Raw genomic sequence first — 144179 nt, forward strand, 5'->3', positions numbered from 1 at the left:
CTTGCACGAGGCAACATCTTCAGTTCATTGCAAAATGTCCAGGGAACAAATAGTTGGTCTGAAAATCTAAAATACGTTGGAAAAGTGACTACGGCATTTTCATTTCCTCTGGGAATGTTAAATTCGGGAGGTTTTTAAAAGTTAAATTACTTGTGCAAACCCAGGAACGTCTGTCTGTCTATCTATCTATCTATCTATCTATCTATCTATCTATCTATCTATCTATCTATCTATCTATCTATCTATCTATCTATCTATCTATCTATCTAATAAATGTTCCAAGATATATTTTGGTTAGTCTTATGTGTTTTTTCATATAATGGACTGTATAGTTGTTGCAGTTTAGCTAGATGTACAGTAGAGTGAGACCTGTGTTTTTTTAAAAGAGAACATAGCAAAATAAAACAAAATGAACATATGGATCCTTTGGCTGTATTGTTGCTGATTGTGTTGGAGTGAGGTGGTAATGTTCAGGCTCCCAATGCCATCTGTGTTTTCATTTGATCAAATCCAGCTGGACAATCCAACGAGGTCGGCAACGAAGATGTGGCTCCTTTCCAGAAGGGAATGTGGCGTGTGGAGCATTTCACATTGGCTCCATCCTTATGGAGAGTAGAGTTAATGAAAGCAAACGAAGGAAATGTATACAAAGTAATTCACAGCGTGACAGAATGTGCACTCCACAGCCACAACATCTGGACCGTTCTCCTCCAAGTTTCTGTCATTGTCACTGGTTAACAGCTGACCCTCAGCACAGCCCTGGGCCGTCCATACGCGACTTCTGAAAGTGGACAAACAAATAGCTCTGATCACAAGCACATACCAATCCCAGGTCACACTGACAATCCGGCTGAGAACATGAGGAACGGGAGCTCAAGCAGCCTCCTAACTTCCCAGTCCTGCTCTCCCATTCAATAAGATGGTGAAACTTCTACCTCACCAGTAAAATGAAATACTAGAGAACTCCTGGATAAAACGGGAATTGTTGGAAAGATTCAGCAGGTCAGACAGCATCATTGGAGAGGAAACAGTTAACGTTCCAAGTCAATGATCCTTCTTCAACATCAGCTCCACTTTGCTGCCCCACCCCCACCTCTTCATTCCCTTTGTCCCACAAACATACTGACCTCAGAGAATGAGCCTCCACACCCTTCGGAGTGAAGAGTTCTGAAGATTCACAGTCCTTCTTGTCACTGTAGTAAATGGGCACCTGATTAGGAGTAGGCCACTTGGCCCTTCAAGCCTGTTCTACCATTCAATATGATCATGGCTGACCATCCAAATTCAGCGCACTGTACCAGCTTTCTACCAATATCCCTTGAACTCTTGAGCCTTTACAATTGCAAGGATTAGGTGATGCAGACGAGCAGATTTGCCAGACTGTAAATCTTACAGGTATTAGTGCACCAAGACATTTTATAATTCATTTTTAGGTGGTACAAAGTGGTATAATACATTTGAGAGGATGTGGTGAGAAAGCACAGGAAACAGGGCCTTGATCAGTTTAAAGGGGATGTGGGAAGCAGGGAGCACGGGATACAGGGCCCAATGGGCCAAACACTGAACTGTCAGGATGTCTGAACAATCAGACAGTCGGAGTTTTACTTCCTTGATTTAATTCCTTGTATGTATTTCATGCTTTGTCTTCAACTGCCTCCCACAGGTTCACCACTCTGAGTGATAAAATCTTCTCTGTCCTAATTGGCCTGTAGCCTTAGGCTGTGACCCGCTAGGTCTAGGTTTCCCCACCATCAGGTACGTCCTTGTATATTTGTATGGTTGTGGGATAACTCTAAGCTCCTACACCCCTCCCTGATGTCTCTACCAGCCATAGTCTTCCTGGACCCTAGCCTTCTGCCCATTATCCTTGGGATCACAATGACCCTGATTTGTCCCGCCAAAATCTTCATCCTACTGATCCCCTTTGCAGGATCTCACCTTTAGGAACACCCCCTGCTCTATATTCCAACCATTGTCTTTATCTCAATCCCTCAGATGTAACTGCTCCACAGATAATGTAAATGTTCCACTGATGTACGGTGGAGAGCATTCTGACTGGTTGCATCACTGCCTGGTATGGAGGCTCCAATGTGTAGGATCACAAGAGGCTGCAGAGGGTTGTAGACTCAGCCAGTCCCATCACGGGCACAACCCTCCCCGCCATCAAGGACATCTTCAAGAGACGGTGCCTCAAGGAGGCAGCATCCATCACTAAGGACCCTCACCACCAGGGACCCACACTCAATGTTTTAGGAACAGATTTTTCCCGTCCGCCATCAGATTTCTGAACAGTCCATGAACACTACCTCATTATTCCTCTTTTGCGCTATTTATTTATTTTATGGTAACTTATAGTAATTTTATGTCTTGCACTGTCCTGCTGCTGCAAAACAGCAAACTTCACAACATATGTCAGTGACAATAAACCTGATTCTGATTCTGTCATTGTTATAACCCAAACTGCTCACTAATTGGAACCCCTCAACACTAATTAGGAGAAACTGTTGATACTGTAGAAGCTGTGGGCTCTCACCCTGCACTAGATTCTGAATTCTGGGTTGACATCATGTCTCCATCGTATTTATGTGCATAGTTAGAGATTGAGGAACCAATAACCAGGGAGACTTCACTGGAGCTGTAAGTTACATGGATTCCACACCCACACCAACCTCCATAGACATCTTCCTCCCTCATCCAAAATCTGTGGCGTTTATAAACTAGCTTCTCCATTTTTGAAACATAGAGCAACACGAAAAGATTCACTGAGGGACAGGAATACTTACTGGGCTCAAACTGCAGGATCCAAGCCAACAAACGAGGCCAGCTCACTTTGCTGTGCAGCCACACCATCTGCTGAAAAGATTCAAGTGCAATGTTTAAACTGTGGGGAATATTTGAAGGAAGTTTCAGCAGTGCAAAGGGATGGAAGGGAACCAGTTTGGTCAGATCTCCACCCATGCTCAGTTTCCCAGAACTTCCAGGGGATCTTGCAAGGCATGTGACTGGCACCTGAGCTTGAAGGAGGTGGACACCCACTGGGGCTTTGACATAGCGACGAGATATTCCCATCCTCCTGCACTGTCGGATAAATACTGTGTTCAGGCCACCCGTGGCCTTGGATCTGCTCCCCACCCCACCATGAAACAGAAGGTCCACAGAGACGTCTGTAGCACCTCAGACCTGGAGCACAAAATGCAGCCAAGGCAACTCCTAACACTTGGAGTTGTTGGGCCATAGAAGAAACTCCAGCCATGTTCATACATCATGTAAGGGGCCATTTACCCACCAGGCCAGTGCTGGTGGTTACACCCCACATGCCTCATCCCAGCTTATTTCACTTGATCCAATCACTGAAGCTGCCAATTCCCATCTCCCCCAGGTGCAGCTCCGAGCTTCCCCTAACTGACCACATCACTCATTCCCTTTGATAGCCTGTTCTGCCACCTTACCAATCGCCGGGTGGCAAACTATCGCCTGCATCCCTTATTGGCTCCTTAGAAAACTTATGACACAGAAGGAGCCCATTCACTGCATCTGCACTGGTGGAAAGAGCTACCCCGCTTAATCCCACTTCCAGGAATTCCTCCACCACCCTCTCTGGCAGTCAGTTCCTCATCTCCCCGCTGACCTTTCCACAATCCTTGCCTCTTGGTTTTTGGCCCTGTTAAAGGAAACAGGTCCTTCATATTTAACCTACCCAGGACCCTCATAACTTTTTTCACCTCAGTTAACTCTGTCCTCAGTTTCCTCAGTTGTGAAGACAACTGTCCTTCATCTCACCTTTCCCTAGAGCTAGAATTTCCCCGTGCAGGCAACGTTCTCATGAATCTGCCTCTGCACCAGCTCCATGTGCAATCACACCTTTCCTGTGGTCTTGCTAATAGTTTCACAAGACATAGGAGGCTATTCGGCCCATCAAGTTTATGCTGGCACTCAGAGCAATCCCATTCCGCCCATATTTCTAGCGACCAATGCTCCGTCACGTGGCCATCATGTCCACTTTATCCTCCTCTCGCCCACCTGGACGAGGGACATTTCACGGTAATTAGTTAACCCACCAACCCCGTACGTCTTTGCGATGTGGGAGGGAAACGGAGCACCCGGGGGAAACCCACGCGGTCACAGGGAGAAGGTACAAACTCCACACAGAGAGTGCCAGAGGTCAGGATTGAACTTGGCTCATCGGAGCTGTGAGGCAGCAGCACTACCTGCCGCAGCACCATGCCGTCCCTGCTCTTACATTCTATGCATCAACCATGGAAGGAAAGAATTCCGTATGTCTTTTTAAACCACCACGTTGACCCGACCCGATACCCTCAAGGACCTGTGGTGTATATTCCAAGATCCTCTTGTTGTCCACAACACTGAGTACCCTCTCGTTTATTGTATCCAGTTCATCTTATGTTTATGGCCCAACAGTTCAGGGTCTCTAACGTTTTGTCATCCACGTCAGTGATTTTGTCTGAAGTTAGGGGCGTGTTTAGGCAGTTTACAAATGATGCAGAAATAGTCAGTGATGGTAGGTGGCACAGGTGCTGGAGACTGAAGGGAGGTATCACTGGGCTGGTCAGCTGGGTGAACGGGGGCAGCTGGGTGAATGGGGGCAGCTGGGTGAACGGGGGCAGCTGGGTGAACGGGGTCAGCTGGAACTCCACCTGGAGAAGGTGAGGAGATGAATTTCAGAAGAGCAATGTGGCGAGGGGATGCAGACTGAGTGCACTGTGAACAATCAGTGGGACCTGGTATCGTCTGTTCACATTTACCTAAAGAAAAGTCAGAGGAGATACTTTTCTTGATCACGAGGTTCTCGGATGGGGAAGTCATGGTGGAACTGTGGAAAACACCAATTATATCACGTCAGTTCTACAGGACGGTTCCGATCACAGCGTCACCAGAAGGATGTGGTGGAACTAGGATAATGCAGAGGTGTTTTATAAGGATTTTTGCAGGGATGGGGAAGTTCAGTTATGTTTGTCTAGGCTGGTGTTGTTTTCTTTAGAACAGCAGAAGCTGAGGGGAGATTTAATCAAAGTTTATTAAATTATACGAGGCATGGGTGGAAGGTATGCACAGAAAAGTCAAAAATCAGGAAACAAAGTTAAGGTAATTCACAGCACCGTAGCATCGTACAGCACAGAGAAGGCCCTTGCAGTGCACCTCATCCATGACAACTGTGATGGCTGTCTATGCTAATCCCACCTGCCCACATTAGGCCTGTATCCCTCTATACCTTTCCTTTACAAGTATCTGTCCAAACACCTTTTTAAACATTGTTATTGTATCTGCCTCCATCACCTCCTCTGGCAGCTCATTCCAGATACCCACCGCCCTGTGTGTGAAATACATACCCTCAGATCTCCTTTACATTTCTCCCCTTTCACCTTAAACCTGTGCCCTCTGGTTCTAGACTCCCCTACTCTGGGATAAAGGCTTCTGACTATCTACCCTAACTATGCCCCTCTATAAACCTCTACAAGGTCTGTCCTCAGCCTTCCATGAGAATAAACCCAGCCTATCCAGTCTCTCCTTATCTGCACCCTCCGTTCCAGGCAACATCCTGGTGAATCTCTTCTGCACCCTCTCTATTGCTACCACATCCTTCCTGTAGTGTGGTGCCCAGAACTGTACATAGTACTCCAAGTGTGATCTAACCAATGTTTTGTGTTAGCAGTTGGTGTAACGTTATTACAGCGCCAGTGACCCGGGTTCAATTCCGGCCACTCTCTGTAAGGAGTTTGTACGTTCTCCCCGTGTCTGCGTGGTTTCCTCCGGGTGCTTCCGGTTTCCTCCCACATTCCAAATACATACAGGTTAGGAGCTGTGGGCGTGCTATGTTGGCGCCAGAAGAGTGGCGACACTTGCGGGCTGCCCCCAGCACATTATCAGTGATGCAAGAAGACACATTTCACCGTGTGTTTCGATGTACATGTGACTCATAAATTAATAAATAAATAGATATCTTCAGTTACAACATGACATCGCAACTTTTATACTCAATGCATCAACCTATGAAGGCATTCCTACCAAATGCCTTCGTCAACCCCTTATCCACTTTCAGTGAGCTGTGGACTTGCACTCCAAGGTCACTCTGCATATCAACTCTCCTAAGGTCCCTGTCATTTACTCTATATGTCCTACCATGTATTCTTAGAGAACCTTCTTCACTATCTATGACCCACTGATCATACCTCCTACATTCTCATATATATTAATTGTTAGAAAGGTTAATGCAGTGTGTGGGAACATCTTTTTATCCAAAGGATGGAGTGTTGGAGAGGGGAAGTACTTGTTTGCTGGTGCCAGGTTTGAAAGGTAATTGGATGCACTGAAACACATGGACTGAGAGACAGAAAGAGAGTCTTTCTGTCTCATGAGACTTTTTTTCAGCTGACATGGCTCCTTGGAGCGACGGAGGATGAGGGTGGACCTGATAGAGGTGTATAAGATGATGAGAGGCATTGATCGGGTAGATAGTCAGAGGCTTTTCCCCAGGGCTGAAATGGTGGCCACAAGAGGACATAGGTTTAAGGTGCTGGGGAGTAGATATAGAGGAGATGTCAGGGGTAAGTTTTTTACTCAGACAGTGGTGAGTGCGCGGAATGGGCTGCCGGCAACGGCGGTGGATGCGGATACGATAGGGTCTTTTAAGAGACTATTGGATAAGTACATGGAGCTGAGAAAAATAGAGGGCTATGGGAAAGCCTCGTAATCTCTAGGGTAGGGACATGTTCGGCACAGCTTTGTGGGCCGAAGGGCCCAAATTGTGCTGTAGGTTTTCTATGTTTCTATGTTTTTATGGACACAATGGGCCAAATAGGACCCTTCTGTGTCAAAGGTTGCATGGTTTCCTTCTTCCTGATGTGCTGCACTATATAATCCAAAATTGGGAAAAGTTGGGGCAGTGGGATTGTTTCATAACTTTTGAGAGACCATTTAGGACACTCAAATCAACCTGTTTCTCCCTGGAGGGGGAGGTCAGTCAGGTGTCTCACCCTCTGTCTGCTTTCTGGTGACCTCTGCTGGAAGTCCACCTGACAACAGCTGTTGAGAACAGAACTGCAGTCACGCCCCAAGGAGAGTTGGTTACGTGTTTTGGACGAACATACAACAGACATAAGTGGAACTGTGTCCAGCAAGAGAAGACTGAAGCAAAGAAACAAAACAGAACGAAGTGCAGGACAAACACAGAACACTAACATCAGAGAGCCTTAAATAAAAAAAGAGCCCAGAGGTGAGATTGCTGTGTGGTAACGGTGGGGAGAGGGGACAGATGGTTCACTTCTGTTTTCTAACGTCAATAAGGTTAAAGAGCTGGGACTCTGCTCCAGACTGGTCCCTGGGTCAGTAAGGAGCTCCACCAATCAGTTTCTGCTCTGCAGGGAGTAGCTGGGTGGTGGTGCTCCCTCTGGTCTGGTCTAAAGTTGTGGGACATAGACTTAGCAGGATGTGATTTTTAATTGGGAAAGGTCAATTTTACTTCACAATCACAGATCGGAAGAAATAATTCTACCGTTACTCACAATATTTTTTTTAAACTGTGGAAGCATGATAAAGTTGCTGGATCTGGCAATCTGGACACTCCGATAACTGTTGCAAAAATCCCAAAGTATTTTGTTTCTTCAGTCACTCTGATGAACGTAATATAAAAGTCAAAGTAATGCAATGTGGTTTGAAGTAGGAAGATTTATATTATTGATTTGGAGTGGTGCAGCTAACACAGCCGCTGCCTCACAGGTCCAGGGACCCAAGTTCAATTCTGACCTCTGGTGCACTCTGTGTGGAGTTTGTACATTCTCCCTGCGACCTCTGGTTTCCTCACACACCCCAAAGACATGTGGGTTAGTTGGTAAATTACTGCAAGATGCCCTGAGTGTGTAGGTGAGTGGTAGAATCTAATGGCAATGTAGAGAGGATGAAAACAATGATGAGATTAGTTCAGGATTATTGCAAGTGGATGTTTGATGATTGGTGTGTACCAAAGTCCTGCTTCTGTGTTGTATGACTCTATAGTTTGTGTGTACTAATGCTTTTTTATTTTGACTAAAGTATTCAGTGGTACTTTACTGGTAAATGGGGTTAGTATAGATGGTCAGCATGGACATGGTGGGCCAAAGGGCCTGTTTCTGTACTGTATGACTCAATGGCTGTGGGAGGGCAGGCCTGCGAGGCCAATTAGCTTTGTGCCCTACACCTCTACCTTTGTGCAGTCTTGAAAACTACAATTGCTAAAAATTAAAATAAATGCCTAACTTTCATTTTATCTATCAAACCGATTGACAAATAAAATTCAAATTCTGCTGATCCTTCTCATAAATAAGATTCGGAAACCACCTGATTTCCATTTTCCACACCTCTTACTTTATCAACAACTTTTGAATTGAATTTTTTTTTCACTTCGTTCCTGTACACAATCAAATGGGACCCAATCCCCTTTGTTACTGTTCACCTAAAGGACTTTATGGTGTTCGGGTGGAAACCAGCCTCCCAGAATTCGCTCTAGTTAGTACCGAGTGGCCTAACCCTGTTGAACCTTCTTACCTTTTAGTGTCATTCAGCTAAACTAAAAAGAGGATAAAATACTCACCACTTGAAGGCTTGCTGAAATGTCCCAGTAAAATGTAAGCTACCAGTAGCACCAATATAACAACAACGATGACCACTGTTATAGTCCATCTACGATGTGTTTCACTCACAATGTTACTTATATTATATTCTTGGAAGAAATCTGTACAAATACAAAAATATCAGTTCGTTATTGATGTAAATATTGAAAACAGGAACCAATAGGTTTTCATCCAATTTTTTTGCATTATCTTCGGGGCATGGGAATACAAACAGTAGCTGATAAAATTATAAATTGCATTCAATGCTTCAAAGTTGTCCAAGTGAGCAAAAGTGATGAGAAGTAAATCAGGAACACAGTCAGAGACCCTGCACAAAGCACTGAGCAACATCTGACAGATGTATTGGGAAATGCCAAGATATAGAATTACTTCTCTGCTTTGTCATCTCCCTCTCCCATTGAAAAAGGGAATGGTTGGCATGAAATTGTCTTTTTAGTCTTTATAAAGCAATGCTAATTATTTAACTTCAGTATTATACCTGGGGCTTAATTCCTTCAGCTTCCGACTTGCAATAATTACTTAATTAAAACAATTATTCCTTTATTATTTTCTTCATTATTTCTGAATTTCTTGGCCATCTTTCATTTACTTTGCCTTCTGTACATGCAACTATACTACTATAACTTCCACACTCAGAACCTACACTGTTGGTTTCACACAGCTTCAATCTAATTGTACAGTTCACATTGAGACCCATGTACCCTATGGACCACAATGCACTGAATCCTACACACACTGCATCTTGTAGACTAAACCCTGAACAAAACTAAATTAGCAAAAGCAAGACTGTCTGCCACAGTGAAGTAGAACCATAGAACCATAGAACAATATGGCACAATACAGGCCCTTCGGCCCACCATGTTGTGCCGACCTTCAAACCACACCTAAGACTATCTAACCCCTTCCTCCCACATATCCCTCTAACTTAAATTCCTCCATATGCTTATCTAACAATCTCTTGAACTTGTCCAATGTATCAGCCTCCACCACCACCCCAGGCAGCGCATCCATGCACCAACCACTCTCTGGGTGAAAAACCTCCCTCTGACATCTCCCTTGAACTTCCCACCCATTACCTTAAAGCCATGCCCTCTTGTTTTGAGCATTGGCGCCCTGGGAAAGAGGCGCTGGCTGTCCACTCTATCTATTCCTCTTAATATATTGTACACCTCTATCATGTCTCCCCTCATCCTCCTTCTCTCCAGTGAGTAAAGCCCTAGCTCCTTTAATCTCTCCCCATAATGCATACTCTCTAATCCAGGCAGCATCCCGTAAATCTCCTCTGCACCCTTTCCAACGCCTCCACATCCTTCCTATAATGAGGCGACCAGAATTGGACACAGTACTCTAAGTGTGGCCTAACCAGAGTTTTGTAAAGCTGCATCATCACTTCGCGGCTCTTAAACTCGATCCCTCGACTTATGAAAGCAAACATCCGATTAGCTTTCTTAACTACCCTATCCACCTGTGAGGCAACTTTCAGTGATCTGTGGATATGAACCCCCAGATCCCTCTGCTCCTCCACATTGTCCAGAATCCTGCCATTTACCTTGTACTCCGCCTTGGATTAGCCCCAAGAGTTGGAAGTTTGAATGGCTAAATGAAAGGTGGCTGCATTTATTTTACATGAACAAAACATCCTGAGATTCTTTACATATTTATCAAACTTTCAGGGATATCCCATTTGTACAGAGTAGGAATCACCCTGTCTGGTGTGCAACACAAAGAATGACCTGAGACTTTCCTCTTTGCATGTCCTAGATGACCTTACCCCAACCTGACAGGTTCTGTGACTGGTTTCTGGAGAAATAAAATGAGAACCAAGGAAACAAAAACCTGCAGATGCTGGAATCTGAAACAAAAATCAGAAAACACTTGACAAGTGAAAGGAGAGGGTTAAATGTTTCAGGTCGAAGATCTTCATCAAAATAAAATCAGGCAGGGTTCAAAGCCTGGGCACTAGGGGTGTGGAATTACTACCAGAAACTTCAAATGCAAAAAGTTTTGCAATGAATCAGGATTGAATTTCCCTCTGATATCCCTCCAAGGACAAATGGTTTTGACAACAGCAGTAGCTGGCTAGAGAATACAATACTGCATTGTCGTGGGTTGTGAAATAGGAACTCAACAAAAAGAACTAAAATAGAACAAAACTTGTCATCTCAATAAAAAAATAGTGAAAATCAAAATAAAAACCTGCAGATGTGAGAAATCTAAACCAATAACAGAAAATGCTGAAATGCTCATCAGGGCAGACCACATCTGTGGGAAGAGAAACAGATTCAACATTTCTGGTTGACCCCTGAGACATGACAATTGTCATCTATATTTGGGGAACTTTTCAGGAGAAAGATGTACGTATAATTTTCACTTACTCCCAATATATGTTGCAGTTTTATTCTCCTTCAGCTTGGCATTGTATATTTTACAAGTAATGGAGTTTAATGCAGTATGTGCCCACAGAACAGAGGTAACGTTGCACAGTTGTTCACGAGAACAGTTAGTGAAATTCTCGGCCGTACTGTTTTCATCGATGTTCAGGAAACCACTGGTCCAGTGTACGATCGGTTCTGGATATCCTCCCCATGAAGAGCAGGTCAGCCTCACGGACTTTCCTTCACCCTGTTGTCCCTCCGAAGTCAGCGTAGGCTCTGCATAGTGGGCTAGAAATGAAAATAAACGTCCATGGTTGATTGCAGAGCTTGCCCATCAGTTCTACCTGTTAGTCAGTCAGACCACATCACTTGCATTAATTACATCCACAAATTGAACATTCCCTAGTCTTGCACTTGTATCCCAGAGTTTCAAGCTGAACATTTATTTGCTCACTAGGTGTAGCTGTCACTGGAAGCGGCATCATTTTTGTCCAAGTCTAATTGTCATGAACTGAGGAGATATCTGGATTCACACATAGGTCAGATCAGGAAGGACAGCATAAACAAACTGCTGGAGGAATTCAGTGGGTCAGGCAGCATCTGTGGAGGCAGCGGGATGGTTGACATTTCAGATTGAGACCCTGTAAGAGGACTGGAAGGGACACCATATTTCCTTTCAGATGGGTTGTTATGACAATCCAGTGGTTTCACGACTTGGAACATTTTTTGTAAAAATAAATGTTCGCGTATGTTATTACATTGACATTGTTCCCCAGTTACGATGGTGGAATACAAACCACGTCACTGAATCCAGGAGTCACAGTGTGATACAGCACCAAAACGGGTCCCCCAGCCCACTGAGCTCCCCCTCCCCACCCATCATCAAGCACCCATTACCACACATCCTTCCCGACATTCCCATCAACTTCCTCCAGATGCTACACTCACCCACACACTAGGAGCAACTAACAGTGTCCAATTAACCTATCAACCTGCGTGTCTTTGGGATACAGGAGGAAACCGGTGCACGCAGGGGAAACCACACAGTCACAGCAAGAACACAGCACCGAGGGGCAGGATTGAACGCAGGTCTCTGGCACCGTCAGACAGCAGATTTTCTTCCTGCGCACTGCACTGCTCAGTACCTGAGCTGTGTCTCAAGAACCACGACTGCTGTCAATGTTGTCCAGGGCTCAGGCTCCAGATTCGCCAGTTACACATTTGCTTTGCACTGTCCACATTAACTTCAAACCGGACTGATTCTAAATGATAACCCAGCAGAATGGATTGTATTTTTCCTCACAGCAGAGAAGGAGACATTTGGAACAGAATTGGAGAGTTGGGTGAAGGAGTACTTGTGGGAAGCCCACATGGTCCCAGGGAGAACATGCCAACTCCCCACGTTGCTACTTCACACCCAGTGCGAGAGAGGCTTGGTTGGAAGTGGCCTGATGAAGTGAATTGGTGGAAACTGTCATTATTAGAAGAGAATGGTCTTAATGGAAAGTCCCCAGAGAGGAAAGTGTGACCAGTGAGACACAGGCAACTTCAAAGGGGGCCACAGGTAGGTGTGAGGTGCAGCTTGGTGGCTACCACTTTTGCCTTTGATTCACAAGGTTGTGGTTTCCATTGAAGCCACCTGACACAAAATCCAGTGAGGTGCTGAGCAAGTGCTGTACTGTCTGTCAGCTGAGACGTTACACAGACCGGATCAAGAAAGGCTGCATGGCACAATTCTTACTCAAATCAGGGGAGGTCCCCTCATGTCCATGGCCAGTTTTTATTCCCCAGCCAGTATTGCTAACGGTACAGATTATCTGCCGCATTGTTTGTCTGAGGAACTTTGGTTCCTCAAGTTGTCTGGCAGCAGTGACCGAGTTTCGTCAAAAGTACTGGGGGAAGATGGCCAACTGGTTGTGCACTAACAGGGTGGAGACAGTTCATGGCCCCGACATCCAGACATCTACAACTAATTAAATAAAGTAGGGATGCAGGATCAGGTGATGTGTTGTAGCTGCACGATGTTGGAGCTGGTGGACCCCTCTGTGGTTCCTGTTGACCACATCAGCAGCAAGTGTTGGTTGCTCGAGGAACTCGGCTCAAAGTTGATGACCTGGAATCTGAGCTTCAAACACTGCGAGGCATCAGGGAGGGGGAGAGTTACCTGGACGCTGTGTTTCAGGGGGCAGTCACACCCATCAGATGAACTACTTCAAATTCAGTCTGTGGTCAGGGACATGAGGGTGTGACTGTGAGTGAGGCAGGTAGGGGGATCCAAGAGGTAGTGCTGGAGGAGCCTCAGCCCTTGTGCGTGTCCAACAGGTCTGAGATACCTGCTCCCTGTGTGGCTGAGAGTGGGGGCTGTAGGAAGGATGAGCAACCGAACTGTGGTGCCATGGTTCAGGGAGCCATTCAAGAGGGGGGAGAGAAGAGAAATGTAGTTGTAATTGAGGATAGTATAGCCAGGGGAATGGGCACAATCCTCTGTTGCAAGGACCGAGAGACCCAAAGGCTGTGTTGCCTGCCTGGTGCCCGGGTTCAGGACATCTCATCTGACCTGCAGTGGAATTTGGAGTGGGAGGGGATAGATCCAGTTGTTGTGGTTCATGTGGGTCCCAACGACGTAGGCAGAACAAGGAAAGTGGTTCTGCTTTGGGAATTTGAATAGCTAGGGACTAAATTAAAAAGCAGAACCAAAAAGGTAATAATCTCTGGATTACTACCTGACCACAAGCAAATTGGCACAGGGTCAATAAGATCAGAGAGTTAGATGCGTGTCTCAGAGATTGGTGTGGTAGAAGTGGGTTTCAATTCGTGTGACATTGGCACCAGTATTGGGGAAGGAGGGAGCTGTTCCGATGGGACGGGCTCCACCCGAACCATGCTGGGACCAAGGTCCTGGCGAATCACATAACTAGGGTTGTAGATAGGCCTTCAAACTGAATAGTAGGGGATGGGTTCAACAGATTGGAAAAGTATGGATAAAGTAAAAGGGAAGGAGAGTACAGGAGAGGTTACTGAAGTCTCTTGAATAAAGAATAAGACAGAAAGTTTGGAAAGGGATAAGAATTTAACTTCAGGCAACATGGAGACAAACTTGAGAAGAAGGGTGGTGAATACCGGACTGAAGGTGTGAAATTTGAATGCATGTTGTATACAAAATAAGGTAGATGAGCTTATAGCACAGTTAGAAATTGGCAGGTACGACATTGTGGGCGTCACAGAGTCGTGGTTGAAAGAAGATCAGAGCTGGGAGCTAAACATCCAAGGATACACATCCTATCGAAAAGACAGGCAGCTGAGCAGAGGGGGGAGGGGGTGGCTCTGTTGGGAAAAAATGAAATCAAATCCTTAGCAAGAAGTGACATAGGATCAGAAGGTGTAGAATCCTTGTGGGTAGAGTTAAGAAACTGCAAGGGTAAAAAGACCCTCATGGGAGTTACATGCAGGCCTCTGAATTGTAGCCAGGATGTGGGGTACAAATTACAACAGGAGATAGAAAAGGCATGTAAAAAGGGCAATGTTACGGTGGTCATGGGGGATTTCAATATACAGGTAGATTGGGAAAATCAGGTGGGTACTGGATTTGTAGAATTTGTAGAATGCCTACAAGATGGCTTTTTAGAGCAGCTTGTGATCGAGCCCACTAGGGAAAAGGCAATTCTGGATTTGGTGTTGTGCAATGAACCAGATTTGATTAGGGAGCTTAAGGTAAAGGAACCTTTAGCAGGCAGAGATCATAATATGACAGAATTTACCCGGCAGTTCAAGAGGGGGAAGCTAAAACCGGATATATCAGTATTACAGTTGAGTAAAGGTAACTACAGAGGTGTGAGAGAGGAGCTGGCCAAAGATGATTGGAAGGGGACCCCAGCAGGGATGACGGTAGAGCAGCAATGGCAGGAGTTTCTGGGAGTAATTCAGAAGACACAGGATCAGTTCATCCCAAAGAAGCAGCAATCTAAAGGAAGGATGAGGCAACCGTGGCTGACAAGGGAAGTCAAAGACAGCATAAAAGCAAAAGAGAGGGCATACAATATTGCAAAAATTAGTGGGAAGCTGGAGGATCAGGAAGCTTTTAAAAACCAAGAGGAGGGAACTAAAAAAGCATTAAAGGGAGAAAAGATGAAATATGAGGGTAAGCTTGTCAATAATATAAAAGAGGATACCAAAATTTTTTTTAGATATATAAAGAGTAAAAGAGAGGCAAGAGTGGACATCAGGCCGCTGGAAAATGACGCTGGAGAGGTAGTAATAGGGAACAAAGAAATGGCAGATGAACTAAATAAGTATTTTGTGTCAGTCTTCACTGTGGAAGACACCAGCAACATGCCAGAAATTCTGGAGAGTCAGGGGACGGAAGTGAGTGTAGTCGCCATTACCAAGGAGAAGGTGCTTGGGAAACTGAAAGGTCTGAAGGCGGATAAGTCACCTGGACGGGATGGACCACCCCCCAGGATTCTGAAAGAGGTCGCCATAGAGACTGTGGAGGCATTACTAGTGATCCTTCAAGAATCATTGGAGTCAGGAATGGTTCTAGAGGACTGGAAAATCACAAATGTCACTCCACTCTTTAAGAAGGGCAGGAGGCAAAAGACAGGAAATTATAGGCCAGTCAGCCTGACTTCAGTAAGATGTTAGAGTCCATTATTAAGGATGAGGTTTCGGGGTACTTGGAAACTCATGATAAAATCGGCCAAAGTCAGCATAGTTTCCTTAAGAGGAGATCTTGCCTGACAAATTTGTTGGAATTCTTTGAGGAAGTAACAAGCAAGATAGGCAAAGGAGAGTCAGTGGATGTTGTTTACTTGGATTTTCAGAAGGCCTTTGACAAGGTGCCACACATGAGGCCGCTAGATAGGAGCCCATGGTACTACAGGAAAGGTACTAGCATGCATAGAAGATTGGCTGACTGGCAGAAGGCAAAGTGGAGATAAAGGGGCCTTTTCTGATTGGCTGCCGGTCACTAGTGGTGTTCCGCAGGGGTCGGTGTTGGGTCTGCTACTTTTCACATTATATGTTAATGATCTGGATGATGGAATTGATGGCTTTGTGGCCAATTTTGGGGATGATACAAAGACAGGTGGAGGGGCAGGTAGTGTAGAGGAAGCAGGGAGTCTGCAGGAGGACTTGGACAGGTTGGGAGGATGGGCAAAGAAGTGGCAGATGGAATACAGCGCAGGGAAGTGTACGGTCATGCACTTTGGTAGAAGGAATAAAGGCGTCGACTATTTTCTAAACGGGGAGCAAATTCAGAAATCAGAGGTGCAAAGGGACTTGGCAGTCCCAGTGCAGGATTCCTTAAAGGTTAACTTGCAGGTTGAGTCAGTGGTAAGGAAGACAAATGCAATGTTAGCATTCATTTCGAGGGGACTAGAATATAAAAGCAAGGATGTAATGCTGAGGTTTTGTGAGGTATTGATCAGACCACATTTGGAGTATTGTGAGCAGTTTTGGGCCCCATATCTGAGGATGTGCTGGCACTGGAATGGGTCCAGAGGAGGTTTATAAAAATGATCCCAGGCATGACGGGTTAACGTATGAGGAGCGTTTGATGGCTCTGGGCCTGTACTCACTGGAATTTAGATGGATGGGGGGGTGGGGGGTGGGGGGAGATCTCATTGAAACCTACCGAATATTGAAAGACCTGGATAGAGTGGATGTGGAGAGGATGTTTCCAGGAGTGGGAGAGTCTAGGACCAGAGGGCACAGCCTCAGAATAGAAGGACGTCCCTTTAGAACTGAGAAGAGGAGGGATTTCTTTAGCCAGAGGGTGGTGAATCTGTGGAATTCATTGCCACAGACGGCTGTGGAGACCAAGTCATTGGGTATATTTAAAGTGGAGGTTGGTAGGTTCTTGATTAGTAAGGGCATCAAAGGTTACAGGAGAACGGGGTTGAGGGGGAAAAATAAATCAGCCATGATCGGATGGCAGAGCAGACTCGATGGGCCGAATGGCCTAATTCTGCTATGCCTTCTGGTCTTAATTGACCGAAGGGTTAATAACCTTGTATGCCCTGAGAGAACCAGGGCTCTGTGAATATACACACTGAGGACAGAGAGGGTTGGGGGAGAGTGTAGGGGGAGAGACAAAGGGGCGTTGGTGAGAGGGAGGGAGGGGAGGGAGGGTTGGGGGTGAGGAGAGTGGTGAGAGTGGGAGTGGGGGGAGAGGGGTAGGGGAAGGAGTAGAGGCGGGGGGAGAGTGGGGTAGTGAGAGATATGTATCAGGCATCCTTTGGTTTTGACTGTCCATCAGTTTATCATTATTCACAATGCTGCATTGAACTAGAGGCTCCCAGTGTGGGCTGTTGTCCTGTTGAAATGCTGTTACTCAAAATCAGTCAGTGAGCTCGTTAGGAAGAGTTACTGAACCAAACAAGGAGGTACTATATAGAAACTCACAATGTGTGCCTGGATGAGTTATTGATTTATACACTGTACAGTATTTCAAGTCGAGTCAAGCAAATTTTGTTTACGTACAATTAGCACGCCTCAATGATCAGAGAGTGGGAGCTGGGAGGTTTTGAAGTTTGTATTCTGCAACCTAACATGTAATCCTTTTGTGAATATCTAATTCTATTGAATCTGACTCCCACTTAAAACTCTACTCAAGTAAAAACAAGTAATCCCACTGCAACGAGAGTTGCAGGGGGTTGGGAACCAGAGTGGCAGGGCAGCAAGTGGCGAGGCTGTAGGGAAAGTAGGTGTTCAGCCTACGAGCAGAGACAGAAATCGACTGGTTGATGGGACTAATGTTCTGAGATGCGCCTATTTCAATGCGAGGAGAATTGTAGGTGAGGCGGTTGAACTTAGAGTATGGATCGGCACGTGGAATTATGATGTTGTAGCCATCAGTGAGACTTGGTTGCAGGAGGGGCAGGACTGGCAGGGTTCCAGTGTTTTAGACATGATAGAGGGGGAGATATTAAAGGGGGAGGGGTGGCATTACTCATCAGGGAAAGTGTCACGTCAGTGCTCAGAGAGGACATACTGGAGGGTTAGTTTACTGAAGCAATGTGGGTGGAACTGAGGAATAAGAAAGGGAAGAAAAATAAGGTTGTGATAGTAGGTGATTTCAACTGGGACTCCCATACTGCAAAGGGATTGGATGGGATACCTCTTGTCAAATGTGTTCAGGAAAGTATGTAGAGGTCCCAACTAGCGAGATCGTGATACTGGATCTCCTCTTGGGGAACGAGACGGAGCAGGTGACAGAAGTGAGTGTAGGGGAAGACTTTGGATCCAGTGATCATAATTCCATTAGTTTCAAGGTAATTATGGAGAAGGATAGGACTGGTCCTCAGGTTGAGATTCTAAATTGGAGCAAGGCCAATTTTGATGGCATCAGAAGGGACCTGGCAGGTATGGATTGGGATGGGCCGTTTTCCGGCAAAGAGATGCTTGGTAAGTGGGAGGCTTTCAAAAGTGAAATATTGAGAGTATAGGATCAGTATGTTCCTGTTAGAATAAAAGGCAAGGCTAACAGGTTTAGGGTTACCGAGGGTTATTGATGCCCTGGTAAAAAAAAGGAGGCACATATCAGGTATAGGCAGGTAGGATCAAATGAGGTGCTTGAGAATTATAAGAAATGCAAGAGAACACTTAAGAGATAAATCAGGAGGGCTAAAAGAGGACACCAGGTTGCTCTGGCAGACAAGGTGAAAGAGTTCTATAGCTACATGAAGAGCATAAAGGTAGCAAGGGACAAAATTATTCCTCTTGAAGATCAGCATGGTCATCTATGCATGGAGTCAAAAGAGATGCCGGAGATCTTAAATGAATTCTTTTGCATCCGTATTTACTCTGAGACAGACACAGAGACTACAGAACTGAGGCAAAAGAGTAGTGAGGTCATGGACCGTATCCAGATTATGGAAGGGGTGGTGCTAGCTGTCTTGAGGTAAATTAAAGTGGATAAATCCCCAGGGCCTGACAAGGTGTCCCCTCGGACCTTGCAGGAGGCTAGTGCAGAAGTTGTAGGGGTCCTGGCAGAGATAGTTAAAACATCCTTAGCCGTGGGTGAGGTGCTGGAGGATAGCTAATGTTGTTCTATTATTCAAAAAAGGCTCCAAGAATAAGCCGGGAAGTTAATAGGCCTCTGAGCCTGACGTCAGTCATGGGTACATTATTGGAAGGCATTCTAAGGGACAGGATGTACAAGTATTTGGATAGACAGGGGCTGATTAAGGATAGTCAACATGGCTTCGGTGTTGGGTCCTTTGTTGTTTACCATCTATATTAATGATTTAGATGATAATGTGGTAAACTGGATCAGCAAATTTGCAGATGACACCAAGATTGGGGGCATAGTGGACAGCGAGGAAGGCTATCAAAGCTTGCAGCGTGATCCTGACCAGCTAGGAAAATGGGCTGAAAAATGACAGATGGAATTTAATGTGGACAAGTGTGAGGTATTGCACTTTGGGAGGACAAACCAGGGTAAGACTTATGCAGTGAATGGTAGGGCTCTGAGGTGTGCGGTAGAACAGAGGAACCTGGGAATACAGATCCATAGTTCCTTGAAAGTGGCATCATAGGTAGAAAGGGTTGTAAATAGAGCTTTTGGCACTTTGGCCTTCATAAATCAGGGCACTGAGCACAGGAGTTGGAACGTTATGTTGAAGTTGTACAAGACGTTGGTGAGGCCGAATTTAGAGCATTGTGTGCAGTTCTGGTCACCTACCCACAGGAAAGATATCAATAAGCTTGAAAGAGTGCAGAGAAAATTTACATGGATTCTGCCGGGACTTGAGGACCTGAGTTATAGGGAAAGGTTGAATAGGATAGGACTTTATTCCCTGGAGTGCAGGAGAATGAGGGGAGATCTGAAAGTGGTATACAAAATTATGAGGGGTATAGATAGGGTGAATGCATGCAGGCTTCCCCCCCCCCCCCAAGGTTGGGTGAGACTAGAACTGGAGGACATAGGTTTAGGGTGAAAGGTGAAATATTTAAGGGGAATCTGAGGTGGAATTTCTTCTCTCAGAAGTTGGCACGAGTGTGGAACGAGCTGCCAGCGGAAGTGGTGGATGTGGGTTTAATTGTAACATTGAAGAGAAGTTTGGATGGGTGCATGGATGGGAGGGGTTTGGAGGGATTTGGTCCGGGTGTAGGTAGATGGGACTAGGTAGAAGATCAGGTCGGCATGGACTAGATGGGCCGAAAGGCCCGTTTCCGTGCTGTAGTGCTCTGTGACTCTGTTTTGAAATTGGAAGGTAATTCAGAATTGACTCTATAATGCATTGAAAATTCTATCAAGCAGCTGAAACAGAAACCAGACAGGGAAGGAGAAGAAAATTAAGCCCTATTTAGGGGGGTGGCAAGTGTGAAAGTCTGTAATAGCTGAAAGGGGAAGTTCCAATTTTAGCTCTTTATGTGTATTAGGGTTTATCTTAAAAGTAGGACCTCTCAGCCTCAGAAGTACTAAAGCCATGGGAAGAGCGACTTGGTCACTCACCAACGTTTAACAGATCGTCAGTGGACTGACCTCCAGAAAGGTCATGAGAATACGTTACTCATAGCTCAAAGTGCAAAGCAAGTAAAGTCTTTCCTTTCTTTACACCAGAATTCCTTACGCTTTACTCACACTATCAGCCAAGACAATCTTATTTTTGTAATCTCTCGACTTCAAGTAAAGCACAAGGAATTCTGGTGTTTATTAAATCTGCTTCATCAGGACTTGTGCACAACTGGTGCGCCAGCAGCAATTCATTGACCAACTCGGTGTAAACACAGCCAGGCAGGGAAAGACACCAGTCCCACAATACCTCAGTGGCAGGCAGATCCAGCATCACAAGAGAAAAACCGGGGAAAGTTAAAGACTTTTAAATTTTTAAAAAAATTTTTTTTATTTACAGCGTGGTAACAGGCCCTTACGGCCCAACGAGTCCGCGCCGTCTATTTGAAACCCATATTAACATACCCGTACGTCTTTGGAATGTGGGAGGAAACCAGAGCACCTGGAGGAAACCCACACAGACACAGGAGAATGTACAAACTCCTTACAGACAGCGACGGGAATCGAACCCCGATCGCTGGCGCTGGAATAGCGTCGCGCTAACCGCTACGCTACCGTGCCACCCACAGATGAGCTTACTTGAGAATCTATTTATTTAAACTTTCATTCAATGGACAAGTTGGAATAGGGCAATAAATGCCGGCTTCCCAACAAGGCCTACATCCAGTGAAGGAATATTGAAAGAATCATTTGCCTACTTGTTTCATTCACCTACAAACAGGATACAGACTAGCTGCTTCACAAGGTCACTGCTGTACCAGCACGCTGCAGCCTCCAGGTGCTATGAACCTCACCCCCACAACCATGTAATTTGCTGAGAGACAATTCACTTTAATCCTGTTTAAATTAAGGAATAGGCTGGAAAACTCCCCTCTTACACCGGAAGATAAATGAACAAATTCCAGGAGATCACAAAGTCTAAGAGGTACATGGATAGGAACAGGTTAGAAGGATATGGGCCAAATGCAGACAAATGGGATTAATTTAGATAAGTATCTTGGTCGGGATGGATGGGCCAAAGGGCCTGTTTCTGTGCTGCATGACTCTACGAATCTATGATGGGCTGAATGGCCTATTACTGGTCCTATGCAACAAATCAAACTGGCATTCTCTTACATCGTCTCATCTTACTACCACAGCAAATCATCAGTCTGAAACTCCTGAGTCCAAAAACATCTGAAATCCAAGCTTCGTAAAGCAAATGGCTCTTCAAGAAAGTGTTAATAAATCCAAATAAATAAATACAATCTTTTTGAAAAGGTATATTACTTTCATGGTATTTACTTGCACGTAGAAGCATCAATATTTACAATCCGAGCAGTACGGAACACACCCCTCTTGATCCTTTATTTGTGAATAATTGTAAAACTGCAGTCATAATTTAAGATGGGAAGCTTGGCTAAGCTCATAGTTAAAGAATTGTCCAGCTAAGTGCAAAGCATATACATGCAAGTGTTTCTGTTAACTGAAAAGATTTGTTTATTTTGTGCATACCTGAAGGACACTGTAGAACTGTGTCACAGCTCTTTGTTTAATATTTATTCTCTACAGGAGGCCACAGGAGCAATTAGTTGACTTAATTATTTCAAAATACTACAAACAAGGAGAAGCCAGTCCAAATTGGTGTGACTATTCAGTTGACGGAGACAAGGAGATTGTTCATGAAACAGGACATTTGCAAGGCAAATGGTGTAGGGAAGGATGTGAACAATCTGTGAGAGGCAGATACTAGTAAACAGGCCAATGTACAATCAGCTGGGTGGGGCTAAAAGGACAGTCCTTGGTGGGTGTGTCACCACTGAACACTAAGAGCCAAGAAAACCAGTGGACCTCTTACAAACTAAATGGGGACCATGATTGTGTGGCTTTTGTCTGAGGATTGAGGAATAACATAGAAGAAATATTTACACAAGCTTGGCACTGTTTGGGAAGGCGTAACTGAAAACCAACTGCAGAAAGTATCGGTGTGTCTGGGGGACTTTCAGAGGTCATGGGCAGCGAGCCAGTTGTCAATTATTGCCTTTTGTGAGGTATGGAATTTTGTACTCAATAAACTCTTGATCTTTTACACAAACTGTGGTTGCTGCTCTTTTTTTTCTTGTCCAAGAACCATCCCAGTGTTGCAACCAGATTTATCTATGATCAGCTACTACTGGGTCCTAAGGAACTCATTCTGGAGACCTTCCCTGTACACTGCACCATTGGAGGAGCAACCATGAACGAGAATCTCAAGGCCATTTCTTAAGTAAGCTTAATTTTCCATAGAAGGGGGTAAACCTTTTCAACCCAGCTCTCTCTTCCAACTTGTCATGACCCTTGTTATGACAGCAAAGTTTAAATACAAGAAATAAATCTTTACCTGCTACTTGTAATGTTACTGTAACTTTTAGAACCACACTGTATCCCAAAGATGATGTTTTCAATTGAATGAGGCAGATGTACTTGGCTTCATCACTCACTTGGAGGTCAGTCAGAAGGAGGGAGAAATTGCCTTGTTTAAATTCTGTGGTAAATAGCTTTGCTCGGTTGCTGTAGTTCTGGTCGGGATGTTCCTGACCTGAGTAATAGGCATAAATGCACTGGTTCGCCACCTGCCAGTAAACACGTATCTCATTATTGACTTCTTTTCCCACATTGGTGTCCAGGCAAGGCAGAAGAGAACTTTCTCCTACAATTCCTGTCACTGTAAGGGTAGACGATAATTCTGGGGGGAAGCAACAAAGAACATGTGAAAGTCTGGTTTGCTGATATGATATCCCAAAGTGTTAAACATTGAGAGTTAGGATAATGGACTTCAGAAGAAGAATCATTAGTGCAGTAGATAGACTCACGCCTGGTGAAATGTGCTGTCATAGAAGCAGAGCACCACGACAGTACAGAAGGAGGCTATTCAGCCCATCAAGTCCATGTCAGCCCCATATATTTCCCCACTCTTTCCCCATAGTTCTGGAATTATTTTCTCTCATGGCTATCTAATTCCCTTTTGGAAGATTGACTGTTTCAGACATATTTATGGGCAGTAAGTTCCACATCATCACCACTCTCTGTGTGGAAAGGTTATTCTTTACACCCCCTTGAACGTTTTGCCCTGTGCTTTCAATCTGTTCACCTTGAACCTTGCAGATGAGAACAGCTTCTCTCTACTTACCCTATCTGTACCAGTCATGGACTTGTACAACTTTAGAGGTGTGGGTTCACCAGATTGGGTCCCAGGAAGGCAGGTTTGTTGTATGGGGAAAGACTAAGCAGTTCAGGGCCTATTCTCCAGTCTAGAAGAATGAGAGGTGATCTCATGGAAACATGCAAAATTCTGAAAGGCGTTGACAGTGTAAATGTGGAGCTGATGCTGCCGCTGGCTGAAGTGTCCACAACCAGGGGTCACCTTCTCATCGTCAAATCAGATCTAGAACGAAATGCCTTCCCTCAGCAGTGGTGAATCTTCGGAATTCGTGGGTGGAGGAGAGTATATTCAAGTCTGATAAATGTTTAAATATGAAGAAAATGAAGGGATACGTGGTTAGCGAAGGGAAGTGGGGATGAGGTAAGCCATGATCTCATTGAACAGCTGATTAGGCACAGGGTGCTGACGGCTGCCTTCTCTTTATTATGTTCTTATACAGTCGTACAGCACAGAAACAGGCACTTCGGCCCATTGCTTCCAAGCTGACTTTTTTGCCCATCCACACTCATCTCATTTGCCCACATTAAGTCCATGTCCTCCTATGCTTTGGCCTATTTAATTGCCTGTCTAAGTGCCTCTTACAACGTTTCCTATCTTGTTCTCCTTTCCTCCAGGGAAAACAACCCCAGCTTTTCTGGTCCGTCTGTGTAACTGAAATTCCTCGTCCCTGGAACCTTTTCAGTAAATCTCTTCCTCAGCCTCTCTGGAATATTCGCATCCTTTCTAAGTGTGAACACAATGATTCCAGATGCAGAGTAACTAGACTTTTGTAATGATTCTACAATTGCCTCTCTGCCTTTTTACTCTTTGCTTCAATTCACGAAATCCAGGATCCCATATGGGATGACTAATGTATCCTCCCACTTTCAAAGATTTATGAACATATTCATCTCGTTTCTCTGCTCCTGCCATATCGTGTAGAACTGGGCCATTTTGTCTAGATCGTCTGCCTGCTTGTCTTCATTAGCCAAAGCACTGAGTGTAAGGGCAGGGAGGTCTTCATACAACTTTTTAAAACACTGTTAGACCACAGTTGGAAGAGTTGACTTCTAGGCACCATATTATAGAAAGGATATGGTCTCACTTGAGAGGGTACAGAGAGGATTCACCAGGATGTTGCCTGGGATTGAATGCTTTAATTAAAAAGAAAAACTGACAGGCTGAGTTTAGTTTCCTTGCAGCAGAGGAGGCTCCGGGGAGACCTGATGGAGGTAAACGGAAGTATGAGGGTAGATACAAGAAACTTTTCCCCATGGCAGTGGTTTCCAAGCCCAGAGGGCATGGGTTCAAGATGAGGAATAAGAAGTTTAGTGGGGATCTGAAGAAGAATTTTTTCACCCAGAAGGTGGTTGCAATCTGGAATGCACTGTCTAAAATGGTGGAGGCAGAGTCCCTCACAACATTCAAGCAGCATCTAGATGAACCTCTGAATCACCAAGGTGTAGTCAGGTATGGACCAGGTGCTGGCAAATGGGATTAGTTGAGATAGTCAGTCGGCATTGATGTGGTGGGTTAAAAGGCCTGTTTCTGTGCTGTACAATTGACTATACTGTAATTCTAAAAATAGAGAAACTATCACAGGAAGGAACAATGTTCAGATTCCCTTGGGTCTCCCTGACTCTGTCGCACAACCGTAGCAGCCACACCAGCCTGGCAAGTGGAGAGACTATCTGACAGCTGAGAAATAACAAGAGCTCTGGAGCAGAGAAGGTGCCTGCTGAAGCACTATAAAGAGGGAGTGAACGTGATACCAACTCGTGGCTTGTCTCCCTCATCTGGGAAGGGGACAGCATGGCAGACGACCTCAAAGATGCCATAATAGTGATCATCTTCAAGAAAGATGATGTTCCTTTGGTCAGAATTACACAGGGGTTATCCTGCTGTCTGGCATGTGAATCTCATCACAAGGATCCTCCTCATTCACCTCAAGGGGATCGTCCCAGATCCACAATGTTGATCCCGTCCATCAAGAGCTCCAACGGACATGATCTTCATCATGTAACAAATCCAAGAACAGAGGTGAACCAACGACTGTACGCGGTTGCTTTTGATCCCAGAAAACCTTCATAAATGTGTTGCCACTCCACATCAGCTACATGAAGACGTGCAAGCTGTGATCCTAAAGAACTGCTCCACCACAGACCAATTCCAGTGCAGATTGGGGTCAAGAACCAAACCTCTCCTCAATCTTCCTTGCTGTAAGACTGTATCTCATTCCCAACAACCTTCAGCTAGAGTGGAGCTAACCTATGGAGGGAGTGGGAAAACCTTCAATCTTCACTCCAGAACCAAGGTCACCTTAACCTTGTCACCGAGTTAGAATATGAAGACAATGTGCACATTGAGGCCGAGCTTGAGGCAGTGATTTCTTCACTGAGGCATGAGAGAGGATGGGCCTACCACAGACAGCTGAAAGACACAGATCTTCTACCATCCTCTCTCTCCCACACAACTCTACACCCAAAAATCAAGAACCACAACAGGACCCTGAAAAATTTGGATCATTTTTCATATCTCAGGAGCCATCTCTAAGCAGACATTGATGACAGAATTCACCACTACCTCCAACGTGTTAGCAGTGGTGAAGTAGCAGTGGCGAGAGGTGAAGCAATGAAACAAACCTCCTCTCCCAGGCCAACAGGCCCAGAAATATGGAGCACTCATGCTTAAGGGTTGGTATCCCCAGGGCCAAGATGAGATCTATCCAAGGATGAGATGGGAAGCAGAGAGGAGATCGCCGGGACCCTGACGGAGATTTTTGCTTCTTCGTTAGCCACAGGTGAGGTGCCAGAAGACTGGAGGACAGCTAATGTTGTTTCTTTATTTAGAAAGGGCAGCTGGGATAATCCAGGTAGCTACAGGTCGGTGAGCCTTTCATTAGTGGTAGGGAAATTATTGGAGAGAATTCTAAGGGATAGGATTTATGTACTTTTGGAAAGACAGGGGCTTATCAGGGATAGTCAGCATGGCTTTGTGCAGGGGAAATCCTGCCTCACTAATTTGATTATATATTTTGGGGATGCAATTAAGAAGACTGACGAATGCAAAGTTATAGGTGTTGATTATATGGACTTCAGTAAGGTATTTGACAAGATCCCACATGATAGGCTGGTCCCGAAGGTTAAGGTCAAGGTGAGCTGGTTAATTGGATCCAAAATTGGCTTAATGATAGGAGGCAGAGGGTTGGATGTCTGTGACTAGTGGTGTACCATAGGAATCAGCGCTGGGACATTAACAACTTGGATGTGAGGTATGATTCGTAATGTTGCGAATGACACAAAAATTGGTTTAGCTGTGGAGAACGAGGAAGATTATCTAAGGCTACAGCAGGATGTGGATCAGATGGAGTGTTGGCAGATGGAATTTAAATCTGACAAGTGCAAGGTGATGCATTTTGGGAAGTCAAATATGGGTAGGACGTACACAGTAAGTGGTAAAGTGCCAGGGCACCAGGGAATGTTGATGAACAGAGGGACCTTGAGATTCAAGTCCATAGTTTCCTGAAAGTGGCAACATGGGTAGGTAGGGTGGAGAAGATGTTGGCTAGAAGAGTTGGGACGTTACATTGTAACTTCCCAAAACACTGGTTAGACTGCACTTGGAGTATTTTGTGCACTTCCGATCACCACACGAGGAGGAGGATGTGATTGCACGGGAGGGAGAGAGGAGGAGATTCATTAGGATGTTGCCAGGATTGTAGGGGTTTACTTATGGGGAGAGATTGAATAGGCTGGGCTTTTTTCTCCTGGAATGAAGGAGGCTGAGTGGTGACCTGACAGAGTTGTACATAATTATGAGATGCATAGACAGCACAGATTGTCAGAATGTTTCTCCCAAGGTAGTGGTATCAAAAACAAGAGGGCATGGTTTAAGGCGAGAGGGGATCCAAGGGGCAAGCTTTTTTATATCTGGAGGAGGAGGTGGTGGTATCAGAGGCATTTAGACAGACATCTGAATAGGGAAGGCATAGAATATACAGACCTAATGCAGGCAAATGGGATTAGTGTAGGTGAGCAAAAAAGGTTGGCATGGACTGATGGGCCAAAGGGCTCATTTCTTCTGTGCGAATCTATGACTGAACCATCTCTGGTGGTTCTCAGGTCACCTGCATGCCTCTTGAAGCAAGCAGTCTACTCCAAGGTCTGTCAAAGCTAAAGCATTTGAGGTACGCAGAAATAATGCTTCATGGTCTTCGTAGTGTCGTCTCGAAAATATGCATCTTCCTCACTGAAAGTCCCGGCCTACAACCACTCAAAGTGGAGAAAAGGTATCGGGAGAGGCACTGAGCACCTTGTGTCTCTGGGCGAGAACTTAGAGAAACTGTACAGAGCAGCAAGATCTGAGCATCCTCCACAATTCACCCTCCACCCTATCAAGTACTACCTGCCCCACCAGGTACCAGAGACTGGGAGCCTGCAAATTCATCGGCCACATTAGAACTTCTTTCCTGGAGATTGTGGAAAAGGTTCAGAAGAGGTTTACTAGGACGTATAGAATATATAGAAAGTAGAGGCTATACATTTTTTTTATTCATAGTCTGCTCTGTGCTTAAGATGGCTGCTGATCTCCTTAAGATGGCCGCTGGGCCTCCTTCTTCTTCAGCTCGAGCGCGGGAAACTCTTAGTGCGGGAACACATATCTCATTAAAGAAATAGTTAGCCCATTCCTAGAGAGAAACTTTTGATTATGTGTAGCTTATTAAACAGTGTTATCCCATTGCTAGGAAGACTGTTGATCTATTGTGTAGCTCATGGTTGTTATGGCGAGTGCGACTAATGATTTTGTAGTAGTTCTGCAGCAGATAATTTTGATAAATGATGTTATGTGCCAGCGAGTCTTGGAACTCATAAATCATAGAGACACAATGTGATTTTTTATAACTGTGAGCCTTGTAGCGAATAAGCCTAGTATTGTCTATAACTGATAGTTCTGTAGCCTAGAACCAGTACTCCCAATGCCAATAAATAGTTGGGGCACTCTGCGATTGAGTCAGGAAATGACTCGTGGCGAAAAGACAACAATGTTTGTGAGCCAGGAGACAACTGTGAAAAGAGGCAAATGGTAACGGATGAAACCGTGAAGATAAGAGAGATCATGATGGATTGTAACAATGTAATTGAGCAAAAAAAAAGGGATAAATAAAAGCCCCTCGAGCTTTGCTCGGGGGCAGTCAGAGAGGGCAGTAGTCAGAGGGTGACTGGTAACTGGCTGTCTGACTGTCACAACTTTTCTTTGCAAATAAACGTTTAACTTCTTGAGGGATCTTCTGCTTCTCCTGGTCATCTATTTATTGCGGGTAACCACAACAGAAGCTGCCTGGATTAGAGGGTGTGAACGATAAGGAGAGGTTGGACAAACCTGGGTTGTTCCCCTTACAGTGTTGGAAACTGAGGGGAGACCTGATAGAGGTTTTTAAAGTTATCAGGGGCATAGATAGGGTAGACAGTCAGAATCTTTTCCCCAGGGTAGAAATGTCAAACACCGGAGGAGCTGCTTTTAAGGTTAGAGGGGAGAAGTTTAAAGGAGACATGAGGGACAAGTTTTTTTTAAAAATGCAAAGAGTGGTGGGTGCCCGGAATGGGTTACCAGGGGTAGTAGTGGAAGCAGGCAGTTTGGTGGAGTTTAAGAGGCTTTTAGATAGACACATGAATATGAAGGGAATGGAGGGATGTGGATGGTGCACAGGAAGAGGACATTTGTATAAATTGGCATCAAGATCAGCACAACATCATGGCTGAATGGCCTGTCCAGTGCTGTACTGTTCTATAGAACATAGAACACTACAGCACAGTACAGGCCCTTTGGCCCACAATGTTGTGCCGACATTTTATCCTGCTCCAAGATCTATCTATGTTCTCTGTTCTAACTTATAGAACTCTATGTGAGCAGATCACCCTCCACCCCAAGTGTCTGCCTAAAAGTGTATACCGTTGCATGACTCGATGAAAGTGGGTTAGTGTCCTCAGCGAATCAGAAAGACCCAGTAAACTCATTTTTTAAGACCTGGTGAATTTATCTTTATGTTGTCCGAGCTGTGGCCCAAATACTAATCAATAGGACATACTTCCACTGTAAGCAATTTATAAATCATCTTCGGCCATTGGCTCCATTTACAAGGACAACATTACAGCTGGTTAATAGGCAATGGGATGGGAAGCACATTATCTCCAAGTACTCGGGATACAGGTGGAAAGGACCTCAGAACTCTACAGAGATTTTTTACATGGTTGCCTCATTCAGGAGACAATTAAGTTTGGATAAGGAAAATCTTAAATAAAAGGCATTTAATTAAAGAAATTAAAATTTCTAAATGGTCTCTCTCTTGAACAGCCATGTTCTCCGAATGTAACTGAGATTTATGAGTCAAGTAAATGGTGAATTAGCAAGTTCCTCCTTTTGGATTGCTGAGTCATTGCAAAGTCATTCTGATTCAAGAAAGTGACCCAGGCAACCTGTTCAGTGTCCTGAAAAATAATGCTGCCCAGAGCGCCCCTCACCAATTCTTAGGGTGACGCTGGGTCTGTTTGTCCTATTGTAACGGATAGCTCTAAACATGGGCAGCCTGGTGCCTCCCAGTAGTGATAAAAACAGAACCTCTCAGTTCCTCCAACTGATCCCCGTTGACTAAGAACTAAAATACAACCTTGTCACTTCCACAGTCGGAAGGGCAGAAATAATTAGACTTGGATCGAGATCCTGTCCAGATGCACATTCCACAGTCTGGTATTGGAATGCTAATGATGGGCGTGTGGGATAGATTGGCTTGCGTTGTACACAATGGAAGAGATTCATATATTAATTATTCATGAAGTGTAAACAATCTGATGAACCCTCATGAAAAACTGAAAGTGTATTTTTACCTGCTCGGCAACACAAAAGCAACAATGCACATCCAAACAGCCCAGGCACCAATCTTGTCACCCTAAAACAAAGCAAATGAGTTGATATTTCAAAGGTGAATCCAGTTACAAGTCACTGACAACGCACCTGTGATAAAAATGAAGCATTTTTTCAACGATTTGCTGTAGTATCAGTTTTGGAGAATCATAGAGTAACACCAGGACCGCAAGAAGCTGCAGAGAGTTGTGGACACAGCCCAGCACATCACGGACACCAGCCTCCCCTCCTTGGACTCTGTCTTTACCTCTCGTTGTCTTGGTGAAGCAGCCAGCATAATCAAAGACCCCACCCACCCGGGACATTCTCTCTTCTCTTCTCTTCCATCGGGTATAAGATACAGGAGCCTGAGGGCACGTACCACCAGACTTAAGGACAGCTTCTACCCCACAGTGATAAGACTATTGAACAGTTCCCTTATAAATTGAGATGGGCTATGACCTATGACCTCACAATCTACCTTGTTGTGACCTTGCACCTTATTGCACTGCACTTTCTCTGTAGCTGTGACACTTTACTCTGTACTGTTACTGTTTTTACCTGTACTACCTCAATGCACTCTGTACTAACCTGATGTAACTGCACTGTGTAATGAATTGACCTGTATGATCGGTTTGTAAGACAAGCTTTTCACTGTACCTCGGTACAAGTGACAATAATAAACCAATACCAATACCAATACCAATACAGCACTGAGAAAGGCCTTTGGGCCCATCATGGTCCTGCCAACCATCAAGAACCCATCTATACAAATCCCATTTTACCGGTGCTTGGGCCGTAGCTTTGGCAATTTAAGCACTTGTCTCGATACTTCTTAAATAACTGAACAACTAAAGTAAGAGGATTGGTGGGGTGGAGGTCCTCATTTCTAGGCAATCACTTGTTACCTTCAGGTTTCTTAATATTTTGCATTCAGTAGGCTTTACAGTTTGCTTTTAGTGCTATTGTCACCAATGCTCCGAAATTGGACGAGCCTCGGTTGCTGGGGCAGCACATTGTGAGTATCTGCCTCTACCACTTGCATGGCCAGTGCATTCCAGATTCCAATCACTACCCCTCACATCCCCTCTGAAGCTCTTCCCCCTAACCCTAAACTTGCACCCTCCAGTGGGTAAAGACACCCCCGTTATAGAACCATAGAACAATACAGCACAATACAGGCCCTTCGGCCCACCATGTTTTGCCGACCAAGGCTTCCTACCATCTACCCTACCAATGCCCCTCGTAATTTTGTACACCTCTCCCAGGTCCCTCCTCAGCCTTCTCCACTCCAAGGAAAACTCACCCAGCCTGTCCAATCCCTCATCATAACTGAAACGTTCTTCCCCAGGCAACATCCTAGTGAACCTCCTCTGCATCCTCTCCAGTGCAATCATATCCTTCCGATAGTATACACGGTACTCCAGCTGCAGCCTAGCCAATGCTTTATAAAGTTTAACTATAACCTCCTTGCTCTTACATTCTGCGTCCCAGTTAATGAAGGCAAGCATCACGTATGCCTTCTTCAACACCCCATCTACCTGTGCTGCCAGTTCAGGCATCTTTGGACTTGTACACCAAGGTGCCTCTTTCCTCAACACTCCTTAGGACTCCGCCATTCAAGTGTAACGTGATGCACTTTAGGGAGCAGGGCCTAATTAAACTCCCCCCCATTAAATTCCATCTGCATTTGCCCAACTTACCCACTGATCAATAGCCTAAGATCACCCGCTTCACTATCAACAAACCATCAATTTTGGTATTGGTATTGGTTTATTATTGTCACTTGTACCGAGGTACAGTGAAAAGTTTGTCTTACAAACCGATCATACAGGTCAATTCATTACACGGTGCAGTTACGTTGAGTCAGTACATAGTCCTTTGAGGTGGTACAGGTAAAAACAATAACAGTACAAAGTGTCACAGCTACAGAGAAAGTGCAGTGCAATAAGGTGCAAGGTCACAACAAGGTAGATCATGAGGTCAGACTCCATCTCATTGTATAAGGGAACCGTTCAATAGTCTTATCACAGTGGGGTAGAAGCTGTCCTTAAGTCTGGTGGTAAGTGCCCTCAGGCTCCTGTCTCTTCTACATTTCATCTGCAAATTTAAATCATACCTCTGACCATTCATATCCGAATCATTAATGTACTTAACAAATAGCTGGGGTCCCAGCAATGATCCCAGTGTGCACCCCTGGTCACAGGCTTCCAGTCACAAAACCAAGGCTCCACCATCACCCTCCATTTCCTACCATCAAGCCAATTTTGTGCCTAACCTGTGCTGGATCCCATGGGGTATAAACTTTTTGAACAAGTCACCAGTGTGGGACCTTGTCAAATTCCTTACTGAAGTCTAAGTAGACTACATCAAGCCCACTGCCCTCATACATTTCCTCTTCGAAAAATTCAATGAAGTTGGTCAGTCAGGATCTCACCCTAACAGAACAATGTCCTTTCAAGCATAGGTAAATCCTTTATCTCAGACCTTTGCCCCCCAATAACCTTCCGACTACAGAAATTAGTTTTGTCACCAGTGCTAACAATCCTGACTTTTCTTGGAATTTTCTTGCAGCACAGGTCCTGTTTACAGCCATAAACAGCAATTAGTATAAAATTTCCAAAGACGCTGTTCATGGCTGTGAACAGAATGTGTTTGGCGTCAAGCCTTCCATAAAATTTCTTCAAATATTCACTCATCTGTCACTCAGCTCCTTTTACGTGTTTACCAGAAGTCTTTCTTCAAAGTGGGTAACCTGTTGGTAGAGCTTGTAATGAAGTAGGTGATGGAGCAAGGAACAGAACGTTATTACATGAGAATTCTATCATGTCAAAGCAGCAAACTTTGACAAATATTTAATACAAAATACAGAAAATGCTGTAACCACGCGTCAGGTCACATTGGGATTGAAACGGTTAATGGTTTAGGTTAATGGTCTTTCAACGGAACCGAAAGATGACTTCAACTTCTGGAAACATTTCCCCCACCTTCATCGCAGCCTCAGGCCACAACACCCTACACACAGCCCAACCAAGCGCCAGCCTTTGCACAGCTTCCTTTTACTCTCTTATCTTGATCCACAAATGGGATCACCGTATTTTTGAGTCAGACCTTCCACTTAATCCGGCAGGTCTGCTCAGACCTCCTGGTTTCCTGCCACTTCTGCTGGGAAATCTACCTGCTGACCCAGTGTCAGACTCACCTGGTCCCTGATTTCAATGGGTAAAAGTGGGAGTGAAGTTCAAGTTAAAGTTCATTTAATTCAATTGAGCCGATTTAAATCTATTTAATTGTTTTCCAGTTTTAAAAAAACATTATTTTAAATTTTCTTGAGTGCTTTTATTTTGCAATAGTTTTGAGCTTGTTCTGAATACGAGTGTCAAGGACAGAATTGGACTTGCCTCCACAAACCTCATCCTGCCCAAACACCTCACACACATTGCAGGACCTCACCCACTGCCCTCTTATATCCCCACCACAAGGCTGGTCCCCTCAGCATCCAAGAGCACATTCCAATCCTCCCTGATTCTCCCCCACTGTCACACACATCAGCCTTCCTCATCCCCACTCCCCACATAATGCAAACCCTTTCCGATTGTCCCAGCCCTGTCCTCACCTGTACCCCGCCAACTCCAACACCTGGTACCACCCCACCCATCCCAACTCTGGTCCCAGCCTCTGGTGATCTGCCCTTGGCCACAGTGCAGGCTCTGGTGACCACCTTTGTCGTACACTACAACAAGACCAGAATGGTTTCCTCCCACTGCCCACTCCCTGCGGGTCTGCACTATTTCAGTGCCCCCTCCAGGGTTTTATTTCAAAGTGTGTACACTGTGGGTTATGTTGCTCATTGATCAGCTCCAGTCAATCTCCCCCAAGGACAGCCCTCACGCCATCCCCTCCCTCACCCTGCACTTCCAACTGATAACAAGATACCTGGAGTGGAAAGAACCCTTTGCTCAGGTTCTATGTTTCCCAAACACTCCATCAGCCATCCTCAGCTACTATAGGCCATCAGTCTTGATACGGGGCTTCAACCCAAAACATTGACAATTCCTCTCCCCCTCCACAGATGCTGCTCGACCCACAGAGCTCCTCCAGCAGATTGTTTGTTGCTCCAGATTCCAGCATCTGCAGTATTTTGTGTCTCCATTAAGGCCCCCATTCTCCTACATGTTGAACAGAAGCACACGCCCTACCATATTGAGAAAGGAGCATACATTCGTGGTACAGTACCTCATCTTTTGGTCGGCACAGAGTTCAATAATTTCAGAGTGTAGTCACATCCCAGCTCTGTTAGACAGGAGCTGCTGTGACATTTCTGCTGCTGTTATAACACAGCCTCTGGACTCATCTTTTGTTTCTTGTCTCATTCCCACTCCTGTTCTACTTGCATCCATCATCTCTTGTCGCTTCATAACTCCTGCTTTGCAAACTCACAGTTGTCCTTTCACCCTTCCCCCCTTTCCCTGCCACTCTACTTGTTTGAAATCTGTGATCCTTTCCCTTTCCGAAGGATCATTGATCTAAAATGTTCGCTGTTTCCCTCTTCACAGATGCTCCCAATCTGCTGAGTATTTTGTCCCTTTATGTCTTGGGCAGGCTGTTGAGATCTTTTAGCATTTAAGTCAACTATATCTTTCAACCTGAAACAGGAGACACCAACAACACTTCCCAGCCCCTGGTGCACAACAGTCAAAGAGAAACACTGAGCCCCCACACCTGGAGGACCTCCTGTAATCGTCCCCTCGGAAGGTTCACTGGAACGTCTGAGACTGCATCTGGACATTACCTCAAGACAGCTTTGGAGCGGCTGCGGAAGAGGCGATCCACCTTGATCTCTGTCTCGGAGGCCGACATCAGAACATCCTTCAAGAGGGTGAAGGCATCAGGTCCCGACGGTGTACCTGAGAGGGTGCTGAAAATCTGTGCCAACCAACTGGCCGGAGTGCTCAAGGACATCTTCAACCTCTCACTTCTACAGTCGGAGGTTCCCAAGGGCATCAGTCGTACCGGTGCCCAAGAAGAGCAGGGTGAGCTGCCTCAACGACGATCGCCTGGTAGCACTCACATCTACTGTGATGAAGTGCTTTGAGAGGTTGGTCATGGCTAGAATTAACTCCTACCTGAGCAAGGACCTGGACCCGCTGCAATTTGCCTACCACCACAACAGGTCCACAGTGGACACAATCTCACTGGCTCTCCACTCAGCTTTGGAACACCTAGACAACAGCAAAACATACATCAGGCTGCTGTTCATCAATTACAGCTCAGTGTTCGACACCATCATCCCCTCAGTACTAATCAACAAGTCTGGGCCTCTGTACCTCCCTCTGCAACTGGATCCTCGACTTTCTATTTGGGAGACCACAGTCAGTGCAGATTGGTAGTAACATCTCCTCCTCGCTGACAATCAAAATTGGCGCATCTCAAGGATGGTGCTTAGCCTACTGCTCTACTCTCTCTACACTCATGACTGTGTGGCTAGGCACAGCTCAAACACCATCTATAAATTCACCGATGACACCACTGTTGTTGGCAGAATCTCAGATGGCGACGAGGAGGTGTACAGGAGTGAGATAGATTGGCTGGTTGATTGGTGTTGGAACAACATCAATGTCAGTAAGACCAAGGAATTGATTGTGGACTTCAGGAAAGGGAAGTCAGGAGAACACACACCAGTCCTCATTGAGGGGTCAGTGGTGGAAAGGGTGAACAGCTTCAAGTTCCCCGGCGTCAACATCTCCGAGGATCTACCGTGGGCAATCACAATTGGTGCAATCATGAAAAAGGCACACCAGCAGCTCTACTTCATTCAGAGTTTGAAGAGATTTGGTATGTCACCAAAGTCTCTTGCAAATTTCTACAGATGTACGGTGGAGAGCATTCTGACTGGTTGCATCACCGCCTGGTATGGAAGTTCCAATATGCAGGATCAAAAGAAGCTGCAGAGGGTTGTGCTAGCTCCATCACAGGCACAACCCTCCCCCACCATTGAGGACAAGAGGCGATGCCTCAAAAGGTGGCATCATTAAGGACGCTCACCACCTGGGACATGCCCTCTTCTCGTTACTACCATCAGGGAGGAGGTACAGGAGCCTGAAGACCCACACTCAATGGTTCAGGAACAGCTTCTTCCCCTTGGCCGTCAGATTTCTAAGTGGTCCATGAACTCTACCTTGTCATTCCGCTTTTGCGCTATTTTGTTGATTTATTTTTCGGTAACTTATGGCAATTTTTAACTTATAGTAATTTTTACTGCTGCCACAAAACAACAAATTTCACGACATATGTCAGTGATAATAAACCTGATTCTGATAGGAAGATCAGGAAAACAGAATATTATTTTAACAGTGTGAAACTATTGAACGCTGATGTTCAAAGAGATATCGCTGTCCTTTTATGAAAAACACTGAGGTACAGCAGGTGGTTAGAAAATCAAATAGGGCGTTAGTCTTTGTTGGAGTACAAAAGAAAGAAAGTTTCGCTACACCTTTTCAGGACATTGGTGGGACAATACTTGGGCTACAACATACAGTCTTACTGAAGGATATAATTCACATGGAGGTGACACAGAGAAGATTCCAAGTCTGTGAGATGGGGCAAATACTGAGTGGAGCTTAGAAGGAAGGGAGGTGATCTTATAGAAACATACAAGATCCTGTGGGTACCTGACATTGTAGATGCTGGGAGGATATTTCCCCTTCCAGAATCAGAGGAAATAGGGATAAGGGATAATAACTGGCTTTGTCTATTTAATACTGACACGAGGAGGCATTACTTCTCTTGGAAAGTTATTATCATTTGGAATTCTCGACCTCAGAGAGCTAGGGAGGCTGAGTCTTTAGTATATTCAAGGCCAAGATAAATTTTTAGACTTTCAAGGGAATAAAGATTATCAGGACCATGTTGAAGTGAGATGAAGCCAAAAATGGAGTGGAGTAGCAGGATACAGAGGCTGAATGGTCCAACCCTCTCCTATCTCTGATGTTCTTATCTGTAAGGATAGTTGCAGCAATTGGAGGTTACAGTTGCACGGATAAACAGGAGAAACCGGTGATATTCTCCTTAGAGCAAAGAAAGTTGAAATAAGATTTGGTAGAAATGCTCAAAACCATATAGACAAAGTAAAGTGAAAGCTAACTTTTGCTTTCACAGCAGCCATTCAGCCCATTGTGTCCATGGTAGCTCCCAGGAGAGGGCAATCCCATTAGTCCATTAAACATAGTACAGCACAATACAGGCCCTTCGGCCCACAATGTTGTGCAGACCTTTAAACTTTGCCTAAGACTATCTAACCCCTTCCTCCCACGTATCCCTCTATTTTAAATTCCTCCATATGCTTATTCAGTAATCTCTTGAATTTGACCAGTGTACCTGCCTCCATCACCACCACAGGCAGCACATTCCATGCCCCAACCACTCTCTGAGTAAAAAACCTTCCTCTGATATCTCCCTTGAACTTCCCACCCATTACTTTAAAGCCATGCCCTCTTGTATTGAGCATTGGTGCCCTGGGAAAGAGGCGCTGGCTGTCTACTCTGTCTATTAATATTTTGTACACCTCTATCATGTCTCCTCTCATCCTCCTTCTCTCCAAAGAGTAAAGCCCTCGCTCCCTTAGAAAACCTCTTCTTATTTCCCTGTACCCTTGTTCTCCCTCACATCTGCACATCAACTCCCCTATTGATTTTTTTTGCCATTAACCTACACCTAGGGATAATTTACAGCAGCCAATTAACCATCCAGCACTTCTTTTGGGATGTAGGAGGAAAGAGGTGGTGGAGGATAGAACGTGCGGACTCCGCATTGACAGTCAAACCCATGATCCTGGAGCTGCCTGACAGCAGCACTACCTGCTGTGCCGCCGCGCCACCCGGTGGTGGGAGGATTGATAACTGTGGGCACGGACTTAAGATGCTCAGCAAAAGCGTGACAAAGTTATGAAAAAAATTGCCTGAGGCTCTAATAATAAATTTGTTGACACAAATCTACCAAGAAAGAAAGTAATATTTATTTTCACTAAAGACTCCAAGGGAATTTCCCCAAGTTAAAAAATTGCACTTGGTGAAAAAAAGAAAATGTCACTAGTTAAAGGGGAATTTTCTGATGGTCACTAGGAATGGAAAAAAGAAAACTAGTTCCCCGTCCAAACTTCTTTTTTCCCTCCTCCGGCTCTTCCCATTCACTTCAGAAAATCCCCTGCCTTCCTAGATTGCATTCACGTTAGTGGTATGGGTATTTTTGCAGAAGTTTTTAGGGAGGGTATACCAGCATTCTGCCTTTGAGGTGTGGATTTAGGTGCTCCCTTAGCACACCAACTGCTTGATGTTGAAATATACCATTCAAAAACTGGTCTGAACCACAGGGATGGTCAGGTTCAAACTGACAATTTTTTCTGAGGAACTTCTCTTAAGGAACTACTTTGGCAGAAAAATATTTTAAAAATCATACTAATTGGGAATTAGTGGATACAAGACAAGAGAAGATATTTATTTATTAGTCACATGTACATTGAAACACACAGTGAAATATGTCTTTTTGCGTTACTGAGAATGCGCTGGGGGCAGCCCGCAAGTGTCGCCACGCTTCTGGCATCAGCATAGCATGCCCACAACTTCCTAACCTGTATGTCTTTGGAATGTGGGAGGAAATCAGAGCGCCCGGAGGAAACCCACGCAGACACGAGGAGAACGTACAAACTCCTTACAGGCAGCAGCGGAAATTGAACCCAGGTCACTGGCATTGTACGCTAACCGCTATGCTACTGCGCCGCCCATAATTTATTATTATTGCATGTATCAAGATCATTCAATACAAGTACATCGAGGTAGTACAAAAAGAAAACATGTACAATGCAGAACATAGTGTTACAGTCACAGAGAAAGTGCAGTGCTGGTAGACAAATAAAGTGCAAGGGCTATGACGAGACAGACTGAGAGATCAAGAGTTCACCTTTATCGTACAAGAGGTCAGTTCAAGAGTCTGATAGCAGCAGGGTAGAAGCTGTCTTTGAGTCTGGTGGTACATATTCTCCTTGGTCCCATGGAAGAGGGGAGAAGAGGGAATGATAGGGATGGGAGGGGTCCTTGATTATTCTGGCTGCTTTCTCGAGGCAGCGAGAAGTTCAGACAGAGTCAATGAAGGGAAAGCTGGTTTTCATGATAGACTGAGCTGTCTAAACAGTGAGAAACTGCGGAGCTCTGAGGTGCTGAGGGTGCCCTAAGTGTATGAATCACAAAAGGCAAATGAACAGATATCACAAGTAATTAGAAAAGCTAACAGCACATTATGTTTATTGTGAGAGGAGTTGAACATAAAATTGGGGAGGTTACGCTTCACTTATTCAGGGTGTTGGTGAGAGCACATCCAGAGTACTGTGTACAGCATTGGTGTCCTTATTTAAGGATGTATACAGGTTAGAAGCAATTCGGAGATTATTCATTAGATTGTGGCTGGAATTGCTTTGAGGAAGGTTTGGACAGGCTGGCCTTATATCTTCCAGAGAATGAAGGGCAACTTGGTTAAAACATGGACAATCATCACATGGGGGAATCTAGAACTAGAGAGTCACTTTCGTTAAAATTAAGGTGTTACCCATTTACAAAAGAGATTTGATAAATATTTTCCCCCTGAGTTGGTTATGAGCATTTCAAACTCTTTTGTTTTTAAAGGGCAGTGGAAGCAGAATCTCCAAATATTCTTAAATCAGAGCTAGGAGCTAGGTAAATCCTGACAAGCGATGGGACGAAAGATTACCATGGGTCGACGGAGACACAATCAGATCAGCAGATCTCAGTGAATGACAGAGTAGGCTGAGAGAGTAGGTGGCTTACCCTTGTTTCCTAGTTCACGGCGCTTGTATGTTTTAAGGAGGAATGTGAAAATAACCACAATGAGTGACTATGTTATCTGGTACAATACTGAGTCATAAATTCCAGAAACTTCCCAAGTCCAAACTACTGTCTGTGTTTAGTTAGCTGTCTGACCTGCTGAGTACTTCCAGCATTTTCTGTTTTCAGTGCAAAAAACTACAGTTGGCTTGCTAGACTCTCCTGCCCCTTAAAGTTATCACTGCATGTTTGAGAACTATCTGATATTCTTACAAGTGCATTTTTAATGGAAATTATTTAGTTTCGTGAGACAAAACATTACATAATAATTATAGTATAGAAACGTGCCTTTCAAGCCCAACTGACAGATGCTGTACTTTATAGGACAGGTAGGAGGTGAAAGAGTGGACTGTCCTCTACAAACATTAATCACAGTAGTGGTTAGTGCGACGCTATTACAGTGCCAGCGATCCGGGTTCGATTCCCGGCGCTGTCTGTAAGGAGTTTGTACGTTCTCCCTGTGTCTGCGTGGGTTTCCTCTGGGTACTCCGGTTTCCTCCCACATTCTAAAGACGTACAGGTAGGTTAATTTGGGGGTTAAAATGGGCGGCGCGGACTCGTTGGGCCGAAAAGGCCTGTTACGCCGCTGTAAAAAATAAAATTTAAAAAAGACAGTCAGTCATGGAACAAAAATAAAGTTACAGAAGACAAGTCTTCTGCCACCCCTCTTCAGCCAATCCATTGACGTATCTTTCTATTTATTTCTCTCTCATGTACTTACGTCTTCCTTTGAAAGCTAATCGTCTCATCTACAGTAAGTGGGTTCCACATTCTAACCTCTCTGAGTAAAAGTGATTCTTTTGAATTCTCTGTTGAATTTATAAATAACTCTCATATAGTTACAACCTCTCATTTTCACTTTAAGAGAAAGAAGAAGTCTTTTTATTCTAATTGGGTTCTTTCTTGAAAAAATTGTGTTCATGTTTTTCTTGTGAATGTTGTGTCTCTAATGCTCTGTGCCTGTGATGCTGCTGCAAGTAAGTTTTTCATTGCACCTGTGCACACATGGACTTGTGCATCTGACAATAAATTCAACACTTTAATAAGTATGAGAAGTATGAACATGATACATCAGAAAAATGAAATGAGGAATCTTCAAATGTTGGAATCCTGATTTATAAGCCAAAAAAGTCTGGAAATATAAAGCAACTGCTCCTTCAGCAGAGGAGCGATGGGACAGACTGACTACCCAGGACCCGAGCTCCTAGCTGGAAGAATGGAGTTCAGATCAACTTCACAGTGGCAGAGGATTGGAGTGTGTTGCAAAGCTATCCAAACAGTATCTGTAAAAGGGCACACTCCATCACACCACTGGACAAGTGGTTCGGGGATCCCAATCTAGTGTTGGCTGGTCTTTATCTTTCAGCCGACTAGTTGGGCCGTTGTACCTGCCCAGTGCCATCCATTTTCTTGCTAACTAATATCATCGACTTTTGTAACTTCAGTGTTGTTCCATGACTGACTGATTAACATTTATAGAGCACAGTCTGCTCTTCACCCACCTCCTTTCCTATAAAACTGACTTGAGCCTCCACCACTATTTCCTTCATTAACCCCAGTGCTAATTTTGTTTGTTCAGATTTACAAAATGGCTTATTTTACTTGCAGTCCGAATTAACACATTGTCTGTGCTCATTTTTTGAAAAAGCCATTGCAATTCAGAAATCTCTGTGGAAGGGAGTCATACACCCCGGTGCCGGCTCCTCTATGCAGATGGAATTGGTCCCACTCACCTGACTTTTCTCCAGAATCCTGAAGTTTTTTTTTCCTTTTCCAACATTAATCATTTCTCTTTTATAAATAACAATTGAATTAGTCCCCATTCAGGTAGTGTTGCAGGTCTCAACAACACTGCACAGCGTAACATCTCATCCTGCCTCCAGCTCATTCCTCTACCTGATACATGTTGTGTCACATCAGAAATACCAACATATTCCCTGCTACTACTTGGGAAATTCATTGACATTTCAGTTAACAACATCCATTTCATACAAACTGTAAAGGGTAGACCATCAGGACTGAGGTGAGAACTAATCTAATATATTTATTTATTAGTCATACGTACATCGAAACGCACAGTGAAGTGCATCTTTTTGCATTACTGAGCATGCCCACAACTTCCTAACCTGTATGTCTTTGGAACGTGGGAGGAAACCGGAGCACCTGGAAGAAACCCACGCAGTCACGGGGAGAAGGTACAAGCTCCTTGCAGACGGCGGCAGGAATTGAACCTGGGTCGCTGGTTCTGTAATAGCGTCACGCTAACTGCTACACGATCGTGCTGCCCTTCACATTGAGGGTAGTGAATCTTTGGCATTTGCTCCCTCAGGGGACTGTGGACGCTCAGTCACTGAGTTCATTCAAAATTGAGACGGATAGATTTCTGAATATTAAGGGAGTGAAGGGATATGGGGATAGTGCAGGAAAACGGTGGATCAGCCATGATCTTACTGAATTACAGAGCAGGTTCGAAGGGCCAGAAGGTCTCCCCCAGCTCCATTTTCTTATATTCTTATGATTTTCTATCCACTTGCCTTTTAATTTCTTCACAGAAATCACATAATGGTTACAGCACAACAGGTCATTTAACCATTCGAGTCCAGGCTGGTTCTATGTGAGAGCAATCTCGTTTTGTTCCCCAGCCTTCTCCTTCTACCTCTGCAGATTCTTTCCTTCCAGATACTATCCAGCTCCCATTTGAAAACACGATTTAAACTGTCTCCTGTGGGGCCCTGGCAATGCATCCCAGACCCTGGACATTCACTGTGTGATGAAGGTTTCTCCTCATGTAACTTTTGGTCCTTTTCCATAGAACCATAGAACCATACAACACAAAACAGGCCCTTCAGCCCACCATGTTGTGCCGTCCATCAAACCACCCTCACACTATCTAACCCTTTCCTCCCGCATATCCGTCTATCTCACGTTCCTCCATATGCCTATCCAACAAACTCTTGAACCTGTCCAACGTATCTGCCTCCACCACCACCCCAGGCAGTGCATTCCATGCACCAACCACTCTCTGGGTGAAAAACCTCCCCCGACATCTCCCCTGAACCTCCCATCCATAACCTTAAAGCCATGCCCTCTCATCTTGAGCATTGGTGCCCTGGAAAGGAGGCGCTGGCTGTCTATCTATTCCCCTCAATATTTTATATACCTCTATCATGTCTCCTCTCATCCTCCTCCTTTCCAGTGAATAAAGCCCTAGCACCTTAAGCATTTCCTCACATTCCATACGCTCTAATCCAGGCAGCATCCTGGTAAATCTCCTCTGCACCCTCTCCAACGCCTCCACATCCTTCCTATAATGAGGCGACCAGAACTGAACACAGTACTCTAAGTGTGGTCTAACTAGAGTTTTGTAAAGCTGCATCATCACTTCATGGCTCTTAAACTCAATCCCACGACTTATGAAAGCCAACATCCCATAGGCCTTCTTAACTGCTCTATCCACCTGTGAGGCAACTTTCAGTGAACTGTGAATATGAACCCCCAGATCCCTCTGCTCCTCTACACTGCCAAGTACCTTGCCATTTACCCTGTACTCTGCCCTGAAGTTTGTCCTTCCAAAGTGTACCACCTCACACTTCTCCAGATTGAACTCCACCTGCCACTTGTCAGCCCAGCTCTGTATCCTATCCATATCCCTCTGTAAGTTCCGACAGCCCTCCACACTATCCACAACACCGCCGATCTTAGTGTCATCCACAAACTTACTAACCCAGCCTTCTACCCCCTCATCTAAGTCATCTATAAACATCACAAAAAGTAGAGGTCCCAGAACCGATCCCTGCGGGACACCACTAGTCACTGCCTTCCAATCCGAGGGCACTCCTTCCACCACAACCCTCTGCTTTCTACAGGCAAGCCAATTCCTAATCCACACAGCCAAGCTTCCCTGGATTCCTTGGCCGCTGACCTTCTGAAGAAGCCTACCATGAGGAACCTTATCAAACGCCTTACTAAAATCCATATAGACCACATCCACCGCACTACCCTCATCAATCTTCCTTGTCACCTCCTCAAAGAACCCTATCAGGCTTGTGAGGCAAGATCTTCCCTTCACAAAGCCATGCTGGTTTCAGTCCATGATTCTCCAGGTGTTCATAGATCCTATCCCTTAGAATCCTTTCTAACAGCTTACCCACCACAGACGTAAGGCTCACCGGTCTGTAATTCCCTGGACTATCCCTACTACCTTTTTTGAACAAGGGGACAACATTCGCCACCCTCCAATCCTCCGGCATCATCCCCGTGGACAATGAGGACTCAAAGATCCTTACCAGCGGTTCAACAATCTCCTCCCTCGCCTCTCAAAGCAGCCTGGCGAAAATCCCGTCAGGCCCCGGAGATTTATCTGTCTTGATATTATTTAACAACTTCAACACATCCTCTCTCTTGATATCTACAACCTCGAGAACATTACCCTTACCAGCACTCCCCTCCGCGTCATCAAGACCCCTCTCCTCGGTGAATACCGAAGAGAAGTATTCATTGAGAACTTCTCCCACTTCCACCGCCTCCAGGCAGATTCTCCCACCTTTGTCTTTAATCGAACCTACCTTTACCCTAGCCATCCTCCTACCCTTCATGTACGTGAAAAAGGCCTTGGGATTTTCCTTAACCCTACTAGCCAATGCCTTTTCATGTCCCCTTCTAGCTCTCCTCAGCCCTTTCTTAAGTTCCTTCCTCACTACTCTATATTCCTCACAGGCCCTCTCTGAACTTTGCTGCTTATACCTCACGTATGCTACCTTCTTCTCCCTAACTAGTCGTTCAACCTCTCTCGTCACCCACGGTTCCTTCACCCTGCCATTCCTTCTCTACCTCACCGGGACATATTTATCCCTATCATCCTGCATAAGATCCCTGAACATCGACCACATCTCCATGGTACATTTACCTTCAAAAAGGACATCCATTCACCTTTGTTCCATGCCCCCAATTCTTAATCTCTTTGCCAATGAACAGGAACATTTCTCTCATACTTCTCTCTCTCTCTATACCCTTTGTGATTTTAAATACCTCTATCAGATCTTCTTGCAACCACCTCTGTTCCAAAGAGAACAACCCAAGTTTCACTGTCTATTCACATAGTGATCATGAAGAATGCACACCAGCGGCTCTACTTTGTTAGGAGTTTGAGGAGATTTGGTATGTCACCAAGACTCTTGCAAATGTCTGCAGATGTACGGTGGAGAGCATTCTGACTGGTTGCATCACTGCCTGGTTTGGAGGCTCCAATGTGCAGGATCGAAAGAGGGTGCAGACGGTTGTAGAGTCAGCCAGCTCCATCACGGACACAGCCCTCCCCACGATCGAGGACATCTTCAAGAGGTGGTGCCTCAAGAAGGCAGCATCCATCACTAAGGACCCTCACCACCCGGGACATGCCCTCTTCATGTTAATACCATCGGGCAGGAGGTACAGGAACCCAAAGACCCACACTCAATGATTCAGGAACAGCTTCTTCCCCACTGCCATCAGATTTTTGAACCGGCTATGAATCTTTGTTATTCCTCTTTGCACAATTTACTTATTTTTGTAATTATAGTCATTTTTATGTCTTTATGTCTTGCACTGTACTGCTGCTGCAGAACAACACATTTCATGATATATGTCAGTGATAATAAACCTGATTCTGACACCTGATTTTCCCAGGAATCATTTCAGTAATTATATTCTGCACCCCCTCTAAAGCCTTCACATCTTTCCCAAAGTGTTGCACCCAGAACTGAACACAGTACCCAGTTGAGGCTGAACCAGTGTTTTATGAAGCTTCATTGTGACTGCTTTGAATTGTACCCTATGCCTCTATTTATGAAGCCCAGAGTCCCAGATGCTGTATTTCGTTACTATCTCCAACTGCCCTACTACTTTCAATGAACTACACACATATACTCCCAACTCTTTCTGTTTCTGCACCACTTTTAGAATTTCGCCCTCTGGTTTACATTGCTGCTTCTCATTCTTCCCACCAAAGCAGTCCCCATTTATATTTCATTTGTCACCTATTGTTCATTCTACCAGTCGGTCTACATTCCTGCGAGTATGCTTCTCACTGTTCACTGCACCTCCAGCTGTAGTGCCGGTTGCAAATTGTGCTGCATACACCAACGGCCAGTCATGGAGGTATAATCAGAAACAGACTTCTTTGTTCCCATCCCTGCCGAACCCACTCTACACTTGTCTCCAATCCGACAAGTGACCTTTCACCACTTTATAATCTCCACCTTCAGTCACTAAGGCAATTGTCTGCCAATCCTGCAACAGCCCATTCTGTTCTATGAGTTTTAATCTTAATAGTAAGGCTATTACTATTACAGATTTAAGGACAGCTTCTATCCCACCGTGATAAGACTATTGAACAGTTCCCTTATACAATGAGATGGACTATGACCTATGACCTCATGACTTCACGATCTACCTTGTTGTGACCTTGCACCTTATTGCACTGCACTTTCTCTGTATCTGTGACACTTTACTCTGTACTGTTATTGTTTTTACCTGTACTACATCAATGCACTCTGTACTAACTTGAAGTAACTGCACTGTGTAATGAAGTGACCTGTAAGATCGGTTTGTAAGACAAGTTTTTCACTGTACCTCGGTACAAGTGACAATAATAAACCAATACCAATACCAATACAAAACATTTTATCGAATATCTTTTAGAAGTTCATATAGACCACACCAACTAGATCCTCTCATCAACCCTCTCTGCTACTCCATCAAAAACTCTCATCAAGTTAGCTGGAGATATTGGCATTGCTGGCTGGGCTGGTACTTGTAACTTATCCCTTGGACGGAGTGGCTTGCCCAGCCATTTCAAGAGGTAAATATCTGACCATTCTGCTGTATGTCTGAGTTCCACAGAGACCACACCACGTCAGGAAGACTGATTTCCTTCCCTGGCAAATATTACTGAACTTGGTGGCATTTTAAACAAAGTTTCCTACAGGATACTTGTCTGAAGATAAATAACGCCAGTTTATTCATCCATTCAAGCACGATGTTGCTGCAGTCTGATGATGCCCGTGTTCAGCTCAAGCAAGTCTTTACAGATTTTTTCTCAATGGAATATTCTCAAAGCAGATGTAACATTTCAGTGAAGGACCTCAGTAATAACTGATACATAACCAATAATAACTCAGTAATAACTCAGTAATAACTGATACATAACCAGGAAAGCAATGAGTTCCTCAGGAGGGAATCCCTTGTCCTTACTCGCACTGCTACATTCTCTCCATCTCGACAGTCCTTCCTAATCAATATCTCATAGCACCAGATAAATGATCCAATCAATCAGTGAAGATTGAAAATTAAAACGGGAAAATGGTCACAGAGTATACAGGGTAATGGCTCAGAGGGTCACCTGGTGAATGGGTTCAATGGTTTGCCATGGACCCCCCCCCCCCCACCCCCTCCCCGGCTGCCCAGACAACTGAATGGCTTCAGGGTCACTGAACAAGGGACACCGTCCGCTCCAGGTGATGGAGGGAGATCCGGGGGGACTGCAACTGGGCTGCTCCAAGAGCCGTTTTTCATGCACCTTTGGGGTGAGCCTCTGGCGCCCGGACACTTACACTGGTGGCGGCCGGAGGGACGAGCCATGAAAACAGAAATGGAGCAGATTGTAACTCGGGCGTGTGTTCTTCTCGCTCACCTTTACTCACCATTTTACCTCAGCCCTGGGAAAACCGCGAGGCAGTGACATCCCCGGCCCTGTCCGATACTCACCGACGCTGAACCGGGATATCGTACCTGACAGCTCGCAGGGTCCCTGGATCCATCCGCACGGGACAGCGTCCGGCACGATTTCAGCGCCGGACGACACTTATTTTTAAACAAAAAGTCTTCTGAAGCAAAACTAAATATTTTTATGTTGATATCTTGGTTCTTGTAGCGTCAGGTTTCACTCTCTGGTCTGGCGACCGAAACTGATCTTCCTGGAGTGAAATTCTCAATCGAAAGTATTGAGAAATTTTCAAAACTTTCTTCAGGCTGAGGACTGGGAGGATAGCAGGGCACCGCCGCAAACTTCCTGACGTGCACTTCGGACTTTTTTCACTTCATGTTTGCGGCGGCCGCTTCGCTGGGAATGGAGAGCTGTCCCGGGTGTGCACGGTGCTCCCGGGAGAGAGCGGCGCCCCTGAGCACACGGAGGAGTGTCGGCAGCGTGCGGGGCATTTAACAGGGAAAATATTGAAAGCATGCCAACACCTCGCAGTGGCCTTGCCTGACTTCCCAGCGAAGGGCCAGATTTTTTCCTCAAGTCAGGCCAATCTCTGGAGTTTTAAGGGCTGGACCTTTTCAGTGGAACAGAGCGGGAGGGGAGAGGCTGGGAGAGAGCACTCCGCCTCAGCTTGCCTTACAAACCCGTCAGACTTGAATAGATCCGACCAATTATTTAAACGTTAAATCTACTTGCAACAAAATCAGAGGGAAAACTTATAAAACAAAGAAATCTCATTGCTTGCAAGTGACGATTTGTTCTGGCCCTGGGAATCCCTGGTTCACAGGGGAGGATGAAGATTTGGGATGGTACTAGGAGCTCAGCGTTAGCAGTGGAAGGAGTGTACCAGCTCATAGGAGTACCCACTCCCCTTCTCCCCTCTCCCCCTCCCCTCCCCTCCCCTCTCCCCTCCCTCTGTCCCCCCACTCCCCTTCTCCCCTCTCCCCCTCCCTCCCCTCCCTCCGTCCCCCCACTCCCCTTCTCCCCTCTCCCCCTCCCTCCCCTCCCCTCTCCCCCTCCCTCCGTCCCCCCACTCCCTTCTCCCCTCTCCCCCTCCCTCCCCTCTCCCCTCCCTCCCCTCCCTCCGTCCCCCATTCCCCTTCTCCCCTCTCCCCCTCCCTCCCCTCTCCCCTCCCTCCCCTCCCTCCGTCCCCCACTCCCCTCCCCCTCCCTCCCCTCTCCCCTCCCTCCGTCCCCCCCACTCCCCTCTCCCCTCACTCCCCCCTCCCCCTCCCCACTCTCTCCCCCCTCCCTCCACTCCCCCCCAACTCTCCCTTCCCTTCCCCCACTCCCCCCACCCACCCCCACACTCTCCCCCCACACACTCCCCCCACCCTCTCAACTCTCCCCCCACCGCCTCTCCCTCCCCACCCTCTCCCACTGCCCTCTCTCCCTCTCCTCCTCCCCCTCCCAGTCTGTTGTCCCATCTCAGTTTCATCACTCACCTTCAAGCCCATGGGCTCGAAACCAAGTTGGCAAATTGAGTGGCTTGCTGGAGGGTTTTTGTGATTGGAAGTCTGTGGTGTACCACAGGGATGGGCGCTGGGGCCCTGACTGGGACCTTAACAACCTGGGTGTAAATGTAGGAGGTGTAATTAGTAAGTTTGCAGATGAGGTTGAGAGGGCTCTGGGCCAGACACGGGCAGATGGGACCCGCTTGCTGGGCAACACAGTCGGCATGGATGAGTTGGGCCGAAGGGCCTGTTTCCGTGACTCTATGACACAAAATTGATGGTGTTGGTGATAGTGAGGAGGGTAGTCTAAGGCCACAGAAAGATATTAATCAGCCAGTAAAATGGGCAGAGTGATGGCAGATGAAGTTTAATCCGGATCAGTGTGAGGTGATGTTGCATTTTGTTTGATCTAACTAGAGTAGGACTTATACAACAAACGGAAGGGTCCTGGGCAGAACTGAGGAACAGGGGGATCCTGGTGTACAAGTCCAGAGATCTCTAAAGGCAGCAGCACAGGAAGATAGGGTGGTGAAGAAGGCACAGGAAACGCTTGGCTTCTTTAGCTGGGGCTTCGAATACAAGAGCAGGGAGGTGTTGGTGCAACTTTATAAAACACTGGTTAGGCCACAGCTGGAATATTGTGCGCAGTTCTGGTCACCACATAGTAGGAAGGACATGGAGAGGGTGCAGTGGAGATTCACCAGGATGTTGCCTGGGATGGAGTGTTTCAGTGATGAGGAGAGACTGGAGAGGCTGGGTCTGTTTTCCTTGGAGTGGAGGAGGTTGAGGGGGGACCTGATTGAGGTGTACAAGATGAGGAGAGGCATAGATATGGTAGACAGTAAAATACTTTTTCCCATGGCAGAGGTGTTAAACACCGGAGGGCAGAGATTTAAGGTGAGGAGTAGGAAGTTTAGAAGGGATATGAGGAGGATTATTTTTCACCCAGAGGGTGGTTGCAATACAGAACGCACTGCCTACAGTGGTAGTGGAAGCTGACACTCTCACAACATTTAAGAAGCATCTGGACAAGCGCTTGAATTGCCAAGGCATAGTAGGAATTAGTACAGATTGGCACAATGGTTGGCACCAACATAGAGGGCCGAAGGGCCTGTTTTTTGTGCTGAATGACTCAATGACACACAAAAGTGTTGGAAGCAAGCCATCCTGGATTCCAGGGGGAGTGCCTAAGGAAAAGATTCCCAAGTCAGTATCCACAGGATTCAGAACGCTTATCCCATCTTGCCCAGCGCCCCAACCCCAATGCATCCATGTACCCTCTGCTCTGCTTCGCAGACCACCAAGGCATGGCTAAGACTCCAGTAGTGATGTGGCCTTGTGCGTGAAATAAAAATCAGCCACAGCTACTGAAAATCCCAAATTCATACAAACACAGAAAACACTGGAAACACTCAGCAGGTCAGGCAGCATCTGCGGAAAGAGAAGTAGACTTAATGTTTCAGCTCAGAAGGGACTTGACCAAAAATGTTAACTGTTTCTTTCCACAGATGCCACCTGACCCGTGGGATGTCTGCAGCATGTTAGAGCCATGTGTGAACTGGATCTGCAGACTGCTGTCTCAGGAAGTTCTGGGAGTGGGTCCAAGGGAAGATCATGCAGAATTTATCCTCCTAGAACAACGACCCAGCATGATTCATCCTAAAGATAAGGCCTTTCAATTATGTTTTTCTACATTATACCTAGAAATCAAAAGCTGATAACACTAGAAGTGATCACAGAGCTGTGGGATTGTAAGAAAAAGCCCAGACAGGTAACTTAGAATTTTTACGGGAAGTCTGCCATCATTATCCAATGTGGTGAATTTAGTAGTGTGGTTAACTTGATTAACCATTAACACTCCATTGGACTTAGCCACAAAACGCTGTTATAGGACAAGAAATGCTGTATTCTCACCAAGTCCCAGAACAAAATGCTTTATCAGTCAGTAAATCTCTTTGCCTTGAAACATCCCAGCAGACATTAAAATACTTGCCAATTTCTGCTTGTGCTTAATTGGTTAAAGTTGAGTTTATTGTCAAAGTCAGACCTTTGAACCATTTGATTTTACCTCGGTGGTAATGTTTAGGAACTTCTCACAATTTCCTTCTCTTCATTTGTTCATCAGAGAAAAAAATCCAAAAGATTTTTTGTAATGATCTGACCTTCTGTGGCCTCGGGTATATTGCTTGTGGAAGAAGAATATTGAGTTCAAGTGAGGCTTTGGTAAGAAAATAATTTGGATATTTAAAGGCACAGGTAGGACTTTGCAATGTGGAGTGACGGGGGGTGGGACTAAAGGATTTTTTCATGTTCATTCGGAGAATGTGGACATCACTGACAACGCCAGCCCATCCCTATTTCCCCTGGTCTGAAGAGGCTGTTGAGATTCAACCACTTAGGTGGATCTAAATCACTCTAGGGGAAAGACAATGGAGGAATTGGTAGCTGAGAAGCTGTACTGAGCGGAATTGGAGAAATTTACTGGGTGTGTAACACAGGAACAGACCTATTAGTCCAACTGGTGTATGCCAGAGTTTAGACTCCCCAGCTGTTGGCTCCAATGGGGTGGATCAGCTGGATCTGCAGCAGAAAGACTTTAATTTCTGCAGTGGCTTTCCCAAACTTTTTATGATTCCAGTGCTTTAATAACCAAAAGATGTTCAACTAAACTGCTGTTACATGGACAACACAGGAAAAACACTCGCTGCTCCATGCTCAGCAAGTATCTTCAAGCAGCAATATGATAGCAAGCAGTTTCAGCAATGAGTTGAGGAGGAACACTTGCCATTTTGTCTAGAGCAAATGTGTCATAGAATTTAAAGATCTAGAAAGTGTAGACAATGGAGATTTTTTAAGGGATAAGAGAAAATGCATTTTAATATAGGTAGAAAAGAAATAAAACGAACTACATAATAGTGCTTTATAAAAACACCCAGAAGTGTGATTAAAACAGAAAGCATTCTTTTAAAGAAAGTAGAACCAGAGCAAAGTTCAGAATAATTCGGCAGTGAAGAGATAATGAGGGGAACCAGGATGATGTAGGAAAAAGCACGGCAACTGTGAAGCCTTTACATGAGATCTCACAGTAGAAGGAAGAGTTGAGAGCAAAGCAGTGGAACTGAGAAGAGTATAGAGTGGCAAAAGAAAAAAGGCCACAGAAATCCTGCTGGAGTGAGTTGAGTTGAGATGAAAGGCATTTGCTGTTCAGTTCAAAACACCATTTAACAAAACCAAGGTGAAGAGCACTGAAGCATTTAAGGGGAATCTGTATGAGAGAGAAAGGACAGGTTGGATGAAACAAGATGGGAGGAGGATTGACATGTTGGATCAAATGTCCCGTGCAAGTCAAATGCTTTTCAAATGTTGCATATATGGCAATGTTTTAGCCAACCAGAGCCGATTGGGCAACCTTCCGTCAGTCAGGTTTGGTGATCACACTGTTGTGAGTCACTGAGCTTCATTTTATCCACATAATGTAAATATCTTTTACTCACACATCTGTCTATTACATAAATTGACTGTTTTCTGTAAAAAATTGTTGGTCATCTGCCCGCCTCACCTCTCATTAATTGGTTGACACAGTATTGAAAATAATTACATTTCATTGTAAAACACAAGGTTCAGTGGCTAATTTGTGAACAACAATTATCAAAGCAGGCATCCTTCTTTTGTCCCACTCAGTGGTCCTTTGCTACTTCTGGTACGCACACCTCTTTAACAATTGCAGTGGATCTTCACTCCATCACTTCTCTGGACCAAAATTTGCAGGACAGCTAAACTATTCCTTCAGCAAGATCAAAACCAGAATCTCTGGTACTTCCACAAACTCAATGGCCTAGAAATCCAGCTCGTTACTAGTGTTTTTTTTCAAAACCACATGTATAAAAATTAGCTTTTCTCCGGCATGGAATATAATTACAATCATATCTGGTCTTAATCCCACCACTCCACCAATTGGACTGGGGCTGATGTATTTTCTACAGCAGGTGCACACAATGATGGGATATTAAGTCATGTTTTTCAGAAGTGCGCCTGTCATTGGGAACAACCAGATTAAATAGGGCTGTTTGATCTACAGTGATGCATTTTAAATGCCTTCATACACTGGTCTCAACCAGGTCCTGAGAATCTAATTCAGATTGGTTCCCTTTAGTTTAATGACTTACCCGTACTGTTACAAACCCTCCAACCTCCTCTATCCTGTACCACTTCCCATTCCCCAAACTCACAGCTTGAGCAACAAACTCCACCACAGACACTTCCATCTCCTCCCCTGCCACAATACTCCAGCGCAGGCCAAGCCCTGAGTCACCAGCAATGCTAAACCCCAAGACAACTGCATCTGATGACCCAGATGCAAAGACCCCAAACAAAAATCAAAGGTCCCAGCACCGACCCTTTTGGAAGTTCAGATGAAGGATCTTGACCAGTAATTTTGACTGTCCATTTCCATCTACAGATGCTGCCTGACCCACTGAGTTCCTCTAGCAGTCTGTTTTTTTTGCTCTAGGTCACTTTTCGGTTGGGAACTTGGAACAGGATATGGTCTGGATCAGGGCTGAGCCCATAATTATTCACAATTGATGTCAATGATTCACTTGACAGAATCATGTGTAATATATCTAAATATTCTGATGATACAAAGATAGCTGGCACTGCGTGCTATGAAGAGAATTAAGGGAAGTTTTGGGGATGTAGAAAAAGTAGGCAAATAAATGGCGGATGAAATATAATGTAGAAAAATGTCATGTCATCCACTTTGGTAGGTAAAAAAAAAGAGACCAGGTGTACCTGTACACAAATCACTGATAGTTAATATGTTGGTTCAGCTAGCAATTAGGAAGGCAAACAAGTACATTCACTTTTGAGTAACAGGTAGGGAGGTTTACCCATTGTATGGAGCCCTGGTGAAATTGCATCTAAAATATTGTGTACAGGCCTCTTAACTCAAGAAAGATACACGTGATAGAGGAAATTCAAGCTCCACCGGATTGATAATGGCAGATTAATGTAAAATTGAGACGTATCTTTCACCTTGGTGCTTTTCAGCTTTCTGTTCTGAACTTAATTCATCCCCTCACATTTCTCTGCATTTCCTCCCACTTTTGAGCTACAACAGATTCATTTTTGGCTTAACTTACAATGAGGGTGATATTGCCACCTTAGAAGTCAGCTGTCAACATATTTTGGGATTTTTAACTCTATCTTTCTAAGCCTGATTTTATCATTGACTGGTCTTAAGTGGAATTAAACATTTTAAGGAGCCAAATAGAGACTATAGATGCTGGAAATCTGGAGCAACACACAAAATGCTGGAGGAACTCAGTGGTTCGGGCAGTATCTATGGAGGGAAGTGGACAGTCGACGTTTCAGGTTGAAGCTCTTCATCTGGACTGAAAGACAGAGGGGAGATAGCCGGTATAAAAAGGTGGAGTGAAGGGGTGGAGCAAGAGCTGGCAGGGGATAGGTGGATCCAGAGGGTGATGATAGGCAGATGGGGGAGGGAGGAAAATGGGAATGATTTTAGAAGCTGGGAGGTGATAGGTGGGTGTGACAAGGGCTGAAGAAGGTGGAATCTGATAGGAGAGGACGATGGAGCATGGAACAAGAGGGAGGTGGGGAGGGGAACCAGTGGGAGAAGTGTGTGGGTGATGGGGGCCAGCAGGATCAGGAGGAGAGAGAAAAGAAAAAGGGGGGGAGAAAGGGACAGAGGGCAGTGGTTACCAGAATTCGATGACTTGGAGACTGCCCAGGGGGAATGTGAGGTGCTGTTCCCCTAATTTGTGTTTAGCCTTGACTGGCGGTGGAGGAGGCAGTGGACAGATATGTGGGAATGGGAAGCAGAATAAAATAGATGACCACCGGGAGATCCCAGCTGCCACAGTGGATGGAGCGAAGGTGCTTTCCTTCACTTTTTGATTTTAATCACTCCTCTGAAAAAGCTCAGCTTTTGTCCTCCTCAACCAGTCTGCAGCCTCTGACACGGCAGATCACTTCCTCCTTCTCTAATGGCTCTCCAGCACTGTCCAGCTGGATGGGACTATATTTGCACGGTTACATTCCTTTCCATCCGACGTGCCATCAGCAACGGGCTCTCTTCCTGTTCCTGCATTGCTACATTTGGCACCCCCCAAAGATCTATTCTTGCCCCTTCCCTGCTTCTTATCTTCTTGGCTGAATCATCCAAAAACTCTGCGTCAGTTTCCACTTATGGGTGATCACACCCTTGATTGCATGTTATACTGTTTCTGTGCTGTAACTTTCTATGAATATAATATTTGAGGCAAAGGACTAATCTTTCATTACTCAGATCGTTAAAGCAGGAAGTCTGATATACATAAACTAGATTGTCACTGTATTGTGGAGCGTCGTGGCTGCTGATGGCGCCACTAAGCTGGGGGCTCCCTGGACTTTGAATGGGACCCACTGAATTTGCCGCCACCGTGCCTACCCGTGGCTCCCCAGCGTTTGTGGTGCCCTATATCCACGCCCTAGATTACCTTGGGGAGCACCCGGCATACAGCGGCCACTGGGACAGGAGGGCCATCACGGAGGTGGAGAGGTTTTGATTGATAGCCTTTCCCACATATGGCATGGCCCAATTGTCCCGTGAGGTCATCCAGATGGCCAGCGTGCTCAAGGCGCTGGCCAACGAAACGGCAGTGGCACTGCAACACACCGAAGACGCCCTGACGCGGACGGCGGCAGAGCTGACAGCCATCAGGATGGTCGCCCTGCAGAATCGAATGGCCCTGGATTACCTACTCGCTGCAGATGGTGGTACCTGTTAAGTGATTGGTAAGGAGTGCTGCACGTTTATCCCTGATGAGACAAAGAACATCACCCACTTGGCTGCTCACATTCGGGACTCGGTGGCTAAAATTCAAAAAGCGAGGGACCAGCTCCTCCAGCACGATGACACATGGGGAAACTGGTGGGCATTTGGGTCTCTGGGAGGATGGTGGGCAACTGTCATCCACTGGGCAACTGCTCTTATTCTCATTGTCATTGCTGCCTGTATATTATGCTGTGCATACCAGGTTATCAAGAGCACGTCTGCCTTTCATTAGCACTGACCTATAGTTTTAGGCTTAGTAATAGTTATTACCATGATTGGCGAGTGGTGTAACTTCCAAGGAGTGGATTGTATTGTGGAGGGTCGTGGCTGTCACGTGAGAGCACTGCCCATTATCTGGTCGAAAGACACACCACTGCCAATCAAGGTTTGGCTCCACCCCACCCATCAGTGCACTCCTGACTATTGGTCCCTTTAAGTAGCTTTGTACTTGGCCTTAGGCCATTGGCCTTTGTAATCGGTTAGTCCTTGTTGGCACCGGGCCATTAGCCTTTTTAAATTACCTGGGCTGGACGCCCCCCCACACCCCCAGCCCTCCAGCACTATAAAGAGTGCCACATGTGCTCGTTTCGTTCTCTTTTGCCTGCCCCGAGGGATCACCCTGCTTCATCCCAGGCCGAGGACTGTGGAACGGTGCTGGAGAAATCGTTGGTAGGGTGTGCACTGTTAATAGGGTTGGAAGCATTCTAGTTAGTATCCCTGATAGCATAGAGCTGTGCCTGCACTGAGTCAAGGGGTGGTATTGTATTGTTTTTCCTTGATCGTCTGTACCTGGTTTGTTTTGTGTGTGTGTGTGTGTGTGTGTGTGTGTGTGTGTATTTTACCCCGTTGTGATTTTCCCACACTCGCTATAAACTGTGCGCGTGTGCATTATTGCCGTTAACCTTTCCCCGTCTTCGTCTTTTGTAAATAACATATTTATCTCTAAGACTAAGAGTCCTTGCCTCTGAGACCCCGAATCTGTTTCACAACAGTCACATTGTCTCATCTGTCAACTCCTCCACCATCCCCAATTTATTAGGCTGTTTGACATCCACCAAACTTGATTGAAACTTGTGTCTTTGAACACTGTTACCAGTACTATTCCCTATCCAATAATTCCAACCCTTACCTTTGAATTGTCTGAACCTGAACCAACCTTGGTGTCATACTTGACACTGAGTTGACTTTCAGACCTGATTTCTGTCTCGTTACTGAGAAAGTCTATTTCCACCTCCACATTGTTGCCCAACTGCCTTTCTTGTCTAGTAGGCCAGACTATACATCCTCATCACCCACACTCTACAATATCAGTACCGCACTGCACAGGCAAAGGAGCTCACCTGACAATCCCATAGCTACAATTTTTCACTCTATTGTAAACATTCCTTTTGTTTCACTCATTTCCTTTCCCACCTTCTTTGTTACCGAGACTAACTCGCTTGCTTTCTTTTTCAGTTCTGACGCAAGGTCTTTGACCTGAAACATTAGCTGCTTTTCTCTCCATAGATTCTGCCTGACTTACTAAATTTTCCAGTATTTTCTGTTTGGATTGTAATTATGCTCCTTTGAACTTGGGAAGGTTTTGCTGTTAAAGGCATTGTACAAATGAAAATTGTTGCTGTTATTTAGCTGATCTGTCTGATAAATGTTTTCATTCAGAATATAAATATTGTTTTCCCATTTAGCTCGGTGGTGTTTCTAGTACTTTCCATCTTTATACCACAATTTTGTATTTTTAAAATATCAGTGGACTTTGTATGAAAACACGGGTAAGACATTGGAAATCTGCCCAAAGAACTGCTACAGGCAAAATGGGTGGAATTGTCTCCCTTGTGCTGTATCAGTCCAGAACATAGAAGTTCAAACAAAAAATCCATAATTCACTCCTTGTTAACCAGAGTTTTAAACTTCCCATTTTGAAGATCTGAGTAATGAAAGGTTAAGCATTAGTCATTTGCCATTGAATATTAACGTAAACATAGAACATGTTCTACGTATTATGTATTCGTCATAGAGAGTTACAGCAGAGAAATTGTAATGGTGCCCACTATCAACCACTCATCCTACACTACTCCTATTTCATTCTTGCCACATTGTTATCAGCTCTCTCCAGATACTACCACTCGCCTACACAGTAGGGACAATTTACAGTGGCCAATTAACCTACCAACCCACACATCTTTGGGATGTGGGAGGAAACCGTAGCACCCAGGGGAAACCCACACAGTCACAGGGACATTGCAAACACAGACAGCACCTGTGGTAAGGATTGAACCCTGGTCTCTGGTGTTGCGAGGCTCTGTTAGCTGTGCCACTGTGCTGCCCTCAAGTGCTTTACAGAGTAACATAGTGACAGTTGCAATACAGAAAACGTGCCAGCTAATTTGCGCACTGCAAGTATCCACAAAGAATTGTGTTGGTGCAAGGTGCGTAGTAAATATTACCCATTACACAGGGGACAGCTCTCTACTTTTGTTCAAAATAGTCCCAAGGCTGTCTTTAATTAATTTATTTTACAGGATGTGGACATTATTGGCAGGGCCAATACTGACAGTCCATCTCTAATTGGTTCTGCAACTGAGGGACTTGCTAAGCCACATTGGGAGGAAGGTAAGGGGTAACAACATAGGTGGGGCTGGAGTCACATTTAGGCCAATACAGGTACTTGAATAGATGTTGTCTTGGTGGAATTCAACCTCATGTCACCAGATAAGTAAACTGGACCACTGGATCCTAGCCTATTAACTTAATCGCTCTCCTGTTGTATTCCTTGGGACAGCATCTATGTAGGGAGTTTCATATCTGGTATTGGTTTATTATTGTCACATGTACTGAGGTACAGCGGAAAGCTTTTGTTTGCGTGCCATCCAGACAGATCATTCCATATATAGGTACACTGAGGTACATAAAACGTAAGAAATAGGAGCAGGAGTCAGCCATCTGGCCCATCGAGCCTGCTCCACCGTTCAATAATATCTGGCCGTGGACTCAGCTGCACCTACCTGCCTTTTCCCCATAACTCTTAATTCCCCTACTATGCAAAAATCTAACTGTGTCTTAAATATATTTAATGAGGTAGCCTCCATTGCTTCCCTGGGCAGAGAATTCTTCAGATTCACTACTCTCTGGGAAAAGCAGTTCCTCCTCATCTCCGTCCCAAATCAACTCCCCTGAATCTTGAGGCCATGCCCCCTAGTTCTAGTCTTAACTATCAGTGGTAGTAAAAAGGAAAACAGAATGCAGAATATAGTGTTACAGTTACAGAGAAAGTGCAGATCAGGTAGACAAATAAAGTGCAAGGGCCACAATGAGGTAGATTAGGAGATCAAGAGTTCTCCTCTTAGGATGAGAGGTGTGTGGGGCAGAAGATCTCTTCCAAACAACTTTACTTCCTACACTGGACTTGACCTATAGATCAGATGTTGTGCTGAAGAAATTCCATATTCAACCCCCCAAACAAAATACTATAGAAGGCAAGTAAATTGAGCTGAGGATGGATGTTGTAATGATCCAACTCAATGTCACAATGAGCTTGTGCGGCTGGAAGACCTCAGAGTTGAGTTTATTGTCATATGCACAAGTATATGTATGTACAGGTGTAATGAAAAACTTACATGCAGCAGCCACAGAGCATCATATAAGCAGCATTGACAAGAAAAACATAAATTAAAAACAAATTATAAATTACTTTTACAAGAAAGAACACAATTAGAACAAAAAAAAATACAAAGTCCATTTTAGTGCAAAGTGATCAAAGTGGTCACAGTGCTGCTGAACTGCAGTGATTAGGGTTGTGCCGGCTGGTTCAAGAACCGAATGGTTGAAGGAAAGTCACTGTTCCTGAACCTGGTGGTGTGGGACTTCAGGGACCTCCCGCCCCATGGGAGCTATGAGGAGATGGCACAGCCCGGATGGTGTGGGACTTTGACGATGGATGTTTCCTTCTTGAGGTGGCACCTCCTGTAGATACTACTGATGGTGGGAGGGATATGCCTGTGATAAATTGGGCAGAGTCCACTGCTCTCTGCAGCTTCATTGGCTCCTGCGCATTCAAATTGCCTCCTGCACTAGTTGAATGTCAGAGCAGGTTGGAGCATCCTACAGTCCCAGCAAAGGAGGAGGTTGTTTCTACACAATACCCAAACTCCCCTCCCCTCAGTGTCCCCTCCTCCCAGCGTCCCCCCCCCACCCAGACTCCCCCTCCCCCCACCCAGCGGCCCCCTCCCCCCAGCGTCCCCCCACCCAAACTCCCCCTCCCCCCCAGCGTCCCCCCACCCAAACTCCCCCTCCCCCCCAGCGTCCCCCCACCCAAACTCCCCCTCCCCCCCAGCGTCCCCCCTCCCAAACTCCCCCTCCCCCCCAGCGTCCCCCCACCCAAACTCCCCCTCCCCCCCAGCGTCCCCCCACCCAAACTCCCCCTCCCCCCAGCGTCCCCCCTCCCAAACTCCCCCTCCCCCCCAGCGTCCCCCCCTCCCACTCCCCCCCAGCGTCCCCCCCTCCCACTCCCCCTCCCCCCCAGCGTCCCCCCCTCCCAAACCCCGTCCCCCTCCCAAACCCCCTCCCCCCCAGCGTCCCCCCCTCCCAAACTCCCCCTCCCCCCCCCCAGCGTCCCCCCCTCCCAAACTCCCCCTCCCCCCCAGCGTCCCCCTCCCAAACTCCCCCTCCCCCCCAGCGTCCCCCCCTCCCACTCCCCCTCCCCCCCAGCGTCCCCCCCTCCCACTCCCCCTCCCCCCCAGCGTCCCCCCTCCCAAACTCCCCCTCCCCCCCAGCGTCCCCCCCTCCCACTCCCCCTCCCCCCAGCGTCCCCCCTCCCACTCCCCCTCCCCCCCAGCGTCCCCCCCTCCCACTCCCCCTCCCCCCCAGCGTCCCCCCCTCCCACTCCCCCTCCCCCCCAGCGTCCCCCCCTCCCACTCCCCCTCCCCCCCAGCGTCCCCCCCTCCCAAACCCCGTCCCCCTCCCAAACCCCTCCCCCCCAGCGTCCCCCCCTCCCAAACTCCCCCTCCCCCCCCCCAGCGTCCCCCCCTCCCAAACTCCCCCTCCCCCCCAGCGTCCCCCCTCCCAAACTCCCCCTCCCCCCCAGCGTCCCCCCCTCCCACTCCCCCTCCCCCCCAGCGTCCCCCCCTCCCACTCCCCCTCCCCCCCAGCGTCCCCCCTCCCAAACTCCCCCTCCCCCCCAGCGTCCCCCCCTCCCACTCCCCCTCCCCCCCAGCGTCCCCCCCTCCCACTCCCCCTCCCCCCCAGCGTCCCCCCCTCCCACTCCCCCTCCCCCCCAGCGTCCCCCCCTCCCACTCCCCCTCCCCCCCAGCGTCCCCCCCTCCCACTCCCCCTCCCCCCCAGCGTCCCCCCCTCCCAAACCCCCTCCCCCCAGCGTCCCCCCCTCCCAAACCCCCTCCCCCTCCCCTCCACCCCACCTTCAGACACCAGGGACACCCCCAGAGACACCCCCCCGCCGCACGTGACTCAGCGCCCCTCCCCCGCCCATTCTGAGTCAGCAGTTGCCAGGGAACGACCCCGCCCCACCCCACGACGAACGCGTGACGTCACGCGCAGTCGGGAGGCGGCGGCGAGGAACATGGCGCTGAACAGGAATCACTCGCAGAACGGCGGCGTCATCATCAATAACGGCGAGAGGTGAGGCGCTCCCCACCGGCTGCCGGCGGCAGCGGCCTCCGCGGCTGCCCGGTTACCGAGCCTGCCTGCCGCGGGCGGCTGTTTGCGGCCAAATGCGCATTTCATTGAGAATGTTCTCTCCGCTCACGGACGAGCTTCCTGCGGGCAGGGGTGCGGTTGTGGCCGGTACCGGGGCGCACGGTCATCCCCACGGTAACCCGCCTGAGGCCCAGGACGGGGAAAGTCCGGTGTCACAGGATTGCTTTATGTCAATCAACTCTCGGACTACCTCTTCATACTGATTGGCTGATTTCATACGGACTCGCGATTCTATTGGCTGAGTGGGCTGTCTGTCAGGCAGATGTGCCTCTCCCTTTAAAGGGATGTAAACATTAAATGCGATGTTGTCATCAACTCGTGATGTGAGCGGTCTGCCCGGCCGTGTTAATCCGGCTCTCTGCTAGTCAGTGCTAATTTGTTGCCAATTTAAATATATACCATCTTTTGGTAGCAAATTGTGTTCAGCGAAATCTTTGGCAATAGGAACTTTGACACCAAGAACGCAAGTTCAAGTTTATTGTCATGAGCATACATACAGTGAAAGTTATGAAATCCTATGAAAATTCGCTCTTTGCAACAGCAGCACAGTATATCACAAACGTAAATTAACATAAGAGAGAGACAGGAGACTGCAGAGGCTAGAATCTGGAACAACACAAAACGCTGGAGGAACTCAGCAGGACAGGCAGCCTCTATGGAGAGAAATGGACAGTCGACGTTTTGAGTCTTGACCTAAAACATCAACTATCCATTTTCCTCCATAGATGCTGCCTGTCCGGCTGAGTTCCTCCAGTGTTTTATAAATTAACATGAACTTAATTTAACATAAATTATACAAAACTTGCACAACAAAATATACATAGCAACATTAGTGCAAGTTGAGAGAGAAAAAGAAGAAACATAGTCCAATGTAGTATTAGGGTTTTTCAGGTCCGTTCGAGAAACTGATGGCAGTTGTTGAACCATGACATGTTCAGGTTCCTGTACCTCCTGCCCAATGGAGCTGACAGAAGGAGCTGTCGGTGCTTGTGAGCAACAGCTTCACCAAGGGTGTAGAATTTAAGCAACATCTTAGAGGAGAGTGGAATGGGAAGATGTAGAAGCAGAATTCCAGAACTTGGTCTGAGCAAGCAGAAGACATGATGGCCAAAGTTTTTATTTGCTCACTGGATGTAGACATTGCTGATGAGTCCAGGGCTTTGTGCCTGTAATTGGTGACGATAATGAACTCCTGCATTCAGGGCTTTCATTTAACTGGAATGAGGGAAAAGTAACATGTGGAAAAAAAAATGATTCCACTATCAGACACATATTCTACTGCCCTTCCCTTTCTGCAATTCAAATGAATTGCTCCCTTCGCAACTCCCTGGTCCACTCTTCCATCCATACCTTACTTTCCCGTGTAACCACAGAAAGTGTGACACCTGTTCTTTCACCTCTTCTCTGTCCATCATCCAAGAACCCAGACAGTCTTCATAGGTGAAGCAGTGATTCACTTGTATATCTTCCTGTGTAGGGTAATGCATTCATCGTTCACAACATGGCTTGCTCTAAGTTGGAGATACCAAACGCAGGGGTTGTTGTTCTGTGGAGAACCTGTGCTCAGCCTGAGCTTCCATTGCCTGCCACTTTAATTCCCCATCTCTATCTGTGGTCTCCTACACTGTTATAATAAGGCCCAGCACAAGCTTAAGGAACAAAATTTTATCTTCTGTCTGGGCATATTGCACCCTTTGGGATTCAATACTAAATTCTGCAACTTTAGATAACTCACTTTTCTTCTGCTTTGAGAACTGGCCATTTTTGCCTGCTGTCCTTTTTTCCTTTTCCATTTCTTTGTAGAGTCAGGCTATGTGACATTGGCGACACCCTACACAGGCAAAGGAGCTTGACCTTATCTTAACTGCCCCTGTTATTTCATCCTATCAGAGAAATTTCCTTTGTTTCATCCATCAATCCTCCCCACCTTATCTACTACAGAAACTAACTTTTTTCTTTCTTAGTTCTGATGAAGGGTTGCAGACAGGAAACATTGTAACTGTTTCCACACCCGAGTTTTTCTGGCATTTTCTGCTTTTATTTCAAATTTTCAACATCTGCACTTTTTTTTTGATTTTCAAAAAATATGACGGTGTGTGTGGAGTGATGATGAACGTGCCCGTTTGCCTGCTACTCTTTGCCCTTCTAGTAGTTGTGGCTGGGCTGCTATGATTAACGCAGTGTAACTTGTGAACACGGAGAAAAGTAGCCAAAATGTGACAGTGGAGGGCATGACTGCTCGGCATGGCGGAATGGTCTGTCAATCATGTTGCTTTCTCCTGGATAGTGTTGAGCTGCTTGAGAATGCAGGAATGTGGGGAGTATTTCATCACACTGCTGATGTTCCTAGTAAATAATTTGCTCTGGCTTTGGGCAGCATTTATGGTGATTCCTTCAGAATGTTGATTGAGGGGGATTTAGTAATGGTAAAGCCATTAAATCTCATTGTGATACAATTAGACAATGGGCATTGGGTGGAATTTACCCTCTCCAACCTAATTATCATTAACTGCTGAAATAATACTGACTGTCTCGAGTTTTCACTCTCCTTGCTCATTTTCATTTACCCCCTTCTGAACCTGATCAATCCTAATATTGACATCAAACCCACAAGCAAGTGTGGTGCTGTTGTGGGTAGATGAACTGACCTCTGAGGCCGAATGTCAGCTGTTAGATACTGGCTCATCGCTCCATCCGGATCATGTCCCCATCACTGAACTTTGGGCCATTGTCTCCCAGAAAATCACAGATCTCATTTCTTTGCACAGCTCCAGTCATTTAGTCTCTCAACCCTGCCCAAGATCCACAAGCAGGACAGTCCACACAGACCCATTGCTTCAGCCTGCTCTTGCTCCATGGAGCTTGTATCTTCCTACCTTACCTTAATTACCTTCCTCCCATCCTTTCTCCCCAGTCTAGATGCACTCCCGTCTGTGAGACCTCTGATGTCTTCCTCCACTCTGACAGTTTGCAATTTTATGGACCCAAGTGGCTCATCTTTACAAATCCATCCCACGCCAATATGGCCTGATAACCCTCTGCTTCCTTACACAGAGGCCCAGTTTGCCAACACCTTCATTTGCCTGGTTAAACTTGTTCTCATGTTGAACAATACGAGGAGGTCCCTTGCTGCTTCATAGCTGCAGCCAACCTTTAATTCTAATTCCTTCCCATGATCTACCAAACCAAGCTCCTTCCCAACTACTGTACTGATATCAGCCTTTGTTAGTAGTACCACCCTCACCACCATTTCATTTTTGCTTGTTCTTTTTAAATTTTAAATAACCTGAGATATTTAGTTCCCAATATTGGTCACCAGCGGCTGCCAAGTTTCTGTCAAGGCAAATGGCAATTAGATCATATCCATTTATGATTATTTGTAAAATTAATTTATGCCCCTTTTAGTAGACAAAGCATGCATTTGGATATAATACCTCTAAATTTTGCCAAACCTGTCATAATTTTAAAGATCTGACACGTGGGAGTCATTTAAGAGCCAGCTGGTCAAAAGTCAGGGCCAACATCTTCCTGAGAGGAAGGATGACAAGGTTTGGGAACCTTGGATGTCACAAGATGTTGCAAATTTAGTCAAAAAGATGAAGGAAGCATGTTTAAGGTTTTGAACACTGAAGTTGGACAGGGCCTTTGAAGAATATAAGGAAACAGGAGAAACCATAAACAGGAAATCAAGAGAGCTGAAATGGGCCATGGAATGTCTTTGGTGAGTAGGATTAAGAGAATCCCAAGGCACTTTATACATACTTTAAAAATGAGGGTAACTGGGGAGAGGGTAAAGGAGGGAATTTGTGCCTGGATCCAGAGGAAATGGCAAGATATTAAACCAGTACTTTGCAATCAGTATTCACCAAGGAAATGGGCATGGAGGATAGCGAGATCAGGGAGGGGTATGCTGATATCAAGAAGGTGATGGTGGATAAGTCCCTAGGGCCTGCTGGGATCTATCCCCGGTTATTGAGAGAGACTAGAGAGGAGATTGCTGGGACCTTGACAGATTTTTGTATCCTCTTTAGCCACAAGTAAGGGCCCAGAGGACTGGAGATCTGCCAGTGTTGTTCCTCTATTTAAGAAGGGCAATAGAGACAACCCAGGAAATTATAGACCATTGAGCCTTGTGTCAGTGGAAGGGAAACTACTGGAGAAGATTCTTAGGGATAGGATCTACTTGCGTCTGGAAAAACATTGACTTATAGTCAATGTGTATATTGATGATATAGTCAATGATAGTCAGCGTGGCTTTGTCATGTCTTAGAAACTTTGAGTTTTTTGAGGAGGCGATGAAGATGATCGATGAGGGTGGGGCAGTGGATGTTGTATACGTGAACTATAGTAAAACTTTCAACAAGGTCCCTCATGGTAGACTGATCCAGAAGATTAAGGCACATGGGATCCATGGAGACTTGGTAGATTGGATTCAAAATTGGCTTGGAAATAAAAGGCAGGTTAATGGTGGAGGGGTGTTATTCTGACTGGAGGTCTGTGACCAATGGTGTTCTGCAGGATTACCGATAGGACCTCTTTGTAATATGATATTTAGTTTGGACAAAACATAGGTGTGCTGACCAGTAAGTTTGCAGATGACACACAAATTGGTGGAGTTGTTGATAATGAGGATTGTCAAAGGACCAGTTGGAAATATGGGCAGAGAAATGGCAGATGGAGTTTAACCTGGACAAGTGTGAGGTGTTGTATTTTGGGAGATCAAATGCAAGGGGAGAGCATACAGTAAATGGCAGGACTCTTGGGAGCATTGATCTTGGGGTGCAGGTCTGTAGCTCCCTGAAAGCGGTAACACAAGTAGATCGGGTGGTAAAGGAGACACACGGCGTACTAGCTTTCACCGATTGGGTGTTGATTATTAAAGTCAGGAGGTCATGTTGCAGTTGCATAAAACTTTGGTTAGGTCACATTTGGAGTATTAAGTACAGTTCTGGTTGCTGCATTACAGGAAGGATGTGGAGCCTTTGGAGAGGGTGCAGAAGAAGTTCACCAGGGTGTTTGGATTAGAAAGTATTAGCTATAAGGAGAGGTTGGACAAACTTTGATTGCTTTCTTTGGAGTATTAGAGGATGGGAGGTGACCTATTTGAGTATGTCAAATGAAGAGAGGCATAAATAGGATAGATAGTCAAGAGTTTTTTCCCAGGGTAGAAATGTCCAATACTGGAAGGTGTAGCTTTAAGGTTAGAGGGGGAAAGTTTAAAAGAGATTTACAAGGCAAGTTTTCTTAAATAGAGTGGTTGGGGAAGTGGTGGAAGCAGATGCAAAAGCAGCATGAAAGAGGCATTTGGACAGACGTGAGCTGGTTGGGAATGGACGTATATAAGACCATGTGCAGGCAGATGGGATAAGTTTGTATCGGCATCGTGGGCCAAAGGGCCTGTTCCTGTGCTGTAATATGTTCAATTAATTCAGGCTTTTCTCAGGAGAAAAGATGTCCAGTCCGTTCATCCTTTCTTAATACATATACTCCTGCATTTCCAGTGTCATTTTTATAAATCTTCTCTGCAAATAACATGGTAAGTTCATCCTTTCTTAATACATATACTCCTGCATTTCCAGTGTCATTTTTATAAATCTTCTCTGCAAATAACATGGTAACCATTCCAGATCAGAACAAATATGTATCTATTTTTTTTTTAAAAAGCCATATCATTGCAAATGGTAAATCAAACATGAAAGTCATGGAAACCTTTGGTGATATATCAGTTAAAAGCAAGTTAAGTACTGGGTGGAATCTGAGTGCATTTGTGGAGAGAATATAAACATCCCATTTGACCAAAGAAAGCTTTTAACCTAGGTAACTGAAGTACATTGCAACAAGAATTTAAAGGTATTATATCTAAATGCATGCTGCATCGACTAAAAGGTGGATAAATTAATTGTACAGATAGTCATAAATGGGTATGATCTAATTGTCAATGATTACGGCTGATCCTATTTCTTGAGTCTGTTTTCATAGAATCATAGAATTGTACAGCATAGAAATAGCCCCTTCAGCCCACCTCATCCATACTGATACCTATCTACACTAATCTCATCTGGCCACATTAAATCCTAATCTGTGTATGCCGTTCCAATCCAAATACCTGCCCAAATGTCTTTTAAACATTGTAATTGTATCTGCCTCCATTACTTCCTTTGGCAGTTCATTCCAGATAGTCATCACCCTCTATGTGGAAAACTTGCCCCTCAGTTCCCTATAAATTTTTCCCCTCTCATTTTTTTTCTCTATGTTCCTCTTTTCCCCAGATTCCCTTTATCCTGAAGACTATAGATCTCAGCACTAAATATACTGATTGAGGTACAGAGAATTGTAAACATTTTTAGTCTTGTGTGTAAATAAATTTCTCCTTGTTTTGTCCCTAAATGCCTAACCCCTTATCCTGATACACTGAAAGTTTTAAATTCCAGTCAGATAAAGCAATCTTAATCTTTCTTTAGATTGAGTGGATTTATGCTGCATAATTCCAAGCACGTCCTCTTCCAGGTACACAGACCAAAACTGCTCACAGTAGCCCAAGTCTCGCCAAAGCCATGTACAATCTTGGCCTGTCTTCCTTTTGTACTGGACAGCATAGTTTTTGTCTTCCTATTTCCCTTCTGCATCTCTTGCATTAGCATACAAAGATCTGTTTGTGCATTTACTAGGTTTTTTTACTGTCTTTTTTTGCTAAAAGAAGATTCATCTCATCCTATCTTGTAGATGTTCAGGTGATATAAAAGAAGATTCAGTTAGTTTTCAGACCTTTTGCTGTGGCTCAGTTGATGTCACGCTTGCTTCTTAGTCGGAAAGCTGTGAGATCAAAGATTGATACAGAAATCTAGGTTGTCACTTTGTGAGATTACTGAAGGAGTGTTCAGATGATACCTTAAATTATGGCCCTGATTGTTCTCGTGTTAATGTGGAAGATGGTGGCACTATTTTGAAAGAACTTTTCTTTTCCTATTGTAGGGGTATCAAAACCAAGAGGCCATAGGGGAAAGTGTTTTTTGCACAGAGAGTCATGATATGTGCAACTCACTTCCAGAGGAGGTGGTGGAATCAGGTCCAGTACTGTGATGAAGAGACAGAACCATAGAACAGTACAGCACAATACAGGCCTTTTGGCCCACCATGTTGTGCCGCCTTTCAAACCACACCCAAGACTATCTAACCCCTTCCTCCCACATGTCCCTCTATCTTAAATTCCTCAATGTGATATATGTGAAATGTGATATTTGGACACTCACTTTGCTAGATAAAGATAGGAGGGTATAAATGCGGGCAAGTGGAGCCCATTGCTGTGCTGTATGAGTCAAGTACTCTGTGGAGTTGTTACTGTGATGTTATCAAATTCTCAGCCAACACCACTAAACAAAAATAAATCACATGATCAGTGATATGGGCTTGCTGTGTGCAAGTTTGGTGCTGTTTTTCTTATGGTGCAATAGTGACTACACTCCAAACCAACTTTGGCATTTTCATTCTGAGTCCATTTAGTGATTTGTGGCTTGTAAATATTATAGCAGTAAGTTCTAGAGGAAAGAGTTCATTTCCTATAAATGTAGCCAATCCTATAAGTCTCCAACATCTTCTGGTTTTGATAAAATCATTGGTCTGGAACATTAACTGATTCACTGCACATTTTGTATTTTTTACATTTTGATCATTTTGAACTGTTTCGGGGAGCTATAAAACAGTAATTCACATATTCAGTGTAAGCCTCGTGAATTATCACTGCACCTGCTTCTGGACGCGAGTATCATTCCTCTTGTAGGCTGTTGAGCACTAACCAGAACTCTCCCATTTTAATAAGATTTGTTTTCTGTATAATTCAAGATTTGATATTCTAAATTTGATGTCCTGCATTTTCCATTCCCTTTTGCATCTGTAAAATAGTTTTCGATAATTTGTAAACCAGGATTCCCAAAAATCCTACTGTCAATCATCAGTGGCATTTATTCAGCTTTCTTTTTTGCTTCTAGAGAATATTACAGCATTGCATTTAACTAGATTTGGCATCATTCTGTCCATATGTCCCTTTGCAGGGCATGGGTCATTTGCCTTGTGAATAGGTTTTACTAATGCAAAGCTTACAGTTATTAGGGTTGGTTGCAGAGCTTTATTCTGTAAGTCAGAGATCAAAACCTGTTGCTTTACTTGTTTGCCAAAGACACCAGTCGTGCTTAATTTCAGATGTGCAGCAATTTATCTGAGGTCATGCTTGTAATAAATTAGGCTATGGTCAAAAAACAATAACATCCCATAATTTTTACGTACAGTTTGCTCACCTACTCTTTGTTTCATGTTTTCATGAAACCACGTTGCCAGTCAGTGAGCTTTATTCCCTCTGACCTTGCTGGAATGCATACTTAAGGATTTATGATCCTACTTGCAGTAATTTGCTTACAGGGTTTAATGTAGTCTTATGCAATGCTATTCAGTCAGAGAGCTTATGGACAAAAGCAGTTAGCAAATTATAATTATGTTACAGCATGAATTCAAATATGACAGGTAAATTTTGCATGTATACAGTTAACCTTTTCGCAGGTATTTTGAAATCTGTTTTTCTCGTGAAAAAGTGAAACTGATTTGGAAAGGTTAGATGGTTTGTATCTTGGAAAACGATCCAATGTTAACTTTTGTGCAAGTATCTTGAAGCATGTTCTTTCTCGTTAAAAGACAATCACTGTCTTGGAAAGATTAGATGGTTTGTACTTCGAAAAACATTTGAACGTTCTGCATAACTACAAAATGTAAATGTCATGGTGAGTTAATCAGACATCAAAGGCATGGAGTTGTTACATTACTAAGATTGATCTGTTATGATAAATCTCAATTTTTGCCTTTCCCAGCCCAGGCAAATGACCAAAGGTTTTCTTATGTTTATAGAATAGCTTTTACAGCTTCAGAGTATCTCAAAGTGCTTTACAATCAATGAAGTACTTTGAAGTCCAGGTACTATACCTAAGTAGGAAGAGCAGCAGCCAATTTAAACCAGTGAAATAACATACCCAGGTAATTTTGTTTTAGCCAGGACACCAGTGGCACTTTCCCTTTGTTTGAATAGCACCAGCAGCCTTCAGTTTAATGATTCCTCTGAAAGGCAGTGCCTCCACTAGTGCAGCTCTCTCTCATTCTATGTGTATGCCATTCTAGAATTTGTGTTCAACTCTTCATTGGTATTGGTTTTATTATTGTCACTTGTACCGAGGTAGAGTGAAAAGCTTGTCTTACAAACCGATCTTACAGGTCAATTCATTACACAGTGCAGTTACATTGAGTTAGTACAAAGTGCATTGATGTAGTACAGGGTAAAAACAGTGTCACAGCTACAGAGAAAATGCAGTGCAATAAGGTGCAAGCTCACAACAAGGTAGATCGTGAGGTCAGAGTCCATCTCATTGTATAAGGGAACCATTCAATAGTCTTTTTAGAAATGGAATGCATACCTTCAATGCCACCACCCCATAAATGTTGATGGGGGAGGAATTGGGAAGAAAGGAAAAGGTTGTGTAAGAAATTGTTATGTAGGAGAGCGTATGTATAAACAAAATAGAGTTAAGCACACACAGTACAGAATGGACCCTGCAGCCGCCATGTCCATGTGGCCATCCAGTTCCTATCTATGCCAATCCCAATTTCCAGATCTCAGCTCCTAGCTTCTGTGCCATGACATTTCAAGTGCTTTTCCAAATACTTGTTAAATGTGAGAATACCTGCCTTCACCATCCTCTCAGGCAGTGTGTTCCAGATTTCAACCATCCTCTGGTGAAAAAATTGTTCAGCAAAATTCCTCTCTAAATATCCTACCCTTTTACCTTAAACCTGTAGACACCCCTGTCATGGGGAAAATTTCTCAATATCTGCAGTATGTATTGCCACTTGTAATTTTGTACACCTGAAACAGCTATCTGTGCTCCAAAGAAAATAAACCTAGCCTATTTGTCTTTGCTAAGACAGTGAATGTCATGCCACTGTTTAAAAAAGGATGTAGGCAAAAGGCAGGTAACTATAGGCCATTTAGCTTAATGTCTGTAGTCGGGGAAAATGCTTGAAGCTATCATTAAGGAAGAAATAGCGAGACATCTGGATAGAAGTGGTTCCATCAGGCAGACTCAGCATGGATTCAGGAAGGGAAGGTCCTGTTTGACAAACTTACTGAAGTTCTTTGAGGATATGATGAGCGCAGTGGGATGTTGCATACTTAGTTTTTCAGAAGGCGTTTGACAAGGTGCTGCATAAAAAACTTATCTATGAGATAAGGATGCATGGAGTTGGGGGTGATGTATTAGCATGGGTAGAGGATTAGTTAACCAATAGAAGGCAGAGAGTTGGGATAAATGGGTGTTTCTCTGGTCGGCAATCAGTGGTGAGCGGGGTGCCGCAGGGGTCGGTGCTGGGCCCGCAACTGTTCACGATACACATTAACAATTTAGAAGAAGGGACCCGGTGTAGCGTATCTAAGTTTGCTGATGACACTAAATTGAGTGGAAAATCAAATTATGCAGAAAGTCTGCAGAGAGATATAGACAGGTTAAGTGAGCGGGAAAGGGTCTGGCAGATGGAGCACAATGTTGGTAAGTGCGAGGTCATCCACTTTGGAAGGAAAATAGAACATAGAAAATAAAATTGTAGCACAGTACAGGCCCTTTGGCCCACAGTGTTGTGCCGACATTTTATCCTGCTCTAAGATCTATCTAACCCTTCCTTTCTACATAGCCCCCCATTTCTCTATCGTTCATGTGTCTATCTAAGAGTCTCTTAAATGTCCCTAACGTTTCTGCCCCCACAACCTCTGCTGGCAGTGAGTTCCATGAAGCCACCATTCTCTGTGTGGGGGGAAAAAAAACTTACTCCTGACATCCCCTTTATATCTTCCTCCAATTAAAGTCAGATTATTATTTAAATGGTGAAAGCTTGCAGCATGCTGTTGTGCAGAGGGACTTGGGAGTGCTTGTGTATGAATCGCAAAAGGTTGGTTTGCAGGTGCAACAGGTTATCAAGAAGGCAAATGGAATGTTGGCCTTCATTGCCAGAGAGATTGAATTTAAGAGCAGGGAGGTTATGCTGCAACTGTACAGGGTACTGGTGAGGACGCACCTGGAGTACTGCGTGCAGTTCTGGTCGCCCTACTTGAGGAAAGATATACTGGCTCTGGAGGCGGTGCAGAGGAGGTTCACCAGGTTGATTCCAGAGATGAGGGGGTTAGTCTATGAGGAGAGATTGTGTTGCCTGGGACGATACTCACTGGAATTCAGAAGAATGAGAGGAAATCCTATAGAAACATATAAAATTAAGAAAGCAATAGATAAGATAGAGGCAGGAAGGTTGTTTCCACTGGTAGGTGAGACTAGAACCAGGGAACATAGCCTCAAGATTGGGGGGAATAGATTTAGGACAGAGATGATGAGAAAATGCTTTTCCCAGAGAGAAGTGAATCCGTGGAATTCTCCGCCCAGGGAAGCAGTAGAGGCCACCTCATTAAATATATTTAAGACACAGTTAGATAGATTTTTGCATAGTAGGGGAATTAAGGGTTACGGGGAAAAGGCAGGTGGGTTGAGCTGAGTCCACGGCCAGATCAACCATGATCTTATTGAATGGCGGAGCAGGCTCGGTGGGCCAGATGGCCTCCTCCTGCTCCTCTTTCTTATGTTCTAATGTTCTATCAAGTCTTTCTTCATAGCCCAAAAATGCTCCATTCCAGGCAGCATTCTGGTGAATCTCCTCTGCACCCTCTTCAATGCAATCATGTCCTTTCTGTAGTGTGGTGACAGGAACTGCACAGGGTACTCCAGCATGGCCTAACTAATGTTTTATATGGTTGCACCATAACCTCTCTCCTTTTGTGTTCTGTCCCTCAGTAAGTATCTCATTTACTGCCTCAACTACCTATCTGCTGCTGCCTTCAGGGATCCTTGGGCATGTAGACGAGGGTCCCTCTGCTTCTCAGTATTTCCTAGTATCCTACCATTTGCTGAGTATATCCTAGCCTGATAAATCCTCCTAAAATGCATCACCTCACATTTTTCAGGATTAAATTCTATTGCCATTGCTCTGCCCATCTCACCAACTCGTTAATATTTTGTAGCCAAACTCTTGACTATCAACGTCAACAATTTTTGTGTCCACTTCCTAATCAGAGTCCTGACACAGGATTTCATCCCGAAATGTTGACAATTCCTTTCCTCCTACGGATGCTGCTCGACCTGCTGAGTTCCTCCAGCAGATCGTTTGTTGCAGCATTCCAGCATCTGCAGTCTTTTGTGTCTCCAATTTGCTAATCATACCTCCTACATTCACATCACATCACTGGGGTATGTAAGCAACAACAAGGTCTCACTGCCATTATCAACTTACTTAGCTGCCACCTCAAAATTCAATCATTTTGGTCAGATAGGATCTCCCATAACTAAAGCCAAACTGACTATATCTGATTAATCCCTGCCTCTCCAAGTGCAGATTAATCCTGTCTCTCATAATTGTTTCTTGTAATTTCCCTGTCACTGTTGTTAGACTCTCTAACCTGTAATTACCTGGTTTATCCCTACTTCCCTTCTCAAATAAAGATAGCACACTGCTGTACTTCAGTCATCTGGCCGGTCTTCTGAAGCCAGAGAAGATTTGAACATTTCTGTCAGAGTCTCAACAATCCCCTGCCTTGCCTCCCATAGCATCCTGTGATGCATTTCATCAGGACCTGTGGATTAAGCCTTCTGTGACAGCTGACACCTTCTCCTTTTAAATAGTAACTTGTTCTAGAATTTCAACCTCCCCACCTCAACTCCGGCCCCCGCATCCCTGAATTTTCCATCTGCAATCTTCTCCTTAGTGAATACAGATGGACAGTATCCATTTAAGACATTGTGTGCATCTTCCTGCTCTATAAACAGATTGCCCCCCGATCCCTAATAGCCCCTGATCTTTTCTTGGTTACCCTCTTGCTCTGAATATATATGAAATGCTGTGGGATTTTCCTTAATCTTCTCCATCAGTACTATTTCATGCCCCCTCTTCACTCTCCTGCACTTTCTATACCCTCATAAGGCCTCCCTTGTTTTCAGTTCTTTATACCTGCTACATGCTTTTATTTTTATTTTATCCAGCCCTTGATATCCCTTGACATCCAGGGTTCTTTGGACTTGCTGGTCTTGCCTTTCACCTTTATGGGAACTTGTCGGCTGTGAACTCTGACTGTTTCATTTTTGAATGACTCCCACTAGTTGCACGTAGACTCAACCTGCAACGAACTGCCCCCCTTCCATTTCTAGCAAGGTCGTTATTGAAACTGGCCTTCTGCCAATTCTGGGTCTTAATTTCTTTTTCACTTTTGTCTGTCTCCGCAACAATCTTAAGATCGATGGTTAGTATCTCCAAAATGCTCTTGAACTGACATGCCCACATTCCTGGCTACATTCCAAACAGTTAGGTCAAATGGTGCCCTTCTCTCAACTCAAAAAGCTCTCCTGGGCACACTTTGAAAATTCAGCCACATCTAAGCTTTTCACCACAAGGCAGTACTGGCAGTCAGAAAAGAACATTTTGTTGGTATGGGTAGTAGAAGATAAATTACAGTTGTTAATGTTAACATCAAATTATGTTTCACATCAATGGGAAAGAGATTCTCATTAAAGTTCGCTTGGAATGTGTTGGGGTTCTGGGACCAACAATGTATAGAACATAGAACAGCACAGGAACAGACCCTTCAGCCCACGATGTTGTGCCGAACTAATTAAATTAGTAATCAAATGCCCAACTAAACTAATCCCTTCTGCCTACACAATGCCCATATCCCTCCATTTCCTGCACACTAGTGTGCCTATCTAAGAGCCTCTTGAATGCCTCTATCATATCTGCCTCCACCCCCACCCCTGGCAGCGCATTCCAGCCACCCACCGCTCTGTGTGCTTAAAAAAAATTGCCCGGTTTTGAACTTGCCCCCTCTCACCTTAATTGCATGCCCTCTGGCATTAGACATTTCAACCCTGGGAAAAAGGTACGTGTTGAACAAGGAATTTTCTGCCTTGTAACGTGTTTGCGAACTAGTCTAATAGTACAGTTTTTTATTAGTAAAATTCTAGTATTCAAATATAATAAGAAAGTCAAAGTACCTTTGTTTTCCTTTTCCTTTAAAATGACAATTGCCAGGAAAAAAAAATTGTCAACATTTGCTGGCCTTAAGAACAAATCTATAGCGATATTGGTTTGGCAGGAGTCAATTTTTAACTATTAATAATCATCAGATAATATCAGTATTTATTTAATGCTATTTTTATCCATTTGAATTTAGAGAATTGAAGAAAATTAGTGTGGGGTAGATAATTTATCAACAACAGACCAGTAAAAGCTTTATATTCTCAGCTGTCAATTATCAAGAAGTGGATATGTGTATATATGTCATATGTTGCCTGGGTCACCAATTGTACTCATTTTGCAATCACGTTACATCCGTTAGAAACAAAATTGAGAAATATAAACTTCAGCTTCCTGGGCCATTACTCAATTTTAATAAGTTTATTTTATGATCATTTTATTAATGATTTCTGATTACCAGCAATGACAGGAAAAATTCACCAGTTTGTGAGTGTGAGGGGCAGTTGCATTTACTAATTTTAAAAATCACAACTTCTCAAATCTAATTAATGTCTATTAATAGTTTACATTTTCAAACGAGTTGCCTCATTCTTCACTGTGATGGACCTTGTATGGATAGGACATAAAACAATACAGCACAGGAACAGGCCTGATGTTATGCTGAACTAATCAAGCTAATGGCATCTAATTAAACTAATCCCTTCTGCCTGCACAATGTCCATGTCCCTGCATTCTCTGCATAGTCATCTGCCTATCTAAGAGCTTGTTAAATGCCTCTATCATGTCTGCCTCTATCATAGCTGCCTCTACCACCACCCATGGCAGTGCATTCCAAGCATCCATTACTCTGTGTGTAAAAAAAACTTGCCCCATGCATCTCCTTTGAACTTTCCCCCTCTCACCTTAGATGCTTGCCTTCTACTATTAGACGTTTCAACACTAGGGAAAAGGTGCTAGCTGTCTATCTATGCCACTCATAATTTTATAAACTTCTATCAGGTCTCCTCTCAGCCTCCACCACTCCAGAGAAAACAACCCTAGATTATCTAACCTCTCTTTATAGCACATGCCACCTAATCTGGGCAGAATCCTGGTAAACCTCCAATGAACCCTCTCCAAAGCCCCCACATCCTTCCTATAACGGGGCAACTAGAACTGAATGCAATACTCCAGATGTGGCCTAACCAGAGCAACATAACTTCCTGACTCTTAAACTCAGTGCCTCAACCCAAAAAAAAGCCATACATCTTCTTTACCACCTTATCAACCTGTGCAGCCACTTTCAGGGAGCTGTGGACTGACAGCCCAAGATCTTAGGGGCGGCACGGTAGCATAGCAGTTACCGCAACGCTATTACAGCGCCAGCGATTGGGGTTCGATTCCCGTCGCTGTCTGTAAGGAGTTTGTACGTCCTCCCGTGTCTGCGTGGGTTTCCTCCGGGTGCTCCGGTTTCCTCCCACATTCCAAAGACGTATGGGTAGGGTTTAAAAAAAAGACGTAATATGGGTTTAAAAAATGGGCGGCGTGGACTCATTGAGCCGGAAGGGCCTGTTACCACGCTGTAAATAAAAATAAAATACAAAAATAAAAAATCCTTCTGTACATCAATGCTGTTAAGGGTCCTGCCATTAACTGTGTACCTTCCCTTTACATTTGATCTCCCAAAGTGCAACATCTCACACTTATCAGATTACACTCCATCTGCCATTTATCAGCCCATATCTGCAACTGATCCATATCCTGCTGTATCCTTTGGCAATCTTCTGCACTACCCACAATGCCAGCAATCTTTGTGTCACCTCGAACTTGTCTACGTTTGCAAAGTTGGATCTATACTAACTTTACATATATTCTGATTTGCATATTCTGATAACCAGAAAGGTTTTGCGTGCAGCTGCAGTACAGTACAAAGATTTAAAATACTATAAATTACAAAAATAAATAGTGCAACAAAAAAATAATGAGTTAGTGTTAGGGGTCTCATGGACTGTTTAGAAATCTGAAGTCAGAGGAGAAGAAGCCATTTCTGTATCATTGATCGTGATATTTCTGTACCTCCTGTACCTCTTCCCCAATGGTAGTAAGGAGAAGAGGGCATGTCCCAGATGGTGAGGATCCCTAGTGATGGATGCCACCTTCTTGAGGCACTGCCTCTTGAAATGTCCTCAAGGGTGGGGGGGGGGGGGGGGGTGCGGGGTAGTTGTACCTGTGATGGAGCTGGCTGAGTCTATAACCCTCTGCAGCCTCTTGCAATTCTGTGTGTTGGAGCCTCCATCCCAGGCTGTGATGCAACCAGTCAGAATGCATATATCTATGGAAATTTGTAAGTGTCTTGGCAACATACCAAATCTCCTCAAACTCCTAACAAAGTAGAGCCACTGGCGTGTCTTCTTCATGATTGCATCAATGTGTTGGGCCCAGGATAGATCCTCTGAGATGTTGACACCCAGGAACTTGAAGCTGCTCATCTGTTCCACCATTGACCCTCAATGAGAACTGGTGTGTGTTCTCCCGACTTCCCCTTCCTGAAGTCCACAGTCAATTCCTTGGTCTTGCTGACATTGAGTGCGAGGTTGTTGTTGCAAAACCACTCAGCCAGCTGATCTATCTCACTCCTGTACGCTTCCTCGTCGCTATCTGAGATTCTGCCAACAACATTGGTGTCATAGGTGAATTTATAGATGGCGTTTGAGCTGTGCCTAGCCACACAGTCATGAGTGTAGAGAGAGTAGAGCAGTGGGCTAAGCACCATCCTTGAGGTGCACCAGTGTTGATTATCAGCGAGGAGGAGATGTTATCACCAATCTGTACTGACTGTGGTCTCCCAATAATGAAGTCGAGGATCCAGTTGCAGAGGGTGGTACAGATGTCCAGGTTTTGAAGCTTGTTGATTAGTACTGAGGCGATGATGGTGTTGAACGCCAAGCTGTAATCAGTGAACAGCAGCTTGATGTATATTTTGCTGTTATCTAGGTGCTCTAAAGCAGAGTGGAGAGCCAGTGAGATTGTGTCTGCTCTAGACCTATTGTGGTAGGTGCACTGCAGTGGGTCCAGGTCCTCACTCAGGCAGGAGTTAATTCTAACCTTAATCAACCTCTCAAAGCCCTTCACAGTAGGTGTGAGTGCTCCCGGGCGCTAATCATTGAGACAGCTCACCCTGCTCTTCTTGGGCACTGGTATGATTACTGCCCTTTTGAAGCAGGTGGGAACCTCCGACTGCAGCAGTGAGAGGTTGAAGATGTCCTTGAACACTCCATTCAGTTGGTCAGTACCCAGTTTTTCAGTACCCAACCAGGTGCACCATCGGGGCTTGACGCCTTGCGAGGGTTCACCTTCTTGAAAGATATACTGACATCAGCCTCCGAGACAGAGATCACAGGGAGGCTGGATGCTGTGGGGATTTGCACAGGTGTAGTGTTATTTTCCCTTTCAAAGCGTGCATAAAAGGCATTAAGCTCATCAAGGAGTGAAGCATTTATGCTGTTAGGTTTTGCCTTATAGGAAGTAATCACATGCAAACTCTGTCACAGCTTTCATGCATCCAATTGTGTGTCAAGCTTCACTCAGAATTGCCTTTTTGCTCTCATGATGGCCTTCCGTAGGTCATAACTGGATTTCTTGTAGGATTCTAGATCGCTGGTCTTGAACACCACAGATCTAGCCCTCAGCAGACTATGGATCTCCTGGTTCGTCCAGGGCTTCTGGTTTGGGAAGGCTCGGTATGTCGTCGAAGGCACACACTCATCCACGCAGGTCCTGATGAAGTTGGTGACGGCCGTGGCACCTTCATTCAGATCCGAAGATGAATCCCTGAATATGGTCCAGTCCGCCGATTTCAAAGCAGTCCTGTGCCTCCCCCGAACATACCTTTACGGTCATCACCACTGGTGCTATGGTCCTCGATCTCTGCCTATATGGTGGGAGTAGAAGTACAGCCAGGTGATGGGACTTCCTCAAGTAGGGGTGCAGGATGGCACAGTAATTGGAAGTGTTTATTATTGTCACGTACCGAGGTGGGGTGAAAAACTTGTCTTACATACCGTTCATACAGATCAATTCATTACACATTGCATTGAGGTAGTACAAGGGAAAACAGTAACAGAATACAGAATAAAGTGTAACAACTGCAGAGAAAGTGCAGTGCAGGTAGACAATAAAGTGCAAGGTCATAACAAGGTAGATTGTGAGGTCAAGAGTCCACCTTATTGTACTAGGGAACTGTTCAATAGTCTTACAACAGCGGGATAGAAGCTGTCCTTGAGCATGGTGGTATGTGCTTTCAGGCTTTTGTATCTTCTGCCCTATGGGAGAGGGGAGAAGAGAGAATGACCAGGGTGGGTGCGGTCTTTGATTATGTTGGCTGCTTTACCACAGTACTGAGAGGTATAGACAGAGTCCATGGAGGGGAGGCCGGTTTTCATGATGTGCTGAGCTGTGTCCACAACTCTCTGCGGTTTCTTGCAGTCACAGGCGGAGCAGTTGACATACCAAGCCGTGATGCATCCGGATAGGATGTGTTCTATTGTGCATTGATTAAAAATTGGTGAGGGTTAATGGGGACATACCAAATTTCTTTAGCCTCCTGAGGAAGTAGAAGCACTGGTGAGCTTTCTTGGCCATGGCATCTACGTGGTTGGACCAGGACAGGCTTTCGGTGATGTTCACTCCTAGGAAATTGAAGCTGTCAACCCTCTCGACCTCAGTACTGTTGATCTAGACAGGAGCATGTGCACAGCCTCTTTTCCTGAAGTCAATGACCATCTCTTTGGTTTTGCTGACATTGAGGGAAAGGTTGTTGTCATGACACCATGTCACTAAGATCTCTATCTCCTTCCTGTACTCTAACCCATCGTTATTTGAGATACGCCCCACTATGGTGGTATCATCTGTAAACTTGTAGGTGGAATTAGAGCAGAATCTGGCCACGCCATCATGAGTGTGTAGGGAGTAGAGTAGAGGGCTGAGGACGCAGCCTTGTGGAGCACCAGTGTTGAGAATAATCGTGCTGGAGGTGTTGCTGCCTATCCTCACTGATTGCGGTCTGTTGGTCAGGAAGCCAAGGATCCAGTTGCAAAGGGAGGTGTTGAGTCCCAGGTCTCAGAGTTTGGAGATGAGTTTGCTTGGAATTATAGTATAGCTGTAGTCTAATGTAGATGTCTTTACTGTCCAGGTGCTCCAGAAATGAGTGTAGGGCCAGGGAGATGGCGTCTGCTGTAGACCTGTTTCAGTAGTAAGCGAATTGCAGTGGGTCACAGTTGTCTGGAAGGCTGGAGTTAATGTGTGCCATGACCAGCCTCTCGAACCACTTCATGATGGTGGATGTCAGAGCCACCAGGCGGTAGTCATTAAGCCACATTACCTTGTTTTTCTTAGGTGCCGGGATGATAGTGGGCTTCTTAAAGAAGGTGGGAACATATGGTGGTATAACAGTGATCGAGTGTGTTGGCTTAAATATTACATTTAATACGATGAATCGTGCACATGTGTGTACGTGCTAGCAATGTAACAATGAATGTAGACTCAATTCTATCACACTGAGAAAATTCTATCCATTCGCAGTGCTGCTCCTTCTAATGCCAATATAACGTGTGACTAATTAAAGAAATATGTAACGCACATTACAATTGGGACGTAAAAGGTAAATAGGTAATGGCAGTAGTTCTTATTGTAGAATGTTTTTCTAGTTTTCAAACTTAACTAAATATAGAAGCTGAAATAATGTATTAATTCATCAGTTTCAATCATATTAAATAAAAACCCATTAGATGCGTAATTTATCTAGTTTGAGGAACTAACTGAATGATAATTAAGTATAGTATATTCCTCGAATGATTGCCATCTGCTGCAAGATATTTCATGTAAATACTGTATGGTCAATAATGTTCTCAAATATTCAAAATGAAAAAGAACTACAGAGGCTGAATATCTGTAATTAAGACCTAAGATTCTGGAAACACTCAGCAAGCTGGAGAGCATTAGTGGGAAGTAAATTAGACAGAGCATTTTGGGTCCGACCTTTTGTTAGAATTGGGAAAGGAAGCTAGCACGTACACACGTGCAGGATTCATCGTATTAAGTGTAATATTTAAGCCAACACACTCGATCACTGTTATACCACCATATGTTCCCACCTTCTTTAAGACGCCCACTTTAAAGTCAGTTTAAAGTTGCAGAGAGGGTGAGGGAAGGATGGATAGTGCTGTGACTGTGAATAAACCACTGGAGCCTGAAGCTGGTAGATGTAAACGGTCTTTATTCAACACGACAAGTGGGCATTCTGGAGGGGACCTGGTGGAAGACTCTTCCGGGAAAAAGTAGAATCTCTCTGAAAAAGTATGTTGTGTTTTATACTCTTAAGAACAAAGATATCAGCAGGTGACTCAATACAGTTTCAATAGCTGCAAAGACATCGTTACTTCAATATGTTGAGTCCAACAAATGGTTGCATTGAATTACATATACGGTATACAATGCAAGCACATTGTAACTGATGGGGTCGAATATTCAGACACCTTTTCTGCGATAAATTATTTCATGTGGATGGTCTAAAATGCTTTGAGGACAGAAATCCCAGACACCCAAAATTAGTGTTGTGAGGGCTAACTCTCTGGGTACACAGATATCCCAATTATTGACAGAACAAATATGCCTATGACCGTGTTTGGTGTGCTAAATGACAAATGCACCTGGTCTGGAACCTTCCTTGATCTCTGTCACTATGATGATAAATAACTTAGCTAAAGATGTCTGATGCCTGGTTTGATAATGTCCAATTAACATAGCTCTGTTGTCTTATGTTTGGCTGTTGCATTTGAGAACATCTCATGGTCATGTCAGTTCATTACACAGAGAGTGGTTGGTATGTGGAATGTGGTGCCAGAGGAGGTGATGGTGTCAGATACAATTACTATGTTTGAGAGGCATTCAGACAAGTAGGCAAGGTGTAGAAGGATAAAGTCCTAATACAGTCAAATGGGACTCATCTTGATGGGCAAAAAGGTTGGTATGGATGTTGTGGGCTGAAGTGCCATCTCTTGACCAGCCCTCTGCTGTGGGCCTGTAGCTGTGGGACAGTACTTAGTTTACATAGCTGTTCTTTTAATTTAAAAAAGATTTCTGCTTGTAGTTCACAGTTTAACAGGTTTTTTTAAGACTGGTTCTCGTTAGTATTAATGCCTGCTATCCACATAATTCCTCTGTGGATGTTTTATGTCTCACAATCCCTAACAGATACAACTGAGGGAATATCTATGAGATAAGTTGCTAATGAAGTCATCCGGTTGATAGATTAATGAGAGGAGGAGGATGGTAGGAGGGAGGCAGGGAGCTACAAAATGATGGCAGTTAGAGAGGGAGAGAAAACACAAAGGAATGTGAAAGCTGCAAAATGCAAAGCTGCAGGAGATGTCTAGTAGGTTAGGCAGTGCTAATGGAGAGAGAATAACTGAGGCCACATTACAAACGGATGATCAACAGGAAACAGAGAAGGTGAGTTGCCTACAATTGTTGAATTTAATATTGAATTCTTCCAGGCTAGATTTTTATTTCAATCAACAATCTTTCATCTCCTACCTCTATGATTACTCTTCAGCAGTCACAGAGGCTGTACGTAGTGCTACAGGTACTCTCTTGATAATCAAACACTGTCTTGGTGGCACCTAATGGGTTAACCTATTGGGCTGTCGAGAAATGGAAACCGAACATTTATGGCCATGTACTGAAGCAGTTCATCTCTCTCAGAGTCAACTTTATCCAGTGCTGTGCAGTCACATATTGAAGTACAGATCTTCCCTCGGTTATGAATGCCCAACTTATGGACACCCTGTACATACAAATGAGTGTTTGGGAGATGGCAGGATGGATGGGGATAGATTTGCTGACTGGTGCGAGGCTGCAGGTATCTTCTGCCTGGTGGCAATGGGGCATTTTGAAGCATGCCTTCCCTCAGCCCCCATGTGTCGCAAAACTCAGTGGCTGGGTTGAGCCGAGCATGGAACTGACTGGGCTCACTCACCGAGTTAGAGGCCGGCTGGCTGGCACCCACTCTTCCCATGCCTTCTCACTCTCCTGTCACAACTGTTTCTGTAATCCTGTTTTTGTTCATTCTGACTTACGAACAGTTCTCAGGACAGAACCCTGTCGAGACTTGGGGACTGCCTGTACTTGCCACAGTTCTGCGAGGCGTAGCACCCAGGGTGTGTGACACCAAAAGTAATATTGGCAGAGTTCACGTCAGGTTGGGAAAAGATAAATTAATTCATTAAGTTTGAGGGAAAAGGTATTAAGTTATGTGTTGAATCCTTTAAGTCACTTTTGATTTATTTTTCAGCTTTTTAAAGGAGTGCAAAGATGTGGAGCTGTCATTCAGTGACCTGGCTGTGAAGTCTGAATACTTTAAAGGGACCAAGAAGGGAACTCTGTATTTGACCCCATACAGGGTAAGTTCTTTATCTCAGAATTATTCCATTCCCATACTCAGATTGTTGGTCTGACCACCATTTATTTCACAAGAGCAACTTATTAGAATTTTCTCAAATGTCAGTGATGCAATTGGCAGCTTCCATGTTTACCAGGTGTAAAGAAGTATAAACGTGACTTAAGCATTTTCCATTGGACCTAATATGCCCTTACATACACCTTTGAGATGTGTTCCAAAGATTTGCTACCCTTTGAATGAAGAAACTGCTCATCTCAATCCTGAAAGGCTATCTCCTTATTTTGAGACAATGACCTCTGCTTCTAGACACCTCAGCGAGGGAAGATTTATTCCCTGAGCCTACCCTGTAAGAAATGTGTACTTTCCAACAAGATAACCTCTCTCCCTTATAAACTCTAGAGAGTAGAGACCCAATCTGCATAATCTCTCCTCACAGAACAAGTCAGCTGTTCCAGGATTTATTCTGGTGAACACACTTGCAATTCCTCTCAAGTATTTCTTTTCTCAGATAGTATTCTGGATTCAATCTGCCAGGGCCCTATATAATTTCAGGAAGATGTCTTTACTCTTCTAATCCCCTTTGAGTGCTGGCCAATGTAACATTTTCCTTTTGTTTGTATACGCATGTTAACTGTTAGTGATTTATGTACAGAGACACCCCGGTTCCTCTGAGCACCAGTTTCTCACCATTTTTTTTAAAAATCATCTTTTCCTACCAAAGTGGAGTTCTCCATATTTTTCTCAACGAACTAATCTCCTGGATATTTTGTGAAAGGTCTTCTGAAGTTCCAAATACACCACATTCCATTGGCTTCCTCTTATATTCTTACAGTTGCAACTTCGAGAAAGTCTACAAGAGGCTTCTTAAATATGATCTCTGTTTCATAGATCCCTGTTGATTCTACACAACCCTTTGGTTATTTTCTAGGTGTCCTGTTATCACCTCCTCTTAATAACTACTTCTAGCATTTTCCAAACTACTGATGTCAGGCTAAATGATCTGTAGATCACTGTTTGCTCAATCTCTCTTCTCCTAGATAGTAGGGTTAGATTTGCAACCTTATAATGTGTGGAAACCCTTCAAAAAATCTCTAGAATTTTGGAGGGTGAGAACCAGTTCATCTACATCTCCATTGCCACCTACTTTGAAACCAAATGTAAATCATCAGCAATTTATCGGTTCCTTCCCATTAATTTCTGCAATATCTATACTAATGCTAACTTATTTCATCTTTCATTCTCAACCTGTTCTCCATTATTTCCATGAGTTTTTTTTCCTGTGAAATCTTCGATTAATTGCTCTGCTATTTTCTTATTCCCTGTTACAACTTTTTGTTTCTGCTTGTAAGGGATCTATATCAACTTTCACTAATCTTTTCCTTTTTACATATATATTAGGAGGGATGCCGTTATGTTTGTGTGCTCTGTCCGTTCTTGACACTCTGGTTATTGTTACCCATTTCACCACCCTGCACCATCATCTTACCTCTCTTAAGTTTGTAAGTTGATCCCCCCACTAAGCCTTGCCACTTCATCCCTCTAAGAAAAGAACACCTTTTTAGATTAAAGGCTGGTCTACAGCCCTGGTTATTTGCTTTGCTAGGACAGTGGTCCTAGTTTGATTCAAGTAAAGCCTGCCCCAATGGTACAACTTTCTCTTTCCTCAGTTTTCACATTGCCCTGTGAACTGAAATTCATTTCTACCACAGGAATAAGCTTGGGGCACAGAGCTTATGATTCTGCTTTTTAATTTCAATCCCAGCTGCTTGTACTTGTACAGCAGAATTACCTCAGTCCTGTGGACGGTGGAGCTAGTCCATAGTCCCTCTGCAGCTGAAGAAATATCCTTAACCCTGCCACCAGGCGGGCAACGTAGCCTTTGAGACCTGCACCTGCGGAAAACAGTATCTATCCTCTTAATTCCTCTCAGCTATCACTATTATTTTCCTGCTCACTGCCCCAACATCATTTGCTCCTTGCACTTGAGAGCTGTGGTCAGTTTGCTTATACACCCTGCAGTCGGTTCCTCTTTCCATGTAGGCTGCAAGAATTTCAGAGATTTTGGGCAAGTGACATAGTTGCCATCTAGATTCTCCACTGGACTAACTTGTGACTGGGAAGGGGGCACAGAGTAGTTGTTCACCTGGAGAGGTACGAGTACCTAGCGGAGAAAAAAGTTGGTGTCCAGTGATCAGAACAAGCGAGTAAGTGAATGTCAAGGGAATTGAAACCTAATTGCATCTATTTTAGTACAAGGAGTATAACTGGTAAAGTAGATGAACTCAAAGCTTTAAAACAGGTCTACAATATTGTTGCCATCACTGAGAAGGATAGGCAGCACTGGCAGCTCTATCCCAGGGTGTAGAATTTTCAGAAGAGACAGTGGGGGGGTGGGGGAAGGGAGTAAAAGGGGAGGGAGGTATTTCAATGTTAGTCAAAGATTACATTACTTTAGTATTGAGAGAGGATGTCCTAGATAGAAATGGGTAGAAATGAGAAACAAAGCGGGTTTTGTCATTCAGCTGGGGGTGTATTACAGACCTCCCTACAGTTATCAGGAAATAGAGGAACAGATGTGTAGGCATATATCAGAGAAATACAATTAAAATAGTGTTGTTATATTGTAATATTTCCCAAATATTAACTGGAATTGCCTTGGGTTTCAAGACTCAGCAGGGGTAGAGTTTTTGATATGTGTCCAGGAGAGCTTTTTGACCCAGTGTGTAGATAGACCAATGAGGGAAGGGGCATTACTGGACCTTATTGTGGGGAAGGTAGTTGGTCAAGTGGAGGGAGTGTCAGTGGGAGATCAATTTGGACATGGTGACCATAACTTTGTATATCTTAAAATGGTTACGGTAAAGGATAGGGATGGACTAGTAATTAAAGTCTTAAACTGGGGAAGGCTAATTTCATTAATATAAGGGAGGACCTGACAAAGCTAGATTGGGAGCATGTACTTGCAGGTAATTCCACAACAGTGTGGTGGGAAGCATTTAAAGAAGAAATTGCAAGAGGTCAAGGCCAACATGTTCCTGGAAGGGTAAACACCAGGGTTAACAAGTATAGGGAACCCTGCATGTCGAGGGATATTGAGGGCTGGATAAAGAGAATAAAAGGAAACATGTGACAGGTATAGGGAACAAATGATGTGAGAGGCCTGTCAAGAGCATAAAAAATGTAGGGGGGTGCTTAAAAGGGAAAAAGGCTAGGCCATAAACCATGAATGATAGGGTCTCAGGGAGTATTGAGGAACAGAGGGACCTTGGAGTACAAATCCATCGATCTTTGAAGGTGGCAACACAGGTAGACAACATGGTTAGGAATGCAAATGGGAAACTGGCCTTTATTAGCTGGGGCATTGAATACCGAGACACAAGAAATTCTGCAGATGCTGGAATCTGGAGCAATACACAAAAAGTGCTGGAGGAACTCAGCAGGTCAGGCAGCATCCATGGAGGGAAATAAACAGTCGACGTTTTGGGCCGAGGAGATAAACAGTTTATTTCCCTCCATGGATGCTGCCTGACCTGCTGAGTTCCTCCAGTACTTCTTGTGTATTGCATTGAATACCGAGGTAGGGGGGTTATGCTCCAACTTTAAAAAGCCCTGGTCGGACCTGAGCTGGAGAACTGCGTGCAGTTCTGGTCACCGAGGTATAGAAAGCATCTGATCACGCTGGAGAGGGTGTAGAGGAGATTCACCAGGATGTTGCCTGGGATGGAGCAGTTCCATAATGAAGAGAGACTGGAAAAGCTTGGTCTTTACTCCCTGGACTGGCAGTGATTAAGAGGGGATATGATTGGGGTATATAAAATTATAAGGGGTATGGATAGGGAAGACTACAGGAAACATTTCCCCATATCAGAGGTAGATAAAAGGACACAGGTTTAGGGTAAGGGAGAAGAGATTCCTAGAGGATATGAGGAGGAACTTCTTCACCGAGAGAGTGGTGAGTACCTGGAATGCACTGCCTGAGAGAGTGGTGAAGCTGGGTCGCTAGCAGCATTTAGGTATCGTCTAGATGAACACTTGAATTGTTAGGCATAGAGGACTATGGAGCAAGTGCTGGCCAATGGGATTAATGCAGAAGGGTGACACAAGAGACTGCAGATGCTGGAATCTGGAGCCACACACGAGATGCTGGAGGAATTCAGCGGGTCAGGCAGCATCCATGGAGGGAAATGGATAGTCTTGACCCTTCCTCCATAGATGCTGCCTGACCCACTGCATTCCTCCAGCATCTCGTGTGTTAATGCAGGAGGGTGCTGGTTGGCATGGATGAATTGAGCTGAATGGCCTGTTTCTGTGATGTACGACTCTGATTCTAGTTGTATACCACTTTCTCTCTTGGCTGGCCAATTTTGCAGTACTTAGGAATGTGTTAAAACAAAGTGTCCCTGATGCAATACAGTGTCTGAATATCAGACTCAGAGCTGATGTTCCTTGAGCTGCAGTCTCTGCATGTGTGCTCATCTTGGAGTTTGACGTGCTGTAGCTACATCACATTGCCTGTCATCGTGTCCATCTGAGCTTAATCTATTTATTTTAATTAGCAATCAAGTATCAACTAGATTTTCTACTTGGCAGTTTTTTTGTCTGGTTACTAATCTAGCTTCAAGTACCAGTTTTAATTAAACGTATGTAGTGGGTTATAAATTAGAGCAGATCCCTTTAAAATGGAGAAAACTGCAAATCAGATTATCCCAGAATCGCCATCATGTTTACTGAGCCAACAGTGAAGAAGGTACATAGCACTTTTAAAAATATAGAACTACATCTTTTCCCTTGCATCACCAAAGCGTAGGCATTACCCTCGGCAGGCACTGCCTGCTGTGCTAAAGTATGCTGCGTTTATCATTATTATTTTTTTTATATTTTATAACAATTTCTAATAAAAAAACAATAATAATCACAGCTGTGTTAATGGCTTTCAGTTGGGTGAGTGAAATTGGCTTCATTTTACAGGCTGAAGTATGTCTTGGAGAAAATGGAGATGGTCTTCCTCCACCTATTGCAATTTGTTGCTCTTTATCAGGAAGTACACATCAATAGGCGCGAGGGAGGACCTGATTTGGTTGTGATTTGTATGAGCAATCCACCATATTTACGGCCTAGATTTGCACTTGAAGAATTATCCCTTTGGCAAGTACTGTGGAGCATCCAGCTAGGACTGTACCCAGCAAAGAACCTGAGCCTCCAAGAAAACAGGACAGAGGAAAAGGGAGGATTTTCTTTATAGAGTGAGGCTTCTGTTTTCATGAGTTTGATATTTTGTTGATTGTCCTTGCAGTCATTTTATGTGGGACTTTTATAGGGACCCAAATGATCCCCAAATAGTCTCCATTCCATTGCTGCTTCCTATAACTGTGTGTGTGTGGGGGGGGTGGGGGGGGTGGGGAGGTGGCAGGCGGTTGGTGGGGAGACATGGGACAGGACAAAAAGAAATTGAAAGTTTAAGAGGAAGTTCGTAACATACAAGCCATTGGCAAACTCTCTTGTTGTTTTAGATGATCTTTCTGTCAAAAGGAAAGGACCCAATGCAGTCATTCATGATGCCCTTCTACCTTGTCAAAGGATGTTCCATCGAGCAGCCAGTTTTCTCAGCTAATTACATAAAGGGAACCGTTCGTGCTGAGCCTGGAGGTATGTAAAATAATTGAAAAGTTAAGTTCAGAACTGAAAAGGTTTGTGTTCCCACTATTATTTTAGTGAGGAAGGAGGATAATGAGGCTGAAAGCCAAAAGAAAATGTTTGAATAATATCAAAAATTTTAACTGTAGCTCAGTCATGTTTGAGATTAACTGACATGATGAATAATCTTCAATTGCCCTTGAATCTCAAACATAAATTGTTATCTGAAATTTTGAGTGGTGAGAAGGAAGCATTTAAACATTATTAATAAATCCAACAAAGATCTGAAGAAAATTCATTACTCCTGCATTGGTTGGAATAGAGTTGTTGAAGGGAATAGTGTAGGTTGATTTGATATTATTCATTTTATGTAGACAATCATGTAATCTCTAATTAGCCCCTATGTGGAGGGTAAAGCTTGTGTATGAAGATGTGCAGTGTTGTAGGGGTGGAAACTAGCATTGTTTATGAATAGGATGTAGTATTTAAAACTCAAGCAGGACTCCCAGGTTGCATGCAACCTGATTCAGCTATGGTTGGAAAGGTTGTGGGTTTAATTGTTGGTAGGAGCTGAAAATGTTGGCTTTGGAGAAAGTGACACATCTAGGACATAGAGAAACTCCTCCTAATTACAAACTGTACATGGTTATTCCAATGATTCTGTAAATAAATTCATGTGTGGTAGTAAAACAAAGCCTCTTACACTAACTTTACACTTTAAATGTAGTAAAACATTCCAAAGCAATTTGTTAGAGTGACTATCGAATATAATTTGTCACCTGTCTACCAAAGGAGTTAATATGCCAGGTGAGGTCAAAGTGTGTCCTCAAGGAGGAGAGGCACTGAGATTCAATGAAGGAACTCCAGAGCCAAGGGCCATGGCAGCCAAAGGTGGAACAAAGGGCAGTGTGGATTCACAAGAGCAGAATTTTTGGAAAATGGATATAATTGCCATCCTGGATGAGAAATAGAGAGGGTAAGAGAGTAAAGGGATTTGAATAGATGAGAATTTTGAAAATAAGGCATTGGCAGACCTGTAGTTAATGTGGACCAGCAAGCATTGGGATGATGCATAAATAAGATGCCTTACAGGTTAGAATATAAGGAGCAGGTTTTTAAATGAACGCGACCAAAATTCTGGTGATGATCCTCGATCAAACTGATGAGGCTTTTAGTTGGGCCTTTAGAGAATAAATCAGGTGGTGGAAATATAATTGAAGAAAGGAGAAATAGGTTCTTTGAAATAAGAAATGATTTTTAGACCAACAGTTTTTGTTTCAACAATTTCTATTTGTACCAGTTGTAATTTAAACTCTCTTGATTTGCAGGTGGCTGGGAAGGACAAGCTTCATTTAAATTGGTTTTTAACAGTGGTGGAGCCATTGATTTTGGTCAGTTGATGTTCAAAGTGGCTCAACAGGGTAAGTTTCAAAGTTGTATCACCGAATCCTGTCCATTAAGCTTGAGTTCTTTGCAATTCTGAGGGAGAATGTTGACTTCAATAGAAGTATTTTCAAAAATAGCTTCAGCATTTCCAGCGAAGTAGTTCTGCCTATTGAGCAAAAAGATTTCTTCAAAATCAAATCAATGTCTCCTGGCAATGAATGTAATGGGGAAAAATCAGATGTAACGTTTAAATACAACCTTAGATGTATTTTAAAATGTGAAGAGTCTTTGTCAAGGTGTCAGTTACTAATTATCGATTTTCTTTTTAAAAGACTAATCTCTTTAAGGAAAAACTGTTTGTCCTGTTCATATCTACTGATTGTTCTGATGGGATTAGAATCAGAATCAGATTTGTTATCACTGACATATGTCGTGAAATTTGCTTTGTGTCGGCAGTACGATGCAAGACACAAAAATTACTATAACTTACAAAAATAAATAGCGCAAAAGAGAAATAACGAGGTAGTGATCATGGGTTCATGGACCATTCAGAAATCTGATGGCAGAGGGGACATTGAGTGTGGGTCTTCAGACTCCTGTACCTCCTCCCCGATGGTAGTAATGTGAAGAGGGCATGTCCCAGGTGGTGAAGGTCCTTAATGATGGATGCTGCCTTCTTGAGACACCGCCTCTTGAAGATGTCCTCGATGGCGGGGAGGGTTGTGCCCGTGATGGAGCTGGCTGAGTCTACAACCCTCTGCAGCCTCTTTCAATCCTGCACATTGGAGGCTTCATACCAGGCGGTGATGTGACCGGTCAGAATGCTCTCCACCGTACATCTGTAGAAATTTGCAAGAGTCTTTGGTGACATACCAAATCTCCTCAAACTCCTAATGAAGTAGAGCCGCTGGCATGCCTTCTTCGTGATTTCGTCAATGTGTTGGGCCCAAGATAGATTCTCTGAGATGTTGACACCCAGGAACTTGAAGCTGCTCACCCTTTCCACCGCTGACCCCTCAATGAAGACTGGTGTGTGTTCTCCCGACTTCCCCTTCCTTCAGTCCATAATCGATTTAGGTATTGTGGGAAAGTAATATATTTATTTGTTCTTAATAAGTCCTGGTGTTTTGCATTCTTGGGTAATCACGCTTTACAGTAAATGACCTCTGCCTCCCCAGCCACTCCCTAACTGCTCTAATAATGAGAAAGATGTCATCTTTTATCTTGCCTCCTAATTGCCTTAGCTGGAGAGGGGTATACTTGCTTTAGGGGGGATATATGGAAGATTTATTAGATTGATAGTACAGGGAGACCAGATAGCAAGTGTGGAAAAATAGGTACACATTTTTCCTGCATTTGGGTTTTGGTGTTGGCAGATGGGTGCACACATAAATAGCAGAGGATATTTGTAGTTTGGCCACGTATGGTAGATCATACTGCCCTCAGCTTTCAACAGCAGTTGTCTCATCCGCTCAGTTTATGAGTTTTGAATGAGGTGGTTATAGAGATGATGGATATTCAGTTTATCATCTTCCAAAATTCTATAGTTTCTAAAATTGTTCCTGTGAATTGGAGGGCAGCAATGTGATCAAACAGATAAGAATCAGATTTTTTTATCACTGACTTACTTGATGTGAAATTTGCTCATGAAAGGAGAGAGAGAAAGAACAGGGAACTAACTACTGGCCTATTAGCCTAATGCCAGTAGTGAGGAAAATATTGGAATCTATTACAAAGCATATAGTGACAGAAGAGCTTGTAAAGAATAACGGGATTGAGCGGAGTCAGCATGAGTTATGACAGGGAAATCACATTTGACTAATTTGCTGGAGTTCTTTGAGGATGTGACAAACAAAATAGGAAAAGGAATACCACAGGATGTGGTGCATTTGGATTTTCAGAAAGTTTTCAATAAGATTCCACACACAAGGTTGGTCAAGATGAGAGCATGTATAATTTATTCATGAGGCATTCTCAGTGCAGATTTATTATACATGTTTCATTAAAATGTTTGTTGTCAAAGGAACAGTAAACCAAATAACTTGAAACATTGCAATTTTTCACCTTTCTGTTAAAAGGATACAAACATAAATGCAAAAACTGTTAATGATTTGTAGATGTAATGATTCTTACTCATGGCTGTGACGCACCTCTAGAGGATCACTTTCTCAAGGTACGTGGCTTAAGCTGTACTGCTTGGCTTAGTTTTGCTACCTATTTTGTTTTCTATGAAAGCCTTGGCCCCTGTTGTTAATAGATGGTTGATGGCTTCAACAGATTTTAAAATGCATCATTTTTACTTCCTATTGAACCAGTGCATCTCAGGAGTTTGTTTTATATAAATTGTTCCATCTAATCAAATGGACGAACGCAAGTCTATGAATTAGCAACTTCCACACTTCAACACCCTGTATGCTCTGAGTTTTAAATGATTTGGAGGTAAAAGATTTTAACAAGACCAGTCTTTCACAAGAAATGAAGGAACGTTGTTTATGGATCCTCCCATTACCACAGTTCTTCAGCTGATGAATACTGCAGGGAAAAACATTGAAAACCATTTAAAGTTTAAAGTACAAATAACTTCATTTTCAAAAAAAAGCATTTGACAAAAGAAGTATCATTTTTAACTAAAATAACCATATTTTTATTTGTTGTACAAAAGAGAAATCTGTCATATATTTTTATAATATGTTTTAAAGAGATTTGTTAAAAGCAGCTACTGTTTAAGTTATGAAAATAGCAGTGGTTCACATAGACACATGGATGTAAATGCAGTGTCTTCTATCTTGTTTAGCAGCAGTGAAAACAAAATATGGCTGATTTCTCATCTATAAATAAATAAAATATATTTGCAGTATTTATGGAGAAGTTGCTGGTAAAAAGGATTTTAGGTGGTCTTGAAACTGAAACTCCAGTATAGTCATTAACATTTTGGTACAGTGTAACTCAGCACTCAAAATTTTCATGTGGCACCCATTTGAACTCTGAAATGTCCAGCAGTCCGAATATACCCTCTCAGACACGGGATTAGTAATTATGGTTATTTTGTACAGTACAGTACTCGGAATAGTACAGTAAAACCCTGTTAATCCAGCATACTCTGAACTTTGGTGCCAGATGAGAATTGGATGTTATTTTATTAATCCTTAAACATTTTTAATTCACTTTTTTAAAAAGATGTTGCACATTAACATTTCAGTCAGTCCGGTAAGTTTTAGGGTAGCACTGCCAACAGAATCAGGCAAGTGAATGGGAAGCATGGAACCGGGCTCCCATTGAGCACTGGAACTGGGGACCTGGTGGGTGGTCAAGGAGTGTGGAAACTGGGCCCAGGTGAGTGGAAACTACAAATGTCACCGGATGTCCAACTGGTGATGATGGGTTTTGTTGTAGTCACAGTGGGAGTGGTCATTATAAGGTAATGAATTAATAAGATCGCACAAGCACGTCATGGTTAAAGAGAATTGGCTGGTCCTAATGGAACAACTATCTGCGCTGCTGGCAGGTAAACTTTTAAATTGCTGGTAACATGGGCTGTATATTCAATGTTCAGTAATGTCAATTCTACATTTTTATACACTATTCAGTACAAAAGTTGTAACTGGAGTTTTGTATAGTTTTTTAAAAGGACGTCTTTTGCAGGATCTTTTCAGTTTGAAAAGCATAGTTACACGTGGATTCAGTGGTGCTGTAATATATTACTCATTTGTTAAAACCAATCATACTCTCATTTTCCAGGGTGCAGTAGCTGCAATGAAGTGTGGCTGATTCTTTGTTGTGATAACTGGTGGTGTCTGCAAAATCTAATTCATTCTTGTTTTTCCTGTTAGCTTCTAGGGGAACTCCTGTGCAGAACAATGCTTACGGATATGAACCAGTGGGTGTTATGAGTTTTGGATTTGCGCCAGCAAATGGCCCCTATGCGGCAAATGGCCCCTATGCAGCGAATGGCCCCTATGCAGCGAATGGCCCCTATGCAGGGAATGGTCCATATGCATATCAGCCTCCTCCTTTGAATGGAGGTTATGGACCACCACCAACATCAGTGGGATACCTTTACGGAATGCCTCCACCACAGTCAGGTAACGGTAAAGAACTTACTGATAAAACAATTGCTGAAGGACAGTCAGCTGATTATGCAGTAGAAGTAGCAAATAAGTATTAATAAGCATACTCTTTTCTCTTAAAAGGTTAAAAAAACATAGGAATTGCTAGATAATAAAAGACTGTGATCCATCTGATTTTTCATCTATAATTCTGGTAGTTATTGTAATGTAACAATAAAGGTGTTATTGACGAAATATGGAAATTCACCTCATTTCTGGTCTCTTAAAAAAAATTAAAGGAACTACTGGTGTTGGAGAGCTTTAGAGCTGTGGGTCCAAAGTCACCTGTCCATCCCAAGCATGCTCCCTCTCCAGACTTCTCAAGTTGCTCACAAATTGTATCCCAACATATTATTTTGGAAATCGGGCTTAAAAACTGAAACTTCAATGTTGTCTCAGTTGCCTGGTTTACTGAGCTCTGGGTTAATTTCAAATGATGAGCACACGGTGCGGAAAGGAGCCCCATTCACATATCTGGAGATTACTTGATGCCTGTAAATCTGCTGATTAAATCAGGAATAGGTGCGTTCACAGTGGTTGGAGTTGTGTATATTAGCCAACTTAACCAAGGCATCTCTTCCCTAATGCTGGGGAGTGTTTAAAAGTCTGCATGATATCTTCAAAATCAGTTTTGTATTTAATGGTTGAACACAGTTTTTTCGAATGAGTAGGAGGGTGCGCTTTTATAAATTTGTGGCTTTGTCCACTGAAATGTTTCACTTTTTTTGCCCTTGTTTCATAACATGTTCATTTGTAGTTAAAAGAACTAGCTGGACAACTGCTCCAAACATGCAGCAAGGCTGCTGTATAACTGAGCACAGAAAAATGCATAGAACAGCTAGTTGTTCTTATTTTAAAATTAACATCCTTCACACATCGGCCCACCTCCTGTCACCTTGCCTCCCAGACTACTTCTGTACTCTCCTCCGGCTCCACAACCCTCCAGGACCTTCACAGTCCTCTAACGTTAGTGTCTTGTGCTCTGCTTTTCATCGTTTCATCCTTGGGGCCTGTTTCTTTCTCAGCCACACCCTAAGCTCTGGAATTCCCTCCATAAATCCGTCTTTTCCTTTACAAGGTTCCTTCAACCTCCTATCCATACTTCTAGTCACCTATTTTAATATCCTTTGTAAGTTGTCCACAGATTTTGTGTATGCTTCTTAACACCTTGCAGCATTTTACTTTGTTAATGAAATATCAGTTTATCAACTTTTGCAAAAAGTTTGCCATCGATTCTTTTGGTACTTCTTTGATTTATGAATCTTATTTCTCATCATGGTGCATAGCACAGCAATCTCCACCCACAGGAATGCAAACTACCAAAATGCCCATAATGCACTGCACCCAGCCTTAGAAAGTTATGAAATTTAGCAAAACAAAACACCTTCGAAAAACACATCCCTGTCATAAAGAGAAATGGTTCTGTATAAGTGTAAGTTGATCTTCTGCTTGGATCTTCTTCACAATGAACAGTGGACAACTGCTCAGTAGTTGTCGATTGACAAATTGCACAGTGAAATCACTGGTGGCCACTGGAGAACTGACGCCAGCAACCTTCCTGCACAATGTCAGTGTGGAAATACCTGCTGAGAAAATGACTGCGTGTATGGGTCTTGTGCATTGTTCCTTTAGGTTACTCCTGACAGTTCTTGTTCAAAGGGGTTTGTAAAATTATGAGGGGCATAGCTAGGGTAGATAATTGGAGTCTTTTCCTCCTCAGGGTAAAGGAGTCCAGAACTAGAGGGCACAGTTTAAGGTGAGAAGGATGAAGTTTTAAGGAGATCTGAGAGGGGTAAGTTTTCACTCAGATGGCAGTGAATATCTGGAACAAGCTGCCAGAGGAAGTACTGGAGGCAGATACAATTACAGTGTTTAAGTTATGTTTGGATAGGTACTTAGATAGGAACTGTGTAGAGGAATATGGGATTATGGCATCACAGTCAGCATGGACCAGGTGGGCTGCAGGGGCTGTTTCTGTGCCGTACGTTTCTATGAGTTCTGCATTTATACCAGCAAATTCTATTGGAAACAACTACTTTACCAGTGTAATTTTTATATCAATGCTGAGATTAAGCCGCCCTGGGAAGGAATAAATAACATTGATTATAATTCATGTCTCTAATGTGTAATTTCAGGTGGCCATCCATCCGCTCCTGCAATGGACATGTACATGCCTCCCCCACCTCCATACCCTGGACCTCCACCGGCCAATGTTGTTGAACATGGATTGCCTGGTACGTACACTTTAAAAAGATCCAAATGAAGTTATTAATTCATTTGGATAAAGAGCATCATTTTGTGTGTGTTCTGGAAGTCCAGGGAGAAACCTTTGGGGAAGTGGAAGAATAGGTGCCATTAATTCAAAATAGTCAGAAATACACCCAGTAGGAAATTCGGGAAGTTGGTGAGATTGTGGTACCTGTTTCCATTTGCAGCATTGTTCAGTCAAGAAGCTGGATATGTGCACAAGGGGGAGGAGAAAAGTACAAACTTGGGCTGATAGAATTAAGTGAAATGTTGGCAGGTTTCTGCAGAGCAGAAATACCACGCAATTCCGTTAGACCAAGTGACCTTTCTCCTGTAAGTTCTGTGCAATTCCTCTGTTAGTTGAAGTTGAAAAGGTTTTGTATTTACTATTGATGTGAAGGCTTTTCGCAGTTCCCAGTATACTAAGACTGTTCTAATTTTCATTAACTTCTATTGGAAATGATTCCATCTGCTGGAAACACAGTGGACAGATTTATTTCATAGCAGTAGACTCTGTGATAGTACTGGGGAGATATGGAATGGTACTGAGCACTGGAATGGTATTGAGAGAGGAAATTGCAGAGTATAGAACATGTCCCTACCCTAGAAATTACCAGGCTCACCCATAGCCCTCTATTTTTCTCAGCTCCATGTACCTATCCAACAGTCTCTTAAAAGACCCTATCGTATCCGCCTCCACCACCGTTGCTGGCAGCACATTCCACACACTCACCGCTCTCTGAATAAAAAAATTTACCCCTGACATCTCCTCTATACCTACTCCCCAGCACTTTAAACCTATGTCCTCTTGTGGCCACCATTTCAGCCCTGGAGAAAAGCCTCTGACTATCTACCCGATCAATACTTCTCATCATCTTATATACCTCTATCAGGTCCCCCCTCTTCCTCCGTCGCTCCAAGGAGAAAAGGCCGAGTTCCCTCAACGTGCTTTCATAAGGCATGCTCTGCATTCCAGGCAGCATCCTTGTAAATCTCCTCTGCACCCTTTCTATGGCTTCCACATCCTTCGTGTAGTGAGGTGACCAGAACTGAGCACAATACTCCAAGTGGGGTCTGACCAGGGACCTATATAGCTGCAACAATACCTCTCGGCTCCTAAATTCAATTCCCCGATTGATGAAGGACAATACACCATATGCCTTCTTAACCACAGAGTCAACCTGCGCAGCCACTTTGAGCGTCCTATGGACTCGGACCCGAAGATCCCTCTGATCCTCCACACTGACAAGAGCCCTACCATTAATTCTGCCATCATATTTGACCTACCAAAATGAACCACTTCACACTTATCTGGGTTGAATTGTATCTGCCACTTCTCAGCCCAACTTTGCATCCTATCTATGTCCTTCTGTAACCTCTGACAGCCCTCCAAACTATCCACAACACCCCCAACCTTTGTGTCATCCGCAAACTTCACTCATCCGCAAACCCACCCCTCCACTTCCTCATCCAGGTCGTTTATAAAAATCACAAAGAGCAAGGGCCCCAGTACAGATCTGTGAGGTACACCACTGGTCACCGACCTCCACGCAGAATACGACTCTTCAACAACCACTCTTTGCCTTCTGTGGGCCAGCCAGTTCTGGATTCACACTGCGATGTCCCCTTGGATCCCATGTGTCTGTACTTTCTCAATAAGCCTTGCATGGGGTACCTTATCAAACGCTTTGCTGAAATCCATATACACTACATCTACTGCTCTCCCTTCATCGATGTGTTTAGTCACATCCTCAAAAAATTCAATCAGGCTCGTAAGGCAGGACCTGCCCTTGACAAAGCCATGCTGACTATTCCTAATCATATTATACCTCTCCAAATGTTCATAAATCCTGCCTCTCAGGATCTTCTCCATTAGCCATAACCAACCAGAGGTAAGACTCACTGGTCTATAATTCCCTGGGCTATCCCTACTCTCTTTCTTGAATAAGGGGACAACATCCCTTCAATCTTCCAGAACCTCTCCCGTCTCCATCGACGATGCGAAGATCATCGTCAGAGGCTCCGCAATCCCCTCCCTCGCCTCCCACCGCAGCCTGGGGTACGTCTCATCCGGTCCCGGCGACTTATCCAACTTGATGCTTTCCAAAAGTTTCAGCACCTCCTCTTTCCTAATATCTACATGCTCAAGCTTTTCAGGCCGCTGCAAGTCCCCACTACAATCCCCCAGATCTTCTTCTGTACTGAATACTGACGTAAAGTATTCATTAAGTACCTCCGCCATTTCTTCCGGATCCATACACACTTTCCCACTGCTGCACTTAATAGGCCCTATTCTTTCGCATCTTATCCTCTTGCTCTTCACATACTTGTAGAATGCCTGTTCTACAGTTCTATTTTTGTATGTGGTATTTCCTTTGGGAAAAGGAGGAGGGGTTCAATTGAACAGTGGAAAAGTTTGAAGAAATGTGTTACATTGAATTGTTACAACTTTTCACCTTTTAGGTGGAGCTAAAGCAGCAGAAGCAGCTTCTAGCGCTTACTATAACCCATGCAATCCTCACAGTGTCTACATGCCAATGGTAAGAGTTCTTTGCCTTTTTCTAGAAGCATTATAACTTGTTTTTTCACCTATCTATGTTTTCCCAAAGTTGAGTGCCAGGAGAATCTTTATCTGGGAATAAGCAGTGCACAGTTAAATATGAAAGTTATACTTATTTAAATATACATTTGTGGCGATTCAGGCCCAAGATGGCGGTGGGCCTCGTTTTTCTGAGTGACGGGGAGAACCCGCGCGCGGGAAAGTCCTGATGACGTAGGACTTACGTCATTGCCGGTTGTTTTGGGCGGGAACATTCTCCCTTAAAGGGCCCGCGCAAGGCGGGAAAATACACCAGTTCTGTTTGGCAATCCTCCGAGTAGAGTCTTGTTTTATTCCGTGGTAGCAACTGCTACACATTTAAATTAATCCTCTGGTCTTGACAAGATTCAGTGTGGAGAATGTGAAAATTTAACAATGCCTTTAAGTGCTCACCAGTCACAGATATAGAATGAGAGTATGGCCAGAAATTTAATAACACTCTTTTTTCCAGCATGGTAGACAGAAAGTCCTTTGTATGTTTTAGATTTCTGGATCATTGGGATCTCTTCTGGGGAAGGTGGGACCTGTACAGAGAGGACAGGTTACACCCGAACCTGAGGGGGGCCAATATCCTTTTGGCCAGGTTTGCTACGGTGGTTCAGGAGGGTTTAAACTAGATTGCGAGGGGGAAGGGAACCGGAGGAGTAGGTCAGAGGAAGAAGGGGATGGGGATAAGGCAGATCTGACAGGTAGAGAGGCTTTGAGGAAGGAGAAGCAGAGGACAGGCTACAAAAGTAGTCAGGTGGATGGGCTAAAGTGCATTTACTTGAATGTGAGAAGCATCTGGAATAAGGGAGATGAACTGAGAGCTTGGATAAGTACATGGGACTACGATATTGTGGATAAGTACATGGGACTACGATATTGTGGCTATTACAAAGACATGGCTGACATAGGGGCAGGAATGGATATTGAATATTCCTGGTTTTCGGTGTTTTAAAAGGGATAGGGAGGGGGGGAAAGAGGAGGAGGGGTGATGATACTGGTCAAGGACACAGTTACAGCTGCAGAAAGGGTAGATAATGTAGAAGGATCGTCTCTAGAGTCAATCTGTGTGGAAGTTAGGAACAAGAAAGGGGCAGTTACCCTCCTGGGAGTATTCTACAGGCCCCCTGGTAGCAGTAGGGATACTGAGGAGCAGATTGGGAGGCAGTTTTTGGAGAGATGCGAAAATAACAGAGTTATTATAATGGGAGACTTCAACTATCCAAATATTGATTGGCACCTACTTAGTGCCAAAGGTTTAGACGGGGCGCAGTTTGTTAAGTGTGTCCAGGACGGATTCCTGACACAGTATGTTGACAGGCCGACTAGAGGGAATGCCATATTAGATCTAGTTTTAGGTAATGAACTGGGTCAGGTGACAGATCTATCGGTGGGTGAGCATTTGGGGGACAGTGACCATTGCTCCATAACCTTCAGAATTGTCATGGACAGGGATAGGAGCAAGGAGGACAGGAAGATATTTAATTGGGGAAAGGCGAATTATGAGGCTATAAGGCAAGAAGTTGGGAGTGTAAATTGGGATGACATTTTTGAAGGGAAATGTACTGTGGAGATGCGGTCGATGTTCAGGGATCTTTAGCAGGATGTTAGGGATAAATTTGTCCCGGTGAGGCAGAGAAGAAATGGCAGGGTGAAGGAACCGTGGGTGACAAGAGAGGTGGAACAACTAGTTAGGTAGAAGAGGGCAGCATACATAAGGTGTAAGCAGCAAGGATCAGATGGGGCTCATGAGGAATATAGAGTAGCAAGGAAGGAACTTTAAAGGGCTGAGGAGAGCGAGAAGGGGACATGAAAAGGCTTTGGCAAGTAGGGTTAAGGAGAATCCCAAGGCTTTTTTCTCGTACGTAAAGAGCAGAAGGATGGCTAGGGTAAAGGTAGGTCCAATTAAAGACAAAGGTGGGAGGATGTGCCTGGAAGCTGTGGAAGTGGGTGAGGTTCTCAATGAATAGTTCTCTTCAGTATTCACCAAGGAGAGGGGTTTTGATAATGCTGAGGACAGTGTAGGTGAGGGTAATGTTCTAGAGTATGTAGTTATTAAGAGAGAGGATGTGTTGGAGTTGTTAGAAAATATTAGGACAGATAAGTCCCCGGGTCCTGACGGAATATTCCCCAGGCTGCTTCGTGAGGCGAGGGAGGAGATTGCTGAACCGTTGGTTGGGATCTTTGAGTCCTCGTTGTCAATGGGGATGGTACCAGAGGATTGGAGGGTGGCGAATGTTGTCCCCTTATTCAAGAAAGGTAGTAGGGATAGTCCAGGAAATTACAGACCAGTGACCCTTACGTCTGTGGTGGGTAAGCTGTTGGAAAGGATTCTAAAAGATAGGATCTGTGAGCATTTGGAGAAACATGGACTGATTAGGGACAGCCAGCATGGCTTTGTGAAGGGAAGATCTTGCCTCACAAGCCTGATAGGGTTCTTTGAAGAGGTGACCAGGAAGATTGATGAGGGTAGTGCAGTTGATATGGTCTACATGGATTTTAGTAAGGCGTTTGACAAGGTTCCACATGGTAGGCTTCTACAGAAGGTCAGAGGCCAAGGGATCCGGGGGAGCTTGGCCATGTGGATTCAAAATTGGCTTGCCTGTAGAAAGCAGAGGGTTGTGGTGGAGGGAGTGCATTCAGATTGGAGGGCTGTGACTAGCGGTGTCCCACAGGGATCGGTTCTGGGACCTCTGCTTTTTGTGATATTTATTAATGACTTCGATGAGGGGGTGGAAGGGTGGGCTCGCAAGTTTGCAGATGACACAAAGATCGGTGGTGTTGTGGATAGTGTGGAGGGCTATCGAAACTTGCAGAGGGATATTGATAGGATGCAGAGCTGGGCTGACAAGTGGTAGATGGAGTTCAATCCAGAGAAGTGTGAGGTGGTACACTTTGGAAGGACAAACTCCAAGGCGGAGTACAAGGTAAATGGCAGGATTCTGGGCAGTGTAGAGGAGCAGAGGGATCTGGGGGTTCATATCCACAGATCACTGAAAGTTGCCTCGCAGATGGATAGGATAGTTAAGAAAGCTTATGGGATGTTAGCTTTCATAAGTAGGGGGATCGAGTTTAAGAGCCGCGAAGTGATGATGCAGCTTTACAAAACTCTGGTTAGACCACACTTGGAGTACCGTGTCCAGTTCTGGTCGCCTCATTATAGAAAGGATGTGGAGGCATTGGAAAGGGTGCAGACGAGATTTACCAGGATGCTGCCTGGATTAGAGAGTATGGACTATGAGGAGAGACTAAAGGAGCTCGGGCTGTTCTCATTGTAGAGAAAGAGGATGAGGGGAGACATGATAGAGGTATACAAGATGTTGAGAGGAATAGATAGAGTGGACAGCCAGCGCCCTTTTTCCAGGGCACCAGTGCTCAAAACAAGAGGACATGGCTTTAAGGTGTTGGGTGGGAAGTTCAAGGGAGATGTCAGAGGGAGGTTTTTCACCCAGAGAGTGGTTGGGACATGGAATGCGCTGCCTGGGGTGGTGGTGGAGGCTGATACATTGGACAAGTTCAAGTGATTGTTAGATAAGCATATGGAGGAATTTAAGGGATATGTGGGAGGAAGGGGTTAGATAGTCTTAGGTGTGGTTTGAAGGGCGGCACAACATGGTGGGCCGAAGGGCCTGTATTGTGCCGTACTGTTCTATGGTTCTATGTGCAAATGTGGCTCTAATGTATATTTGAGTCTTGCTCTGCAATTTGATTTGGCCTAACACTGCTACTCCTGGCTGTACATAGCTGCCTCAAAGTTATGCTCAAGTTACTTATTTGTAAATGGACCTCTTATCAACACCAAACTGCCTCTGAAATTCACTGAAGAGATCTTCCTATTTCATGTTCATAGCATCTGATCCTAGAATGTACGTTTGTGCAGGGACATTTGTCTTTTAACTGAAGTCCTCTTCCCATCTCCATCATAGCAATTGAATTGTTCATGCAAACTCCTATTGGTTATTTTAAGATGTCAAACAATGTACGTCATTCGTCCTAAAACACATTGTGTGACTCCCTCAGTATTCAACTCGAGCAGTAAAACAGGTCTGTTCACTTGCAGGATCAGCCCCCACCATATACCCCAGCAGATGAGAAGAAGAACAACTGAACCTGTTTGAAGTTCTGATTCTTCCAATTGTTTGTGAATTATTTACTTTCTTTTAAAAAAAGTGTGTTGTTAGAAGCTGCATTTTTATTAGACCTGAGCCAGTCCATAATCTCTTTCCACCTTGTGTCCTCCAGCTAAGGAAATGAGTCTTGGACTGCAGGCATCTTATGGTGGTGTCCTTGCACAGATGGTCTGTGAGGTGGCCATTACATAACACCATTGTACACCTTCTCTTTCCTACTCCTTGTTGTCTCTTTTCTACTTTCCTTGCCTTTCAGAATCTGCCTCCAAACCTCATTGACCTCCATACATTTTCGCCATAGAAAGCAAGTGTTGAAAAAAAAATTTGACCAAACTTCTCTGGCGTTTCCACTTGAGCCATGCCTGCCTACACCCTACAGGATCCATTCCATCAGGAATTCCAGACCAACCTGGGGGTGACAACATTAGCCTAATAAGACCAATCCCACTTTTGAAACATTGCCCAGGTGCTGCAACTGTTTAAACTCTGAAGGCAGTGAGTGTTAATGAATAACATCCTTTAATGCAAAAATGCTCTTGTAAATATATTCAAAAAATACCAGAAAAGTATCAAATTATTGAAATTATTTTGTCTAATGCTAACACAAATGTTCCTACAAAATCACAATGCTAGTTTAAGTGAAGCCTTTGAAACTAGATTAATATCACAGTGATCCTCATTGGCCAGTATTCGCACAGTAGGCTTTAGGATTTTGGGATATAAAACTTTTGAAGTATCAAAATTCTTTATTTAAATTTCTGTATATCAAATAAAAGATTTCATGTAGCAGAAATGAAATTGTACCAACGTTACTTGGAACTTTACCAAGAAATATTTTGACAGGTTGGCAGGAGGGGGATTGAAGAAGTTATTCTGTAGTATTTGTGCGAGCTACTTCGCTGAAGTTTTATGATCATTTCTTATAGAGAAAGATAAAATCAGATTCACTTGTTTCTAAACTTCAAATTTGCAGTAGCTTTGGTCCTATATGGTAAATTTTACATTTTAACACTCACCTGACAATTTGAAATACTATAGATAAAGGATGTGAAACTGGTGTGGTCGGGTGCAGTGCTGACTGAATTATGGGCTTAAAGAATGTACTTGAAGTGAACATACTTTTAATCCAATGCCTTTTCCTGTTCATCACCTTGTATTGTCCCCACCATAATTGATGTCTGACCAATCATGTTTTACCCATTTTGTTGAATGGGTCTAAAGGGAGCACTTAAACACACACAGGATTGGAAAAACACAATCCATAACTTCACTGCTTATGTTCAATTTCCTTCCTTGCTGGAACCAATGTGCAGAAGATCCATCATCGCTTGGCTGGGTCTTGACTTTATTTATGAAACCTTTTGCCCTTCAGTAATACTGCTTGCTTAATTGTTTTGTCAGATTATTTCTAAGAACGATGTACAGTGTTTGGGTTGGTTAGTTCTGGAAGAATTCTGTAACTTGTTAGTGGGTAGAAATAGCATTTGGCCATTTTGAGAGAATTAACCCCAAATTTTTTGGAGACCTGTGTCTTTCAACCAACCCACAATATTATGTGTTAGGAAGGAGAATAACTGCGTACTTACTAATATCTCTGTCCCTCAGTGGTCTTATGACTGGAGCTTAACAGATACAGATCAAGACAACCAGGGCACAGACATAATGTGAAGCATTCTAGAAAATTGCATTGAATAGATTAAAAGTTCACCAGCTAAATCTGGTACGAGGAAAATGGAGTTGCCTCCCTTTTATTTCATTACACAGCAGAGTAGGTAAGATGGAGTGTAATTTTTCATCAGTTACAGCCTTGTGATTATTTTCTCAATGGAGGAGACTTTGCTGGAAACACTACAAATTTTCAGGAACTAGTCTCTTCGAAATAACAATGTGACCCCAGTAAGGTGCTTCACAAGTGGCCACATCTCAGGGCTGCTTGACTCTTGTTTCCTTTGCCTCTGTTCAGGAGCGGATTTCAACACTCATTGTACGTTGTTTAACATTAAGGTCTCCAGCCAAAATGATAAACTTTGCTTGTCCAGGTTGTAATCGAAGTCAACTACATACCAATCCTGAGAATGGTTCATTGAAATTGGCAGCAATCATATGGTTATCCCAGAGGTTTAATCAGTTTGGACTACTCTCTCATTTCCCTGTCAACAGTTCAAATCCACTCGGAGTAGCTCAGTAACCAGCTGCCACCTTGGCTTGCAATTGTGTGTGTAGGAGTGAAGGAACACAAGGAGGGAGACCACCTGTGAAATAGATGGAAGATGAGGACTGAACTCAGCTAATTAATTATAGTATATTTTCCAGAGCAAAATGGTTAAGGAAAATTAATTTTAACTATTGATTCTCCACTGCTGTAGACCTTTGTACCATTAACCATGCATGTGGTAACTGTGGGGGTAAAGCTAGAGGCTTTTTGCTTTGCTCCACTGAGCTACAAGTAGTGCCTGAAGCAGTGACCCTTCACAGTAGCATGTTCTTGCACCCAATTTTTTTATATATACACTAAAAGGAAATAACTTAATATCTTGACTTTTTTCAATTAAAAATTGATATTTGTATCTTCTGATGGATAAAATGACTGAACCAAGTATGAATGTACTGGTGTCACTCTGGGGAAGGGTAATGTTTTTGGTCCATAGTGTACATTCTAATTTTATTATCATTCTGAGAATAAAGAAAATGGGCCTAAAATTAATAAGCAAATGGGGTTGTTTGAGAACTTCAGTTTGATTGTTGCTAAACTTGATTGCTGCAAAACATTGGATATAGAGCTAAATCATAGTTAAGTGTTGTAATTCTGATAGTTAACAGTTTGTTTTTGGCAAAGAGCTAAGAAGGAACAGAATTAATGTAATGGCTTTTTTAAAATCAGACTGAATAGATCCATTTTTAGTAGCGATGAGACGTCCTGGTGTATTAATGAGTTCTTAGTTTAAAAAACATTATTAGTCTTCCACCTAAAACCAGCTCAGTAGCTTCTTTGATTAATAATAGTATAGACTGCACCAGTAATTTAAGCACTCTTGGCTGGAGAACTATTTAAGACACTTCCATGGATAGAATGAGTCCTTTTGCAGACTCCCATTGGACAAGACAATGAATGAAGATGCACACTTTTTCTCTAGAACTTGGGAAAGGATTCTGCTGTGAACTGGGTTTTCAACTGTTGGATGTTAACAGGGTAAAGTAGGCATTTAGCATGGCTCAATTAATTCATCGATTTATGGATCTTAAATGAGACCAAGACCATTAAAGGAGTTGTTAGTTTAAAAAGATCTGTCTTTATACATAGTTTCTGAAAAGGAAGAGTTCACTGCTTTCCTTGCATGTTTTGCAAGTAACACTGTAACAGGAAATTTGCACGATGAAGCTGCTGCACCTTGTGTCCTGTTTGCACTGGTTTCAGAGTTTAGCTGGTTGGCGTTACCATAGTGAGGTCACATTATTGTCAACCTGAGACTCAAGATAAAAGAGAAAACCAGCACTGCAGAACACAAGACCCTCTGTTCTGCCAGAGACACTCTGAGACCAACAACTGTGTTAACGGGACTTTCTGGGGGATTGTTTAAAAATTGTCAGAACCCTAATGTATTTAAACAAAACAACCTGCCTTTAAGTAGGGGGAAATTCCAGCAGCTCTTCAGACTTCCTACAAATTATTTGCTTCCAATAATCAGTTTCTCCCAAATTGCAGCTGTATCCACAATATTTTTGAGTGCAGGTACACAGACGAGGTTATGGAAAACCAACTTTTAAAACAATGACAATTTTTAGCATGCCCCTTCATTTAAAAGAAGTAATTGTTTAGAAATGTTAATGGTGTGTAAAATATAATGTAAAATAGTGAATGATATTGTAGGAAAGGAAAAATATTCTAGAAATTTCAATTGTAGTTAATAAGAGTAAAAACTTTCTGGAATACTTGGGTATTCTCCACTTTCTTTGTATTACTTGAAATACAGAATTTCTGTGAATTGTCGATTTGGTAGGAAGTTCTTTGATTATTTTCTCAGTGCTGATTTTTATCTAAGTTGGCTAGTTTTTTTGACTTGATCTTTGTTTTTGACCATGTACTGATCAATGCAGAAAAATGGACAAGTATTAGTCAAAGTAACTTAGAATGAAAATACCACGGAGTATATACCCATCCGAATCAAGTGCATGTTGAGATGCCGCAAACCAAAATGTGACAGCTTTAAAGCAATCTGCTTAAATTGGGGAAAGGTGGCCAATGTAATAAAATTCGAGGGGAATAACAATGCATTGCTCTTTATTTAATCTGTACTTTTGTATTAACTGGAGAATTGAGTGACCTGCTAGATTTATAAAAATGAATGTGTTTACTCATTGTGTACAATCTTGTATGTATGCTTCAATAAAGCTTTACAACTTGTTAATAAATGCTTTCATAAGCAAATAAAAACATTTGTGCAACATGAGGGTGCCATTCCTTTGGGGAAAAGAGTTGACCTCAATGTGGGAAGAGGGAAAAGTTATCACTGTGGGTTACATGGAGTAACATCCTGTACTGGACTCCTGTGTCTTTACATCATGATGTGAATTATCCACCCACCACTCTGCATCTTTGCTCTTAGTCATAGGGCACTACAGCACAGAAACAGGCCCTTCAGTCCATCTAGTCCATGCCTAGTCCCATCTTCCTGCACCCGAACCATATCCCTCCTAACCCCTCGCATCCTGTTCCTATCCAAACTTCTCTTGTATGTTACAATCAAACCCGCATCCACCACTTCCACTGGCAGCTCGTTCCGCACTTGCACCACCCTCTGAGTGAAGCTGTTCCCCCCCAGATTCCTCTTAAATATTTCACCTTTCACCCTAAACCTATGTTCTCTAGTTCTAGTCTCACCCAACCTTATGGTGAGTGCGTACAGGCTTTTTCCCCCTACCTGTACCTCTCCTGCGCTCCTAACCTATTCAACCTTTCCCTCAGGTCCTCAAGTCCCAGCAACATCCATGTAAATTTTCTCTGCACTCCTTCAAGCTTATTGATATCTCTCCTGTGGGTGGGTGACCAGAACTGCACACAAATTCAGCCTCACCACCATCTTGTACAACTTCAACATAACATCCCAACTCCTGTATTCAATGGCCTCATTAATGAAGGCCGAAGTGCCAAAAGCTCTCTTTACGACCCTTTCTACCTGTGATGCCACTTTCAAAGAGCTATGGATCTGTATTCCCAGATCCCTTTGTTCTACTGCACACCTCAGAGACCTGCCACTTGCTGTACAATCCTTACCCTGCTTTGTCCTCCCAAAGTGCAACACCTCACTTGTCTGCATTAAATTCCATCAGCCATTTTTCAGCCCATTTACCTGGCTGGAACTCTTACTGCAAGTCTTCACACCTCTACCTCGTGGGTGCACATCCTCCCTTGTATACTTCCTTGATCCTCCTTCACCTCTGTCATTAGCCTCTCAGATCAGGAAACAGGAGGAGGCCACTTGGCCCGTCGAGCCTGCCCTGCCATTCAACACAATCGTGGCTGATCTGCCCCAGGCCTCCGCAGCACTCGGTTCTCTGATCTTCCAGACATTTACCTGTCTCGCTAAATATCCCCAGTGATCTCGCCTTTGCGATTTTACTTTGGGTGGGTCCTATCTCAATTATGGTTGTGACCTTTGAATTGAAGTTTATTTAAGGCCAGCTGTCTACACTACGGTTACTTGAATGCCGGCAGAGATATGAAAGTGTGGTTTGGCGTGGTGGATTGTGGAGTGCACCAGAGTGTAGGCTTTGGTGCGTGTGGGGCTTCGTTGAGGAGAGTAGCAACAGGTGGGTATTTTCTACCTTTTAATTTGGGGACATTAAATTAAAGTACATAGAACATTACAGCACAGTACAGGCCCTTCAGCCCACAACGTGCTGATATTTTATTCTGCTCTAAGATCTATCTAACCCTTCCCTCCCACATAGCCCTCTATTTCTCTATCATTCATGTGTCTATCTAAGAGTCTCTTAAATGCCCCTAATGTATCTGCCCCACAACCTCTGCCGGCAGCGTGTTCCACGCACCCACCACTCTCTGTGTAAAAAAAAACTTACCTCTGACATCCCCCTTATACCTTCCTCCAATCACCCTAAAATTATGTCCCCTCGTGTTAGCCATTGTCGCCCTGGGAAAAAGTCTCTGACTGTCCACTTGATCGATGCCCCTTATCATCTTGTGCACCTCTATCAAGTCACTTCTCATCCTCCTTCTCTCCAAAGAGAAAAGCCCCAGCTCACTCAACCTAGCCTCATAAGACATGCTCTCCAATCCAGGCAGCATCCTGGCAAATCTCCTCTGCACCCTCTCTAAAGCTTCCACATCCTTTCTTTCATGAGGCGACCAGAACTGAACACAATACTCCCAAGTGTGGTCTGACCAGAGTTCTACAGAACTGCAACATCACCTGGTGGCTCTTGAACTCAATACCCCAACTAATGAAGTCCAACACTCCATACGCCTTCTTAACAACTCTATCGACTTGTGTGGGATCTGCGAGGATCTATGGACATGGACCCCAAGATCCTTGTGTTCCTCCACACTGTGTTTAAAACAGAAGGTCCCTAGTACAACCATTAGTCTAAAGTGGGAGGGTAACAATACTGAGTCCAAGGGAATGGTGGGAGAACCCAGCCTCATGGAATGCTCCTCCTGCACCCTGTGGCAATGCAGGAGACTGTGTCGGAGCCAATCACGGTCAGATCCACCGACATCACGCCAGTGTTCTTCTCTGACCACCGTCTCCTTCGGGCCTCCTGTCACCTACAGGAGGACCAGAAAGCAGGCAGGGGGACGTGGAAGTTGAACGTGAAGCTGCTGACCCCAGAGAGCAATGAGGAACTGAAGAGGGATTACGCAGGTCGGAGAACCGTGAAACCCCTCTTTGACTCTCCTGTGCACTGGTGGGAAGCGACAAAGGAGAACATCAAGAGGTTCTTCATCTGCAGAGGGGCCCAGAAAGCAAGACAGAGTCAGAGGGAGCTGTGTCAACTCCAGACAGACCGGCAGCAACAACTCCTACTGCAGTCGAGGGGGGTGGATGTGAGGGAGGAGCTCCAAGAGGTGAAGAGCCGGCAAGCCCAGCTCCACACCTCCAAATCTTCCAAGATTATCTTCCGATCCAGGGTGTGCTTGGTGGAGCAGGATGAGACGTGCTCACGTTTCTTCTTCCAGAAGGCGCACAGGGGGAGCTCTGTGATCCACAGCCTTAAGGAAGAGGACGGCTCAGTAACATCCTCGCAGACAGACATATTAAGGATCTGCAGAGCCTGCTAAATGCCAGTCTGTACGACACGAAGGCCACAAACAGCACAGCCTCCCAGAACTTCCTGTCCTCTATCACGAAGGTCTTAGATGACAGCAAGTGGGAGAGTCTGGACGAACCACTGACCCTGGAGGAGCTGACTGGCTCCGACTGTTCCTTTGATTCCAGTAAAACTCCCGGAAGCAACGGCTTACCAGTCGAGTTGTACTCGGCTCTGTGGGACTGGATGGGCCCAGACCTGCTGGGTGTACAACGCTATGTTTCTGGCTGGCAGCATGTCAGAATCCATGAGCAAGGGCACCATTACCCTCATCTACAAGCAGAAGGGGGAGAGGGCAGACATCAGAAATTGGAGACCCATCTCACTACTGAATGTGGATTATAAGATCCTGTCCAAGGCCATCGCCAACAGGGTCAGATCTGCTCTGGGACAGGTGATCCACCCGGACCAAACCTGTGCTGTACCTGGCAGGAAGATCTTTGACAGCCTGGTGTTGTTCAGGGATACGATCGCCTACATGAAGGACAGAGGTGTGAACACCCGCCTGGTCAGCTTGGACCAGGAGAAGGCCTTCGACAGGATATCACACACGTACATGTTGGACGTGCTCTCCAAAATGGGCTTTGGGGAGGGAATCAGGAATTGGATCCAACTGCTCTACACAGACATCCGTAGCGCAGTCCAAATCAATGGGTGGGAAACAGACAGCTTCCCCATCAAGTCTGGAGTCAGGCAGGGCTGCCCTCTCTCCCCTGTCTTGTTCGTGTGCTGTGTAGAACCCTTTGCTGAATCCATCAGGAAGGACGAGAGCATCAGAGGGGTGAGGTTGCCAGGCAGCGGGGGTACCCAGGTAAAAACCTCCCTGTACATGGACGACGTCGCCGTCTTCTGCTCAGACCCGAGGTCAGTTCGCAGATTGACCAGCATCTGCGACCAGTTTGAGTCGGCATCAGGGGCCAGAGTCAACCGCGCGAAGAGCGAGGCCATGCTCTTCAGCAAGTGGCCCGACCGATCCAACGTCCCCTTCACCGTCAGGCCTGACTATCTGAAGGTGCTGGGGATCTGGTTCGGAGGGGCCGGGGCGTGCAACAAAAATTGTCGGGAGCGGATTGGGAAGGTGAAGCAGAAACTGGGACTGTGGGAACGGCGCTCCCTATCGATAACTGGGAAGAACTTGGTCATCAGGTGTGAGGTGCTCTCAGGGCTGCTGTACTTGGCGCAGGTGTGGCCTGTTCCTCGCTCCTCCGGCTTGGAAATCACCCGTGCCGTCTTCCGGTTCGTCTGGGGATCCAAGATGGAGCAGGTCCGACGGGTCACCATGCACAAGTCCCTGGACAATGGGGTAAAGGTGTCCCCAATGTCGCCCTCATCCTGATGACCACCTTCGTCTGTGGCTGCATCAGGCTGTGCGTGGAACCCAAGTACGTGGGCACCAAGTGTCACTACGTGCCGAGGTTCTACCTGTCCTGGCTGTTGCGAAAGATGGGCCTGGCCCCGTGGCCACACGGTGTCCCAGTCAGCTGGACGTTGCCGCGCTACCTGTCCTTCGTGGAAAAGTTCTTCCAGACCAACACCTTTGACCACAAGTCCATCAGGCAGTGGTCAGCACGGAACATCCTGCAGACACTGCAGGAGAAGGACTCGATGGACACCGTGGGGTGGTTCCCTGAGCAGACTGTCCAGACCATCTGGCAGAATGCCTCATCACCAGAACTCACCAACAAGCACCAAGACCTTGCTTGGCTGGTGGTGAGAGGGGCCCTCCCAGTCAGATCTTTCCTGTATGGTTGGAACCTCACTCCCAGCGCATGCTGCCCCCAGGAGGACTGCGCTGGTAACGAGACGGTAGCCCACCTCTTTGTGGGCTGTAGGTTTTCAAGGAGGGTGTGGTGAAAGATGCAAGGGTCCTTATCACGTTTCATCCCCAGCAGCTGCGTAACAGAGGATTCTCTGATCTACGGGCTGTTCCCGGGGACGCACACAGAGGCGGACATCAACTGCTGCTGGAAGGTCATCAACTTTGTGAAAGACGCCCTTTGGTCTGCCCGAAACTTGTTGGTCTCCCAGCACTGTGAGATGTCCGTAGGGGAATGCTGCCCACTGGCACATTCCAGGCTGCAGGAGTACGTGCTGAGGGACGCACTGAAGCCGGGTGCAGCCAGTGCGAGGGCTCGGTGGGGAAGGACGACAGTTTAGGGTTCTTCTGCCACTGGAGAGCGAGGGGTGGGGTCAGGCGAGAAAGCCCCTAAATATTGTAAATACGGGACTGGGTAGCTTCCAGGGAGCCACACGTGTGGCATCGGTGTTGTTTCTCTTTATATAAAAAGGTAACACTAATGAATGATCTGTACAAGAATGTAAAGGTTTGCACTGTTTTGTAATTGTATATAGTTTGTCTTTTATTATGAATAAAGTTTATTTTGTTTAAAAAAAAATGCAGGAGACTTCCAGTGTCCCTGGTGACCACGTGTGTAGGAAGTACATCCACTCAGGCCCTGACTGACTGCATTGTGCAGCTGGAGCTGCAGATAGATCCACTGGGAAGGGATTTATAGAATTATACAGCAGGGAAATGGGCCCTTCGCCCAACTGGTTGATGCTGATCTACACCTGAGCCCAGGACATTGTGGACAACACAGTTAGTGAGCTGGTCACACCACAAGCAATGGCTGCACAGGTGGGAAAGTTGTGGGTGACCAGGTGGAACATTAGGTGTCGGCAGATAGTGCAGGAGACCCCTGTGGCCGTCCCCCTCAAACAGTGACACCGTGTTGGATACTACTGGGGGGGATGGTCTCTCAGGAAAGCAGCAACAGCCCAGTTTGTGGCACCACAGTTGGTTCCGCTGCACTGCAGTAGAGGGTAGGGAAGGGAAAGGCAAAGGACTAGGAGAGCTCTAGCAATAGGGATCTCGACTGTATGGGGAGAAGATGGGTGTTTCAGTACAGGACCCCTGAATGGTGTGTTGCCTCCTTAGCACTAGGGTCAGGGACATCTCAGAGCAGCTACAGGGGCATTCTGAAGGGAGAGGGTGAACAGCCAATGGTTGGGGTACGTGTCAGTACCAATAACATGGGTAGAAAAAGGGACAATGTCCTGCAACATGAACTTGGGGAGTTAGTGGTCCTGCTCAATAATCTATGACCTAAGGTTGTAATGTCCAGATTACTTTTGGTTCCACCAGAGATAAAGGAGGAAAATGTCAGATGAATACTTGTAAAGGAAGGAGGGATTTAGTTTTTTGGATCATTTGGAACATTTCTGGGGTAAGTGGGGCCTGTACAAGCAGGACGGGGTGTACTGAACTGGAATGGGTCCAATGGGGAAGTTTTACACTGATGGGACACAGTAGATGTACATTTGGGGGTTGGGTTCAGTCATATGAAGAAGAAAAGCTAGGTCAGTCCGATAGGCAGAGTAGACATGGTCTTGATGAGGTACATGAGAGGACTGGAAGGCTAAATTGCATCTATTTTAATGCAGTGATGCAGATAATCTTAGGAGTATTGAGTAACACATGGGAATATGATATTGTTGCAATCACGGAAACATGGTTGAATGAAGGATAGACATTTCAGGGAATGTGAGTTTCAGGTGTGATAGGCCCGGATGTAAAAAAGGATTATTGCATTATTGATCAAGGAGATCGTCATATCAGTAACAAGGGAGGAAATCCTAGAGGACTCTCCAAATGAGACCATGTGGGTAGAGATTAGGAATAAAACAGGGACAATTACTTTCCTGGGGTTATACTGCAGGCCTCCCGACAGTTAGTGGGAGCAGATATGCAGATAAATCACAAGGAGATGCAAGATGAATAGTCAGGGATTTCAACTTTCCCAATATTACCTGTGACCACCTCAATGCAAACAGATTAGATGGGGTGGGAATTTTTAAGCGCATGCAGGAGGGCTTTTTGTGCCTGTACATTGGGGCAGTGCAGGGGCCCAACCACAATCATTGGGAATGAAGCCAAGCAAGGGAATGAAGTGTCAGTGGGTGAGCATTTTGAGGACAGTGACCATAGCCTGGTAAATCTCAAAATAGTTATGGAAATGGATGAGGACAGTCCAGAATTCTGGGAAGGCTAATTTCAATATCAATAGACTGGACTTGGCAAACACTGGGAACAGCTGCTTACAGGTGAATCTATATCCAGGAAGTCTTTTAAATTTGAAACAGTGAGAGTTCATGGTCAATGCCTTCATGTAAGGGTGAGGGGTAAGGACGGCAAGTCCAGGGAACCCTGGATATCAAGGAATATTGAGGACTGGATGTGGAAACGTGGTAGGTACAACAGAACTAAAAATGGGGAGGGGACCTTCAGGAGTACAGAGAGTGCAGGCAGGAGGGGTGACAAAATATCAGTGGTGATGAGAGTAAGGAATATCCCAAGGCATTTTATCTGTATGTTAAGAGCAAAGGGGTAATCAGGGAAAGAAGGATCCATTCAGGATCAAAGGGACAATCTATGCATGGAGCCAGAGGATATCTATATTCACTGAGGAGAAAGACATTTAGTTGGAAATTTCAGCAGGGACAATGAAATTCTGAAGCACATTAAGATCAGACATCTCAGTGGACATAAAAAAATGGATAAATCTCCAGGGCCTGATGGGATATATCCCTTGTTTCTATAGGAGGCAAGAGAGGAGATCACTGGAGCCCTGATGGAGAGAGTTAAATCTTCGCTGCCCACAGCTGAGGTGCCAGATGACCCGAGAACAGTAAATGTGAGACCATTATTTGTTACCTTTATTCAAGAAGGGCAGCAGGGCCAATCCAGACAAAAAGGCCATTTACTCTAACGTCAGTTGGTAATGCAATTATTGAGAAAAAAATCTGAGGGGCAGGATTAATCTACGCTAAGAGATTGATTAAGGATTAATCAAGGATAGTTAGCATGTCTTTGTTGGTGGGAGATCCTGTCTGACTAATTGAGTTTATAGAAAAGGTTTTTAGAAAATATGTTGAGGGGAGCTATATGGGCTTCAGTAAGACCTTTGGCAAGGCCCCAGTGGAAGGCTTATCCAGAAGGTTAGAGTCCATGGGATCCAAGGCAAGTTGACAAATTTGATACAAAATTGGTTGGTAACATGAGACGGAGAGTGACCAGTGGTATGCCACAGGGATCAGGGCAATGACCCTTGCGGTTCGTTATAAACAAGTTGAATGTCGATGTGGGAAGTATGTGGGAAGTAAGTTTGCAGATGACCTGAAAATTAGACGTGTTGTTGATTGTGAGGACGGTAGTCCTGGGCTACAGAATGATTTTGTTCAGCTGGTAAATTGGGCGGAGCAATGGCGGGTGGAAATTAATCCTGTATGAAGTGATCCATTTCGGGGGATCAGAGTAGGATTTACATCATGAATGGTAAGGGTGTAAGGGAGTATTGAGAAACAGACGGACCTTGTGTACAAGTCCAAAGATCCCCGAAGGTGGTAGCGGAGGGTGGAGAAGATGGATATAGGATCCTTGCCTTTATTAGCCAGGGCACTGAGTGCGAGGGCATTGAGGGAGGTCTCCTTACATCTTCATAAAACATTGGTTAGACCATAACTAGAATATTGTGGTTGCTCTGGTGACCACACTATAGGATGAAATTACTCTGGAGAGGGTGCAGAGGAGGCTCAGCAGTTTGCTGCCTTGGATAGAATGTTCCAGTTATGAGAGAATGGAGAGGCTGGGTTTGTTTTCCTTGAAGCAGGGGAGGCTGCCGTTGGTGGGGGGAGGTTGAGGGAACAAAATCACGAGGGCATAGATAGTAAGAAACTTTTCCCTTTGACAGAGGAGTCTAAGACCAGAGGTTTAGGGTGAGGAGTAAGAAGTTTAGAGGAGACCTGAGTGTCTGAGCCTAGTAGGCGACAGAACAGGTGCCGGTAAATGGGATGAGTATAGAGAGGTAGTTGATGGCTGACGTGGACATGAGTGGGCCTGCTCTGTGCCATGTGACTCCACGACATCTGGAGGAACAGCAGCTCACCTTACGATCGGACAAGACACAGCCCTCACAGAACAGTTTCAGATAACCAGCCTTTCCAGTTTGTGTCAGAACAGGTCAATTCTGATGAAATTTCATTGGCCTGAACCACTGTCTTTGTCTCCACAGATGCTCCCTGACCCGCCGAGTATTTTCAGTCTGTCGACTCTTTTTGTCCTCCCCTCATCCAGTCAATTCTAACATCTGAGACGTCTCTGATACCCTCTGCCACCTTGACAATTTCCAGTTTTCTAACCATTTTGTTTTTAGACATCCAATCCCCTCACCCAGGCACTTGGTCAACAGGGCCAGAACACACTTCGCTGGGGGGTAATATACTGATGTGGACTGAGAATTGTTTATCTTGCAGAAAACACTGAGAGTAACTGGTATTTCTCAGGTAGACAGGTTCTGATTATTGGGGTAACCACAGTGGATGGGTTAAGAGGAAGTAACCAAGAAGGTAAATGAGGGGAGGGCAATGGATGTCATCTATATGGACTTTAGCAAGGCCTTTGTCAAGGTCCCTCATGGCAGACTAGTCCAGAAGGTTAGATCGCATGGAATCCAGGGGGAGATAGCGGATTGCATTCATAATTGGCTCAGTGGTAGGAAGCAGAGGGTGATGACTGAGGGGTTTTATCGGACTGGAGGTCTGTGTCTCATGGTGTGCCACGGGTCGGTGCTGGGAACTTTGTTGCTTGTAAATGTATATAAACGATTTGGATGTGAAGGTACAAGGCATGGTTAGTAAGTTTGCGGATGATGCTAAAATAGCAGGTGTTGTAGACAGTGTAGAAGGTTATGAAAAATTACAGGGGGACCTTGATCAGCTGGATGTGTGGGCTGAGGACTGGCAAATGCTTTCAATCCAGATAAATGTGAGGTATTGTATTTTGGGACTTTTTTTATTCAAAATAAACTTTATTCATAATAAAAGACAAACTATATACAATTACAAAACAGTGCAAACCTTTACATTCTTGTACAGATCATTCATTAGTGTTACCTTTTTATATATATAAAAAAAACAGCACCGATGCCACACGTGTGGCTCCCTGGAAGCTACCCAGTCCCGTATTTACAATATTTAGGGGCTTTCTCGCCTGTGCCCGCCCCTCGCTCTCCAGTGGCAGAAGAACCCTAAACTGTAGTCCTTCCCCACCGAGCCTTTGTGTCAGCTGCGCCCAGCTTCAGTGCGTCCCTCAGCACGTACTCCTGCAGCCTGGAATGTGCCAGCCGGCAGCATTCCCCTACGGACATCTCGCAGTGCTGGGAGACTAACAAGTTTCGGGCAGACCAAAGGGCATCTTTCACTGAGTTAACCAGGGTAGGACGTATACAGTGAGTGGTAGGGCCCCAGGGAGTGTTATGGAACAGAGGGACCTAGGGGTGCAAGTGAAAGTGCACAGTTCTCTGACAGCAGCGCCACAGGTAGACAGGGTGGTGAAGAAGGCGTTTGGCACGCTGGCCTTCATCAGTCAGGGCACTGAGTATAGGAGTTGGGATGTTATGTTGCAGTTATATAAGATATTGGTGAGGCCGCACTTGGAGTATTGTGCAGAGTTTATGGTCACCCTGTTACAGGAAAGATGTTATTAAACTAGAAAGAGCGCAGAAAAGATTTACCAGGATGTTGCCTGGTCTTGGGGGCCTGAGTTACAAGGAGGGGCATAGAAAGGGTGAAAGGACATAGACTTTTTCCCAGGAGGAAATAGTGGTTGAGGCGGGCACATTAGCAATGTTTAAAAGCCACCTAGATAAGTCCATGGATAGGAGAGGTGTAGAGGGCTGTGGGCCAAACGCGGACAGATGGGGCTAGCTCATTGGGCAACATAGTCGGCATGGACGAGTTGGGCCCATTTCCGTGCTGTATGACTCTACAATGGTGCTTGACCCCCAGCGAGTCATGACCTACATCAACAACTTGGCTGATGAGTCCAAATGTCATTTTTGCAAGTTTGCTGATGATACTAAGGCAGGTTGGGATGTAGGTTGGGAGGGGGGTGAAATGATGGGTTCAAGGGATGTGGACAAGCTAAGGGAGAGCACATCAGCATTCTCCACATCATGTGAGGTGATCCACCTTGGTGCATGAATCAGAAGAGCAGAGTATTTGGTGAGAGATTGGGTAGTGTTGATATAAAAAGGACCTGGGTACCCTTGTATAAACGTCACTAAACACAAACCATGAAGGTGCAGCAAGCCAGGGACCTGGTCTTCCTATTAGTTTGTCTTTATCAGGGAAGATTAGAGCACAGGAATAATGATGCCTTACTGCGATTCTGCGAATTGTGTACAGTTCTGGTCTCCTTACATAAAAAGGGATGTACTTGTCACAGAGGGAGTGGAGAACAGGTTCACCAGACTTGCTCCACATTTGGTGGGTTTGCCATCCGAGGAGAGGTCGAGTGGACTTGGCCAGTATTCTCTGGTGTTTGCAAGAATGGGAAAAAATGGAAATGAACTAATTTGGTTTAGTACGCAGGTTTGTGAATGTTCAGAGTCGGTGAACTCCGGGTACAGGTATCTGAGTGGGGATAGAATACAGTGGTGATAACAGAAACTCTGATCAAAAAGGGGCATGACTGGACATCAAGTGTTCCTGGATACAAAGGAAAGATAGGGAAGGAAACATGGGGGGGGGCTAAAGGTGGACAAGTCACCAGGATCCGATGGGCTGCATACTAGGATTTTAAAGGAAATGACACCAGAAATAGTGGGCCCCTTATAACTTGCTAAACTGGGGAAGGTTGTCGAAGGATGCAGTGGAATCTGGATCAGTTGGAAATATGGGCGGAGAAATGGCAGGTGGAGTTTAATCCAAACAAGTGGGAGGTTTTGCACGTTGGGAGGTCAAATGAAGAGTAAAATATACAGTAAATGGCAAGGCCCTTAGGAGAAAATGATGCCAATCGCAAAAAACTTGCTGAAACGAAATGATGTTTAAAACTCAGACTGTGAAGGTTGGATGCTGATGAGACTATGTTGGTGTTGTCCCCATTTTGAGTTCCCACTTCTGTCCGCTGCAAAGTAACACAGTGCCACAAGGTTGATTCGATAAAGCGCGTTTATTCGCAGTATACTGCGGGAGAATTCTCCTCAAACTCTCATGTAGAGTCTTTATCGGAGGTCTCCGCAGTCCAAAGCAGCAGACAGTGATTTATATAGATATTGTCACACACACTTAACGAATTCAGCTCCACGAGTTTCGTTCAGACCTCAGAGAACCAAAGGCAGATATCGCACCTATTGTCCAACATAATTGAGTTATAATCAAGAGATTCAAAGACAGGTCTCACCCTCATTGTTTAAAACAAGCTTCATCCAGTCTGTTTATTACACCCACCACCCTTATTGTCTGGTATATTGGCCTGGCACCAAGGTCCCAGACACAGCAACTAACACCTTATCCATTGAGTCAGCAGCTTGCGTTCTCTTGCTTGCGAGGTATTTTTTCTATCAGCTATAGGTATGGTTACAGTTTTTAACCCTTTACTTCCTCATTCCCTCCTTTTTATCATTACATGATAATCTAGAGCGGTGCTGAGAACGGGGCCTAGAGTTTATTAATAAAGACCTTGCAACAGGTATTTAGACAGGCCAGCACCACATAGCATACTATTATAATAACGATTAGCCCCACTGCTCCATGCAGCAGGTATGATGCCCACGATCCTCCTAGAAGCCACCCCAACCAACCCATCCCTCCTGTAAGTCCCTACCTAAAGCTATCTACTTGCTTCTGAATGTCCTGAATGGCATGGGAAATGTTGTAGGACTCATCTCTCACATTGATGACACATTTGTCCCCTACTATGGCACATACTCCTCCTTGCTGAGCCAACTGGTAGTCCACAGCATACCGGGTTTTGCTGGGCATAAAGTCAAAGCTCCGCCAGTTCCTGGTTCACTGCCTCCAGGCCCTTTATGGTACTATTTCCCAGAACGGCCAGTCCACACATAAGGTAGATCCGTTTTTTTGCAGCTATAGTTCCTGCCGAAACCCCCAGAAAGAGGTTACTCAGAAACCCATAGCCTAACGACGATAAGGGAGATCCCATCGTAATAGGATCCCTCCAGTTTTCACAGAACTCCTCACTTACTGACCGCGCCACAAGTCTTCGTCGGACAAGAGCCTTCTGGGGCGGGAGACTGTGACCGGCCCAATCGTTCCTATTGCAGACCAGGCTGGCAGAGTGGGGGTGGCGGTAGTGTAAGTACCATTAAAGAGGAACACATACCCTTCCTTAGCCCGGTAACAGGTTACATTACCCGATTGCCGTGGACTGGGCATCTGAGAAAACCAAGAGATTCCAACAACATTTCTCCCATGCTCCCTCAGGTAACTCTCCCCGGTTAGCCATTCTAAAGAGACATTAGACAACTTTACATGGGTTCTGTTCCCTTCCCCACAAACCCATCGCTCCCCTGCAAGTAACATCACATACCTAGTGGTGGCACACTCACACCTAAACCATCCCCTGTTAAACCCACATACCCTCTCCATACAAGTGGTGGTGGCACATGACATCGGGTGCTGTTCGATCGCTATCCCACAACCCCGTCCTTACCAAGCATTTACCCAGCAACACCCTCCTGTAAGTTCCCGTCTGCCCAATACACTTTGTTTTTGAGTGTTCATATTTTAAGAGAGCCCTGGGGCTCCAGATTGGTGTGGCTACAAAAAGACCTTCCACTGATTCTGCCAAGGGGTAGTAAACGGTGCGATTCCCGTGTAGTTGTATATATGCTTCGTAAGACAAATTATCGTCTAACGCCCATGCAAGAGTACCGGTAATGGTAAGGAGTCCAAATCTAAGAAACATCATTTTTCTTCTGGTGGCCATCGTTTACAGTCACTCAGATGAATCCAGCATTCCTGACCCTGTACTTTCACAGCTGTAGGAGTCTGGAGCAGTCTGGAAGGGGCCCTTCCACCGAGGTCCCAGTTTAGGGAACTCCCAATCTCGTATCGGTACCGAATCTCCGAAATCCAGGTCAGGCAGTTCCACATTCTGTCCTTCTAGTGGTTTAAAGGCACTCTCCACCTGTGAATGAAGAAACTTTAAAGAGGGCGCAAGTTGTCTGAAATACCTTTGTAGTTCATCCCCCATGATATTAAGGTCAACCTGGGTGGGAGGCTGGGTGTCAGCATCCCATGGGGTTCTTCCCGGACGTCCATAGACAATTTCGGCAGCCAACACCCCAGTGGCCGAGTGGGGGGTAATTCTCATGTGGTATAATGCTAAGGGGAGAACCTTCAGCCAATTTAGACCTGTCTTTGATACTAATTTAGTTAATTTATTCTTCAGGGTGCTGTTAGTTCGTTCTACTATACCCGCTGCCTGAGGGTGGTAGGTGCAGTGAAAATGCTGTTCGATATGCAGTGCCTCGCACAATTCCTTATTTATTTTCCCTATGAAGTGGGGACCATTGTCTGGACTTATCTGTCAAGGTACCCCAAACCTTGGTATGAGGGTGGTCTGATGGACGGCACGACACGGTGGGCCGAAGGGCCTGTTTTGTGCTGTATGGTTCTATGGTTATCTCTGTAAGCAATAACTTCACCACCATTGAGCCCTTATTGTTGGTGGTTGGAAAAGCTTCAATCCATCTACTAAATACATCAACAATAATAAGACAGTACTTATAACAATGTACACGCGGTAATTCAATAAAATCAAGTTGTATACATTCAAAAGGACCACCTGGCACGGGGGTTCTGCCTGGGGTGCACTTCACTCTTTTTCCAGCATTGGTTTGTTGGCATATTACACACGATCGTATTTTGCCTCGTGCTGCTTCCTCCAATCTGGGGTGCCACCAGGTACGTAGTAAAATGCTACTCATTCCCTCCTTGCCAAGGTGGGTGTCAGAATGTAGGCGGTCAATAAACATCGGTAACAAGGAACCAGGTATATATACTTGACCGACTGGAGTAGTCCAGAGGCCATGTGGCACAGAGTGCGTACACCCGTGTGCCTTCCATACTTGTTTTTCTGAGTCAGGGGCATCCCCCTGTAAGTGCTGCAGTGACCATGTCTGGGGTGCCCTGCGTTGTTATTGTCTTGCAAGCAACTTCCTGTTTTTCCGCAGTCAAAACGATTTTAGACCCCTGGTGTGCTGCCAATTTAGCCTCTGCGTCTGCCCTGTTATTGCCTTGTGTTACTAGGGAGGTGTCTGAAAGGTGAGCCGAGCATTTAATGATGGCCAATTTGTTAGGGAGGAGGATGGCCTGGAGGAGGTTCTTTACATAAGCGAGGAGTGAGTTATTCAGGAGCGCTACCTCATATCAGTTTAAGTGGGCCTAGGTAAGGTGTTGAGTCTGATGGGAGGTCAGGAGTGCCATTACGGTATGGGAGGAATAAACAACCACTGACTGTTGCAGGGTGATTGGCAAGGAACCAGGATGCCCTGTTTGCAGAATGAATCTATTAAATGGGTTATTCCGTCAACTGTCTCTCTCCGAAGGGGGTACTGTGGGATGGAAGGCAATTGTGCTCCCGGTCTTACACAGATTTGGACTGGGGTCACTGGGGTGAATCCTACCTCAGCTTTCGACACGGCCCATAAATCAGGGGTTGGCTCATCCGAAGGGAGTTGGCGGGGCTGATGGTGGCGTAAACAGCCTGTCACCGAAAAAGGGGTGAGGTAATAAGTCAGGGTCCTTTCTGGCAGTATCTGTGGAACCCCGTGCCTCAAGTTAGTGGGCTAGGAATCCCAGCTCCTTCGGTTTATGACCCTCATTAACTGACAGGGTAATGTGAGGGGACATCAAGCCCAACTGATTCCACGATTCATTAGGTACTTGAACTAAAACTGCTGTACCCTCCTTACCCGCTCAATGAAACCGTGGTTGTGGACGGTTTAAAATCGTGCTGGGTGATACAAGGAGCTTTGAGGGTCAAGGTATTGGCTCCTGTATCATAAAGGGGATTGGTTTTCCCTCAACTAAGAAGTTGATGATAGGTTAATCATCCAGGTTATCGGTGAGGGCAGGGTACATGGAATGGTTACTTCCCACAGCTAGTTAGGCAGAAAATGGGTGCTAGTCGAAAAAGGTTGTCGTTTACTGGGGGTCTAGCCTGCCGTTGGTGGTAGTGGGGTCAGTCCCGCTGCCAATGGTCAGGTGCCCCACAAAGGTAGCATTCTGTCGACCTGGCGCTCGCTGGTGCGGGTTGTTGGGGTCGCCTGGGTCCTGGGTACTTACGAGGGGGCGGTGGTGGTGCATAAGGGGGTCCGTCCACTGGGGCTCTTGGGCCGTTGGGGTGCATTGGATACCCCTTACTTCATTCAACATAGGTGATGGGCCGGGATCTTTAGAGTCATCATTATCAGTGGTAGAATCGGAGTCACAACCGGTGTCCGTCTGAGGATCTACTAAAGGTCTGTCCCCTACCAAAAAGTCCCGTCGATTGTCTGTGGCCTTAGTACCACTCGTATGCGGGCTTTCTCTCTGTCTAAGCTGATTTCTAGTTCGGGACGCAATAGGGCCATGGAATTGTCCTTGGGATGGGACTTGGCCAGCAGTCGTTGATGGTGAGAGCGGAACGGTTTGTGGACTCGTCGCATTATATGGGGGGGCGGCAGTGAAAGGTGGGGGTAGGTAAGGGCTGTGGGTCAGACCATCCAATCCTCCTCACTTTCGTCCGTATCATTACTTTGGAACAACAGGGGCATGCCAGACACGTCGGGAGGTACCTCCACTTTATCCTTTTTTTTCCTATTTTTGTTCCTATGCTTTTCCTTATTTTCCTGATCTACCCCTTCCCTCTCCCTTCTGTTTCTCTCAGCATTGTGGTCTCCACACTGAGACTTCAGAATTCCCCAACTCTTAGGATTTCCCTTTTCATCACATACACTAATCCCCCTTCTGCATGCATTATGTTCCCAACTATACTGTTTAGATCTATTTGTTAAGTCTTAAGCCATTTTTCTCTAAGTCGACATTAACATTTTCCATTTTTCCCCTGTATTGCACTCCCAAATCACCTTTTCTGCCTTTAGGCACTTATCCACATCCCAAGTTCCCCCTCATGGCCACATTTCATTTCCCAATTTTTTGTGAAAACATGCCGATAATTTACGGAAGTTATTCTCATTTTTAAGATGGTCTTTACATAACTTAGATAGTGGTATATTGGACCCAGACTTATCGTGAGTTTGTCCCACATTTTTTCCAACCGTATGGTACAAATTGCTGTGATTATCTATAAGATCGGTCTCTTTCCTTCACCCTCTTCAGGTTCCTGACCTTCCAGTGGGGGATTTCCCCTCTTAAGAACCGGTCTAAGGCAGGGTGGTAGTACTGGAGAACCGATCTCAAAATTTAGAGCTCAAAACCTTGAAATTCACAAACTTAAAACCCGAAACTGGGGACTCAAACCCCAAACACGAAACTAACTGGGGACTCGAACCCCAAACCTGAAACTAACTGGGGACTCAAACCCCAAACACAAACCTAACTGGGGATTCGAACCCCGAACCTGAAACTAACTGGGGACTCGAACCCCAGAACCCCTCTTACCTGTGGCACTCAGACAGGTTTGCGAGGAGTCTGTCAGAGGATACTCGACAAGCGAAGGGATCAATCAGGTATCCGACTCCCTGAGAGGGATCAAGGTGAATCTTACCTTGTGGGCCCTTCCGTCTCAGGTAGTCGTTATCCCCGTTGATTGCTCACGCCGCTTCCGAAACCTCGTCTTGGACTCCTGGCTGGCTCGCCAAATTGTTGTCCTGATTTTGAGTTCCCACTTCTATCCGCTGCAAAGTAACACAGTGCCACAAGGTTGATTTGATAAAGCGCGTTTATTCGCAGTATACTGTGGGAGAATTCTCCTCAAACTCTCATGTAGAGTCTTTATTGGAGGTCTCCGCAGTCCAAAGCAGCGGACAGTGATTTATACAGATATTGTCACACACACTTAATGAATTCAGCTCCACGAGTTTTGTTCAGACCTCAGAGAACCAAAGCCAGACATAGCACCTATTGTCCAACATAATTGAGTTATAATCAAGAGATTCAAAGACAGGTATCACCCTCATTGTTTAAAACAAGCTTCATCCAGTCTGTTTATTACACCCACCACCCTTATCGTCTGGTATATTGGCCTGCCACCAAGGTCCCGGCCACAGCAATTATCACCTTATCCATTGAGTCAGCAGCTTGCGTGCTGTTGCTTGTGAAGTATTTTTTCTATCAGCTATAGGTATGGTTACAGTTTTTAACCCTTTACTTCCTCATTGGAAGCTGATACGTAGTGTGGGACGGGACAAAAGTGCAGGTGACCACAAACAGGGTAACGGAGTGTGAGAGTCAAACAAGTAAATTGATTCAGAGATAAAACAAAGGAAGGACTGAAACATTCAAAGGACCGTTACACTGAGACAGAGCAGTGAACAATTCTGAGGGCCCTGCTCATTCAGTGAGAGAGAAAGGAAAGGGGGTGAGCAGTTCAATCTGTGAAAGAAAAAACATAAAGAATGAAACATCAATTAGATTTTTCAAGGACTGGGATCAGATTGTTCAGGAAATTGACAGTTACCAGGTAATGGTTTGAAATCTAAGGTCAGAGGGAGGGAGAGGGAGGGACAGAGAGGGGGAGAGAGTGTGTGTGTGTGTGTGAGAGAGAGAGAGAGAGAGGGAGAGAGAGAGTGAGTGTGCAGGGGAAGAGCACCACAGAAGCAGGTCACAGGTGGTAAGAGATGGAGTCACCCAGAGGGCGAGTCTCAGGGCTTTTGAGGAACGGTCCGTGGCTATTGCACCCACAGTGGTTTGTCACCTTGGGTTAAGTGGGAATGTCTGAATAAACAGCCAGGAATATCCTTTCAGGATCCAGCAGCATTCCACGTGGAACAGGTTAAGGATAGGGAGAAAGAGACTGCAGCTGCTGGAATGTCAGCGGGTCGAGAAGCATCTGTGGAGGCAGAAGGCGTAAGTCGACGGTTCAGGTCAAGACCCTGCGCCAGGGCTGAGGGTAAGGATTAGGGTGAGTGCACAAAGTGGGCGAGGCAGGACAGTGAGCAGCATAGTGTGCCAGGAGTGCGAGGGGAATCCCGCTCAGAGCAGTGGGTCACGTTGAGTTCTGCGCCGAGTGGATCAGGCATCAGCGGCTCTGTCACTGCCATTCAGGCAGCTCGGCAACGCTGGAAAGCAGGCACCAAATGAACTCCTTGACCAAAGGTAATGACCACATAACTAGGTGGTTGTGGGATTAACGGAGGACATCAAGAGCAGCCCCAGAGAGGTGGATCACAGGCACTGAAGATTGGAGGAGAGCCGGGGAACAAGGTACCGATGTAACAGCAGAGACCCTGGGGAGTCCTTGTGTCCAATGTGGACAAAAAGTGAACCAAGTAGAAGTTTATATCCTCCAATGCTCCTTCAGGTAAATCCACCGCTACATACAGATGTAATGCTAATGAAGAGAAAATGTCATATGGTGAGGCAATTGCTATCGGTTACCTGGGTACAGAAAACCCGGTCAGTTACTGATAAGGACTCAATAGACCCCCCCCCCCCCCGCAGCAAAATGGGTGGGGCATCTGTGTGATCCCAGGTTCAGTAGTGTAGCGGTTAGCGTAACGCTTTATAGCGCCAGCGTCCCGGGTTCAAATCCGCCACTGCCTGTAAGGAGTTTGTACGTTCTCCTCGTGTCTGCATGGGTTTCCTCCCACATTCCAAAGACGGACGGGTTAGGAAGTTGTGGGCGTGCTATGTTGGCACCGGAGGCGACACTTGCGGGCTGCCCCCGGAAACACTATGCAAAAGGCGCATTTCACTGTGTGTTTCAATGTACATGTGACTGATAAAGATACCTTAAAGATATCATCTTAAAACACTGAACAGTACAGCACAGGAACAGGCCCTTCGGTCCACCATGTCTGTGCTAACCCTGGTGCCAGATTAAACTAATCCCTTCTGCCTGCATGTGATCCATATCCTTCCATTTCCCGTTCAGGTGTCTGTTTAAATGCCTCTTAAACACCATTCAGATTAGGTTATTGTGGTGCAATGAAATTCCTGGTTTGCGTGAAGCTCACAGAGTAAACAGTGTACGTGGTAATGATAATTACAGCAATAAATACAGCAATGAGTGCAAAACAGCAGGGTGGTGCAGAGACTGTAGTGCAGTCTGAGGCAGGGCAAAAAGAAATACAGAAGTGACAATAACAGAATACCGGAGAGAGGTGGAGTTCAGAGTCTGAGAACGTGGCAGCACCACCGGGAAGGGGGTGTGAGAGAGGGGATCGGTTCAGGAGTCCGACAGCAGTGAGGGAGAAGCTGTTCCTGAGTCTGGACGTCCGGGCTTTCAAGCTGCTGTCTCTTCTCCCAGAAGGTGGAAGAGAGAAAGAGGAATGGCCAGGGTGGCAGCATCCTTGACGATACTGTCAGCCTTCCTGAAGCAGCGCACAGTGAAGATGGACTGGATGCAAGGAGGTGATGAGCTGGTGACGGACTGGGCAGTGTTCACCGCTCTCTGCAGGTTCCGTCCATCCAGAGCAGAGCAGTTGCCATAACAACCTGATATGCCACCCTTCAGAATACTTTCCACCACCACCCATGGCAGCCCGTTCCAGGCATTCTGGTGGGTTGCATAACTAAGAACAAAACTTACCCCGCACATCTCCCTTAAACTTTCCCCTCTAATATTTGACATTTCTACCCTGGGAAAAAGCCTCTGAACGTCTACCTTAGGTGTGCCTCTCACAGTTTTATAAACTTCTATCAGGTCTCCCCTGAGTTATAAACCTTCAAGACTTACTCCCATAAACTTGCCCTTTGGGAGAGTCATCCAACCAAGAAAAGGCCCCACCGGAGTTCTGTTCGATTGGGAAACTGATTGAATGTAATTTATGAGTTGGGTGGGGGCACCCAAGTTTGACCACATTACAGGGAAAATAAAATTACTTTCTGTGAAAAATACATGGCATTCATAGAAGACTGGCCATCCCATTGATGCAAACCTCACAGAGAAACTGATATTGAGACAATTGTCAGAGTTAAAATGCAGGTTAATCAGATAATCCAATTTGAAGCAAAGAGGGGTAGAGAATTTGAAGGGGGACAGTGGAGAAGCTGGGAATACTTTGGGATGAACATCCATGGGTTGGAAAAGGAATCGGAAAACATGAATGACCATTGTTGCTCAGGCATCGTGGGGTTCTGTTTCTGCAAACATAATTTATAGCAAAGAGTTTACAAGATAAGGAACTGAACACAACGCCCAGAAAGAGCCAAAGTCCTTTGGCAATCAATAACGATTTGACAGAATGATCTAATTATGATGACAGTTTAGAGCTATGTAAAGATTAGGAATTTGAGATGGGTTGAATCACGCACACATGCCAGGAGAGAGTCAGTTGTCGGGAGAATTCCCACAAACTCCCAGTCCAGATGGAGGAGACCTGAGAAAATAGTGGCATAGAGGGACAAACATGGAACGTTAGCTATAGTCCAACTCCCTGAGGTACATAAAGTGCCAAACAAAATTACAGTTACTAATGATTGCAGCACAAACTCCCTGGGAAAAGAATAAACATGGGAAATGGAATTATACAGTAATATAAAATCAAAAAACAAACTGCTGGAGAAACTCAACAGTTCAGGCAGCACCTGTGCAGACAGAGGGATGATCAACAATTTGGGTCAAGACCCTGCATCATTATAGGTTGAGGGGTTGACATAAAAATGTTTTGCCCACAAGGTAGGGATTTGTAAGAACATAGAACAATTACAGCACAATTCAGGCCCTTCAGCCCACAAAACTGTGCCGAACATGTCCCTACCCTAGAAATTACTAGGCTTACCCATAGTCCTCTATTTTACTCAGCTCCATATACCGATCTAACAGTCTCTTGAAAGACCCTATCGTATCCGCCTCCACCACCATTGCCGGCAGCCCATTCCACACACTCACCACTCTCTGAGTAAAAAACTTACCCCTGACATCTCCTCTATATCTACTCCCCAGCACCTTAAACCTATGTCCTCTTGTGGCCACCAATTCAGCCCTGGGGAAAAGCCTCTGACTATGTACCTCTCATCATCTTATACACCTCAATCAGGTCCCCCCTCATCCTCCGTCTCACCAAGGAGAAAAGGCCAAGTTCCCTCAACCTGCTTTCATAAGGCATGCTCCGCATCCCAGGCAGCATCCTTGTAAATCTCCTCTGCCCCTTCTCTATGGCTTCCACATCTTTCCTGTAGTGAGGCGACCAGAACTGAGCACGATACTCCAAATGGGGTCTGACCAGGGACCTATATAGCTGCAACAATACCTCACGGCTCCTAAATTCAATTCCCCGATTGATGAAGGACGATACACTATATGCCTTCTTAACCACAGAGTCAACTTGTGCCGCCATTTTGAGCGTCCTATGGACTCGGACCCCAAGATCCCTCTGATCCTCCACACTGCCAAGAGTCCTACCATTAATACTATATTCCACCAACATATTTGACTGACGAAAATGAACCACTTCACACTGTAAGAGGACATTTAAACAAATACTGAAATGTTTTAAAAGTATTTAATAATGTTTGTGATGTGCTTTAGTGTTCCAGTATCATTGCTGTCTTGGAACAATATTGTGAAAATCGTTAACACGAATACAACATGTTTTAACATGGCATAAGGTGAGAATTAAAGCATGATATAGTCAGTGAGGATAAAAACAGCACTATCTGTGGGGAATGTGCAGAAACACATTAAAATGTAAAGATTGTGAAGCTCAGGGCACTAATTAAACCTGTGGTTTATGTTCAAAGGAAGCAACAAGTCTGGAATGGAATAAATACATTACACAGGTTGTAGTCCTCTCCTCTGTCAGTGGGTAAAAGGGCAGAGCACTGACTGAGAAATAGCGAGAGCAAAAGAGAGGGTGAAACATCCGAAAGACCAGATCATCCAAACTAACGGCATTTGTGACAGAATTCTAAATGAGGGTTTGAGTCGAAGGAAGCTCAGTCTGTGTGAGAGCAAACAAGGATGATCAGGAATGGAACTGTAATTGGAATCGGTTCATTATTGTCACTTGTACCGAGGTAGTGAAAAACTTGTCTTGCGTACCGATCGTACAGGTCAATTCATTACACAGTACATTGAGGTAGCACAAGGTAAGACAGAGTGCAGAGTACAGTGTCACAGATTCAGAGAAAGTGCAGTGCAGGCAGACAACAAGATGCAAGGTCACAACAAGGCAGACTGTGAGGTAAAGAGTCTACCTTATTATACGAGGGAACCGTTCAATAGTCTTATAACAGCGGGATAGAAGCTGTCCTTGAGCCTGGTGGTAAGTGATTTCGGTGAACTTTCACCAGATGTGTTATGTTTAAAATAGTGATTGGGTTTACCAGCACAGTGGAGCAGGTAGTGCCTCACAGCTCCAGTGACCTGGCTTCAATCCTGACCTCCGGTGCTGTCTGTGTAGAGTTTGCACTTTCTCCCTGTGACTGTGTGCATTTCTCCCGGGTGCTCCGGTTTCCTTCCACATGCATGTGGGTTGGTGGGTTAACTGCCCCTGGTGTGTGGTAAAATCTGTGGGAGCTGATGAGAACATGTGGAGAATGGGTTACAGGGAAAAATAGTTTGAAATGGGATCATAGAGTCAGAGTCATACAGCACGGAAACAGGCCTTTTGGCCCAACTGGTCCGTGCCGACCAAGATGCCCCATCCAAGTTAGTCCCATTTGCCAGCATTTGGCCCATAACCTTCTAAACCTTTCCAATCCATGTACCTGTCTAACTGTCTTTTAAAAGTTGTTGTTGTACCTGCCTCAACCACTTCCTCTGGCAGCTCGTTCTACATACATACCACCCTTTCTGTAAAAAAGTTGCCCCTCAGGTTCCTATTAAATCTCTCCTCTCTCACCTTAAACCTATGCCCTCTAGTTCTTGATTCCCTAAACCTGGGAAAAAGATTGTGCACATTCACCTCATCTATGCCCCACATGATTTTATACACCTCTATAAGATTACTTCTCGGTCTCCTACACTCCAAGGAATAAAGTCCTAGCCTGGCCAACCTCTCCCTAAAACTCAGTCCCTCAAGTGCTGGCAACATACTCGTAAATCTTTTCTGCACTTCTTCCAGTTTAATAACACCTTCCCAATAGCAGGGCGACCAAAGTTGAACACAATACTCCAAGTGCTGTCTTATGCTCAATGACCTGACTGATGAAGACCATCATGCCAGAACCATAGCACACTACAGTACAGAAACCAGGCCATTTGACCCTTCTAGTCTGTGCTGAAACTTTATTCCGCTAGTCCCATTGACCTGCACCCAGTCCATAACCCTCCAGACCTCTCCCATCCATCCAATTTATTCTTAAAACTTAAGAGTGAGCCTGCATTTGCCATGTCAAATGGCAGCTCGTTCCACACTCCCACCACTCTCTGTGAAGAATTTCCCCCTAAACCTTTCCTCTTTCACCCTAAAGCCATGTCCTCTCGTACTTATCTCTCCTACTCTAGGTGGAAAGAGCCTGCTCGCATTTACTCTGTCTATATCCCTCATAATTTTGTAAACCTCTATCAAATCTCCCCTCATTCTTCTACGCTCCAAGTCCTAACCTGTTCAGCCTTTCCCTGTAACTCAACTCCTGAAGACCCGGTAACATTCTAGTAAATCTCCTCTGCACTCTTTCAATCTTACTGATATCCTTCCTATAGTTAGGTGACCAGAACTGCACACAATACTCCAAATTTGGCCTCACCAATGTCTCATACAACCTCACCATAACATCCCAACTCTTATACTCAATACTTTGATTTATGAATGCCAGGATGCCAAAAGCCTTCTTCACCACCCTGACTACCTGTGATGCCACTTTCAGTGAATCATATACCTGTACTCCAAGGTCCCTCTGTTCTACAACACTCTCCAGCGCACTGTGAATGTCCTACCTGGATTTGACCTTCCAACATGCAACACCTCGCACTTATCCGAATTAAACACCATTTACCATTCCTCGGCCCACTGACCCAGCTGATCAAGATCCCCCCTGTAATCTTTGATAACCTTCTTCATTGTCCACTATACCACCTATTCTAGTGTAATCTGCAAACTTACTAACCATGCCTTGTACATTTTCATCCAAATCATTGATATAGATGACAAACATCAATGGGCCCAGCACTGACCCGAGACACACCACTAGTCACAGGCTTCCAGTACAAGAACAACCTTCCACCATTACACTCTGCTTTCTACCATCAAGCCAATTGTGTATCCAATTAGCCAGCTCTCCCTGGATTCCATGCGATCCAACTTTCAGAGCAGCCTACCATGTGGAACCTTATCAAAGGCCTTACTGAAGTCCATATAATCCATGTCTACTGCCCTGCCCTCATTAACGTTCTTGATCACATCATCAAAAAACTCAGTCAAGTTCGTAAGACATGACACGCACAAAGCCATGCTGACTACCCCCAATCAACCCGTCCTCCTCTCTCAGAATCCTCTCCAGGAACTTACCTACCACAGATATTACACTTACTATTCTATAGTTCCCAGGTTTTTCTTTGCAGCCCTTCTTAAATAAAGGCATGACATTCGCCACCCTCCAGTCTACCTGCACCTCACCCGTGGCTAACGATGATGCAAATATATGCCAGGGCTCCCACAGTTTCTTCTCTAGCCTCCCAGTGTTCTTGGATAAACCTAGTCAGGCCCTGGAGATTTGTCCACCTTCATACCTTTTAAGACATCCAGCACTTCCTCAACTGTAATACTGACTGTCCCCAAGACATCCCCATTTACTTTTCCTACTTCTGAAGTCTTCATGTCTTTCCCCACGATAAAAAACAGAGGAGAAATATTCATTGAGGGCCTTGCCCATCTCCTGTGGCTCCACATTAAAGGTGTCCCCTTTGGTCTTTGAGGGGCCCTGTTCTCTCTCTAGTTATTCTTTTCCCCTTAATAATACAATTTCTTTGGATTTTCCTTAATCTTTCCTGCCAAAGTTTTCTCATGCCCCTTTTTGCCCTCCTGATTTCCTTCTTGAGTACACTCCTGCATCCCTTATACTCATCCAGGGACTCGCTTGATCACAGCTGTACCTGAACCATGCCTCCTTCTTTTTCCTGGCCAGCGCCTCAATACCCCTCATCATCCTTACTCCCACCAGCCTTGCCCTTCACTCTAACAGGAACATGCAGACCTTGACCTCTCACTATCTCACCTTTAAAAGCCTCCCACTTGCCTGTGTTACAGATTAGGTTACTATTTGGTGAATGTCCCTTTAAGACATAGTACAGTAGTGTGTGTGTGGCGTTATTACGACAACAACAGGAGATAACGACAAGTTGACGTTTTGATTCAGTCAGAAAGAGAGAGAGGAGAAAGAGAGACACACTGCCTGCTGGTCTCTGTATCGATGGATGAAAAACAGTAACTGTGTCTGTCACTACAATCCACGGATGGATTTTTGGAATAATCCGGTGGAGTCCACTTTGTTGTTAACCTGTAGAAGGAAACGGGTATTTGTGTGGACGGCCACGTCTTGAATGCCTTTCGGGGTGGCAGATACTTCGGAACAAAGCAGTGGAGATCATCAGTGACTGAGGTGTCGTATGGGTTCCATTGGGGAACATTTGGATTTCGTAATTTCTCTATTCTCTCTCCACATTTTCTCTTCAGTCAACCGCAGTTTTGCAAAAGCCTTTGCTCACATTTCACCTTATGGCTTGCTGAACTGACCTTTGAGAACTATTCCTGGACTTGGAGTTTGGGAATTTGCCACACACACACACTTCGAGTCTAGTTTTGGGGGTTAATGTTTAATATCTAACATTTTTACTTTTAACATTATAACACTTTTTTTTTCTTTCTTATTATTATCAGTAGTTATTAATAGTTTAACACTCATACATGATTCGGTGTGTTTCTTTTGTTGCTGGTACGTGACACCTGTGGTCCCTTTGCCCATAAACAACTTGCTCCAATCAATTGTTGCAAGCTCCTGTCTCATCCCGTCAAAATTCACTTTGCCCCAATTTAGAACATGAAGCTGTGGACCAGATCTGTCCCTTTCCATAACTAGTTTAAAAACTGATTATGGTGGCTGCTTTACTGAGGCACCAAGAAGTGTAGACAGAGTCACTGGAGGGGAGGCTGGTTTCTGTGATGTGCTGAGCTGTGTCCACAACTCTCTGCAGTTTCTTGCGGTCCTGGGCAGAGCAGTTGCCATACCAAGCCATGATGCATCCAGATAGGATACTTTCTATGGTGCATCTATAAAAATTGGTAAGGGTTGATGTGACATGCCAAATTTCTTTAGCCTCCTGAGGAAGTAGAGGCACTGGTGAGTTTCCTTGGCCATGGCGTCTATGTGATTGGATCAGGACAGGCTATTGGTGATGTTCACTCCTAGGAACTTGAAGCTCTCAACCCTCTCGACCTCAGCACCATTGGTGTTTACAGGAGCATGTGCACTGCCCCCCTTCCTGAAGTCCAGCTCTTTTGTTTTGCTGACATTGAGGGAAAGGTTGTTGTCATGACACCATGTCACTAAGCTCTCTATCTCCTTCCTGTACTCCAACTCATCATTATTTGAGATACGGCCCAATACGGTGGTGTCATCTGCAAACTCATCAATGGAGTTAGAGCAGAATCTGGCCACACAGTCATGAGTGTATAGGGAACAGAGTAGGGGGCTGAGGACGCAGCCTTGTGGGGCACCAGTGTTGAGAATAATCGTGCTGGAGGTGTTGCTGCCTATCCTCACTGATTGCGGTCTGTTGGTCAGAAAGTCAAGGATCCAGTTGCAGAGGGAGGTGTCGGGAGTTTGGTGATGAGTTTGCTTGGAATTATAGTATTGAAGGCAGAGCTGTAGTCAATAAACAATAGTCTAACGTAGGTGCCTTTACTGTCCAGGTGCTCCAGAGCTCAGTGTAGGACCAGGGAGGTGGCATCCACTGTAGACCTGTTTCGGCGATAGGCGAATTGCAGGGGGTCGAGGTTGTCTGGGAGGCTGGAGTTGATGTGTGCCATGACCAGCCTCTCGAAGCACTTCATGATGGTGGACGTTAGAGCTGCTGGTTGGCAGTCATTGAGTCATGTTACCTTGCTTTTCTTCGGTACTGGGACGATAGTGGTCTTCTTAAAGCAGGTAGGAACCTCAGATTGAAGCAGGGAGAGGTTAAAAATGTCTGCAAGCACCCCTGCCAGCTGATCAGCACAGGACCTGAGGACACGGCCAGGGACATCATCCGGGCCAGATGCTTTCCTCAGGTTCACTCTCCGGAAAACTGATCTTACGTCCTCAGGGATGACCATGGATTCAGGTGCATTGGAGGCTGTCGGAGTGAGTGGTGACATTCCAATCCCCTTCTGTTCAAAACGTGCATAGAATGCGTTAAGCTCATCGGGAAGGGACGCGCCGTTGTCGGCGATGCTGCCCCACTTCATTTTGTAGCCTGTCAGAGTATGTAAGCCCTGCCACAGCTGACGGCTGGTCTGGGACTCGATTTTAGGCTGGTGTTGCCTCTTGGTATTTCCGATAGCTTTACGGAGGTCGTATCTTGATCATCTTGAAAAGGTCAGAGTCACCTGATGTGAATGCTGCAGTCCTGGACTTCAGTAGGGAGCGGATCTCTCGGTTTATCCATGGTTTCTGACATTAAGCTGCCAGCCCTGCTCCTCCCTTAGTCATGTTTCTGTAATGGCTGTAATGTCACTCTGTGAACTAAATGATGTCCAATGTCACAGAGATAAACGGAATATGGAACTGGGAGAAAATAAGGAACTTTCATGTTGAAATTCCAGCATCTTTCAAATAATGTCTATTGTGCTGCTGCAATGACTGTGATTCTATAGGAGTGTGAAGCTTGTAAGGCTCTGAACTGAACGGATTTAAAACTTTTAAGAAGAGCAAGTGACTAACCTTCCACAGGAACAGAGTACAATACGAATGCTCCCACTTCACTAGCCAATCAACAGCTTCATTTCAGACTTCCCGCGCAGCCTCCGATGGACGGACAGAAGCATTGTTGTGATTGGTAAATGATGAGAATATGCAAATATACGTCGCAAAACGTAATAGAGATGAGAAATTTACATTACAGATTTTCAGATCGAATTGAAAATCCCAATAAAGCCAACTTATTGTTTAAAAGATAATAATCGATAACTTACTGCTCATTATCTGTCATCCTGATGTAAATAGGGGGAGAGAATGTGAAGTAATGTTGTTGGGGGCGGGGCCGTCCCTTTGATCGACAGGCAGCACCATGGAGGGGTTGGCGGCGGCGGGCGGCGCGGCCGAGGCCGAGGCCGAGGAGCGGGAGCTGTCGCGGATGATGGCGGCGGAGCAGCAGAAGGCGCAGTTCCAGCTGAGGGTGCACGGCTTCACCGACGTGTGCTGGGAGAAGTGCGTGGACAAGCCGGGCTCCCGGCTCGACTCGCGGACCGAGAGCTGCCTGGTCAGCTGCGTGGAGCGCTTCGTGGACACCACGCTGGCCGTCACCGGCCGCTTCGCCCAGATGGTGCAGAAGGGCGGACACTGACCGGCCGGCCGGACACCGACCCTCCGGCCACACACCGACCCTTCGACCACACACACCGACCAGCGGCCACACACCGGCCGGCCGGACACCGACCAGCGGCCACACACTGACCCTCCGGCCGGCCGGACACCGACCAGCGGCCACACACTGACCCTCCGGCCAGCCGGACACCGACCCTCCGGCAGGACACCGGCCGGCCGGACACCGACCCTCCGGCCGCACACTGACCAGCGGCCACACACCGACCTGTGTGCACCATCCAGCGCCCTGTTGCAACCGAGTGGCCGGCTTGGAACTCGTGTTAACGCGGATTGAAGGTTGTCCCCCCCCAAGGTCATCTCACCGACTTCCCAGCCCGCCGTGTGTGTGCGCAACGCCTGCAGATCGTGCAAGTCGCTGTGTACATTGAAATCCCATTAAACTCCTTGTTTCCTGAATGCCGTTGACTGGAGAGTCCAATTTGCCGTTGGAAAGAAATGGTGCTTTTGTTCATTTTAAGGTTTCTTTATTAGTCACATGTACATTGAAACACACAGTGAAATGCATCTTTTGCGTAGAGTGTTCTGGGGGCAGCTGACAAGTGTCGCCAACGTAGCATATGGGCGGCACGGTAGCATAGCGGTTAGCGCGACGCTATTACAGTGCCAGCGATCGGGGTTCGATTCCCATTGCTGTCTGTAAGGAGTTTGTACATTCTCCCCGTGTCTGCGTGGGTTTCCGCCGGGTGCTCCAGTTTCCTCCCACATTCTAAAGACGAACGGGTAGGTTAATATGGGTTTAAAATGGGCAGCACGGACTCGGGCCGGAAGGGCCTGCTACCACGCTGTAAATAAAATTTTTAAAAAATAGCATGCCCACAACTTCCTAACCCGTACGTCTTTGGAATGTGGGAGGACACTGGAGCATCTGGAGGAAACCCACGCAGACACGGGGAGAACATTCAAACTCCTTACAAACAGTGGCTGGAATTGAACCCAGGTCCCTGGCGCTGTAAAAACAAGAATGTCTGCACTGCTGTTGTGGCTGTCATCCAGTGAAGTCCTGGCCTGGATGAAGGGAATCAGAAGGAACCCAACCCACCTCACTGGGATGTGGCCCCCATCACAATCTGATGCTGGGCGCTGCCTTCGCTGAAGGCTCACCTGCGGCCGCAACAATGGGACTTGCAGCCGTATTGGTCTGCGAGGAAATCATTGTCATTTGCCGATTGCACCGATTGCCTGTGCTGTTCCAGCATTGAATATCTCATGTACTCTGCTGGACAAGTACAGGCAACCCCCCGCGTTACCACAGTTCGGGTTACGGAAATTCGCCCTTATGGAATTTACAGGTGACTACCAAAAAAATCTGAGATGTGGGTCAAAAATTGAAGGAACCCAGTCAGCTGTAGTGAAATTTGCTGATGATACTAAATTAATTACATTAGCAAGTTGTGAGAAGGACACACACACAACCTTCACAGGGATATCGACAGGTTAAGTGACTGGGCCAGAAGTTGACAGAGTATTACAGGCGAACATCTACCTTGGAAGGACAAAAAAAAACAAAGTATTTACGTGGAGTGAGACTACAAAATACTGTGGTGCGAGGAGATTGGGGGTGGGAGTAGGGGGGAGAGTGGTGGAAGGGAGGTCCTGGTACATGTGAGATAGTAAGTCAGCACACAGGCAGAGCTGGTAACTAGGAATTGATGTGGGGGGAAATACAAATGAACATTTTGTTTACTTTGACACGCGCAGATGATGTGGCTTCACACTGCAGACAATTGTGATGCGGACGGTTTTCTATGAAGGCAACCCCTTCCTGTTTTTGCCACTGTCTCAGTAATGCACAGTTACCAGCACTCAGCCGAGATTTGCTCTACTCCATGCGTTCCCTGTCCGGTGATGGGCAGCCCACAAGTGTCACCACGCTTGTGGTGCCAACACAGCATATAGGCGGCACGGTAGCGTAGCGGTTAGTGCAATGCTATTACAGCACCAGCGATCGGGGTTCGATTCCCGTCGCTGTCTGTAAAGAGTTTGTACGTTGGCCCGTGTCTGCGTGGGTTTCCTCCGGGTGCTCTGGTTTCCTCCCACATTCTAAAGACGAACGGGTAGGTTAATATGGGTTTAAAATGGGCGGCGCAGACTCGTTGGGCCGGAAGGGCCTGTTACCACGCTGTAAATAAAATTTAAAATGTCCTCATTCACATCTTTAAATCCCTGTCATGGTCTGAGCCCTTCCCCACTTCTACAGCCCCAGTCCTGCAATTCATAAACAAACCTCTATCCCTCCAATTTAACTGCAAGGACATAAAAAGCAGGAGTCAGTCATTCAGTTACCGGCTCTCCCAGTTTTGACACAGCACCATTTCCTACTCTCTCCCACACACCTCTGTTCCCTTGTAGTTTAAATGTCTGTCAATCTCCACCTTCACCTCCACAACTCTCTGGGAGGGAGAATTCCACAAATTCACAACCTTGAGAAGAAATTTATCATCTCCATCAGAAATGGGACAACCTGTCATTCTGAACCCACGCCCCCTTGTTCCAGATTATCGCCTCTGAGCGAAACATCCTCTTAGGATTGACTGCATCAGTCACCCTCAGAATCTTATAATTCAGTAAAATCATCTCTAATTCTCACGGACTCCAGTGAGTGTGTCAAACTTGTTCAATCTTACCTCGCACATCACCTCCTCCTTCCCAGGAATTGACCTTTTTACACTCTCCACTGGAGACCAAAACTGCAGGCAGCTCTCACCAGCACCCAGTAAAGTTGCGTCAAAACTTTGCTGTTTTTATACTCCATTTCCCTTGCAACAAAGGCCAACATTGCTTTAACCTTCCTAGTTACCAGCTATGCCTGTATGCTGACTTACTGTCTCACATGTACCAGGACTTCCACCACCCTCCCTGGCCCCCCCGATCTCCTCGCACCACAGTATTTTGTAGTCTCACTCCATGTAAATAATTTGTTTTTTTGACCTTCCAAGGTGGATGTTCGCCTGTAATAGTCCATTTGTCAACTTCTGGCCGAGTCACTTAACCTGCTGATATCCCTGTGAAGGTTCTGTGAGGTAATGATGCACCTCTACAAAACTCTGGTTAGACCACACTTGGAGCACTGTGGCCAGTTCTGGTCGCCTCATTATAGGAAGGATGTGGAGGTGTTGGAAAGGGTGCAGAGGAGATTTACCAGGATGCTGCCTGGTTTGGAGAGTATGGATTATGAGGAGAGACTAAGGGAGCTAGGGCTTTACTCTTTGGAGAGCAGGAGGATGAGAGGAGACATGATAGAGGTGTACAAAATATTAAGAGGATTAGATAGAGTGGACAGCCAGCGCCTCTTTCCCAGGGCACCAATGCTCAATACAAGAGGGCATGGCTTTAAAGTAATGGGTGGGAAGTTCAAGGGAGATATCAGAGGGAGGTTTTTTACCCAGAGAGTGGTTGGGTCATGGAATGCGCTGCCTGGGGTGGTGGTGGAGGCAGGTACATTGGTCAAATTCAAGAGATTACTGGATAAGCATATGGAGGAATTTAAAATAGAGGGATATGTGGGAGGAAAGGGTTAGATAGTCTTAGGTGTGGTTTGAAAGTCTGCACAACATTGTGGGCCAAAGGGCCTGTATTGTGCTGTACTGTTCTATGATTCTTCTCACAACTTGCTAACGTAATTATTTTTGTATCACCAGAAAATTTGACTACAGCTGACAGCGTTCCTTCATCCAAGTCATCGAGCGTACTTAAGAAATTTCTCTGAACTCCTGCCCTTTGTTTCTCTTTGGTAGCCACCTTTCAGTCTATTTTGCTACCCACCCTAAAGCCATATGCCCCAAATTCTGTCTCACCTGTCCTGCAAAATCTCCGTAATACCTGCTCTTTGTTATTTTGTGGTAAGTACTTAATAGTCCTAATTAAGCTCAAATGTTTCTTTAGAATTGCATGCAGCCATTGATGCCAGATGTTCTCCTATATGATCTGTAGAAAGGCATCTTTTCTGCCACTGACATTAAGCTCACTGGGCAGAACACCCACGTCAGTCCTGATGAAAAGTCTTCAACCCAAAATGTTAATTGTTTCTCTTTCCACAGATGTGGCCTGACCTACTGACTTCCCTGCTTTGAAGTTTTTATTTTAGACATCCACTTTTTTTTGTAAACCTGTGTGAATGTTGCAGTGGGGGAATGTTTGCACAGAGCTGGTCTATAGGCTGGAAGCTGCAGCTTCTAGTTCAACAGCAAAAACAACTCCTGTTCACAAAACACATTCAACATCTCATGGAAAAATCCAGGGGTTAACAGGAATAGCGCACACAGGACAACATAGGAATGGGCCCTTCTGCCCACAATGTTTATGCCGACCACAATGCCAGTTTAAACTGCACACATACTGGCACGTGGTCTGTATTCTCTCAATTCCCTGCCTGTTCCTGTGTCTGTCTAAATGCCTCTTAAACCTTGCGGTTGTGTTTGCTTCCCCCACTTCCCCAGCAGTGCGTTCCAGGCACCTAATGCTCTGTGTAAAAAAAAACTTGCCATGTAAATCTCCTTAAAATTTACCCCCACCCACCTTAAAGGTTTGCCTTCTAGTATTTGACATTTGTGGACGATACTAAGGTAGGCGTATCATAGACAGTGAAGAAAGTCATAAAAAATTACAGGGGGATCTTGATCAGCTAGCTAAGTGGGCCGAGGAATGGCAAATGGCTTTCAATTCAGTTAAGTGAAATGTTACACTTTGGGAAGTCAAACCAGGGTAGAACTTGTACAGTGAATGGTAGGGTCCTGGGGAGCATTGTGGAACAAAGGGACCTAGGAGTACAATTACATTGTTCACTGAAAGTGGTGCCACAGGTAGACAGGGTTATGAGGGGAGGGAGGCCTACATCGGTCAGAGCGTTGAGTATAGGAGTTGGGACGTTATGTTGCAGTAGCACAATACGTTGGTGAGGCTGCACTTGGAGTATTGTGTGCAGTTTTGGTCACCCTATTATAGGAAAAACGTCATTGAGCTAGAACATAGAACATTACAGCACAGTACAGGCCCTTCGGCTCACAATGTTGTGCCAACATTTTATCCTGCTCTAAGATCTATCTAACCCTTCCCTCCCACATCGCCCTACATTTCTCTATCATTCTTGTGGCTATCTAAGAGTCTCTTAAACATCCCTAATGTATCTGCCACCACAACCTCTGCTGGCAGTGCGTTCCACGCACTCACTGCTCTCTGTGTAAAAAACTTACCCCTGACATCCCCCGAAACCTTCCTCCAATCACCTTAAAATTATGCCCCCCACCCCCCCCCCCCCCCCCGTGTTAACCATTGTCGCTCTGGGAAAAAGTCTCTGACTGTCCACTCGATCTATGCCTCTTATCATCTTGTACACCTCTATCAAGTCACCTCTCATCCTCCTTCTCTCCAAAGAGAGTAAGTTGAGAAAAAATTTAATAAACAAATTCAGAAAGTGATGTCTATACAGAGGGGAGAGGAAGCAGGTGACAGGGAGAGACAGCTCGAGGGTGGGGCAGACCTGAAGGTAGGCTCATTGAAAATCAGCCAGAGAAAGAGAGGAAAGGACAGAA

At 45.1% G+C, this 144179-nt stretch overlaps 3 protein-coding genes across 5 annotated transcripts; 2 read left to right on the top strand and 1 right to left on the bottom strand.

Annotated features, from left to right (window-relative positions):
- Window positions 1-272: 272 nt before the first annotated feature.
- Window positions 273-48786, bottom strand: LOC127585692 (CD276 antigen-like). Of its 2 annotated transcripts, none has more exons than XM_052043379.1 (7): window positions 48234-48786; window positions 30558-30619; window positions 22876-23220; window positions 11000-11287; window positions 8585-8725; window positions 2784-2850; window positions 273-781 (listed from the first exon to the last, which is right to left on the bottom strand). In XM_052043379.1, the coding sequence occupies exons 1-6, from the start codon at window positions 48260-48262 to the stop codon at window positions 2789-2791; spliced, it is 927 nt and encodes a 308-aa protein (XP_051899339.1). In that variant the 5' UTR covers window positions 48263-48786; the 3' UTR covers window positions 273-781; window positions 2784-2788. The 2 variants fall into 2 exon arrangements, with proteins under 2 accessions (XP_051899339.1, XP_051899338.1); XM_052043378.1 differs by having other exon boundaries at window positions 274-781; window positions 2784-2853.
- A 13227-nt stretch (window positions 48787-62013) lies between these two features.
- LOC127585540 (WW domain-binding protein 2-like) lies at window positions 62014-118310 on the top strand. Of its 2 annotated transcripts, XM_052043089.1 has the most exons (9): window positions 62014-62127; window positions 84632-84740; window positions 90250-90385; window positions 91702-91794; window positions 95590-95841; window positions 98001-98099; window positions 100576-100652; window positions 116754-116846; window positions 118224-118310. In XM_052043089.1, exons 1-9 carry the CDS (start codon window positions 62069-62071, stop codon window positions 118293-118295), a joined length of 990 nt encoding a protein of 329 aa, XP_051899049.1. In that variant the 5' UTR covers window positions 62014-62068; the 3' UTR covers window positions 118296-118310. The 2 variants fall into 2 exon arrangements, with proteins under 2 accessions (XP_051899049.1, XP_051899050.1); XM_052043090.1 differs by lacking the exons at window positions 116754-116846; window positions 118224-118310 and adding an exon at window positions 104757-109271.
- Window positions 118311-138308: 19998 nt separating this feature from the next.
- Window positions 138309-139047, top strand: timm8b (translocase of inner mitochondrial membrane 8 homolog B (yeast)). Its single transcript, XM_052043105.1, has one exon. It carries the CDS (start codon window positions 138335-138337, stop codon window positions 138608-138610), a length of 276 nt encoding a protein of 91 aa, XP_051899065.1. The 5' UTR covers window positions 138309-138334; the 3' UTR covers window positions 138611-139047.
- Window positions 139048-144179: the final 5132 nt, after the last annotated feature.

The sequence above is a fragment of the Pristis pectinata genome, chromosome 33 (genome assembly GCF_009764475.1).
Source record: "Pristis pectinata isolate sPriPec2 chromosome 33, sPriPec2.1.pri, whole genome shotgun sequence".
Lineage (NCBI taxonomy): Eukaryota > Metazoa > Chordata > Chondrichthyes > Rhinopristiformes > Pristidae > Pristis > Pristis pectinata.

What these genes read in the sequence shown, in the direction of transcription:
- LOC127585692 (XM_052043378.1), bottom strand. Translation starts at nt 48,262, where the DNA reads ATGGATCCAGGGACCCTGCGAGCTGTCAG. An exon ending in GGGACCCTGCGAGCTGTCAG is followed by an intron (nt 30,620 to 48,233) that starts GTACGATATCCC and finishes GCTTTGTTTTAG; the next exon opens with GGTGACAAGATTGGTGCCTG. An exon ending in AACTGCAACATATATTGGGA is followed by an intron (nt 8,726 to 10,999) that starts GTAAGTGAAAAT and finishes GTATTTGTACAG; the next exon opens with ATTTCTTCCAAGAATATAAT.
- LOC127585540 (XM_052043089.1), top strand. Translation starts at nt 62,069, where the DNA reads ATGGCGCTGAACAGGAATCACTCGCAGAACGGCGGCGTCATCATCAAT. An exon ending in ATCATCAATAACGGCGAGAG is followed by an intron (nt 62,128 to 84,631) that starts GTGAGGCGCTCC and finishes TTTATTTTTCAG; the next exon opens with CTTTTTAAAGGAGTGCAAAG. An exon ending in TGTATTTGACCCCATACAGG is followed by an intron (nt 84,741 to 90,249) that starts GTAAGTTCTTTA and finishes TTGTTGTTTTAG; the next exon opens with ATGATCTTTCTGTCAAAAGG.
- timm8b (XM_052043105.1), top strand. Translation starts at nt 138,335, where the DNA reads ATGGAGGGGTTGGCGGCGGCGGGCGGCGCGGCCGAGGCCGAGGCCGAG.